General features: G+C 42.6%; 7 protein-coding genes across 20 annotated transcripts in view; 3 read left to right on the top strand and 4 right to left on the bottom strand.

The window, feature by feature from the left end:
• Positions 1–3,190: 3,190 nt before the first annotated feature.
• Positions 3,191–7,583, bottom strand: LOC106577974 (chondrolectin). Its single transcript, XM_045700563.1, has 3 exons — positions 7,037–7,583; positions 3,850–3,947; positions 3,191–3,460 (listed from the first exon to the last, which is right to left on the bottom strand). The coding sequence occupies exons 1-3, from the start codon at positions 7,257–7,259 to the stop codon at positions 3,311–3,313; spliced, it is 471 nt and encodes a 156-aa protein (XP_045556519.1). The 5' UTR covers positions 7,260–7,583; the 3' UTR covers positions 3,191–3,310.
• Positions 7,584–16,372: 8,789 nt separating this feature from the next.
• On the bottom strand, positions 16,373–28,335 carry LOC106577929 (C-type mannose receptor 2). Of its 2 annotated transcripts, none has more exons than XM_045701510.1 (6): positions 27,828–28,335; positions 27,552–27,587; positions 27,082–27,477; positions 17,674–18,003; positions 17,397–17,494; positions 16,373–17,280 (listed from the first exon to the last, which is right to left on the bottom strand). In XM_045701510.1, exons 1-6 carry the CDS (start codon positions 27,931–27,933, stop codon positions 17,128–17,130), a joined length of 1,119 nt encoding a protein of 372 aa, XP_045557466.1. In that variant the 5' UTR covers positions 27,934–28,335; the 3' UTR covers positions 16,373–17,127. The 2 variants fall into 2 exon arrangements, with proteins under 2 accessions (XP_045557466.1, XP_045557465.1); XM_045701509.1 differs by having other exon boundaries at positions 16,373–17,286; positions 27,828–28,334.
• Positions 28,336–44,133: 15,798 nt separating this feature from the next.
• On the top strand, positions 44,134–59,695 carry LOC106577930 (cerebellin-1). 6 transcript variants are annotated; one of them, XM_045701507.1, is made up of 11 exons: positions 44,134–44,246; positions 45,542–45,780; positions 45,868–46,239; positions 50,010–50,105; positions 51,076–51,309; positions 51,458–51,605; positions 52,816–52,842; positions 53,035–53,219; positions 53,385–54,486; positions 57,426–58,207; positions 58,609–58,731. In XM_045701507.1, the coding sequence occupies exons 2-9, from the start codon at positions 45,544–45,546 to the stop codon at positions 53,850–53,852; spliced, it is 1,767 nt and encodes a 588-aa protein (XP_045557463.1). In that variant the 5' UTR covers positions 44,134–44,246; positions 45,542–45,543; the 3' UTR covers positions 53,853–54,486; positions 57,426–58,207; positions 58,609–58,731. The 6 variants fall into 6 exon arrangements, with proteins under 6 accessions (XP_045557463.1, XP_045557462.1, XP_045557459.1 ...); XM_045701506.1 differs by lacking the exon at positions 57,426–58,207 and adding an exon at positions 58,944–59,094 and having other exon boundaries at positions 44,135–44,246; positions 45,853–46,239; positions 58,609–58,728; XM_045701503.1 differs by having other exon boundaries at positions 44,135–44,246; positions 45,853–46,239.
• A 2,132-nt stretch (positions 59,696–61,827) lies between these two features.
• ripk3 (receptor-interacting serine-threonine kinase 3) lies at positions 61,828–87,233 on the bottom strand. 3 transcript variants are annotated; one of them, XM_014156393.2, is made up of 15 exons: positions 86,961–87,220; positions 85,662–85,899; positions 84,762–84,952; positions 84,219–84,354; positions 83,913–84,101; positions 69,681–69,829; positions 67,338–67,387; positions 67,073–67,228; positions 66,844–66,926; positions 66,606–66,669; positions 66,457–66,518; positions 65,590–65,629; positions 65,255–65,424; positions 64,786–64,828; positions 61,828–62,404 (listed from the first exon to the last, which is right to left on the bottom strand). In XM_014156393.2, exons 3-15 carry the CDS (start codon positions 84,917–84,919, stop codon positions 62,232–62,234), a joined length of 1,473 nt encoding a protein of 490 aa, XP_014011868.1. In that variant the 5' UTR covers positions 84,920–84,952; positions 85,662–85,899; positions 86,961–87,220; the 3' UTR covers positions 61,828–62,231. The 3 variants fall into 3 exon arrangements, with proteins under 3 accessions (XP_014011868.1, XP_014011869.1, NP_001133945.1); XM_014156394.2 differs by lacking the exon at positions 85,662–85,899 and having other exon boundaries at positions 86,961–87,233; NM_001140473.1 differs by lacking the exon at positions 86,961–87,220 and having other exon boundaries at positions 85,662–85,779.
• Positions 86,865–109,277, top strand: khnyn (KH and NYN domain containing). Of its 2 annotated transcripts, none has more exons than XM_014156402.2 (9): positions 86,865–87,114; positions 94,451–94,742; positions 95,007–95,141; positions 98,535–100,672; positions 102,724–102,854; positions 103,095–103,191; positions 103,644–103,751; positions 104,037–104,138; positions 106,734–109,277. In XM_014156402.2, the coding sequence occupies exons 2-9, from the start codon at positions 94,476–94,478 to the stop codon at positions 107,083–107,085; spliced, it is 3,330 nt and encodes a 1,109-aa protein (XP_014011877.1). In that variant the 5' UTR covers positions 86,865–87,114; positions 94,451–94,475; the 3' UTR covers positions 107,086–109,277. The 2 variants fall into 2 exon arrangements, with proteins under 2 accessions (XP_014011877.1, XP_014011879.1); XM_014156404.2 differs by lacking the exon at positions 86,865–87,114 and adding an exon at positions 93,056–93,171.
• A 12,745-nt stretch (positions 109,278–122,022) lies between these two features.
• On the bottom strand, positions 122,023–133,776 carry LOC106577986 (C-type mannose receptor 2). Of its 2 annotated transcripts, XM_014156488.2 has the most exons (6): positions 133,693–133,776; positions 133,488–133,547; positions 124,669–125,049; positions 124,130–124,468; positions 122,881–122,984; positions 122,024–122,581 (listed from the first exon to the last, which is right to left on the bottom strand). In XM_014156488.2, the coding sequence occupies exons 2-6, from the start codon at positions 133,519–133,521 to the stop codon at positions 122,474–122,476; spliced, it is 966 nt and encodes a 321-aa protein (XP_014011963.2). In that variant the 5' UTR covers positions 133,522–133,547; positions 133,693–133,776; the 3' UTR covers positions 122,024–122,473. The 2 variants fall into 2 exon arrangements, with proteins under 2 accessions (XP_045557467.1, XP_014011963.2); XM_045701511.1 differs by having other exon boundaries at positions 122,023–122,581; positions 133,488–133,734.
• Positions 133,777–141,312: 7,536 nt separating this feature from the next.
• The window catches only part of LOC106577987 (C-type mannose receptor 2), a 4,708-nt gene continuing 1,841 nt past the window's right edge, over positions 141,313–144,179 (top strand). Inside the window, exons 1-4 of one of the 4 annotated variants that reach the window (XM_014156491.2) lie at positions 141,313–141,562; positions 141,708–141,767; positions 142,272–142,643; positions 143,207–143,548. In XM_014156491.2, the coding sequence (XP_014011966.1) occupies positions 141,734–141,767; positions 142,272–142,643; positions 143,207–143,548 (748 nt within the window). In that variant the 5' untranslated portion in view covers positions 141,313–141,562; positions 141,708–141,733. Of the gene's footprint in view, positions 141,563–141,707; positions 142,178–142,271; positions 142,644–143,206 lie in introns of all 4 variants that reach the window. The other 3 variants (XM_045701502.1, XM_045701501.1, XM_014156490.2) reach the window with 3 other exon arrangements.

The raw sequence follows: 144,179 nt of genomic DNA, 5'->3' as shown, positions 1-144,179 counted from the left end.
TCTCTCAGGTTTTGACCTGCCATTTGAGTTCTGTTATACTCACAGACACCATTCAAACAGTTTTAGAAACTTTGGAGTGTTTTCTGTCCAAAGCCAATAATTATATGCATATTCTAGTTACTGGGCAGGAGTAGTAACCAGATTAAATCGGGTACGTTTTTTATCCCGCCGTGAAAATACTGCCCCCTAGCCATAACAGGTTAAGAATTATAGATACAGAACTCCTTTATGCAATCGCGGTGTCAGATTTTAAAATAGCTTCTCGGTGAAAGCACATTTTTCAATATTCTGAGAACATAGCTCAGCCATCACGGTGAGCTATTTTGACACCCGCCAAGTTCGGGGCAAACTAAACTCAGAATTAGTATTAGAAATATTATATTACCTTTGCTGATCTTCGTCAGAATGCACTCCCAGGACTGCTACTTCCACAAGAAATGTTGTTTTTGTTCCAAATAATCCATAGTTATGTCCAAATACCTCCGTTTTGTTCCTGCGTTCAGGTCACTATCCAAAGGGTAACGTGCGAGCGCATTTCGAGACAAAAAAAGTCAAAATGTTCCATTACCGTACTTAGAAGCATGTCAAACGCTGTTTAAAATCAATTTTTATGGTATTTTTCTCGTAAAATAGCGATAATATTCCAACCGGACAATAGTGTATTCATTCAAAGAGGAAAAGAAAAAACAGCGTGCTCGCAGGAACGCGCATATCCAATCTCTTTGTCACCAGGCAGACCACTGAGAAACTGCGTTACTATACTCTGCCCAGAGACAGGAGACGGCTCAATCCGCTTTCTGAAGGCTTTAGACAGCCAATGGAAGCCTTGGAAAGTGCCACGTAACCCCACAGATACTGTAGTTTCGATAGAGAATCAAAAGAATAGCTACAATTCTCAGACAGTCCACTTCCTGCTTGGAATTTTCTCAGGTTTTTGCCTGCCATATGAGTTCTGTTATACTCACAGACACCATTCAAACAGTTTTAGAAACTTCAGAGTGTTTCCTATCCAAATCTACTAATAATATGCATATTCTCATTTCTGGGCAAGAGTAGTAACCAGTTTTAATCGGGTATGTTTTTTATCCGGCCGTGAAAATACTGCCCCCTATCCTTAACAGGCTAGCTACCTTTTAGATCGAAGCCCATTATAGAATGATAGAATATAGATGATAGAAGCCCATCTCCTACTGTAAATAACCTGCACACTGTGTGTGTGTGTGTGTTTCTGTGTGTGTGTGTGTGTGTGTGTGTGTGTGTGTGTGTGTGTGTGTGTGTGTGTGTGTGTGTGTGTGTGTGTGTGTGTGTGTGTGAGTGTGTGTAGCCAGACAGGTAGAAAAAAGACAGACATCAGAGTATTTTTCAGTACACCAAAATGCAAATTAAGAACCCTGCTAGCCTAATATTTCAAAGACTAGTTGATCAAATGTTCATAAGAAAGAAGTGAAATGCTAATGGAAATGTTTCACAATGATGTCATTAGGCAGAGCAGGCAGCAGAGCTGGGGATAGACTGGCAGAGACAGGGAGTCTCAGTTAAGTTTGTCTTTGTTTGGCAACATTATGAAAGGTTCTCTCTCGCTTAAACTGGTGACTGAGCTAAGATTTGTTTAAGGCAATGGTATTGCTGATTAATTATGTAGTTTTGGGTACCGGTAGTTAGGAGTGTGGCAAACACCTTATTTATTTTCTAGGAGACAGACTGTGAGTCAGTGAGGGTGTTGAAAGGGAAAGAGCCAGGGAGAGAGACTTCAGAGGACACTGTCACAGCCACGGCAGGACCAGGTGTTTTCAAGCAGGAGGACGCAAGGCATTGCTTGATGAACATTTTTAGTTCGGCGCGCCAGAGGCCACACGCCAGAGGCCACACGGATGACAGGGGGGATTTATACCAGCTTTTGAAACTTAGGGCAGAAGAGGATGATCCCATTTTACTGAAGTGGTTAACAGAGTGTACCACAATGTACACAGGCCCCAAAGCACAGAATGAAATTCTGAATATCATGGCCAATACAGTCATTCGAGGCATCGCAGATGAGATTAGGTCTCTTCCTATTGTACAATTTTCAGTAATTGTTGATGGTAATCAAGATGTCTCTGGTGCTGAACAGGAGAGTGTCTGACTGCATTATGTTGACCATGACCTTGTCCCTCACGAGGAGTTTATTAGGCTATATAGGGTGTCGGAGACAACAGGCGAGGGCATTGCGAAAGTGGCAAATTATGTGTTATTGAGGCTCAGTTTTTCCATGTCTGGCTTACGTGGCAGAGTTACGATGGTGCCTCAAACATGGCAGGAAGTTTATTCAATTACTACTTTACTAACATGTTTCTTAAAAAAATTCAAACAGGATTTATATAGTTGATACCTATTTAACCTACATAATTAACATACTGAGGGGAGAGGGGGGGAGGGGGTAGCCCAGACTAGGACTGAAATCTGGGTCTAGCAAATGTCAACCCAACACCTTAGCCGTTATGCCCAGAAGTCCGAACCTCTTGACGAGGTCTCTAGGTGTTGTTTAAGGTTGCTACAATATAGTATATGAACATTTATCATACCAGTATGTCAAATTAGGTTCTGATCCATCATCAACTGAAACAAAACCGTTTTTAATGAGTATGACAGCATACACTGTAATGTAGCTAGCACCCCCTACTAATAAATGCTAAAAATGTGTTTCTTTTTGGGGGGAATATATAAAATGGTCACACATACAACTTCAAAATCTAATCACTGCAAACAAGTACATAAATAAAATGGTCACACATATTACTTATACATATACATAGATGTATACACATGTTATGTATATGTATATACCACAGCATTGCTGAAAACACATTTTTGATTGGCTTGAAAGGCATTCTGCAGTGTGTATTATGAAAGGGATAATCAACGAGGGGCTATGCGTTCTATGGAAAACTACCTGGAAAGTGTGTTCCACGACACACTAGCAGAGTGGAACTGACCTTCCACACATTTTCCAGAGAACACATTGAGCCCTGAGTTGATTATCCCTTCTTTTAGCATGGTAATCATTTAGCACATTTGCCGCTAGAAATGTGTTCATTTGCTGGTAGAAATGTGTTCAATATCCACTGAAGTAGCTAGCTTTGTGTCATGCACAAAGTAGATGTCCTAACGGACTTGCCAAAACCATAGTTTGTTAACAAGAAATTTGTGGAGTGGTTGAAAAATACGTTTTAATGACTCCAACCTAAGTGTATGTAAACGTCTTACTACAACTGTATATATATGAATATATATATATGAATATATATATATATGAATGAGACCTTTCCCCAATTTAGAATTCTAACTTTGTCATGACGTCTTTCCTCTCCTTCTTCTGGGAATCCTTATTTTCTTCCTTGTGAAATATCTTTTCATTGAGCTGCTCCTTCCATATTAGTTTGATGTCATCAGGCATCCCCTTACCTCTCAGCTCCTTCTTTATCTGTGGAACAGAAAGAGTCTTTAGTATAATATGCTAGGATATGCCATGCTAGGCTATAGAAATATAGTAAATAAATAATATACTTAATAAGTATTATGGGGGTGAATATATTTGTCCTGTTACACACAAGTGTGTAATGGAAATGTTTTTCTATTATCCCAACTCCCCCTGAGACACCTGCAGGGAGTGGGTTCACAGCCAGGTTCACCATTGTACAGCGCCCCTGTAGAAATGACGGTTAAGTGCCTTGCTCAACAGATTTTTCACCAAGTCGGCTACAGTATTCAAACCAGCTACCTTTCAGTTACTGGCCCACTGCTCTAACCTCGAGGCTGCATGCCACCCCTCTGTGTGCCTTACGGAGATAATTGGTATGACGTGAGATTCACCTGTTGCAAGATGGCCTCTTGCACGACAATATCAGTCAGCACCATGTTCTGGTCCTTTGGGGTCAGCTTCACTCTCACAACCTGCTGTGTCTTCTTTACTGGGGGGAGGAGCATAGAAATACACAGATACGTGGATAAAATGTTTGTCATGTTGATCGCAGTGCATGTTGCAAAGTAAAATGAAGGGAACGTTATATTAACATTGTGTAGACCAGTAGCGGTGCGTAGGTAAAATCACCGGGAAAAAAGCCATATTGTGTTAATTGTGTTGTGTTAATTACGTTGTTTGCTCTCAGTGGAGGCTCCTCAGAGGAGGAAGGGGAGGACAGTGAATTTCATAAAAATGTGTTTGTAAAACATAAAAAAATTACCCTTTTTAGATAAGACTATACTAAATATAATCACGTCAGCAAATAATTGATTAAAACACACTATTTTGCAATGAAGGTCTACAGTAGCCTCAACAGCAATCTGTAGGGTAGCACCATGGTGTAGCCAGAGGACAGCTAGCTTTTGTCCTCCTCTGGGTACATTGACTTCAATACAAAACCTAGGAGGCTCATTGTTCTCACCCCCTTCATAGACTTACACAGTAATGATGTCAACTTCCGGAGGACATCCTCCAAACTTTCAGAGCTCTATTAGCATGAACTGACATGTTGTCCACCCAATCAAAGGATCAGAGAATGAAACTATTACTGAAAGCATAGCTAAAGCTAGCTAGCACTGCAGTGCATAAAATGTGGTGAGTAGTTGACAGTTTTGAACAAATTAATTTCTTCCAAATTGAAGAAGAAGCAAGAGAGAAATAGCAAGAGAGAGTAAGGGCTGAACTGCTTACTAACTGTACACTGTAACATTACTGCATGATTGTAGCAGGTTCACTAACACGTTAGTTCTATTAGCTATGTTGACTATAACATTACTTTAGTTAATATGGTGACAACAATGTAGGCTGTGTGTAACCGTTATGATATGGTTTGGATTGGAAAGGTTTTTCACCTGGTCACATACAACTGCTGTGTTGTACTTTGAAGTCCACAAGCGAAGGGAAGAGGTGAGAGGAGGAGAGTGCATAGATGCAAGAAGAAATACAGTGTGGCTGCTATGAAAGTGACAGATGTGTTTATTTGAAATCAGGGGTGTATTCATTCTTGTTGAAAAACGTTTCTTAAAAGGAAGCAAACGGAACAAAACGGTGATAAACATACCTGAATTTGTCCAATAGAAACTCTCTTTTGCGACGGTTGAACTAATGGTTACACCCTATATCAGATAGATGCAAGCAAGAGTGTGCAAGGCGGTATTGAATCTGTGACTGTCTGTCCATGTGTCACTGGACAGACCTATGTGCACCTACATTGTAAACTTTCATTCATAGACTAGGTTGTAGCAACCTCATGATGGTTATAGGGAAAATGTGAGTATCATGTAGTAGCCTAAACCTATTGCTGTTACATTGAACTGGGTGAATGGAATATGAATGACAGTAATCAAATATGCTGTCATAGAAAGGCCGAGACAAAAAAGAAGACACTTTGGCAGAATACATTCAACCACACATTTGTTTCATCACAAAACTAGAGAGCAACATCTGTCTGGTAAAGTCGAGATAACATATTGCATGTAAAAAAAAGATGCTTGACCATGCTGTAGGTCATGTAAGTTAATGTTTCCAACATTTTCGGGCTACTAAACAACTATTGATTTAGAACACACAGAGTTACCGCAAGTGGCAAAGAATGCAGGTGCTGCCTTCATTATGCCAGCATCATTTCAATTTCAACATCACCTATGCTTAGTCTAATACAGTGACAAAATATGCTAAAAATTATTTAGTCCAATCAACGTAAGCTAAATATGATGTGGCTGTCAATTTTACTGATTTCTGTGTGTGTGTGTGTATTCGTGTATGCATGCAAGTAGAAAAAACATGTTAATTCACCCTACTTGTAGAGAAACACCAATGCCATCCTCCTCTTTCATGTTGCCTAAACGGTCTATGACTGTCATACAGTACACGCTTTAAGTTTTTGTTGTCCTATGCTATCTGGCTAAAATGCTTGCTGGCTAGCCCAACTTTCTTTCATGGGTAATTATGCGCTAGGCCAGCTTGTTAACATTAGCCTACTACATCTAGCTACATGTTGAACTTCCATCCTCAGTCCAGGGGCACAATTACAAGCATTTCACTACACCCATAATAACATCTGCTAATCACGTGTATGTGACCAATAAAATTTGATTTGAATTAATGTATGAATTTATGGTTGGATCAGAAATGACGTTATACTCATTGGCCAGAACGGAGAATTAAGTAAAACCACAAGTCCAAATCCCTATCTCCATCCATGGCTAATTTAGGAAAGGGATGATTTTAGCTAGCTAGCTAGCCACCAGAGGGAAACGACACAACAATTAACATTTTTCAGTCAATGACTGTTGGCGTCTGATGTGATTGGTGTGAAGCCAATTCCAAACTGGCTTCCCTTGAAACATTTTTGGGGTGCACCAGGACCATTCACATCTGAGCTCACTCAGTTTAGATCAACGCTGATTGGCTATTATTTTTGTTATCAAGGGAGACCAAAAGCTCACTGGCTTCCCTTGCATTCAATGCTACGGGCTGCAACAATGTCATACTCTTTTTGACCAGAGAGCATCAGATAGATGGCCTCACATGTTAAGACAGAGGGGCGCTATTTCGTTCACTTGGATGCTTTCCCGAGTGAGATACAGTACAATCAGACTCTTGCAAATTGAAGGAAATTGATGAAACAGAGAGACGAAAGACACATTATTTTGTATGTCTTTTCGTTTTTTTCTTGGTCAATTTTTTGGGGAAGGCTGGCTTCCCTTGGCATTCATGAATACACTCCACTGGTGTAGACCTAAACACTCAAGACCACAAATGGGAGAAAATAGGGTTGTTCTTTGTTTTGTTTTTTACAAGCAATCCAGTTGTTACTCAGTGTTTCCCAATCTTGGTCGTGGGAACCCAAAAGGGTGCCCATTTTTGTTTTTGCCCGAGCCCTAACACACTTGATTCAACTAATTAAACTCATAATTAAGCCTTTGATTATTTGAAACAGGTGAGTTTTCAAAGAAAATTGTACACCCCTTTGGGTCCCCAGGGCCAGGACTGGGAAACACTGCTTTTTTAGTAGAGGAGTTTAAAGTAACTCACCACTGGAGCAAACAAAGGGATGTCTGTCGTTACAATTCCAATCAAACCATCTGTCCGTCCACGATTGTCCTTCTTTGTACACTGCAGCACCACAGGACTGAACCCCTCCATTGTTATTGGGTTGTGTAGGCTTCCAGTGCCTGAAGGAGGAGTCACTCCCATCCGACCACTTCCAGGAGTCTCTGAACAGGCCGATCCACACTTTACTACCCTTAGACACCATCTTCTGTATCTCCTGGTTCTCAGTCTGGTTCCTCACACTGGCCAGGTCTGTGTGGTACTCTCTGCAGTAACTCTGAGCTTCACTGGAGGTTTTTATTGGTTCATTAACGAAAATAAATGTTGACCTGTTTGTTGTCTCACCTGCAAATAGGGGTAGGATTTTGAAATCATGATGGATGGGTATTTTGGTAACACTTCATTTTAAGGTATTGTAATTAATTGTAACATTTCATAGTTGCGGTGCACCCACAACATGTAACTGGTGGTAATTGCAGTCCGTATTACAGAGGTGTAACAACAAATGTTTGTTACCATGCTTCTTACAAATGTAATATCTGTTATTATGATTTTGTTATAACGGTTTTCTTTTTTTTTATTGCTAAGTCATTTCACGGTGCGTGAAGCTAAAAAGAGTGGGGCTTGACAATAGGTGAATTACTTTGATAAGCATCAATCAAACACTAGTGGTTAAGAGCGTTGTGCCTGTAACCGTAAGGTCGCTGGTTTTAATCCCAAGGCCAACTAGGTGAAGAATCTCTCGTTGAGCAAAGCACTTAACCCTAGTTGCTCTGGATAAGAGTGTCTACTGAAATTTAACCCGTTAATAAACAGTTACGGCTAAAATTGTGAGATAATCCTTCAGTGCTTGCCAAATTGTAAGCCTATTAAGAATGGTTTATAAATGGTTAATTAGACAACCTCTTATTTCATCATGTAATGTTGCAAGGGTTTCACGGTTGAAATACGTTCTTACCTTTGGATGGGATGTATTGGTGCACTTATTTATTTTTCCAAGGAATTAAGGCACCACGTCAAGATCTGCCCATCTGCGCAACGTGCTCGAAACAAGGACAACCCAGAACATGCCCACAATTTGTGTGAAAATGCTCGTGTTCAAGAGGATCAAAATCATAATTTTTTATGGGAAAATTGTGACTGAGTGACTGATCAACAAATAATAATGAGTAGTTATTTATGATGAAAAGTTATTTGTAGATCGGTCAGTCAGCAGTCACCTGCACTGTCAGCTGCAATGTTGAACAAGCCCATTGACTCATAGCGACAGTGCGCAAAGAACCGGGGTCGAGAAGAAGGTTGTGTGCAAAATCCAGAGATAAGAGATTTCTGGAAAAGAAACAATGTGTTGTAGAGGAGACTAAAACATCCATACAGGAAAGAGAAGGTAGGTTTTCCATGAAATTAATTTTGCTTTTTGGATACATAAATTGTGCTGGACGATTTAGTATAGCGCTAGGAAGTTAGTGTTGGCTAGCTAGCTAACGATTGTTTGCTAGTTGGCAAATGCTGGCTAACCAACCAATGTTACCTATGCTAAATCGTCCAGCAGAATTCCAAAAACTAGCTAGCTAGCAAACAAATGTTAGCTGCCGTTTTTGTAGGCTTACCAACTAGGTTAGCTAGTTAGCTCTCTAACTTAGTTAACATCTACAGAATAAACTTTCCATGCCTTGACAGCTAACGTTAGATAGCTAGCTACCTAAAGCTGACAAATAGCTAGCTAACTGAACTCAATGGTCTTATCTTCCCTGAACCTTGTCCTCAGGGTATCCGTACCCAATGCTATTACGTGAGACACACCCAGAGCGTTAATGTTAGCTAGCTAGTTGTGTCAACACACATACGAGTAGTTCCTTTTCATTGTAAACACTAGCTAGCTTATTAACGTTAGCATGTACCATTTATTAGTATAATGCTAGCTGGAAAACACAACAACTAGGCAGCTAGTCCTAGCTATAGGCCTAAACCCTAAATGATAGAAATCATTATAATAATGACAGTAGAGATATTGGAGGAAGGATTCTATACCGTCTATGATGATAGCTAGTTAGCTTAGCTTGTAGGCTAATTGTAGAGTGTCTTTGCAAAATTCTCTTCCACAGATTCCCACAGACTCCAGGATGGGAACATGCTTACAAGAAACAGATGTAACGTGCAATGTTAAAAATGGGAGAAAGGGCTCCCGAGTGGCGCGGTGGTCTAAGGCACTGCATCACAGTGCTAACTGTGCCACTAGAGAACCTGGCTCGAGTCCAGGCTCTGTCGCAGCCGGCCGTGACCGGGAGATCCATGGGGCGGTGCACAATCCATGGGGTGGCCCAGTGTCGTCCGGGTTAGGGGAAGGTTTGGCCTGTCCCATCGCACACTAGCGACTCCTGTGGCGGGCCGTGCACAATGCACACTGACACGGTCACCAGGTGTATGGTGCTTCCTCCGACACATTGGTGTGGCTGGCTTTCAGGTTAAGCGGACGTTGTGTCAAGAAGCTTGGCTGGGTTGTGTTTCGGAGGATGCACGGCTCTCGACCTTCACCTCTCCCGAGTCCGTACGGGACTTGCAGCGATGGGACAGGACTGTAACTACCAATTGGAGAGAAAAAAGGGTAAAAAATGTTGATATTTTTTAGATTATTTCATTTTCAAATAACCGGAAGTGAGAGGTGATAATCTTAAAAGGGAAAAAAAAGCCATTCTTGAACTAAAGGCTATTCTTGTTGCCATAAAGTTAACTAAAAGTAGGAGCTCATCTTTTGTTTGTTTTCACTTAGTAATGAGTAGTAAGTAAGTATATGGTCATTTCTCATAGGTAACTATATATGTAGGTAGTGTGCTATGAAGATACGCAATAATTACATACCCCTCAAGATACACTTCATTTTAACTAGCTAAATCCTGTGTAACACCTACTTGTACATTGCACTTAGGCAAGTAAACATTTCACTGTTAGTCTACACTTGTCGTTTACAAAGCATGTGACAAATAACATTTGATTTGATATGTACTCTGTGGTGTACTACTGTGTTTTTCCTCCCACTTGCATGGTGCTTACAGACATTTTACATTTTACATTTTAGTCATTTAGCAGACGCTCTTATCCAGAGCGACTTACAGTAGTGAATGCATACAATTTCATACATTTTTTTCTGTGCTGGCCCCCCGTGGGAAGCGAACCCACAACCCTGGCGTTGCAAACACCATGCTCTACCAACTGAGCTACAGGGAAGGCCAGAAGCTGTTAGGATGGGTAATGTACTTTATAAGTACACATTCATTGCAAGTAAGTATCCATCTTGAGGGGGGCACTTCATTTTAACGATCTAAATCCTGTGTAACATCTAGTATTTACGTTGTACTTATGCAGATATTATATGTACTCTGTGGTGTACTTGTGGGTTTATCCTCCTACTTGGATGGCAAGGAGGTTCAGGTTGTCATAATGGGTAACATACACATTAATTATAAAGTACATTTTGTAATTATAATGTCGGATGACACCCGCATTGGTAGACCCCAGTCAGTGACGTTGTCTTATATCTGATCTGTTTTTGGAAACTCAACCAGTTAACCCAGATGATACGCTTTTGGAGGGGAAACTGCTAGCTAGCAACAGTGAATGGAAATTTTGAAGCGTGCACATTCACGGTTAGGTAATTAGAGCCTATTGAGCCTCCAACCTTTCTAATCTTGGACACCCGGCACATCTGTCCACGAGAGATTATAACCTTGTGACGGTTGTTACTGAGAAAAAACAAAACACTGAATTGGAGAATTCACTGGAAAACAAGCATGGTAACAAGCATGTTAAAACACATGTGTTGTTACACCTCTGTATTTACAGACTGCAATTACCACCAGTAACATGTTGTTTTTACAGTGTAAATCTGAATTATTACAATGACTTGTTAGTGTTATTACACATGTCATTACACTGTAATAAGGACCCCTTAAAATGAAGTGTTGCCAATATTTTCTTAGTCTACACTTTACATTAAAAAAAAACTTGACTTGACTACACTGAGGCTATACTTGTAGTTGTGCTCATCAGTGTATATGGTATGCATGTTTGAATATGCAGCATTATATTATAGTTGAAATACAGCAATGAAAAACACCTTTCTCACCGATGGAGGTGTAGCAGATGAAGGGAGGTTTCTCGTTGCAATCCTCATCCTGCCACTCCCCACCCTCTGTCATGACCACGCAGTGTTCATTACTGTTCACATTATCAGGTTGTCCGATCTGCCAGTTTCTAAACTCAGCCCCTCCCTCACTGTAGTAGTCACTGTCTTCCAGAGACCACCTCCAGCTGTTAACATCATCATACAGCCCTATCCAAACAGTATTATTGTAATCACCAAAATGTTCTAAGTTCAGCAATTTGTTCATATCCTCCATGTTGTCTATGGTGGCCAGGTCAGTGTACTTATCTCTGCAGTAGGCTTGCGCTTCAGCCCAGTTCTTGTCCATGTTCACAAAGTGGTACTGATGAGGGAGGCATGGAGAGGGTAAAAACAGCCCTGTGAACAAAACTATCATTTAGTGCATAATTATCTATTGTTTACACGGTCACAAACCTCCATCCAGAGCTAACAACAGAGAACTATAACTTGCACAAACAGACATATAATTTACGCACACGCACGCACACACGCACGCACGCAAACACACACTCACACACACACACACACACACACACACACACACTATTACTGTACTGACCTGTTAGTAAGAGAAGGGTTCTCCACCCCATCGTCTGACTGACAGTGTTTCCACTAATGGAATATAAAAGGGATTATTAAATAAAATATAATGAAAATAAGTCATTTTATAGTATAGATATATTTATTATAGATATTGCATATATTTCTTACATTAGTGGTTGCTAACAGGGACTTACAACTTATATGCCATATACAGTTTTTTCATTCAATATCTTTGGTGCAAGTACGTGCATAATTGTCACAACTCTTAGCACAGAAATCTAAACAAATCATCAAAATCCTTCATTTCAAAACTCTAAACGCATTTTCTATTGTCGACTGAACCTAATCACTCTCACATTCAATACATATTCATATCTATCAGCTTTCACACTGGAATATGTGTGTTATCAATTGAGTTATGTGCTAAGAGTTTTGAAAATGTACCACTTACATATAGAATTTGCTCCAAAATGATTTTGGAAAAAATATTTAAATGTTGAAATTAAAGGAATAGCTTTCTATCTACACTAGCATTCAAAAGTTTGGGGTCACATAGAGTTGTCCTTGTTTTTGAAAGAAATGCAAATTTTTGGTCCATTAAAATAATATCAAATTGATCAGAAATACAGTGTAGACATTGTTAATGTTGTAAATGACTATTGTAGCTGGAAACGGCTGATTTTTAATGGAATGTCTACATAGTTGTACAGATACCCATTATCAGCAACCATAACTCCTGTGTTCCAATGGTACGTTGTGTTAGCTAATCCAAGTTTATCATTTTAAAAGGCTAATTGATCCTTAGAAACCCCTTTTGCAATTATGTTAGCACAGCTAAAAACTGTTGTTCTGATTAAAGAAGCAATAAAACTGTCCTTCTTTAGACTTGAGTATCTGGAGCATCAGCATTTGTGGGCTCGATTACAGGCTCAAAATGGCCAGAAACAATAACTTTCATCTGAAACTCGTCAGTCTATTCTTGTTCTGAGCAATGAAGGCTATTCCATGCGATAAATTGCCAAGACACTGAAGATCTCATACAACGCTGTGTACTACTCCCTTCCCAGAACAGCGCAAACTGGCTCTAACCAGAATAAAAAGAGGAGTCGGAGGTCCCGGTGCACAACTGAGCAAGAGGACAAGTACATTAGACTGTCTAGTTTGAGAAACAAACGCCTCACAAGTCCTCAACTGGCAGCTTCATTAAATAGTACCCGCAAAACGCCAGTTTCAACATCAACAGTGAAGAAGCGACTCCGGGATGCTGGCCTCCTAGGCAGAGTTCGTCTGTCCTGTGTCTGTGTTCTTTTGCCCATCTTAATCTTTTCTTTTTATTGGCCAGTCTGATATGGCTTTTTCTTTGCAACTCTGCCTAGAAGGCCAGCATCCCGGAGACGCCTCTTCACACGATCATACCTAGTTATAACCAGTTATAACCATAGGTGAGTTCATAAGGTGCTTCATTTCTGCAGGTGATTTGTCCATCTGGTCAAAATCACCGATACCCTCTGAGGATACAGTATGTATAGCTTCATATTATATCTCCAAAGAAACCTTGATTCAAATAAATACTTTTTAAGATTTGCCCAAGAATAACTACACTATTTAAAGGAAATGTAATAATTTTTCAACTTCATATTCATCATCTCCAGCACCACACCAACATCAGCATATGTGAAAAGTGGCGTTTCTATGTTTAAAGTAAAAAAGGTAGAGGAACATACGTGTTTCCAATGACATCATCTGTGTTTATCGTGCATAGGCAAGATGCAGTAGATGGTATAGAATACAGTATATACATATGAGATGAGTAATGTATGATATGTAAACATTATTAAAGTGGCGTTATTTAAAGTGACTAGTGATACCTTTATTAAGTCCATTTATTTAAGTGGCCAGAGATTTGAGTCTGTATGTTGGCAGCAGCCTCTCTATGTTAGTGATGGCTGTTTAACAGTCTGATGGCCTTGAGATAGAAGCTGTTTTTCAGACTCTCTGTCCCAGCTTTGATGCACCTGTACTGACCTCGCCAAATTTATTCAGCTTCCTGAGGTTGAAGAGGCGCTGCTGCGCCTTCTTCACCACGCTGTCTGTGTGGGTAGACCATTTCAGTTTGTCCATGATGTGTACGCCGAGGAACTTGAAACTTGCCACCTTCTCCACTACTGTCCTGTCGATGTAAATGGGGGGGTGCTCCCTTTGCTGTTTCCTGAAGTCCACGATCATCTCTTTTGTTTTGTTGACGTTGAGTGAGAGGTTATTTTCCTGACACCACACTCGGAGGGCCCTCACCTCCTCCCTGTAGGCTGTCTCGTCGTTGTTGGTAATCAGGCCTACCACTGTAGTGTCGTCTGCAAACTTGATGATTGAGTTGGAAGCATGCATGGCCACGCAGTCATGGGTGAACAGGGAGTACAGGAGAGGGCTGAGAATGCACCCTTGTGGGGCCCCAGTGTTGAGGATCAGTGGGGTGGAGATGTTGTTTCCTACCTTCACCACCTGGGGACGGCCCGTCAGAAAGTCCAGGAAGCAGTTGCACAGGCCGGGGTCGAGACCCAGGGTCTCGAGCTTAATGACGAGGTTGGAGGGTACTATGGTGTTAAATGCTGAGCTGTAGTCAATGAACAGCATTCTTACATATGTATTCTTCTTGTCCAGATGGGATAGGGCAGTCTGCAGTGTGATGGCGATTGCATTGTCAGTGGACCTATTGGGGCGGTAAGCAAATTGGAGTGGGTCTTGGGTATCAGGTAGGGTGGAGGTGATATGATCCTTGACTAGTCTCTCAAAGCACTTCATGATGACAGAGGGGAGTGCTACGGGGCGATAGTCATTTAGTTCAGTTACCTTAGCTTTCTTGGGAACAGGAACAATGTTGGCCACCTTGAAGCATGTGAGGACAACAGACTGGGATAGGGATTGATTGAATATGTCCGTAAACAATGCCAGGCCCATTGTGAGATTATAAATGATGTCACAATCAAAATGTTCAGGGCAATGTAAGTTACAACAGGGGTAACATGATGTCTGATGTCTGATGTGCCATCTAGCAAACTCTATGGTCAAGTATAACAACAGGCAAGTTTGAGGGTGCCTCCTCTGTATTCAGGTCCTTCATGAACTCAGCCAGGAAAGATATTGCAATTTATGAATATTATAGCAGTTAATAACTTTATTATGCATTCATGTAGTGTCATTATTGCGTGTTATTTTTTTGCTATTTCTCTGTCTCCCTGCAGAAAAACATACATCCTGCGTTACCCACAGGCTGGCCAATCCTAACCAAAGCCAATCAAGACAAGGAACACAGACAACTGCACTGTCAACAGTCAATCATATCCTCTAAGTCAATCATATCCTCTAAGTCGGTAGTATGAGGGTTTTAATTTTAACTCCTTGGGGCAAGGAGAGGGACGAAAGCAACACTGCTATACTATTACATTTCTAAGACCCGTGCTTAATTTGGGTCATGGTACTGAGTTCCACACCTCAAATTTTCAACTCCTTAAGTACCGGCACCATTATAGAATATCGCCTTAAAAATATTGTTTCGACACCTAAATATTGACAGTACCGGCACCTACTTCAGCCCACTTCAAGCACTAAAGACTCATAATTCCTCTTGGGGTTAAAAAGCAATTACATGTTTGGGGTACAAATTGGGAAAACTATCACTCCAATTTATTGAATTCAATTAGAGGTCAAATCTTTCAAATATTTTCTTTGGTCCATATTTAGTTATAGAAATCACTCAGTAAAAAAACAAGCATATTTAAGATTAAGGCTTAAGTTCAATAACAATTTCAAGCAACAAACAAATCTTTTTTTCCCCCAGTTTGATTGATTACTCAGTTTAGATAATTCAGTTTAGATTCATAAAATGTACATCAAATTCAAAGATATTGACCTGTTGAGATGGTCTGCTCTCTCTCTGGTTCTCTGGTCTGTCGACTGAGCTCTCCCGTTTGCTGTGTCTGTCTGGTGTTGTCTCGGTCAGTGGTTGCCTCTCCTCTCTGCAAATAGTCTTTAGAGGGCTGAGATGCAAAGTAACCCTCCAAATGACCTTTTACAGTTTCTTTAAATTTCCACAGGTGAAACACAATGGCCGTCGCTGCCGTGACTCCAAGTCATCCATCAGCCTCGCTCACCATGGCAGGGTGCACTCCCTCAATTTGCCTAGCAAATACCAGTGGCCACTGATTAATACAGCTACCAAGGTGACCACCTGGGGTTGAACTCTAGTCATCTGTATTTGCTATAAGATTGTGTTATCCCTCTGAGCTCAACCCTATCGTATAGGCATTAGGCTGCTAACGTGGGGTGTTGAATGATGACTGAAAAACCTGTGTTTCCCCTACAATCTTAGAAAATATGGTTCCAAAATGGTTCTTCGGCCATCCCCATAGAATAATCCTTTTTGGTTCAAGGTAGAACCCTTTTTGGTTCCAGATAGAACCCTTTTGGGTTCCAGGTAGAACCCTCTGTAGAAGGGGAACCCAAAAGGGATCTGCCTGGAAGGGTTCTATCTGCAACCAAAAAAGGAGACTGAGCACAGAGCAGGTTAGAGGCCCAATCCTTCACAGTCAGACCATCAGGGATTTGTCTGCCCAGAGTTAATGTTCAACTGACATTTATTTTATAACTACTTTAGAAACATGATTATAAACATTTTCAAACATGATTTATATCGTTGCTAGATATTTCACCTACATAATTTACATACTGAAGCAAATTCCAGGGGGGTAGCCCCGACCAGGACTCAAACCAGGCTCTAGCTAAGTTCAAACAAACACCTTAGCTGTTACGCCAAGAGATCTGAATCTCTTGACGAGTTTGCTACAGTAGGTGTTGGTTAAGGTCGCTACAATTCAGTATATGTATTGTAGCGATAAGGTATATGTATTTAAACATATACTCATATCATCATCAATTGAAACAAAACGGTTCATTCTTAATGAGTACTACAGCATATAATGTTACACAGGCAACTAATACATGTTCTAAACTTTATTTTTTAGCAGTGTATTACTTAAAGCTAGAATCAACATTTGGTGAAACCACGCCATAGTTCACCCCAGCGCCTTGCTATTGTTTTTGTGCTGTTGTGATGAAACAGAGTTCTTTCGCGCCTTCAATGATGTCTGAGGGGGAAAAACAGTGTTCGTTGTTTGAAGTAACTTCTTTCTTGTTGTAATATCACAAAAGGATGAGGCAGTTTCACCAAATACGGGTTATATATTTAAGGATAGTATCTATTATTCCTTATATAAATATGCAAATTCAATATAGTTGGAGACCTACAAAACTCAAAATCAGGTAAATTAATATATAGAACTTCCCAGAAAATAAGAAATATAATTCTCCAAGTTTAGAGTTCTCTCTTTGTCATAACTGGTATTCTCTCCTTCATTTTCTTCTTTTGGAGATCCATCTTTTTTTCCTTGCGGAATATGTTTCCATCGGGCTGCTCCTTCCATCTCAGTTTGACGTCATCAGACATCCCGTTTTCCCTCAGATCCTTCTTTATCTCAGGAACACAAAGAAACGGAATACAGTATAACTATGCTATGCTATGCTCCGCTCATAATATAACTGTAATGGGGAAAGAGCTTATTTCACGAAGAGTGGGAGACTCACCTGCTGCAAGATGGCCTCATGCATGTCAGGATCAGTCAGGTCCATGTTCTGTTCCTTTGTGGTCAGCCTCACTCTTACCATCTGCTGTGTCTTCTTCACTGGGGGGAGGAGCATAGAAATACACAGACGTGTCATGTTTATTGTTACAGTGAGAGGTAACCTTGACAGCAAACGTTACATTTATCACAATGCATTTTACAAATGTTGCCCATACTATAGTAGGCCATGATGTAAAGATACTTAAGAGATCACTTAAGTAAAATAAATGAAGACTCACCTCCATAACAAACAAAGGGAATCCTATACATACAAGGATGTTCTGTCCATACTCCTTCCCATACTGCAGTACAGTTCTGATTCCCTAAGCGATTAATGGGCTGGTTGGGACCCCAGTATCTGAACGAGGAGTCACTCTGGTCTGACCACTTCCAGGAGTCTCTGAACAGGCCGATCCACATCAGACCACTGCCAAGCACTAGGTTCTGTAACACATTGTTCTCTCTCTGGTTCTTCACACTAGGCAGATCTGTGTGGTGCTTCCTGCAGTAGAGCTGAGCCTCTCTCCAGGTCATCAACTCGTTATTATTAACCTTAATATTGTTTTTATCTGAAATATTTGAGATTGGCAGATTTTTTGTTAGGATACAGTTAATTTGAAAATAGTGCAGATTTAATTGAGTTCCTTTCATTATATATATATATATTTTTTTATATATATATATAAAAAGTAGTTGGATACTTCATTCAAACCGATGTTTTAGACTATGTAAGTGAAAATATACTTGAAGAGTTTTGTTCCAAAACACTATATACAACCATTTTAAAAACATTTCAGAAATGTTTCACAATCATCCGAAATTATTGCTTATGGGACCTTCATTTGTGTGTAAAATATTACTGTTGTCATATTTTTAATTCATAGATTTTAGGTGTGTGTTAAAAGGGATTTTGTTGCAAAAATCTATATATCCATTGTTTAGCTGGAATGGAATATTCGTATCCTGTACATTTGACTGTGATATGTGGTTGTCTCACCTAGCGACCTTAAGATGAATGGACTAATTGTAAATCGCTCTGGATAAGTGCGTCTGCTAAAGGACCATAATGTCAAATGTCAGATCGCAGATCTGTAACAGATCTCATATTGCTGTATTCATAGGATTCGGGCAGTTTTTTTGTGTTTATCACGGCTCTATTCGTTAGCGTCCCTATTCAACAGCCAGTGGAATCGCGTGGCGCGAAATACAAATACCTCAAATGCAATAATTTCAATATTTCAAACATATGACTATTTTACACCATTTGAAAGATAAGACTCTCGTTAATTCAACCACATTGTCCGATTTCAAAAAGACTTTACAGCGAAAGCAAAACAGTAGATTATGTTAGGAGAGTACATAGCCACAAATAACCACACAGCCATTTTTCAAGCAAGCATATATGTCACAAATACCCAAAACACAGCTAAATGCAGCACTAACCTTTGATGATCTTCATCAGATGACACTCCTAGGAAATTATGTTATACAATACATGCATGTTTTGTTCAATCAAGTTCATATTTATATCAAAAAACTGCTTTTTACATTAGCATGTGATGTTCAGAACTAGCGTTCCCACCCAAAACTTCCGGTGAATTTACTAAATTACTCATGATAAACGTTGACAAAATACATAACGTATTGGGGCCACAGTGTCTTCTGATCCCTCCTGTCTCAGCCTCCAGTATTTATTCTGCAGTAGTTTATGTGTCGGGGGGCTAGGGTCAGTCTGTTACATCTGGAGTATTTCTCTTGTCTTATCCGGTGTCCTGTGTGAATTTAAATATGCTCTCTCTAATTCTCTCTTTCTCTCTTTCTGTTTTTCTCTCGGAGGACCTGAGCCCTAGGACCATGCCTCAGGACTACCTGGTATGATGACTCCTTGCTGTCCCCAGTCCACCTGGCCGTGCTGCTGCTCCAGTTTCAACTGTTCTGCCTGCGGCTATGGAACCCTGACCTGTTCACCGGATGTGCTTGTTGCACCCTCGACAACTACTATGATTATTATTATTTGACCATGCTGGTCATTTATGAACATTGACCATGTTCTGTTATAATATCCACCCTGCACAGCCAGAAGAGAACTGGCCACCCCTCAAATCCTGGTTCCTCTCTAGGTTTCTTCCAAGGTTTTTGGCCTTTCTAGGGAGTTTTTCCTAGGGAGTTTTTCCTAGCCACCGTGCTTCTTTCACATGCATTGCTTGCTGTTTGGGGTTTTAGGCTGGGTTTCTGTACAGCACTTTGAGATATCAGCTGATGTACGAAGGGCTATATAAATAAATTTGATTTGATTTGATAACAATTATTTTAAGAATTATAGATACAGAACTCTTTTATCCAATCGCTATGTCAGATTTTAAAATAGCTTTTTGGCGAAAGCACATTTTGCAGTATTCTGAGTATATAGCTCAGCCATCACGGCTAGCTAATTTGACACCCGCCAAGTTTGGGGCAACCTAAACTCAGAATTACTATTAGAAACATTGGATTACCTTTGCTGTTCTTCGTCAGAATGCACTCCCAGGACTGCTACTTCCACAACAAATGTTGTTTTTGTTCCAAATAATCCATAGTTATGTGTAAATATCCCCGTTTTGTTTGTGCGTTCAGGTCACTATGCAAAGGGTAACGCGCGAGCGCATTTCGAGACAAAAAAATAAAAAATGTTCCTTTACCGTACTTAGAAGCATGTCAAATGCTGTTTAAAATACATTTTTATGGTATTTTTCTCGTAAAATAGTGATAATATTCCAACCGGATAATGCTGTATTCATTCAAAAAGGAAGAGAAAAAATGGCGAGGTCTCGTGAACGTGCACAGTCTCCACTCAGAGACTGTGCTCCTGTTATCTGCCCGGAGACAGGAGACGTGTCAATCCACTTTCTGAACGCTTTAGAGAGCCAGTGGAAGCCTTAGAAAGTGCTACATAACCCCACAGGCATATTCCCCACAGGCATATTCTCGTTTCTGGGAAAGAGTAGTAACCAGTTTAAATCGGGTACGTTTTTTTATCCTGCCGTGAAAATACTGCCCCCTAGCCCAGACAGGTTATCCAGGGCCTGGAACACAGCTAGAGCATTGATAGGACCAAATTGCATGACCAGATATTCATAGTGACCCCTGGCCATGTTGAAGGCAGACTTCCACTCGTCCCCTTCCTGTATCCGCACCAGGTGGTAGGTGTTCTGCATGTCCAGCTTGGAGAAAACAATGGGATCCTGGAGTGGCTCGAAGGCTGAGGCGGTGAGTGGTAGCATGTAGCGGTTCTTCACCGGGATGTCGTTGAGGCCCCGGTAGTTGATGCACGGACGCAAGGTTTTGTCCCTCTTCTCAACAAAGAAGAACCCTGCACTGGTGGGGAGGCAGAAGGACAGATACACCCTGCAGCTAGGGAGTCCTCGATGTAGGTCTCCATAGCCTTGGTTTCCAGACCCGACAAAGAGTATACTCGTCCCCAGGGCAGTGTGGTACCTGGGAGAAGGTTGACCCCACAGTTGTAGGGTTCGGGCCTTACTGAAAACCTCTTGGAGGTCCGGGGAAACTTCCGAGCCCCAGGGAAGATGTCCCGGAGCAGGCTGCACTGATTTCAGGCAATGGGCGTGGCAGAACAGGCTCCAGCCCACGATGGCACCAGCAGTCCAGTCAATAAGGGGATTGTGTCGCTGGAGCCAAGATAATCCCAATAACATGGGAACCTGAGGAGACTTTAGCATGAATTGGATAGCCTCGCTGTGGTTCCCTGAAACTCGTAGGTTGATGGGGGTGGTATTGTGGATGACCCGGCCTATATAGCGCCCGTCCAGCACTCTAATGTCCATGGGAATGGAGAGGGGCTGAGTTGGGGTGCCCAGCTCGGACGCCATGGTAGTGTCCATAAAACTCTCATCGGCCCCAGAGTCGATGAGTACCCGGAGAGATTTCGACTGGTTCCCCCACAGCAGGATTGCATGGAAAGGGGTGTGATTAAGTGGAGAGAAAAAGTTATCGGTATGGCCCACCAGAGTACTCGCCCCTACCGGTGAGCCTGGTCTTTTAGTGGACAGGAGAACACAAAATGACCAGTAGTCCCGCAATACAGGCAACTCTTCGTTTGAAGCCTGTGTTGACGTTTGGCTGGAGACAGCCTAGCTCTGCCTAGTTGCATCGGCTCGGGAAGAGGTGAATCGGCAGACTGCGGAGACTCTCGGGGGAACTCGGGTAGCCTCGGGTTCTTTCGGCAACAGAGACGGGGACTTCCAGGATGCCTTGGAGGTGAGGTGGAATCCTTGGGCGGGTGAGTGGAATCAGACCTCCTCTCTTTCCTACATTCCCATAGCCACCCATCGATCCGGAAGGTCAAGGTGATGAGCGAGTCGAGATCCGTCAGTAGTTCCCGGGCAGCTAGCTCGTCCTTAACTTCCTCCAATTCTCCGTGCAGGAATGTGTTGAACAGCGATTCCGGGTTCAAGGCACTCAGCTGCCAACGTGCGGAAATCCACCGCATAATCTGCCACACTGCGGGAGTCTTGCCGAAGCTGGATTAACTTCCAGGCAGCCTCTCTCCCGGACAATGGAGCATCGAAAACCTTCTTAACCTCCTCCACGAACTCCTCCAGACTGAAGCATACTGCCAACTGTTGTTCCCACACTGCCGCAGCCCGGACATCAGCGTGATGAGGTGCGCTATGTTTGAGCGGTCCGAGGGGAAGGAGGAGGGCTGCAGCTCAATGATGAGAGAACACTGAGCGAGAAACGCCCGACAGGTTCCCGACTCTCCAGCGACGCGTTCCGGGGGAGGTAAGTGGGGTTCTCGGGAAACCGGGGTGACCGGGGTGGCCACGCTACTAACAGCCGGGTTACTGAGGGGCTGGAAGATTACCATCGTGGTAGGCAGCCTGACAGACAACCCACAGAATTGCTCCAGCAATGTGTTCAACGCTCGGTCATAGCGTTTGGCCAAGGTCTGGAACCCTTCCATAAGACCACGAAGCAACTCCTCGTGCCTTCCAATGGTGGCTCCTTGGGAGGAGACAGTGTTGTGGAGCTGGCCCGAGTCTGCTGGGTCCATCATGACCAGTTTGTACTATCACGGCTCAGGAGAAGACCCAGATGCAGACAGTTTCGAAGTAACAAAAGTTTATTACAAAAACAGGGGGCAGTCAAATGACAGGTCAAGGGCAGACAGAGGTTAGTTATCCAGAACAGAGTCCAAAAGGTACAGAATGGCATGCAGGCATAGGGTCAGGGCAGGCAGAGGTCAGTAATCCAAGGCGGTGTCACAAGGTACAAAATGGCAGGCAGGCTCAGGGTCAGATTAGGCAGAATGCTCAAAACCGGGAAAACTAGAAAACAGGAACTAGAGAAAAACAGGAACTGGAGAAAAACAGGAGTACGGCGAAAGTGCTGTGAAGCTTGACGAGACAAGACAAACTGGCAACAGACAAACGGAGAACATAGGTATAAATACCCTGGGGATAATGGGGAAGATGGGTGATTACCTGGAAGGGGGTGGAGACAAGCACAAAGAGAGGTGAAACAGATCAGGGTGTGACAGTGTTGTTGTCTTGAATTCAAACAATATCCAATGAAGCAATAGACAGACTGTACAATATTAGGAGGAAATATATATTTACATTATAGGCTACAGTTAGCTACAAAATACAAAATAAACGTTCAAGTGGCACACTGACTCACCCAATGATGAAGATGAAGCCATAGGCTTCTTACGGGTGATGGCCGATAGGCTATTGCCATGACGAGCACATCTCAAGATAAGATACCTTGGAAAACAGTGTTGCTATTCGCCAAAAACTGGACAGATTAGACTTTTCTCTACAGCAGTACACATTTGCTTTCCAAATTGTAAATGTTTTCCTCCGACGTATTTAAAAATTTGCAAAAGGCAAACTGACAGCTGCAACCAACCATAGAAATATAATCCATACATGGCAGTTGCCATTCAAGTCAGGACTGGCAGCCATTGCTAGTGTACCCATGAGTTTAACGGTCAAATAGAGGTTCCAAAACCCTTCAATGGATTATATGGCTATTGCCACAACACAACAAGCTGTATACTATATATGGCACTCATGCTGCCCAAATCACAGCTTTCCCATACCGGTAACTGCCAAAATAAAGGAAACACTTTTTTGGCAGTTACATGTATGTGCTTGAGATAAAACAACAATTGTGGATTACATTTTCTTTTCTCATGGGGCCCCTATGGGCTCGGGCCCAGGGGCTTGGGCCCTGGGGCTTTAGCCCTTGTAAGTCCCTACATTAATGTCATAAGCGTCGTATTGAGTGGACCAAAACGCAGTGGGTATAGTGATCATCTTCTTTACTTTTGTTAAAAACCTCTTACATCTAGATGTTCCGCTAGCGGAACACCGCTCCAATATCCAATGATAGGGCGTGGCGCGAATTACAAAGTCCTCAAAAATCCCAAAACTTCAATTTTTCAAACATATGACTATTTTACACCATTTTAAAGACAATACTCTCCTTTATCTAACCACATTGTCCAATTTTAAAGGCTTTACAACGAAAGCAAAACATTAGATTATGTCAGGAGAGTACCCAGCCAGAAATAATCACACACCCATTTTTCAAGCTAGCATATAATGTCACAAAAACCAAAACCACAGCTAAATGCAGCACTAACCTTTGATGATCTTCATCAGATGACACTCCTAGGACATTATGTTATACAATACATGCATGTTTTGTTCAATCAAGTTCATATTTATATCAAAAAACAACTTTTTACATTAGCATGTGATGTTCAGAACTAGCATACCCACCGAAACTTCCGGTGAATTTACTAAATTACACACGATAAACGTTCACAAAAAACATAACAATTATTTTAAGAATTATAGATACAGAACTCCTTTATGCAATCGCTATGTCCGATTTTAAAATAGCTTTTCGGTGAAAGCACATTTTGCAATATTCTGAGTAGATAGCCCGGCCATCATGGCTAGCTATTTTGACACCCACCAAGTTTGGCACTCACCAAACTCAGATTTACTATAAGAAAACTTGGATTACCTTTGCTGTTCTTCGTCCGAATGCACTCCCAGGACTTCTACTTCAACAACAAATGTTGGTTTGGTTCCAAATAATCCATAGTTATATCCAAATAGCTCCGTTTGTTCTTGCGTTCAAGACACTATCCGAAGGGTGATGCGCCGGCGCGTATCGTGACAAAAAATGTCCAAATATTCTATTACCGTACTTCGAAGCATGTCAAACGCTGTTTAAAATCAATTTTTATGCGATTTTTCTCGTAAAATAGCGATAATATTCCGACCGGGTGACACACAAAACACCCCCCTGCCACGCCCTGACCAACTATAATGACAAATAACCCCTTTAAAAAAAAATACCCCCCCCCGCAAAGGTGCAGACCCTGAATGCACCTTAAACAAAAACCCCACTAAACAACCCCAAACTTAAAGGGATGGAAGGGAGGGTTGCCACCGTCAACGACGGCTCCCGTGCTACACCCCCCCCCCCCAATCCTCCAACAACGGAGGTGGCTCTGGCTCCGGGCTTAGTCCCCATTCTGAAAACTCTGGGCTGCGCGGCGTCGCTGGAGACTCCGGGCTGAGGGGCGTCGCTGGAGACTCCGGGCTGAGGGGCGTCGCTGGAGACTCCGGGCTGAGGGGCGTCGCTGGAGACTCAGGGCTGAGGGGCGTCGCTGGAGACTCAGGGCTGAGGGGCGTCGCTGGAGACTCAGGGCTGAGGGGCGTCGCTGGAGACTCAGGGCTGAGGGGCGTCTCTGTCGGCTCCGGACTGTAGGCCATCTCTGGACTGTAGGCCGTCTCTGTCGGCTCCGGACTGTAGGACATCGCCGGAAGCACCGGACGGGGAACTGTCGCCGGAAGCTCTGGACTGGGACTGCGCACTGGAGGCCTGATGCGTGGGACTGGCTTAGGAGGCGCCAGACTAGTAACCCGCACCACAGGGCTAGTGCGAGGAGCAGGAACAGGATGTACTGGGCTGGGCAGGCGCACTGGAGGCCTGATGCGTGGGGCTGGCTTTGGAGGCGCCAGAACAGTAACACGCACCACAGGGCTAGTGCGAGGAGCAGGAACAGGACGTACCGGACTGGGCAGACGCACTGGAGGCCTGATGAATGGGGCTGGCTTTGGAGGCGCCAGACTAGTAACACGCACCTCAAGGCTAGTGCGGAGAGCAGGAACAGGACGTACTGGACTGGGCTGACGCACTGGAGGAAGAGTACGAGGAGCAGGAGCAGGATACACTGGGCCATGAACCCTCACCGGCGGTCTGATGCTTGCAACTTGCATCACCGGTCCTGGCTCGATGCTGGCTCTAGCATGACACCTGTGAGGAGCTTTCACCAAGCGCACCGGGCTGTAGCTGCGCACTGGCGATACCGTGCGTATCTCCGCATCACATGGTGCTTGCTTGATCTGTCGCTCCCCATAGTAAGCACAGGTGCTCCTTCGTGCCCTTTCCGCCAGTACCTCTCTCCGGAATCTCACGTCAAGCTCCTCGCTTGATTCTTTGACTGGCTCCTTTTTGCTCCACGGCTTTCTCCTGTACGCCCGAGAAGTTAGGTCAGGGCTCCCCCTGACTTAGCCCAACTCCCCGTATGCCCCCCCCCCCCCCATTTTTTTGGGGGGGGGGCTGCCTCCTCACCTCCTGAAATGGAGGATATAATGCTTCATACCTCCGTCGTTCCCTCTTTGCTTCCTCCAGCTCCTCCTTCGGGCGCTGGTACTCCCCAGCCTGGCTCCATGGACCCTTACCATCGAGGATCTCCTCCCATGTCCATGACTCCAAATAGCTCTCCTGCTGCTCCTTCCTCCGCTGCTTGGTCCTTCTTTGGTGGTTCTGTCATAAGCGTCATATTAAGTGGACCAAAACGCAGCGGGTATAGTGATCATCTTCTTTATTAGAGAAAAACACTTAAACAAAACAAACAACAAAAACAGTCCAGTAAGGTGCACAGACTATACTGGAAACAACCACCCACAAAACACAAGAGAAAACAAACCCAACTAAATATGGCCTCCAATTAGAGACAACGACAACCAGCTGCCTCTAATTGGAGGTCATTGCAAAAAACCCAACATAGAAATAGATAACATAGAACATAAACCAAAAACACTGAAACACACAAAACAAGCACCCCACTGCCACGCCCTGATCATATATAATGACAAATAACCCCTTTTACTGGTCAGGACATGACAATTAACCTGGCCCTGCACAAATGTATCATTTGTTTATAAACAATGTAGTAATTTGTGTAAAACTTAGCACTAATACTTATTTATCTCAAGGTGAGGCAGATATGTAGTGATTTGAAACCATCAAGTGATAGATTTCAAACAAATACATGTCTGTAAAAGGTGTATATAACTGCCTTAATGATGCTGGACCCCAGGAAGAGTAGCTGCTGTCTTGGCAGCTAATGAGGATCCTTAATAAAACAAATACCAATTTAAAATATAAAAGAATTTACCAACATTTCTGAAAATGAATATATAGTGTTTTGGAATGAACCTCTTCACTTGAAATACGAATTTTTTAAATACAGACACAAACTCAGTATTATTTATCTAACCCAGGTCTGGTGTGTCTTAAGAAACTTGGAAGTAGAAAAGCATGAAAACAGTAACTCTCACCGTCATAGCAGTAGACAGACAATTTAAAGTTGAATGGCATGTCATGCCATTGACCATTCTCATTCATTACAGCGCATTCTTCTTCAACTCTCCCCATACCATTATCAGGCTCTCCTTCACTCCACTTCCTGAACCCAGTTCCTTCTTCCCCATAGTAATCTCTGTTTGCCAGAGACCACTGCCACACCATGATATCTCCCTTCTCCAACCCTATCCAGACTGATCCATTATAACCAATGTCCACAGTGTTGATCAGCCTCTTCATATCCTCCATGTTTTCTATGGTGGCCAGGTCTGTGTACTTCTCTCTGCAGTATCTCTGTGCTTCAGTCCAGGTTTTAGGGCTGCTAACATAGTGGTATTCGCGAGTGAGGCAGGAGGAGAGGGTGCACAGCCCTGTGGAGAAATGCAGTTCTGTGTATGATTCAGTAATACCACAGAGATACACTGCCACACACACACACACTGACCTGAGAGTACCAGGATGAGAGCCCTCCCTTCCATATCTGCAATACACAGTAATTTAAACATTAAATAAATAGTATTGAAAGAATCATTTCTCCATTTTGTGATATATTAAACTTCCCCTTTTTCAAAATAACTAATAACTATGAACAACAATGTTTTTTTTATTCCCTACATTCAGGTGATAAAAGGACAAATTGAGGTCTTCAAGGGACTTCTTCCTGGATAGATAAATAAAGGTCAAATAAAACAAATACAACATTTTTTTTTTTACTTGTTACCTGTTGTAAGAAGTTTTTGACCCAGAGAGTGCTGTGTCGTCCTCCTCTCTCTCCTTCTTTCTTTCCCTTTCACTCTCTCTTTACAATGGGGTTGTTTCTCTGACATGGAAAAATGCAAACATTAGATGTCACATGGTTTCCTTCTCCCTTATTCACCCACCTGTATGTGAGCATTAGGCTCCGGAGTGAAGTTTACCCTAGGTACAGATCTAGGATCAGTTTCCCCTCCCTCAATCCTAACCTTAACAATTTGTGAGGGAAATGCAAAACTAACCCAAGATCAGTGTCAAGGGGCAACTACAACCTTCACCGTCTCTGTGTGTAAGTTGTGTGTGTGTGTGTGCCTGGCATGTGCTTGCGTGCGTGCATGTGCGTGCGCGTGTGTATGCATATAAAGGGGCCACCTGGACAAGGGAAACTTGCACTGCTGAAACAAATCACCTTGTTCAAGCAAATAAGTTAGTTTTCCCTGATTGAGTTAACATGCAATTTCTAAGACATATTTTCCAGTCAATAGTATACAAGTTCAACCTGACCTTCAGCATACAGTAGCTCTTCTTCAGTGGGCCTTTAGAGTTATAGTGTCTACAACAACCAACTTGACAGAGCTTGAAGAATAAATAAAAAAAGTAATGTGCAAATATTGTACAGTCCAGGTGTGCAAATGTCTTAGAGATTTATACAGAAAGATTCACAGCTGTAATCGCTGTCACACTCTGACCTAGGAGAGCTGTATTTTCTCTGTTTAGTTAGGTCAGGGTGTGATAGGTGGGTGGGCATTCTATGTTTTGCATTCTATGTTTTGTGTTCTATGTTTTGGCCAGGTATGGTTTCCAATCAGAGGTAGCTGTCATTCGTTGTCTCTGATTGGAAGCCATACTTAGGCAGCCTGTTTTTCCCTGTGTTTTCGTGGGATCTTGTTTTTGTGCAGCTGTGTGTGTGCAGCTCCAGAACGTCACGGTTGTTTCAGTATTCACCTGTTTCCTGTTTTGTTCGGGTTCACTAAATAAATTATGTGGAACTACCGGCACGCTGCGCCTTGGCTGATCTATGACAGGGAATACGAAGATAGCACTCGTGACAATCGCTGCCAAAGTTGATTCTAGCATGCATTGAATCAGGGGGTTGAATACTTACCTAATCAAGATTATTTTTACAAATGTTACAATTTTTCTTGTATTTTGACATAGTATTTTGTGTAGATCGTTGACAAAAAATTACAATTAAATCAATTTTATCCCACTTGGTAACACAACAAAATGTGGAAAAAGTCAAAGGGTGTGAATACTATCTGAAGGCTTTGTATACAAATATTGTAATTGTGACCTGAGAATGTAGCATTTGTTGAGCATTCCTGGCATGGTTCACTGACTGATAAGACGTAATAATACTATCACCTGTAATTTGAGGCCTTTGAATATGACATTAAACAAGTGTTTGTTGTTGTAATCCCAAATGGCCCCTTTAAACAAGTATGTGGTAATATCCATGTTCCTTTTAGAAAAGAATCAAGTCCCAAATGCCATCCTTTTCCCACAGTATATAGTGCACTGGTTTTGACCAGAGCCCTGTTTGATTCTAAAATGGCTCCATGTTCCCTACAGCAGAGCCCTGGTCAAATAGAGTGCACCATAAAGGGAATAGGGTTCCATTTGGGATGAAAGAAATATCCTCTCAGGTCTCTGAATGCAGCTGAGCTCTCAGCACCAGTAGGTCTATGCAAAACACATGGAAACTCTAGCTCTGGGTGGATGGAAACCAGTATGTTACACACAGATGGAAGGAAAGGCATGACCTTAAAGTAAATAAGCACATCAACAAGTGGTGAGGTTTTAATGGGTGCAGGGTTTGTTGGTAGGGCAATTATCTTCACAAAGTTTAATGAATTCCTGCTACAGAATAGTAGGCTGATACACATCCAATACATTATGTGGCGGTATCCACATACATCATTTGTTTGCGGACCGCCATAATAGCGAAGAAGAAGAAGCACATAAACGCAATATTGCCAAACATTTATTCACATTGAGTATTTTAATATCCTAATATATAAGTAATATGAAAAGTATTGCTGCAAACCTTTATCCGGGACAGTTTTTGTTTGAGGCCTGATAAAAGTTTGCAGCAATACTTTTCATATTGCTTATGTATTATAATATTAAAACAATACATTTGATCATTTATAGACAACTAGTCAAGATTTAGGGCATCGTCAATCAAAATATTTAATTAATTGTTTCTTTTATCACATGGTGTATTTGACATGTTCTCACACTCAACAGAAAGTTCTGGTAGCCTTCTTCAGAAATCTATCCGTCATGATTGACAGGGGAAATGACCAATGGGGCTGACGTTTAACCATCACTAACAATAGCTGCATTCGTTTTGCATCGCCTGGTGCCCCGTGTGGGTGGAGTTAGCACACTATTCCATTGGTCCTTAAGTGAAGTCTCCACCCACCCAGGCCACCGGTGATGCAAAATGAGCGCGCCCACTGGGACTGATTCATGGATAGAAGCAAATCAGAAACCTGCTCTTCATGATTGACAGGGAAGATGACCAATGGGGCTAAATTGAGACCATTCCATTGGTCCTGAAGTGAAATCTCCACCTACCCAGGCCACAGGGTAGTGTAAAACAAGCACGCCCACTGGGCCTGAGGTATGGTTTTAGGCAAATCAGAAACCTACACTTCATGATTGACACAGGAGATGACCAATAGGGCTGAGATTTTACCATCATCATTAACACTGGGACTGAGGAAGCACCCATTAAAATAACAGATATGAGCCTTGGCCACCGCATCATAAAAGGACACCAACTCTTCCTTATAATCCACAAACACACCCACCTTGAATCCAAATTATACATCAGACACTCCTAATGACCAGTCATTTTCTTCGAGGGCTTCTCCGTCCGAGAGAGAGAAGGAGGGATTCGATGGCACGGTACTCGTCCCCTCCTTTCAGCCTCACGGTCCGGTAGCCGTTTTCTGGGGTTGAGGTTATCATACCCTTCCTTTTGACGGCTCTCTGACCACACCTAGAACCCAGTAGGTCTTGTCCCCCACCTGAGAAGGATAGGAAGAGGGTTAAGGTTAGGGTAACTCAAGCATAGATTTTTTTGCCGCACAGAAACTAGAGGCCATAAAGAATGACACTGATTGGCCTATTTTTTTTAATTCTACCGGGGAACAGTGGGTTAACTGCCTTGTTCAGGGGCAGAATGACAGATTTTTACCTTGTCAGCTCAGGGATTCAATCCAGCAACCTTTCAGTTACTGGCCCAATGCTCTAACCACTAGGCTACCTGCCTATAGGGGAGCTATTATATTTTACTTATGATTTTCCACTAGACTTAAACCAGGGTTTCCCAAACTCTGTCCTCGGGCTCCACAAGGGATGCATGTTTTGGTTTTTGCCCTAACACTACACAGCTGATTCAAATTTTCAAAGCTTGACAATTAGTTGAATATTTGAATCAGCTTTACCATTCTTGGGTAGCAGAATTATTTTAGTTGCCTCCAGGTCTGATGGAGCAAAAGAAATATCCAGGCTGAGATTGAAGATATGAGAAATAGGAGTGGCAACATATTCCTCTACTATCCTCAGCAGCTTTCCATCTAAGTTGTCAGTATTACCGTAAATTCCGGACTATAAGCCGCAACTTTTTTCCCAGGCTTTGAACCTCGCGGCTTAAACAATGACGCGGGTAATATATGGATTTTTCCCGCTTTAATGTTTTTTTTTTTTCAAAAAAACACATTCTGTGACGTGCTCAGTTTTTTGGCTGCATGAAGCTTTCATTAGACCAATGAAATTGCCGAACGGGTTAAGGTCAAACAACTTTTTTGTTTACTGTTTAGAAACAGCAGAGTTAGGAATTGACTCAGTGCAAAAAGACAACTAAAGCTTACTGCAAATTTTTTATTTTTTGTTACAAGCCGTGTTTCGTTAAAGCCTATTTATTTTTGTTACAAGCCGTGTTTCGTTAAAGCCTATTTATTTTTGTTACAAGCCGTGTTTCGTTAAAGCCTATTTATTTTTGTTACAAGCCGTGTTTCGTTAAAGCCTGTGTAAAGTTCATTTGTTTCAATGTACCGGTAGGCACCTGCAGCTTATAGACATGTGCGGCTTATTTATGTTCAAAATAATATATATTTTTTTAATTCAGTGGGTGCGGCTTATATTCAGGTGCGCTTAATAGTCCGGAAATTACGGTAGGTGGTTTGTCATTATTGATGACAGGCAAAAACAAATTCATCCGTTCCACGAGGAGACTTTATTTCTGTCTCGATGTAAAACTGACTGTCTGGTCTCTCTTACAGAACATCTCCAGCAGCCTCTCGTGCTTCTTACACATCTTGTCCTCCAAGTTCTCCACTGGGTCGATCAGCTTGTGGACCCTTCAGCATAGCAACTCTCTGATGAGGCTCCAGGTAAATCTCACGGTAAGAGGTCAAACACACCAGGCAGGATTTCAGGGCCTTGAGCTTCATCTGGTACAGACATCGCAGGCTACTTCACCAGGCTTGGCGGCAGTTATGGTTGAGACGCCATCTCGAGTCCTCTTCAACTGATCAGCGATTTCTTTGAATTCCACGTTGAGGCTAATTTGTGGTTCTCTCACAGGTTGGCCACTTACACGTGTAACTTTTCTTCCAGAGCTCTCTGAAACAGCCCATGCAGAAGGTGTGGCCACAAGGGGCCGTGACCGTGTCAATACACACATCCAGACAGACAGAACACTGGAACTTCTTCTCTGATAACAGACTGGTAGGGGAAGCCATCTCTGGAACTTCTTCTCTGATGACAGACTGGTAGGGGAAGCCATCTCTGGAACTTCTTCTCTGATGACAGACTGGTAGGGGAAGCCATCTCTGGAACTTCTTCTCTGATGACAGACTGGTAGGGGAAGCCATCTCTGGAACTTCTTCTCTGATGACAGACTGGTAGGGGAAGCCATCTCTGGAACTTCTTCTCTGATAACAGACTGGTGGGGGAAGCCATCTCTGGAACTTCTTCTCTGATGACAGACTGGTAGGGGAAGCCATCTCTGGAACTTCTTCTCTGATGACAGACTGGTAGGGGAATCCATCTCTGGGGAGAAAAAAGGAACCCATAATGTGAGTCACAAATTGCACACTGTTATAAATTGCACACCATTCCCAATATAGTGCACTACTTTTGACAATAACCCTATTGGCCCTGGCAAAAAGTAGTGCACTATATATGGAATAGGGTGCCATATGGGATGCAACCATAGTTTGGCATTAAACAATCCATAATGATCACTGAGAGAAGTCAGTTTTGAGTGGACGCCAATGACATATTAGCAAGACAAGAAGTGTAATATGAGAACAATTGGGCTATGACAACAATACAAAAAAGTGTTCTTTATCATTTAATAATCCAGGTAATAATTATTGTTAATTATCTTTCGTATCTGATTGTTCTCCAAACACAGTTACACCGACAAATGAGTCAAGCTTCATTCTTACAGTTAACCCCTTGAATAGACCCTTGTTTTCCGAGGTAAAAAGACACACCTGTGTAGCACTACTAGAACAAAAACGTAGAGATTATTTCTCAGTTACTACACCACAACACCCCTGGCATTGCTTTGCAATTTACGGATTATAATATCCTAAAAACTATTTGTCTAACTTGTGCCACCATTGGAATAAAAGAAAGAGACAGTGTAAGCCTATTCAATGTCACGTCTTCATCCACACAAAATGACAGTTCAAGCATATAACTACTGTCCCTCCGGTTCAATCATACTGTGCCTTGCACTGATTCAATCATACTGTGCCTTGCACTGATTCAATCATACTGTGCCTTGCACTGATTCAATCATACTGTGCCTTGCACTGATTCAATCATACTGTGCCTTGCACTGATTCAATCATACTGTGCCTTGCACTGATTCAATCATACTGTGCCTTGCACTGATTCAATCATACTGTGCCTTGCACTGATTCAATCATACTGTGCCTTGCACTGATTCAGTCATACTGAGCCTTGCTCTGATTCAATCATACTGAGCCTTGCTCTGATTCAGTCATACTGTGCCTTGCACTGATTCAATCATACTGTGCCTTGCACTGATTCAATCATACTGTGCCTTGCACTGATTCAGTCATACTGAGCCTTGCTCTGATTCAGTCATACTGTGCCTTGCACTGATTCAGTCATACTGAGCCTTGCTCTGATTCAGTCATACTGAGCCTTGCTCTGATTCAGTCATACTGAGCCTTGCTCTGATTCAGTCATACTGAGCCTTGCACTGATTCAATCATACCAAGCCTTGCACTGATTCAATCATACCGAGCCTTGCACTGATTCAATCATACTGTGCCTTGCACTGATTCAATCATACTGTGCCTTGCACTGATTCAATCATACTGTGCCTTGCACTAATTCAATCATACTGTGCCTTGCACTGATTCAATCATACTGTGCCTTGCACTAATTCAATCATACTGTGCCTTGCACTGATTCAATCATACTGTGCCTTGCACTGATTCAATCATACTGTGCCTTGCACTGATTCAATCATACTGTGCCTTGCACTGATTCAATCACACTGAGCCTTGCTCTGATTCAATCATACTGTGCCTTGCACTGATTCAATCACACTGAGCCTTGCTCTGATTCAATCATACTGTGCCTTGCACTGAAGCTGTCAACAACAAGTTGAGTCAGTTCGTTTACATGTTCACGGTATCAATGCAGTTATTCTCAAGTCAGTCAACCACTCTGTCTCGTGTGCTGTCTGTCTGTCTGTCTGTCTGTCTGTCTGTCTGTCTGTCTGTCTGTCTGTCTGTCTGTCTGTCTGTCTGTCTGTCTGTCTGTCTGTCTGTCTGTCTGTCTGTCTGTCTGTCTGTCTGTCTGTCTGTCTGTCTGTCTGTCTGTCTGTCTGTCTGTCTGTCTGTCTGTCTGTCTGTCTGTCTGTCTGAAACCTGACTCACAGTGACAGCATTCACCACAAAACCAGTCATGGTTATTTGTTTTGTATAACCCTTTCCTGCCTGAATGTTTTTTTCAGGGGCGTGCCCATACAGTCCAAGGGGCAATGTTTCCTGGCCATGACGACACACCCAAACGGACCTGACAAGAGGAATGCGTCACATTAAAGATGAACACACACACACACACACAGCCAAGCAGGGAGGGCAGAGTATAATAATACTGATTAACTGAAGTTCATTGCAGGAACACAAGCACAAAGCCCTAGGCCCTTACACATCAGAAATCAAATGATGCATCCAGTACTGTTCTAGGTGTGTACACTAACAAGGCAATGGGTGTGACTATGAGGTAATGTGGAATCCGTGTGACCGTGTCATGACTTGATGCCAGCACCTGAGCTGCCTGCATCAGTTTAGTTCCTCCCACTTCAGCTCTGACTGACCAATGGGAGCTCAGACCAGCCAGACAATTGGTTCCAATATAAATATAAATACTAGCGTCCCATTTAGAATGACTGAAGCTGTGTATTAGGGAATGTATAATCCAATGACTCTAGGGGGCAGAATCTTTCCTCCACTTCCTTAATCCCCCCTCTCCTTTTCTCCTCTTCTTCTTCAGTCTCTCTTTCATTCTCCTTTATTTTCAGGCCCTCTGGCGCATAATGGTTCTGTTTTCATCGTTTGGGCCTGATTCACTTTGACCTCTCATCGGCCTGTCCTCAGTCTCAGGGAGGGACAGTGGAAAGTATAGGATGAAGCTACCCATAGACTTTGATCCTTGGTCAGTTTAGCATTTTCCCCACTAATGGTTAAGGTTAGGATTGCGGGAGGGGACACTGATACTAGATTTGTACCTAGGGGAAACTTCACCCTGGAGCACAGTGTTTTTTCAATCAACACCCGATGTTGGCTGCCTAATGCCGAAACTATAGGCTTTAGCTTAGAGGGCTAACACAGTCTTCTGGCGAACATAGGTGACCCAGCTCACTTTGGTTGCCGTGTTCATCACTGGCCACTGGTATTTGATAGGCTAATACGGGGAGTGCCTATTACCATGGTAAGCAAGCCTATCAGCATGGTGAGTGAGGCTAGGGAAATGACTGGTCATTAGGAATCTCTGATGGATGACTTGGAGTCACGGCAGCGGTGGCCATTTTGTTTCACCTGTGTAAGTGGAAAGATACTGTAACGCGTCGTTTGGAGGGTGACTTTGCATCTCAGTCCTCTAAAGGACCTCTGCATAGAGGAGTTGCAACCCTTGACCGAGACAACACCAGACACACACACCAAGCGGGAGACATCACTCCACAGACCAGACCAAATCAACCGTTCATATCTTTGAATTTGAATTTAATTTTGTTTTCCTTGAACTTTAATGTTGTTGTCTTTACTGATTTCTATGTGTAAATATAGACCAATGAAAATATTTCTAATGTTTTTATAGATTCATAATAGATTTTAACTCTATTTGCAGTGAATGACTTGAACCAAAATTTTACCCCACTCTTATTAATTGTTATGAGTCTTACTCAGTGCTTGAAGTGAACTCAAATCGGTGCCGGAGACAGGAGACAGGTGGTTGAATGAAGCCTCCGACACTAACCATGCAATGGAGTCAATCTCTCTGCTACTTAATAGGTTAATATCTTCTGAGTAACTTCAGTATGCAGACATTCAACTGTTTGCATATGAATATTGCTGATTTATGTATTATTATTATTATTAGGATTATTATGATGCTGGTGCTGATGCTGCTGCTGCTGATGAAACTAGGTGAAACCCTTTTGTATTTGTTGGTGTTGATTATTTTTGAACCGGTTCTTCTGTCAAGGATAATTAACATGCAAATTCCTGTGAGATGGTAATGCCTAGGAGGGTGCAACTTGGCATGATAGAAAAGGCCCATAGTCCACACGCTCTCATGCAATACCATGCCAATTAGCGACATGGTGGCACTACAATAAGCGATTGAAGATTCAAACTTTGAAAGGTCCCACCCCCTAGAGTCCTGAAATTTGGTGTATAGGTACGCTCCTCACAATAAACACATTTGCCTCAAAAAACCATAATGTCCGCCGTGATACATTTTACATTTTGTTAAAAACACTTAAAATGCCACTCGTTTGGCACCGAATAACCTATCTACACGTTTTGAGTTCTGATATTTGGCAAGTGTGGTCAGGAGTGCAGAAGCAGCTAATCCTAGGAAGGATGTGTCCAATTTGTCCTAATGGTGGTGCTGTGTGGCAATAGCTTGAACCCCAGCATGACTGCTTGACGTTCACTAGTTTGCAAACCTGAAGTAACATTCTATCACAGATGCGAATGAGAATCTAAAACAACAATGTCCATTTACTTTTAATCCATCTGTCTACATATTTTAAGACATGACATATGAGGGTGCAATGAGATACCCGATGGGTTGGATGATACTTTTCTCGTCAATCATCTTGAAAAAAAATAGACTTAAAACTAGAAATCAACAAATCCTCCATCGTTAACCCAATGGAAAGGTAAAATGCTTTATTATCTAAATGCTGATAGATGTGTGGGCGACAAAATGGTGCAGTTTGAGGTCATGTGGCGGAGAGTGATGCGGGCGCTGGAGATGGGGGTGTGAGCAGGTGGGTCTGGGCAGGTGTGATGTTATGGATGTTTGCGAGAATCTGTATGCTGTTGTTTGTGGATGTTTTGTATTGTTAAAAGAATATATATATATATATATATATATATATATATATATATATATATATATATATATATATATATATATATAAATAAAATAATCTATAATAATAAACTAACCCTTACACCTATGTAACTACTTAGTATTAATTGTAGTAACAACATGGTAATGACATAGGAATTACCATTTAAAGGGGCAATCTGAATTACACTGTAATATCATTAGCAAAGGCTCTGTCAGTATTCAATTAAGCATGTGTCGTGCACATATTTATTTTGTGATTTAAAATTACATTTCTATACGGGCATTTTGGGCAACATTTGAAAAACTTCTTCTCATGAACCATAAGTCCAAATAACACCAACATTCAATATGTACACTGCCTTCAGAAAATATTCACACCCCATTACTTTTTACACATTTTGTTGTGTTACAGACTGAATTTTAAATGGGTTAAATGTAGATTATTTGGTCAGTGACCTACACACACTACCCCATAATGTCAAAGTGGAATAATGTTTTTGGCATTTTTTTCAAATTATTATTTATTTTAAAGTCTTCAACCATAGGTTATTGCAAGCATAAATAAGTTCAGGAGTAAAAATGTGTTTAACAAGTCATATAATAAACTGTATTGACGCAATAATAGTATAATATTAATAATTCAAATTATTTTTGAATGACTACCTCATCTCTGTATCCCACACATACGATTATCTGTAAGGTCCCTAAGGTCTAGCAGTGCATTTCAAACACAGATTCAACCACTAAGACCAGGGAGGTTGCACAGCAAAGAAGGGCATCTATTGGTGATGGGTACATATTAAAAAAAGCAGATATTGAATATCCCTTTCAGCCATAACAATTTAGGGTCCTGAACAATGTTCCCTCTAAACTGTGTTCCTGCACATGCGTGCAGTAGCCCGAGACTGCTGTGCAGCTCCCCTGCCCATGAAGAGAAGCATGAGATTGCACTTCACTCAACTTTCGACAGTTTTCCCTGTTAGTTAACACTATCAACGTTTCCTTTTACTGTGGCAATTGTGATCGAATGAACGCAATATTAGCCACTTTCAATGCAACATACCGAGACAAAACAAACTATGCAAGAGATTTTGTTGAAGGCAGAATACATGGGAGTAGGATAATATTGCACACAATTCAGCCCTTCAGCCCACAGACAGTACTCTGCACAGACCGGTGTGGCATAACCAATCAGAACTGCAGTAGGCCTATATGCAAATAGACAATTGTGCCATTTACTTTGAACTGGACTGTGTTTAAAGCTGTGGTCGTGAGTAGATGCGCTTGTTTTGAGATCAAAGCAAGAGCTGCATGTAGCCACATGTGCACATTTTGTTCATATCCTTTGCTAGTTAGTGAGTTATTAGCACAATTATAGATAATTTGTAGTCAGCAGTAGATTAGTGATTGCTTCCTACAAGAGCACAAAACGTGTACATTTCTAGACATCTTTGAAAAGCAAGTTAGATAAAGAGGTTTTTTTTTGTCTTAAAGGGGCAGTTTTGTATTTTGAGACAGGCTTTAACAACCTAAGTAGCCAATAGGCAGAGGGTAGCATCATTTCTCTGATTCTGTCATGTTCGTCGTAGGAAGGAGACCAAAGCGCAGCGTGGGTATCGTTCCACATCTTTTATTTTAATGTGAAACTTTGCAAGACAAACAATAAACTATAAACAAAACCGTGATGACAGAGGTGCAACATGCACTAACTAAACAACTACTTAAATATGATCCCCAATTAGAGACAACGATGGGAATCTAATTGGGAATCATACGAAAACCCCAACATAGAAAAAAGAAACTAGAACACAACATAGAAAAATTAAACTAGACAAAACCCCGGCCGGTGGAGCTTTCCTTGGCTCATCATGCTCTAGCTATTCCTTGTGACACCCATCGTCAGTCTAATGGTGTTTTCTCTGACACATTAGTTTGGCTGACATCCAGACTAAGCGAGCAGTGTGTTAAGAAGTAGGCGGCCAGGCAGGTCATGTTTCGGAGGATGCATGACTTGACCTTCGCCTCTCCCAAGCCCATTGAGGAGTTGCAAAGATAAGCCAAGGGACCTAATTCAGGGATAAAATGGGGTAAAGAAAATACACTTGTCACGCCCTGATGTTTCACCTGTCTTTGTGCTTGTCTCCACCCCCTCCAGGTGTCGCCCATCTTCCCCATATCCCCTATGTACTTATACCTGTGTCCTCTGTTTGTCTGTTGCCAGTTCGTCTTGTTTGCCAAGCTGACCAGAACTGTGAGGGTTTAGATTGATTTTAATATATTGGTATACGTATGCAGAAACTAAAATAAAAACAAAATGTGATGTCATACAATATAAAACACAGGGCCACATTTAGTTGCCCAACATTTTCGAACGTTGCCCTATTCTACATGTGAGAGAGGTGTTTGTTCTACATAGACTATTTCTATCTGAATGTTCCAAAATGTTGCGTCTTGCTGAATGCACCCTGGGTAAAAAAAAGAATCTGGTGTTTCTATGTCAAAAGATTTTGTTATATTTCAGTCTTCTGTGATGTATATAAAGTGTAATATTGGGATGAAAACTCTACATCTGACATGGTACAGGTGTCTTCTTTTTTTTGAAGCCCATAACCAGGAAATCAGATTTTACATGTCCATTTACTTCCTTTGTAAATCCACTTTACAATGGCCTTCCGACTTATAGGGTCATCAAAGACATTACCATGATGAACCATGTTAAGTTTGGCATTGATATCTTAGAAAATAAGAAAAATATTAACAATTAACCTTTTTGACTATGTAGCGCTAATGGTTAAAATAATCATAACCTATCAAAGTGTAGCTTAATGACACTAGAAAGCTCTATGATCCTCCTCTTCTAACAGTGGCCATCAAAACTGCTTTCAATATTTTTTTCTTTTTGCGACTGCATTAAGAATGTACAATGACTGGGCATGCATATTTCTCTCCCTGTGCGGCACTCGCATCATGTGAGAGGAATATTATTTTCTCGCATAGAATACTACAAGCTAAACGATTGAATAGGTAAACTTTTCTACTATGAGGTTGTCTGATTTGCTTACTCGTGTTGTTGGCTCTGGAAAATTAAATGTGGACAACCATTTTGCATTAGATAATTCAAATAACCAAAGGTACCAGGTCTTGTCTCTGCCTGGCTCTTGTTTGGATCATAGATGCTCTATGATATGCCTTCTCTGGAAAAGAATGCAACTCCATGGAAGGTCAGTTCCCCTCCGCTAGCACGTCGTGGAACACACTTTCCATGCCGTTCATTATTTTCAATCGAAAATATAACAATAATAATAATCATAATTTTCCATAGTCCCTCGTTGATTATCTCTTACTTATTATATTAAAACATATCATAGCATATTCTGACATTGCATATTTAAGCAATAAGGCCCGAGGGAGTGTGGTATATGGCCAATATAACACGGCTAAGGGCTGTTCTTAGGCTGGAAACAGCCCTTACCCGTGGTATATTGGCCATATATCACAAACCCCCTAGGTGCCTTAATGCTATTATAAACTGGTTACCAATGCAATTACAGCAGTAAAAATAAATGTTTTGTCATACCCCTGGTATAGGTTCTGACATTACACAGCTGTCAGCCAATCAGCATTCAGGGCTCGAACCACTCGGTTTATAATATGCTGTATTTCACCTCTTTCTGTTCCTGAGATAAAGAAGGAGCTGAGGGAGAAAGGGATGTCTAATGACATCAAACTGAGATGGAAGGAGCAGCCTGATGGGGGACCGAGTGGCGCAGCGGTCTAAGACACTGGATCGCAGTGCTAGAGGCGTCACTACAGAACCGGGTTCAAACGGCCGGCGCACAATTGGCCCAGTGTTGTCCAGGTTAGGGGAGGGTTTGGCCGGGGTAGGACGTCATTGTAAATAAGAATTTGTTCTTAACTTACTTGCCCAGTTAAATAAAGGTAAAAAATTGAAAGATCTTCCACAAGGGATAAAAGAGAGATCCCCAAAAGAAGAAAAAGCAGGAGAGAATACCAGTTATGACAAAGAGAGAAGAAGGAGCTGAGGGAGAAGGGGATGTCTGGTGACGTCAAACTGAGATGGAAGGAGCAGCCTGATGGGGGACCAAGTGGCACAGCGGTCTATGGCACTGCATCTCAGTGCTAGAGGCATCACTACAGACCCTGGTTTGATCCCAGGCTGTATCACAACCCGACCGTGATTGGGCAGCATACAATTGGTCCAGCGTTGTCCGGGTTAGGGTTTGGCCGTGGTAGACTGTCATTGTAAATAAGAATTTGTTCTTAACTGCCAAGTTAAATAAATAAATAAAATTGAATTCAATGATTTAAAAAAAATACGTTTAGATAATCATTTTGTTAACATCTATGTATTATGTATTACATTTCATGCATGATATATTATATGCCCTTGTACTCATTAAGAATGAACAGGTGGATAGAAAAGAAGGTGGAGAAAAGACAGCTCTAACACTGTAAAATGATGGCTGATCACATACAGTCCATTTGGAATGTATTCAGACCCCTTGACTTTTTCCACATTTTGTTACATTACAGCCATAATCTAAAATGGATTGGAAAAAAAATCCTCATCAATTTACACACAATACCCCGTAATGACAAAGCAAAAACAGGTTTTCAGAATTGTTTGCTAATTTATATTTTAGAAAAAAAAACAGAAATACCTTATTTACAAAAGTATTCAGACCCTTTGCTATCAGACACGAAATTGAGCTGAGGTGCTTCCTGTTTCCATTGATCATCCTTGAGATGTTTCTACAACGTGATTGGAGTCCACCTCTGGGAAATTCAATTCATTGGACATGATTTGGAAAGGCACACACCTGTTTATATAAGTGCATGTCAGAGCAGGTTGAAGGAATTGTCTGTAGAACTCCGAGACAGGATTGTGTCGAGGCACAGATCTGGGGAAGGGTTCCAAAAAATACCTGCAGTGTTGAAGGTCCCCAAGAACACAGTGGCCTCCTTCATTCTTAAATGGAAGAAGATTGGAACCACAAAGACTCTTCCTAGAGCTGGCCGCCCAGCCAAACTGAGCAATTGGTGGAGAAGGGCCTTGGTCCGGGAGGTGACCAAGAACCCAGTGGTCACTCTGACATAGCTCCGGAGTTCCTCTGTGGAGATGGGAGGACAACAATTTCTGCAGCACTCCACCAATCAGGCCTTTATGGTAGAGTGGGCAGATGGAAACCACTCCTCAGTAAAAGGCACATTACATCCCACTTTGAGTTTGCCAAATGCCAAATGCAATCCACTCTGAACATGGGAAACAAGTTTCCCTGGTCTGACATAAGCAAGATTGAATTCTTTGGCCAGAATGCCAAGAATCATGTCTGGAGCAAACCTGGCACCATTACTACGGTGAAGCATGGTGGTGGCAGCATCATGCTGTGGGGATGTTGTTCAGCGGCAGGTACTGGGAGACTTGTCAGGATTGAGGGAAAGATGAACGGAGCAAAGTACATAGAGTTCCTTGAAAGCCTTCTCCAGAGTGCTCAGGAACTCAGACTGGGGCGAAGATTCAACTTCAAACAGGACAACGACCCTATGCACACAGCCAAGACAACGCAGAAGTGGCTTCAGGACAAGTCTCTGAATGTCCTTGAGTGTCCCAGCCAGAGCCCGGACATGAACCCGATCTAGCATCTCTGGAGAGACCTGAAAATAACATTGCAGCGACACTCCCCAAAGAACCTGACAGAGCTTGAGAGGATCTGCAAAGAAGAATGGGAGAAACTCCCCAAAAGCAGGTGTGTGAAGCTTGTAGCGTCATACCGAAGAAGACTCGAGGCTGTAATCGCTGCCAAAGGTGCTTCAACAAAGTACTGAGTAAAGGTTCTGAATACGTATGCATGTCCAAATGCACTGTGCGTTACTTATAAACTTTTGGCTTTTTTATACTAACTTTAGATTTAATCTGACATATTGTGTGAACTGTGTCATTTTAGTGTGTTAATGTGTGTAGTTAAATTATTGATTTGCTAAGATTTATTTGACAATTTAACAACACAATACAACCACACATGTGGACAAAATGCGTTTAAAATCATTGAGGATAACACAAAAAAGTTTTACTTTTTTAAAATTATTGTTATTTTCATTGTGGTCCAAAAAGTATCAATTGTATTTCCATTTTGTCCCTCTTGGTTTTTAAATAATTATAATGATGTAATTATATTCATTAAGAACATGTAATTACAAATTTAAAAAATTGCTGGAATTGGTGTTGATCGTTGTAATTTTGAAGCAAATTCTAATAAAGGATGACTACTTCACTTGTGATTGTTTTTGTTTCTATATCAACACATACTTTAACATTAACTCTCACCCAGAACAGTCACGACAAAGGTGGGTGGGGTTTAGAAGGTCACAGTTTTTAATTCTAATAAAGGATGACTATTTCAATTGTGATTGTTTTTTTTTTTCTTCTATAGTAATATATACATTAAGGACAGCTCCTACCAGAGCAGTGAGGGTGTAGGTTTAGGTTTATTTGAACATCTTCGTACATATGCAGGAAACATACAAAACACAGTTAAAAAAATGTGCAGATGTGGGTGGGGCTATTCTCTGATTGGATAGGTGTGGTTGAATATCACCATGTCTCCACCTATAACAGGAAGAGCTCACCTGTATCTCAACACACTGAACACACCTGTGTTGAATAGGACCGGACTAAACACTTTTTTTCTGCTTACCTGGTTCTGATTACTCACAGGTGAGTCACATCAATGAAGACTATTGCATAATATAGCATATTATTATTCTATATATTATAGGATAATGACCATTATGTAAATAACTTTAATTATGTAGCCTACATTTTACCAAGTCTTGAAGCTGATACATTTTAAGCAATTTTACTCAATGCACAATTGTATCACCTCCTTGAAAATGATACAATAAATCATACATTCTTTGTGCAATCCAATCCTCTACAACAGATATGGTATAGAAATATGTATATACGCATTCTTGAAAGAGATTGACTTGTTATGAAGCATGCTACACTAGCTGAAATTATACAAAACTCATACATTAGACTGTTTGTATTTCCTGCACTGTCATTCCTGCACCTGCTCAGCAGCATTTCATTGTTGGTAACATGTAAAAAAAAAATAATTAAAGAACAAGAATAGAAGAACTGTTGAGCAATTTCACAGGGCGTGATCCAAACACTGTTGAGTCACTGTAGGAGAAAACTAGGGAAAAGTACATTGCTGTCATGTGACAATGAGGAACTGGTTTGTTTTGTTTTTCTGAGGTTAGAGTTTGTGTGCTACAAAACCCGTTTATGGTTTGACACTAACCTTGTCGAGAACCAGGCCTCCCTAAACAGGCGTGACAACGACGTGATTTTGGAAGCAACATGAGACTATGATGACACAAATGTCAGCTCCAGTAAATGTTCCTGTCAGGTTCATTTGGTTGTTGTTTAGTAGTCCCAGAAGAACACATCTTATGCAAATAAAGAAACTGGTCCAGGTTCATTTAACATAATTGAACATATGCAAAAAGATACATAAAAGGTGATGTAAAAGAGAAAATGTTTGTTTACTTGGTTCCTGATTCTTGTAACTTCTTCCAAAGGCATGGCTTCCCTTTGTATAAAAGCATCTGCTTTGTTTCATATTACTCTCCCTTGACTTCTTTCTCTCCGTCCTTGGGGTAATCAAACACACTAAATTACATTCCAAGCCTTTAGGATTCCTGTACTTAAAGGGACACTGCACTACTTTAAACATTCACTCTCCAGCACCATAACAGTTTCTACCAGTGGTGGCACTTTAAATGGGGGAGGATAGGCTCATAGTAATGGCTGCAAAGGAATCAATGGAATGGTCTCAAACACATCACCTAGTTTCCATGTATTTGATACCCTTCCATTAACTCCATTCCATTAATTATTATGAGCCCTCACCAGCCTCCTCTGGTGTCTACATTTGTGAAAATATGTATGATGAAAAGTGGTGAAATGCTCTGTTAAAAAGAGTCGATTCTGTCTTGTTGAAGGCATGGCTTCCCTCATGTCAGAGGAGCAGTTCCAGTGCTGTATCTGCCTGGACATCTTCACCAACCCCGTGTCCATCCCGTGCGGTCACAACTTCTGCCTGACCTGCATCAAAGGCTACTGGGACACCCGCGAGCGCTTCGAGTGCCCCCTCTGCAAGGAAAGCTTCCTCCGTCGGCCAGAGCTACGCATCAATCGCGCTTTTAAGGACATCACTGAGCACTTCCAGAGGTCCCTAAAGGTGATGTATGGCATATATTAGGTGTATATATTATACTATTATATTATTATTTATATGATATATATTTTAAAGGTCAAAGCCCAGCAGGCAGATGAAGGCGATTATCAAGATATAGGAGTATTAGCGTCACAGTGTTCACCAGGGCTCGGTCCTGAGCCCGATGCAGTTTCCTGCGATGTCTGTACCGGGACGAAGCAGAGAGCTGTTAAGTCCTGTCTGGTATGTCAGGGGTCGTACTGCGAGAACCACCTGGGGCCTCACCAGAGAGAGCCGGCCCTCCAGAGGCACAGGCTGACGGACCCAGCAACCTTCGCCACGCGAGGCCTGTGCCGGAAGCATGAGAGGCCCCTGGAGCTGTACTGCAGGAACGACCAGACACCGGTGTGTGTGAGATGCAATGAGACTGACCACAAGGGCCACAACACTATCCCTATGGAGAGAGAGAACAAGAAGATGAGGGTAAGTTGAACATGTCCTACATAGGGAAGCATAACACAAAGTACCAGTCATAAGTTTGGACACCTACTCATTCAAGGGTTTTTCTTTATTTTTACTATTTTCTACATTGAAGAATAATAGTGAAGACATCAAAACTATGAAATAACACATGGAATCATGGTAACCAAAAAAGTGTTCAACAAATCAAAATATATTTTATATTTGAGAGTCTTCAAAGTGGCCACCCTTTACCTTGATGACAGCTTTGCACACTTGGCATTCTCTCAACCAGCTTCACCTGGACTGCTTTTCCAACAGTCTTGAAGGAGTTCCCACATATGCTGAGCACTTGTTGGCAGGTTTTCCTTCACTCTGCGGTCCAACTCATCCCAAACCATCTCAATTGGGTTGAGGTCGGGTGCTTGTGGAGGCCAGGTCATCTGATGCAGCTCCATCACTCTCCTTCTTGGTCAAATAGCCCTTACACAGCCTGGAGGTGTGTTAGGTTCATTGTCCTGTTGAAAAACAAATGATAGTCCCACTAAACGCAAACCAGAAGGGATGGCCTATCGCTGCAGAATGATGTGGTAGCCATACTGGTTAAGTGTGCCTTGAATTCTAAATAAATCACTGACAGTGTCACTGGCAAAGCACCCCCACTCCATCACACCTACTCCTCTGTGCTTCACAGTGGAAACCACACACGCAGAGATCATCCATTCACCTACTCTGCGTCTCACGATCACACGGTGGTTGGAACCAAAAATCTCAAATTTGGACTCATCAGACCAAAGGACAGATTTGCACCGGTCTAATGTCCATTGCTCGTGTTTCTTGGCCCAAGCAAGTCTATTCTTCTTATTGGTGTACTTTAGTACTGGTTTCTTTTGTTAGGTTCTAATTCTCAGAGTAAAACCTCAACAGACATTTATGAAAGCTTAACCAAGTTTATTCTGCCCAGAGGGTCAATACAGCTGCATTCAAACAACACGTTTCCACCACCACAAGTATATATACTCCAATTTAGGCACTCATCCTTCTCTCCAATCCTTACATCTGTTATGGTCCGACAGGAAGACAAAGTGATAGGATAATAAACCATTGTTTCTCCCTTAAGGGAATCTGACCTGACCTCAACCCTCTTTAGGCCTAATCCAAAGATCTCCACCCGTATCCCCTATAGCAATCCTGTGACTTCCTCCTGTCCACCCAACACATTCCAAAGCCATCTGGCTTCTACAGATAACCATTAACTTCTGATGTAAAAACCAGTCTCTTTCACTTCCTTAGATACTATACTTCTGTGTATAACAATGTTCCAAGTTTAACCCAGAATCTTACACTTTGCAGCAATTCGACCATAAAGGCCTAATTCACAGTGTCCTCTGAACAGTTGATGCTGAGATGTGTGAACTCTGAAGCATTTATTTAGGTCGCAATTTATGAGGCTGGTAACTCCACTGAACTTTTTGAATCAAATCAAATTGTATTAGTCACATGTGCCGAATACAACAAGTGAAATGCTTACTTACAAGCCCCTAACAAACAATGCAGTTTAAAAAAACATGGTTAAGAATAAGAAATAAAAGGAAAAGTAATTAAAGAGCAGCAGTAAAATAACAATAGTCTATATACAGGGGGTACCGGTACAGAGAAAATGTATGGAGGCACCGGTTAGTCGAGTTAATTGAGGTAATATGTACATGTAGGTAGAGTTATTAAAGTGACTATGCATAGAAAATAACAGAGTATCAGCGGCGTAAAAGAGGGGGGCAATGTAAATAGTCTTGGTAGCCATTTGATTAGATGTTCAGGAGTCTTGGACCTAGACTTGGCGCTCCAGTACCGCTTGCCATGCAGTAGCAAAGAGAACAGTCTATGACTAGGGTGGCTGGAGTCTTTGACAATTTTCAGGGCCTTCCTCCGACACCGCCTGGTATAGAGGTTCTGGATGGCAGGAATCTTTGCCCCAGTGATGTACTGGGCCATGCACACTCCCCTCTGTTGTGCCTTGCGGTCAGAGGCTGAGCAGTTGCCATACCAGGCAGTGATGCAACCTGTCAGGATGCTCGTGACGGTGCAGCTGTAGAACCTTTTGAGGATCTGAGGACCCATGCCAAATCTTTTCAGTCTCCTGAAGGGGAATATGTTTTGTCGTGCCCTCTTCATGACTGTCTTGGTGTGCTTGGACCATGTTAGTTTGTTGGCCTGCTTCACTACAGCCCCATCGATGAGAATGGGGATGTGCTCGGTCCTCCTTTTCCTGTAGTCCACAATCATCTCCTTTGTCTTGATCACGTTGAGGGAGAGGTTGTTGTCCTGGCACCACACGGCCAGGTCTCTGACCTCCTCCCAATAGGCTGTCTCATCATTGTCAGTGATCAGGCCTACCACTGTGTCATCTGCAAACTTAATGATGGTGTTGGAGTCATGCCTGGCCGTGCAGTCATGAGTGAACAGGGAGTACAAGAGGGGACTGAGCACGCACCCCTGAGGGGCCCCTGTGTTGAGGATCAGCGTGGCGGATTTGTTGTTACCTACCCTTACCACCTGGGGGCGGCCAGTCAGGAAGTCCATGATCCAGTTGCAGAGAGAGATGTTTAGTCCCAGGGACCTTAGCTTGTTGATTATCCTCTGCAGCAGAGCTAACTCTGGGTCTTCCATTCCTGTGGGGGTCCTCATGAGAGCCAGTTTCATCATAGCGCTTGATGGTTTTTGCAACTGTACTTGAAGAAACTTTAAAAGTTCTTGAAATGTTCCAGATTGCCTGACCTTCATGTCTTAAAGTCATGATGGACTGTCATTTCTATTTTGCTTGTTTGAGCTTTTCTTGCCATAATATGAACTTGGTCTTTTACCAAATAGGGCTATCTTCTGTATACCACCCCTACCTTGTCACGACACAAATGATTGGCTCAAACTCATTAAGAAGGAAAGAAATTCCACAAATGTACTTTTAATAAGGCACACATGTTAATTGAAACGCATTCGAGGTGACTACCTCATGATGCTGGTTGAGAGAATGCCAAGAGTGTGCATAGCTGTCATCAAGGCAAAGGGTGGCTACTTTGAAGAATCTCAAATATAAAATAGATTTTGATTTGTTTAACACTTTTTTGGTTACTACATATATGTTATTTCATAGTTCTGATGTCTTCGCTATTATTCTACAATGTAGGACATAGTATAAATAAAGAAAAACCCTTGAATGAGTAGGTGTGTCCAAACTTATGACTGGTACTGTATAATAAGCTTTACATATTGTTTACTCAAAAATGCCCGAGGGGGTATGGTATATGGCCAATATACCACGACTAAGGCCTGTTCTTTGGCACGACGCAACTCGGAGTGCCTGGATACAGCCCTTAGTCTTCCCTGTGGCTCAGTTGGTAGAGCATGGTGTTTGCAACGCCTGCATGGTGTGAGCAATGCCAGGGTTGTAGGTTCGATTCCCACGGGGGGCCAGTACAAAAAAAAAACTGCATGAAATGAAATGTATGCATTCAGTACTGTAAGTCGCTCTGTATAAGAGTGTCTGCTAAATGACTAAAATGTAAAAAATACCATAACCCCCTGAGGTGCCTTATTGCTATTATAAATGGCTTAACAATGTAATTAGAGCAGGAAAAATAATTATTTTGTCATACCCTTGGTCAGCCAATCAGCATTCAGGGTTTGAACCACTTAGTTCATAATAAAACATAATGCCTGCAGTCTTTAAATATAGTGTTACCAAATTGTTTCTTGTATCAAAGTTTAGCAGACCAGTCCTACAGTTTTTTTCTTTACAGACTCAGATGAAGAAGACTGAAGGAGATTTGTTGAAGATGGTTCAGGACAGACTGAGGAAGATGGATGAGATCAAACACTCAGTGGAGCTCAGCAGAGTGAGTTCTTAGGATAAGCATCCTGACTGTTGTGGGGTACCCCAAGGCTCAACTCTGGATCTTCTGAATTTGTAATATTTCAAACTGTTTTTTAAAGGAGCTACATGTAGAATATTTGCATTGTAATTTAAGAAAATGTCAATAATACATCTGCAGTAATAGTTGAATGATAGTGTTTCACAATATTTTTTCAACCGAAAATGATTTTGGGCCAACACAAAATTCTAAAATATACACTCTCTATTTGACAACAAAAGCCAGACTGGCTTCTGTTCTCAAGATGGGAAAACTTCACCCTCCCTCTCTTACATCGGCGTCACTAAAAGGCATAGTCATCTCCGCCACAAGTACAACGAACAACGGAAGACTGGGGCAAGCGGCCAATGTAGAAATCACTCTGTCATTTCCTGGTTGCTAGAATTTGGCACTCTTCACTCAATTTCAGTTTAGGTGAGAACACAAGGACTGAATAGTGTAGGCAATCATTATACTATCTAAATCACTGTGAAATATATTTTCAATAACCCAAAATATTGTTTTTATGCTTGTTTGAAATTAAAGTAGTCTTCACCATGCTATCTGGGATCCTTGGGACGTCGGATAGCACTAACCTCTCCACTTTGTTGCGGGGAAATGGAATGCAGGGGAGGGGGAAGATTTGTTTATATCCAGCTGAAGAGCTGTTGCAATTCACCTAGCTTCCACATGGGTGAAACATTCTACATGTAGCACCTTTAATAACCTCGTAAGGATCGGACACTTTTTCAGTAGAGTGAGTTCTTATGATAAGCATCCTGACTGTTATTGTTTTCATCTATGTGGGGTACTCCAGGGGTCAACTCGGGGTCCTCTGCAGTTTTATTTAATCAATATGTTTTTTTTTATGAATATACAGTGCATTAGCAAGACAATTCATTCACAAGCATTGCCTTTAATTTTCAATTATTCTTTCTTTTGTTTGGTCTTGTAGATAAGTGCTGAAAAAGAAATTGAGGGCAGTGTACTAGTCTTTAGCGAACTGGTGTGCTCCATCGAGAGAAGCCAGGCTGAGCTCATCGAGGTGATTGAGGAGAAGCAGAAAGCAGCAGAGAGGCGCGCTGAAGGGCTCATCAATGAGCTGGAGCGGGAAATCATTGAACTACAGAGAAGAAGCACTGAGCTGGAGCAGCTCTCACACACAGAGGACCATCTCCACTTCCTACAGGTCAGTGTCATTTATCTTAATACTGACACATTGATATAACATGTGATGTTGTACAATGACCCTGCCTTTCTTAATTTCCACTCTGAGGGGATAAATACATTTGAATCTAATTTAATTCATTTAAATGTAATGTTATACTCTTTTGTAGAGTTTTCCCTCTCTCTCCACTCCTCCACCCACCAAGGACTGGTCTGAGATCAGTGTATACTCCGATCTATGTGTGGACACTGTGAGGGCTGCTATGTCTCAGCTTGTGGACACCTGCAGAGACTTCGAAAAGAGATTATGTGAAGCGGGTTAGTATTTTTACTGCTGTCCTTATGTGCTATATCTTCTCTAGGAAAGGGGGGCATTATTGAGTAGCTTGGATGAAAAACATGCCCAAAGTAAAATGCCTGCTACTCAGGCACAAAAGCTAGAATATGCATAGAATTAGTAGATATGGATAGAAAACACTCTGAAGTTTCTAAAACAGTTTGAATGATGTCTGTGAGTATTACAGAACTCATATGGCAGGCAAAAACCTATTTCTACAAACTGTAATGGAACTATTTTGACTTTTCGTCTGGACTAAACTCGCACGCTTAGTGAATTTGGAGTGCTGGACTAAACGCGCAAACAAAATGGAGCTATTTGGACATAAAGATGAACTTTATCGAACAAAACAAACATTTATTGTGGAACTAGGATTCCTGGGAGTGCATTCTAATGAAGATCATCAAAGGTAGGTGAATATTTATAATGTTATTTCTGACTTCTGTTGACTCCAAAATGGCGGGTATCTGTATGGCTTGTTTTGATGTCTGAGCGCTGTACTCAGATTATTGCAAAGTTTGCTTTCGCCGTAAAGCTTTTTTGAAATCTGACACAGCGGTTGCAGGAGAAGTTTATCTAAAATTCTGTGCATAACACTTGTATCTTTTATCAAAGATTATGATGAGTATTTCTGTAAATTGATGTGCTCATTCACAGGAAGTTTTGGAGGCAAAACATTTCTGAACATTACATGCCAATATAAAATGTTTTTTGGGGATATAAATATGAACGTTATCGAGCAAAATATACATGTATTATGTAACATGAAGTCCTATGAGTGCCATCTGATGAAGATCATCAAAGGTTAGTGATTAATTCTAGCTGTATTTCTAGTTTTTGTGATGCCTCTCCTTGCTTGGAATAAACCACACAGCCATTTCTTGTCTAGGTGCTGTCCTAACATAATCTAATGCTATGCTTTCGCCGTAAAGCCTTTTTGAAATCGGACAATGTGGTTGGATTAATGAGAAGATTATCTTTAAAATGGTGTATAATACTTGTATGTGTGAGAAATTTGAATTATGAGATTTTTGTTGTTTTGAATTTGGCGCTCTGCTATTTCACTGGCTGTTGGCGAGGTGGGACGCTACCGTCCCATATGTCCTAGAGAGGATATTACTCATGTTGTAACTAGGGCAACAAGGTTTTTATTGTATTTTTATTGTTAACACTTATTCATTCTTATTCCAGAGCTGAGGAGAACCCAGAAATATGCAGGTGAGTCTATGCTTGTGTGTGTAAATGAACGAATGAATGAATGAATCATTTAATCAGTCAATAAATTAACCAATCAATTAATCAATTGATACATTATTGTGTAAATGAGATTATGACTCAAGTACATACCTTGAGTCATAATCTTACATATAACTCACATAACTTACGTACAATAACTTTGACTTTCCACAGTGGACGTCACTCTGGATCCAGTCACAGCCGCCTCGTGGCTCGTCCTGTCCTCCGATGGGAAGCAGGTGAGTCTGGGATACCAGCAGAACCACTCCCTTCCTGCTGACCCTCGGAGGTTTGACTCCTGCGTCTGTGTGCTGGGAAAGCAAGGCTTTGCCACCGGGAGGCGCTACTGGGTAGTCCAGGTAGGTAATGATTTAAAAAGCAAACTAATCTAAACTAACCAACGTGAGCTTTGTCGCAACCAAAAATCCTATGAACATTATATGAGAATAGGCATGACTCTCCCTCTCAACATTACAGTGCAGGGAGAGGAAACATTTCAAATTGAACTGCTGTCTGCCCTTCAGGTGGGCGACAAGACAGACTGGGATGTGGGCGTGGCTAAAGAGTCTGTCAACAGGAAGGGGAGTGTCACGGTGAGGCCGGACCAAGGCTACTGGGCTGTGTGCCGGAGGAAAGGCAGCCATCTTAGCGCGTGCGCCGGGCCATCTGTCCCCCTTCACCTGAGAAAGAAGCCGCGGAAGGTTGGGGTGTTTGTGGATTTCGAGGAGGGATTGGTCTCCTTTTACAACATGGAGGCGAAGGCTCATATTTATAGTTACAGGGGATGCGGCTTCACTGAGACACTGTATCCGTATTTTAACCCCTGTCTCCATGACGACGGGAAGAACACCGCCCCATTGGTTATCTGTTCTGTGGAAGGGGAGGCGGGGCCTATACAGGAAATTGTGAGGTCTAAGGTCCCGCCCGCGGCCCTGGCGCTGGCTGGGAGGAGCCGTCAATCATCTGTTGGCTCTGTTTCGCTACACTTCTGAGACTGTTATCTGACAGTTGACTTTGAGAGATACTTCTGAAAAATACTACCTGCGTTGATGGACAGAACCAATCATGCATATCTAAGATCAATCAGAACTTGGCAATGACATAAGCATAAAAGTTAAATGATGATTTTGTATCCAGATTTGGTAGAATTGATTCTTATATTTCATAGCTTAATGTGCAACAGGTGTAACTAAAAATCACCTTGAGATTGTTTTCTTACTAGCTTTCTACATTTTGAGGAGAAAGAAAGAAAGGATATGAGAGGATAGAGAGAAAAGGGAAGAGAGGGAGGAGTTTGGAACAGGTAGGAAAAAAAGCAAACAGACATTGTATGTGATGCTCGTGATACGATTACACGTCGGTTTGAACACCGGGGTTCCCTGAGAGAGAAAGAGGGCAGGGTTAGAAAGGAGGGAGAGAGATATGAAAGAGGGCAGGGTTAGAGAGAGGGAAACGAGAGTGAGGAAAGGAGGGAGAGAGGTGTGAGAGAGCGAGAGGTTGGGGGGTAGAGAGCATGTGAGAGTGAGAGAATGCGAGACAGGGAGGGAAAAGTGAGAGAAAAGGAACAGAAAAAGGAGTAACTTCCTCATTGCTACATGAAAACATAGAAATACAGTTATTGCAAAGGTAAGATTTAAAATTTAGATTTCAACTGTTGTAAAGTTTTAATTCCCAATGTTTTATCCTTAATTTGATCAAAATTGGTAATGTGGGGGGAATGTTTTTGAAGACATTATTGTTATTATCATAATAGCATATTTCTGTCACTTTACTGCTCTGTTTGATTAACATCTTTCTGTAATAATCTCACTTTGTGAATAAAGAGACTTTTCCCCAAGGTGCAAGTAGCCTTCTCTAAGAATGAACATTTGTACCTTTTTTAAACATATGCTTTTTGACAATGTACTTCTACGGTGGAGTCAGTCATTCAAATATTAACTTTACAATCCATTAAGTTCCAAGGACATTACTAATATAGACCATTGGATGCAGTTTGGTGCAATTTCATATATACATTAATATATGGAATTGCCTACATGCTTGAATACATGCACAATTGTGTGTGTGTGTGTGTGTATGCGCATGTGTGTCTGTGACGGGAGTGTGTATCCCACAGATGGTTGCTCAGTAGTGATGATGCATTCCTCTCCTCCCCCCTCCTCTCCTCTTCTTCCCTCTCCTCCTCAATGCCTCCCCTCTTCCTGTGTCCAGATGGCTTCGATAGCCTCAGCCACCTCGCTCCCTCCCCCTCTCTCTCTTCAAGCCAATCCATTAGCTCATTTCTTCTTCAACCTCCTCCTTCTCTCCTCCGCATCTCTCACTTCTATCTCCATCTATACAACTTGTACAGTAGACGCTACTCCTTAGAAGCTGCTTTAATATCATTACTTAACCCTGACATCAAACTATAAACTAGATCAATGCATTTCATTTTGGCCTGCTTCCAGGGTTAGTTTAGAATACTATGATTCTAAGAATATAGACTACCTTCCTCTGTAAATCAGTGTCCATTGTCAATCTCTCTTCTGAACGGTTATTTAAGTGATAATGCCAGAGAAGCCGGTGTTTGGAGGATATGTTGGCACGGGTGTTGTTAGGCCCGAGACGAAGTCGAGGGTCGGCAAACTGTGCCAATATACTGTATCCTCCAAACACCGGCTTCACTTTTTCCACATTTTGATACGTTACAGCCTTATTCTAAAATGGATTCAATACATTTTTTCCCTCATCAATCTACACACAATACCCCATAATGACGAAGCAAAAACATTTTTTTTTGGAAATGTATAATTAAAAAAAAACTGAAATACCTTATTTATAAAAGTATTCAGACCCTTTGCTATAAGACTCAAAATTGAGCTCAGGTGCATCCTGTTTCCAAAGATCATCCTTGAGATGATTGGAGTCCACCTGTGGGAAGTTCAATTCATTGGACATGATTTGGAAAGACACACACCTGTCTATATAAGCTCCCACAGTTGACAGTGCATGTCAGAGCAAAAACCAAGCCATGAGGTCGAAGGAATTGATCTGTAGAGCTCCCGAGACAGGATTGTGTTCTGGCACAGATCTGGGTACAAAGACCTGTCTGTAGCATTGAAAGTCCCCAAGAACACAGTTGCCTCTATTATTCTTAAATGGAAGAAGATTGGAACCACCAAGACTCTTCCTAGAGCTGGCCACCGAGTCAAACTGAGCAATCGGGGGAGAAGGGCCTTGGTCAGGGAGGTGACCAAGAACCCAATGGTCACTCTGACATAGCTCCAGAGTTCCTCTGTGGAAATGGGAGAACCTTCCAGAAGGACAGCCATCTCTGCAGCACTCCACCAATCAGGCCTTTATGGTAGAGTGGCCAGACGGAAGCCACTCCTCAGTAAAAGTTTGCCCCATGGCAGCTAAAGGATGCTTAGACCATGAGAAACAAGATTCTCTGGTCTGATGAAACCAAGATTGAACTCTTTGCCCTGAATGCCAAGTGTCTCGTCTGGAAGAAACCAGGCACCGCTCATCACCTGGCCAATATCATCTCTATGGTGAAGCATGGTGGTGGTAGCATCATGCTTTGGGGATGTTTTTCAGCGGCAGGAACTGGGAGACTAGTCAGGATCGAGGGAAAGACGAATGGAGCAAAGTACAGAGAGATCCTTGATGAATCCCTGCTCTAGAGTTCTCAGGACCTCAGACTGGGGCGAAGATTCAACTTCCACAGCCAAGACAACGCAGGAGTGGCTTCGGGACAAGTCTCTGAATGTCTTTGAGTGGCCCAGCCAGAGCCCGGATTTGAACCCGATCTAACATCTCTGGAGAGACCTGAAAATAGCTGTGCAGAGGATCTGCAGAGTTTGAGAGGATCTGCAGAGAAGAATGGAAGAAACTCCCCAAATACAGGTGTGCCAAGCTTGTAGCGTCATACACAAGAAGGCTTGAGGCTGTAATCGCTGCCAAAGGTGTTTCAACAAAGTACTGAGTAAAGGGTCTGAATACTTATGTAAATGTGATATTTCCGTTTATTCTTTTTTTTGCAAAAAAAAACAAAAAAATGTGGTCAAGGGGTCTGAATACTTTCCAAATGCACTGTATCCATAAAAATGATGCCAGCTTATTCATGACTTTGACTGGCTGAGAAAAGCTGCCTGCCTGTCTGTCTCGTCCCAACTCCCGACACGTTCATTACTATGGGACAGCTGGAGATTGAAGTTTGATATTGAAACAATTTTACATATGTCGGAGAGACAGAAAGCAAGGTTAATACAAATCTGCACTGTTGAAAACTAAATGTTAGTCTAACAGAAATGGGAGATAATGTCTAGATGCTTTTCATAGTGGAGATCAAGTTTATAACTTCTCTGACTGGGCTGATGGATTGTGCAGTGAGATGGAACAGAGCAAATAGGCATTTTAACATCATAGATTTAGCCGGTGGTAGTTTGTGGAATAAACACCGGCTGGAATGTGGTTTTACCAATCAGCATCCAGGATTAAACCCAGCTGTTGTATAATCTAGGATACTGTTGTTCATAATGTATTAGATGACCACAGCAAGTGCATATATTTATCTACTACAGGGTCAAGGTTGGGGAGGACCACCTGACCACACGACTCCACAGCTCCCAACTGACAGAGAGACAGAGAGAGATGCATACCTGTTCATTTGGAAAACTCAGACGTGTGTTACTAATCTGGTAACACAGGTTGGGGACCTGGACAAACTTGGCTGCAAGAGGGGTTGGATCAAAGCCACAGCCCAAAGGTGGGTTCCAAGGGATCGGGCATCTACCATCCACTATTCAGATTCAGTAGGTTTGGATCAATTGACCCTGGAAGGATTTAAACTGTGATTTAGCGGATTACTGTGTGGTTGAGACAAGAAGACTGCGAAGACAGACATTGGTTCACTGGAATTTGTCATATCTTCACAAAGGATAGTTTTTTTACTGAAACTGTGTGTGGAAACTGACATTTTCAATTGTGAAAACAGATAAACTAACATCCCCAGAACACCCAAGAGTTCACAACCATTTCAGACAATATGCCCTGCCTTCCGCTTCCTTGTTCATCTTTGCCCCGTCCCATAATGTCCGTAAGCCCCACCTTGTTCCTTGGACTAATTCTGTTCCTCCAATTTGGTCCCCCGGGGGCCAGGGCTCAGAATGACACTGAGCCAATCGTGTTGGAGGGGAAGTGCCTGGTGGTTTGTGACTCCACCCCCTCATCGGAACCGTCGGGTAACGCTCTGGGGATGTCGGTGCGGTCGGGGACTGGTCGAGTGGCGTTTTCCGCTGTCAGGAACACCAACCACGAACCCTCGGAGATGAGCAACCGTACTATGACCATATATTTTGACCAGGTTAGTGAGTGTGACAATAAAACATTAACATCCAGGATACTGAATACCTATATTAGCCAAAAGTGAGTGACGAATTTCACCACCAACTGTACATCAATGAGAGCTTAAGGTAAACTGCTACACCAACTGATTCTCCATCTCTCTCTTTCTCTCTGCCTCCGCCCGCTCTCTCTTTCTCTCTGACTTTCTCTCGCTTACTTCTTCTCCCCCACCCCTCTCCGTCTCTCTCTGTCTCTCTTTCTCTCTTTTACTTCTTCTCCCCCACCCCTCTCCGTCTCTCTGTCTCGCTCTCTCTTTTACTTCTTTCTCCCCCCACCCCTCTCCGTCTCTCTCTCTCTCTCTCTCTCTTTTACTTCTTCTCCCCCCACCCCTCTCCGTCTCTCTCTTTCCCTCTCTCTCAGATCCTTGTGAATGTGGGCAGCCATTTTGATCCAGCACGGAGCATCTTCGTGGCGCCTAGAACAGGAGTCTATAGTTTCTGTTTCAACGTGGTCAAGGTCTATAACCGACAGACCATTCAGGTGAGACAAACACGAGGACACAAATACAAAGTTGATGCCCTATACAAAACAATGTCAGGGTGTGCATAGGAAGGTAAGGTAATTCGAAAGACCATGATTAATCTTGTTCCTTGTCTCCTGCCCCCTCTATCTCTCTCTCTATTCTATATCGCTCTCTCTCCCTCTACCCCTCCACCTCCCTTTCCCCTCCCCCTCCCTCTATCCCTTTCTTTCAGGTGAGTCTGGTTTTAAATGGACATCCGATCATCTCAGCCTTTGCTGGGGACCAAGACGTGACCAGGGAAGCAGCCACCAACGCTGGCCTGGTCACCATGGAGAGAGGAGACAAGGCTTATCTCAAACTGGAGAGAGGGAACCTGATGGGGGGGTGGAAATACTCCACCTTCTCTGGGTTTCTGGTGTTTCCTTTGTAAGGAGGGAGGCAGGGAGGGAGGGAGGGTTAAGGGGGGGAGGGGAGGGAGAGAAGAGGGGGAGGAATGTGGGGAGATAGGAATGAGAGAATAAAAGATGGGTAAGCAAGTGAGTGATGTGATTGACAGAGAGGACGTGAGCGAGAGAGAGATAGAGAAAGGATTGGACGTGAAAGAGAGAGGACAAGACAGACTGAGGAGGAGTTTGTATAACAAAGGAGGAGGAGTTTGTATTACAAAGGAGGAGGAGTTTGTATTACAAAGGAAGAGGAGTTTGTATTACAAAGGAGGAGGAGTTTGTATTACAGAGGAGGAGTTTGTATGACAAAGGAGGAGGAGTTTGTATTACAAAATCCTGAATGGTACCATTTTGCATTACACTTTTTTCTATACACTGCTCCAGCTTATGAATACTGTAGATTGTACAGTAGGTGTCATGCTTGTGTAGTTATGTATTGTGTATTGTATTCAACTTCCTTTGATGCATGAAATGCTAATAATGACATAATAATAATAATAATAATTGATCTAAAGGTAATAAAAGACAGTGGAATCTTTGTAGGTAAAGTTCAATCGAGTACAGGCTTAACTGAATGAACAACAGGGATAGAATGTAATCTGGCATTTTATTGTACAGTTTTGGGGTATGGCCTCGTCGCCGAGGAATGCTACTTGGAGCCAGATGATGACGACAGGTGGGCAGCTAGCATCGAACCACCCCACCCCCCTACTCTGATATACTTTATGAATGCAGGCCCAGATCACAAATGTAATCATAAGGGTAACCCTGTAACTGTATAATAGAAGTTGACCTTACCACAGATCTAGGATCAGATTCTATGATTCTATGCTCCCTATGCTAACCTCAACCGTTAGGGAGATTACATAAAATCTAACCCTGAATCAGTAATTAAGGGATACTTCCACCTTCTCCAAAGCTGTGCATCTGTTAGTGCTGTAAATAGTGCGGACACCTTCAACGCTTCGAGTGGAGGAGTCTGGGTAAGGACTCCTGCAGTTCGCCCTGGTGGATCCGGTGGCAGATGGTATTTTTGGCGAGGTGTGTGTGTGTGTTGCCAGGAACCTATGAGTTTCATACCGTACACTGTCACAACCAATTTCTCTCGCTGCTTGAATACCGAGTGGAGGCATGTAAGAATATATAGGACGGGGTGTTGGTTCATTCTTTAAAGATGTGTGTGTTTATTGAAGTGTTAATATAAGATTATAAGGTTAATATGTACTGATATACAGTTGAAGTCGGAAGTTTACATAGCCAAATACATTTAAACTCAGTTTTTCACAATTCCTAACATTTAATCCTAGTAAAAATGCCCTGTTTTAGGTCAGTTAGGATCACCATTTTATTTTTTAGAATGTGAAATGTCAGAATAATAGTAGAGAGAATTATTTATTTCAGCTTTTATTTCTTTCATCACATTCCCAGGGGGTCAGCAGTTTACATACACTCAATTAGTATTTGGTAGCATTGCCTTTAAACGTTTTGGGTAGCCTTACACAAGCTTCCCACAATAAGTTGTGTGAATTTTGGCCCATTCCTCCTGACAGAGCTGCTGTAACTGAGTCAGGTTTGTAGACCTCCTTGCTCGCACACGCTTTTCAATTCTGCCCACAAATTTTCTATAGCATAGAGGTCAGGGCTTTGTGATGGCCACTCCAATACCTTGACTTTGTTGTCCTTAAGCCATTTTGCTACAACTTTGGAAGTATTCTTGGAGTCATTGTCCATTTGGAAAACCCATTTGCGACCAAGCTTTAACTTCCTGACTGATGTCTTGAGATGTTGCTTCAATATATCACCATCATTTTCCTTCCTCATGACACCATCCATTTTGTGAAGTGCACCAGTCCCTCCTGCAGCAAAGCACCCCCACAACATGATGCTCCCACCCCTGTGCTTCACAGTTGGGATGGTGATCTTTGGCTTGCAAGCCTCCCCCTTTTTCCTCCAAATATAACAATGGTCATTATGGCCAAACAGTTCTATGTTTGTTTCATCAGACCAGAGGATATTTCTCCAAAAAGTATGATCTTTGTCCCCATGTGCAGTTGCAAACCGTAGTCTGGCTTTTTATGGCAGTTTTGGAGCAGTGGCTTCTTCCTTGCTGAGCGGCCTTTCAGGTTATGTCGATATAGGACTCGTTTTACTGTGGATATAGATACTTTTTTTAGGCCTAGAAATACATCTACAGGTACACCTCCAATTCACTCAAATGATGTCAATTAGCCTATCAGAAGCTTCTAAAGCCATGACATAATTTTGGGGATTTTCCAAGCTGTTTAAAGGCACAGTCAACTTAGTGTATGTAAACTTCTGACACACTGGAATTGTGATATAGTAAATTATAAGTGAAATAATCTGTCTGTAAACAATTGTTGGAAAAATTACTTGTGTCATGCACAAAGTAGATGTCTTAACCAATGTGCCAAAACTATAGTTTGTTAACAAGAAATTTGAAAAACAAGTTTTAATGACTACAACCGAAGTGTATGTAAACTTCTGACTTCAACTGTATGAACCATACATACGTCATATCAATGTCATTGGAACGCCAATCTATTCATAAATTCTATTGTCTCTTTGGATAAGGGTTACAAAAACACAACAAACATTATAAAAGGGAAAAATAGACTTGTTCTAGTGGTAGGACAGATGAAAACACTGATGGTCATTCCGTAAAGCTGAGCTTTTTACTGACTTCCCTGAAGCTCAACAAATTGAGAACTTTTTTTAATGCAAAGATATTAAAGATAGTTTCTTTAGGACGTCAGTGCAGACCAGTCCCTCATGGGCAAATGTAACAGAATAAAAAGGACAAAGATGGATCAATCCATGCTCTCTAGCTGCACAGGATTTCATCATTCAAAATGTTACAAAGAAGTAATAAAAAAAGAGAATTATCATTTATGGTTTCTTTTTTTTTTAAGGAGAGTGAATCTCAATATATTGTGTTTTTATTACAGACAGACTAGAAACAGAGGGGCTGACAGGTTAAGATGAGAGACAAAGAGTGAACCTCGGTCTCTGGCAGAGATTTGTACACGGGCATAGGGCTGGGAGTGTTGGCGACTTCACCATGGCTCTGGAGCTTTAGGGTTTCTTGGCTTCACTGGTGCGTAGTTAACTCTAGATGGGGCTGTGGGGTTTCTGTGGCGTTTACTGAGTTGTGGCGACCCGATGAACATGTAGTTATTGTCACCAAACTGCAGTCCTTCCACATTGCTCATGTTGATGGAGAATCCCCCTGGATGAGAAAGAGGTTATGGGTGTATCTTAATAGTCTGTCCTTGATTCCTCACGTCATCCACAATAAGCATTGGAAAAGAAGGTCCCATGTCTCTCCCCTCAGACCTTCTCCTCCAATGCGTGCTTAGGAGGCAAGTAATAAAGGAAATACTTTTGATATTCACCCAGCTATATCTCAATTGTCACTCATTTCTTTCTTTTCGAAAAGTCTTCAAAAAAAGGGAATGCTTCCTTCTGACACTTAGAAGCATGGAAAGACTTGGGAAAAAGCCAGATATTTTAAACACCTCTTAAAGGGATGGTTCACCCAAATTACAAAATGGCGTATTGGTTTCTTTACCTTGCAAGCAGTCTATGGACAAGGTATGACAGCAATCCATGCTTTGGTTTAGTTTCCCTGGCACTGTTTCCACATGCTAATGCTTTAGCATTTGTGTCACAAATCCCATTCAAGTCATGGTACCGATATTAGCATTTTTCTCGCATCATTTCCAAATCACCCGAAAGATTCTAAATTGATAGTGAAGCTCAAAAAAGTAACTTATAGATGATTTGAACATAATGCGCGGAAAATACTAATATCGGTCTCATGACTTGAATGGTATTTGTGCCACAAATGCTAAAATGTTACCACGTGTAAACAGTGCCAGAGAAACTAAACCAAAGCATGGATTCCTGTCATACGTTGTCCATGCAGTGCCTTCAGAAAGAATTCAGACCCCTTGACTTTTTTCGCATTTCGTTGCGTTACAGCCTTATTCAAAAATGTATTAAATAGTTTTTTTCCCTCAATCTACACACAATACCCCATAATGACAAAGCAAAAAGGTTTTTAGAAATGTTAGCATTTTTATTACAAATAAAAAACGGAAATATCACATTTACATAAGTATTCAGACCCTTTACTCAGTACTTTGTTGAAGCACCTTTGGCAGTGATTACAGCATCAAGTCTTCTTGGGTATGATGCTACAAGCTTGGCACACCTGTATTTGGGGAGTTTCTCCCATTCTTATCTGGAGATCCTCCCAAGCTCTGTCAGGTTGTATGGGGAGCGTTGCTGCACATCAATTTTAAGGTCTCTCCAGAAATGTTTGAACGGGATCAAGTCTGGGCTCTGGCAGGGGCCACTCAAGGACATTCAGAGACTTGTCTCGAAACCACTCCTGAGTTGTTTTGGCTGTGTGCTTAGGATCGTTGTCCTGTTGGAAGGTGAACCTTCACCCCAGTCTGAGGTCCTAAGCACTCTGGAGCAGGTTTTCATCAAGGATCTCTCTGTACTTTTCTTCGTTCATCTTTCCCTCAATTCTGACTAACTGAAAAACATCCCCACAGCATGATGCTACCACCACCATGCTTCACCGTAGGGATGGGGCCAGGTTTCCTCCAGGTATGACACGTGGCATTCAGACCAGAGTTCAATCTTGGTTTCATCAAACCAGAGAATCTCGTATCCCATAGTCTGAGAGTCTTTAGGTACCCTTTGGCAAACTCAAAGCGGGCTGCCATGTGCCTTTTACTGAGGAGTGGCTTCCGTCTGGCCACTCTACCATAAAGGCTTTATTGCTGGAGTGCTTCAGAGATGGTTGTCCTTCTGGAAGTTTCTCCCATCTTCACAGAGGAACTCTAGAGCTCTGTCAGAATGGCCGTCGGGTTCTTGGTCACCTTCCTGACCAAGGCCCTTCTCCACCGATTGCTCAGTTTGGCCGGATGGCCAGCTCTTGGAAGAGCCTTGGTGGTTCCAAATTTCTTCCATTTAAGAATGATGGAGGCCACTGTGTTCTTGGGGACCTTCAATGCTGCAGAAATGTTTTGGTACCCTTCCCCAGATCTGTGCCTCAAGACAATCCTGTCTTGGAGCTCTACAGACAATTCCTTCGACCTGGTGGCTTGGATTTTGCTCTGACATGCACTGTTAACTGTGGGACCTTATATAGACCGGTGTGTGCGCCTTTCCAAATAATGACCAATCAATTTAAATTACCACAGCTGGACTCCAATCAAGTTTTAGAAACATCAAGGATGATCAATGGAAACAGGATGCACCGGAGTTCAATTTCGAGTCTCATAGCAAAGGTCTGAATACTTATGTAAATAAGCTATTCCTGTTTATTATTTTTAATACATTTGCTGAAATTTCTAAAAAACAGTTTTCGCTTTGTTATTATGGGGTACTGTTTGTAGATTGCTGAGGATTGTTTAATAATACATTTTAGAATAAGGCTGTAACGTAACAAAATGTGGAAAAAGTCAAGGTGTCTGAATACTTTCTGAAGGCACTGAAGTCACTGCTTCCAGGGTAAGGAGACCGATATGTAACTGGGTGGACTTTACCTTTAACCAATAGACACATAGAATGTAAATAGACTGAAAGTAATACCTGTGGGATAATTGGATGGGGTAACTGGAGCGGAACACAGGCGCTGAAAGGAGAAATTAGAGAGTAAATATTATCATTTTTATTTATTTTATCAGGGAGTCATACTGAGACCAAGGTCTCTTTACAGATGAGCCTTAAATTACATAAAGTATAGAAAATACACACATCAAAATGTAAATACAAAATGTAAGCAGAAAGAAAAGAAGAACATTTCGAAGATTGTTCCACAAATGAGGTGCACGAAAAATAAAAGCTGATTTGCCTAGCTCAGTAGAGTTAGGTATCTCTGAGAATGGCTGTGGTAACTCCTATGTCTAAAGTTTAGTACTTGGTCACATTGTAGCCTATGACCTGAGCTTTAGTCATGACATTGGTTTCAATGATTCAGCAGAGTGTTCACTTCACTATTCTATTATTATATAACGGTTATTTTGGGAACACGTTTCCATACAGAAACATGACTCTGTACCTGAAAATTGACTGCTGAACTTTGATTAGATGCAGAGCGGGAAGCTGTTGTTTTGCAGTCATGATTGGATACAGGGGGGAACATCTTTGGTTTGTGATTGGTTGAAGAAGTGACCGGATCTGCATCTGGCCATCTCATTGGCAGGGGTGTGTGCTGAACGGATGGATACTCTATGAGGGGCAAAAAAATCACAAGAATCTTGTGAAAGGATAATACATTTTGGATTCAAACATTAAGGGCCAGAAATGTTTCCCTCATTGGTTACCAGATAACCTCCCATGACAAGCCCTTGTTGGTTACCAGGCGACCACCCACGACAACTTCCTTGCGTATACCTTTATATTTCTGTTTTGAGGTCAAACTACCAGCCGTTTCCTGTAGCAAACACAAGAACAGGAAGTCAAGTTTTTTACCTTTGGTCGATTATACAGATGTGTTCTGACTTCGAAACTTGAAAATATGAAATATCCTTATTCATGTCACTGAGGGGAATGTAGAACGTTTACATTCTGTCCGAATATGCTATTGTTAGACATCAGGGATCCTACGGAAAGGAAAAGGGCCACAGTCTGGTACAAGTCGCTGAGGTCAGGTCAGATAAGGTGAGGAAGAACAGATATCACTAAAGTTCTGTCTAGCAACAGAGATGTATTGGCTGTTCAGTGATGTTAGGAAGAAAGGTTTAAATACCAGCGCTTGTGTGAATATGTCTTGGTCTTATGCAGCTGTGTGACACAGTGGGTGAATAAACTTGGTTTGAGCTTTACTAAGCGCCCATGTGTTTTACTCTATTTAGAACCTAACAATACCCATAACACCACCATGTCACAACTGTTATGTTACATGTTACATAAGAATGTAGACTCATGTTACTCTGTGTAGGCCACTCTGTTTTCTCATACACAAGATGTTTTTCCTTGAATATAGGAAGAAGAAAATAGGTCCTGTGTAATGTTTGTATAATATTTATTTATTTGTATTTATATTTATCAGAAACCAATTTTCCATTTTCCTATTTGAGCATCTGGTGCAAAATATATCAAATTATTAACTTTAGACCCATACCTGGTTCCGGGGGGAAGTTTTCCCCTAGGTACTGATTTAGGATCAGCGTCCCCTCCCCCAATCCTAACCATAACCATTACTGAGGAAAATTCAAAACTGACCAGTGTTAAAGGCCAAATTCACCATACATCACATACCTGTGTTGGGGGAGGTTCACTCTTTACACGATCAGAGATTTTCACTTTGTGTTTTGGAATTCCTGTGAAAGGTGAATGAATAAATGAATGATAACTGCAGTGGTAATTTAAGATTTTTGGCAAATGTATCGAGTTATAAAGGGTTGTACCTGATGGCTGTGAGATATGCAGGGCAGCAACAGCGGATGTAATACTCTGATCACTCTCTGAGTCCTAGAGAGAGAGAGAGAGACAGACAGACAGACAGACAGACAGACAGACAGACAGACAGACAGACAGACAGACAGAGGTGGGAGTTAGATTGCGAGGTAGACATAGTTGTTTAATAAAGTTGACTAGTACTGTTACGGTACTGAAAGCTTCGAATGACAGGGTCATCTTCAGTACCAGTTTTTTCTGCACTTGATGGACGGCATCATTTATCCCTTGTTTGTGTTTCTCGTACATCTTCTCTGTCACAGCAAGGCAGTCTGAACACCAAAAAAATAGAGCCATGGGTCACAAGAAAATATGGGTTAAAGATGTACTTCGGGATCATAAGCACAAAAAAAAATCATAACATATTGCACAAATTTTATTTGTAACATATCCACTCCCCTCCAGGCTCTTGTCTTACGCAGGAATGTGGGTCTCAGGGTGGGCTTTGTATCCCAGCATCTCTCCATGAGCTCCACCAGTTCCCCCAGCCCTTCGACCTGGTCCCTGTCCAACGCATCCAGAGAGGGTCTATCCCCCTGTGGGATCCGGAACCGCACCAAACTGGACCGGGCGTCTAGGGGGAGGGGAGGAGGAGGAGAGGGAGGGTTGTGAATTCGAGGGAAGTGGGTATATCTTTGATGGGTAAATGTATTTATGTTTGTGTGTTAGGACTAGTCACTCACTAGGATATGGCTCTTTGCCTGTGATGATGGACCACAGGAGTATGCCATAGCTGTTAGAAAGAGAACAATAATCATCATGATAGCCATGTAACGTATCTTTCTCCTACTACAGTGCCATCACAAAGTTTTTTCCGCATTTTGTTGAGTTACAAAGTGGGATTAAAATGATTTAATTGTCATTTCTTGTCAACGATCTACACAAAATACTCTGTAATGTCAACTTGGAAGAAACATTCTTAACCTTTGTAAAAAAATGGAATCACAACAATAATATTAATTTTCAAAACAAAAATATCTTGATTGGATAAGTATTCAAGACCCTGAGTCAATACATTTTAGAATCACCTTTGGCAGCGATTATAACTGTGAGTCTTTCTGGGTAAGTCTCTAAGAGCTTTCCACACATTTGGATTGTGTAACATTTGCCCATTATTAATTTCCAAATTCTTCAAGCTGTGTCAAATTGGTTGTTGATCATTGCGAGACAGCTATTTTCAGGTCTTGCCATAGATTTTCAAGCAGATTGAAGTCAAAACTGTAACTCGGCCACTCAGGAACATTCACTGTCTTCTTGGTAAGCAACTCCAGTGTATATTTGGCCCTGTGTTTTAGGTTATTGTCCTGCTGAAAGATTAATTCATCTCCCAGTGTCTGGTGGAAGCAGGCTGAAACAGGTTTTCCTATCGGATTTTGCCTGTGCTTAGCTCAATTTCAGGTTTTTTTATCCTGAAACTCACCAGTCCTTAACGATTACAAGCATATCCATAACATGATGCAGTCACCACTATGCTTGAAAATATGGAGAGTGGTATTCAGTAATGTGTTGTATTGTATTTGCCCCTGATGAGTTCTGACTCTAAACTTGAAATATTGTTAATTATCAGGTATCCTATTGGAATATTGAGTGCCATAGTCTGGTTTCTACACCAGAAGTTAATGGTTATCTGTAGGAGGAATGTATATAGTGGAGGCAATTAAGCTTAGAATGTGCTGAGTAAAGGAAAGGCAATCATATGTTTACAGGCACTGATAAGCATGGAGAGATGTGGTTTAGTGAGGAAGGGGGCCGAGATCAGGTCAGATTAAGGGAGAAGGAACAGTTTATTGCCCGCATTACTTAACTTCCTGACATGCAATAAAGATGTAATGTTTAGGCAGAAGGAGGAGACTCCACCCAAATTGGGATATACATAATGCCACTGGTGGAAATATGTCTTTCTCTTATGCAGCTGTATAAGACTGTATATGACCCAGTGCGTGAATAAACTTGGTTTGAGCTTTATTAAGAATCCGTGAGTTTTAATCTGTTTATTTAGAACCTAACACCGCAAACATAACACTTTGTATTCAGGACAAAAAGTGAATTGCTTTGCCACATTTATTGCAGTATTACTTTAGTGCCTTGTTGCAAACAGGATGCATGTTTTGGAATATTGTATAGGCTTCCTTCTTTTCACTCAGTCAATTAGATTAGTATTGTGGAGTAACAACAATGTTCTTGATCCCTCCTCAGTTCTCTTATTACAGCCATTGAAGAGCGGCAGGTAGCATAGCGGTTGCTTGTTCGAATCCCAAGCTGGCAAGGTGGAAAATACTGTCGTTCTGCTCTTGAGCAATGCAGTTAACTCCCACAACAACTGCTCCCTGGGCACCTATAACATGGACGTCGATTAAGGCAGCCCCCCGCACCTCTCTGATTCAGAGGGGTTGGGTTAAATGCGAAAGACACATTTTGGTTGAATGCAACTGACTAGGGATCCCCCTTTCCCATTAAACTCTGTACCTGTTTTATAAATCACCATTGACCTCATGGTGAAATCCCTGAGCGGTTTCCTTCCTCCCCGAGTTAGGAAGGATGCCTGTATCTTTGTAGTGACTGGGTGTGTTCATACACCATCCAAAGTTTAATTAACAGATGAGGTAGTCATCCAAAAATTATTTTAAAACACTCACTCACAGTGTATGACTTATATGACTTTGTAAGCTAATTTTTACTCCTGAACTTATTTAGGCTTGCCATAACAAAGGGGTTGAATACTTCTTGACTCAAGACATTTCAGCTTTTCATTTTTTATGAATTTGTAAACCTTTTGAAAAACATAATTCCACTTTGTGTGTAGGCCAGTGACACAAAATCTCAATGTAGTCCATTTTAAGGCTGTAACACAACATAATGTGGAAAAAAATCTACGAGTGTGAAAACTTTCTGAAGGCACTATATGTATCCATTCAGTTCACAAGCATTTCGCTGCACGTTCTATACCTGCTGTAAACTGTTTTATTATCCTGAATGATGCCTTGAGAAACAGTGAAATGTCAATTGTATCAATGGTGTATACTTACCTGTAGATATCCGAGGCGTGGGTGGGCTTGTATGTCATGTCAAAAGCCTCTGGTGGCATGTAACTTAATGTTCCGCCGTCCTCTCCCGTGTCGTTCCTGTTCGCTTTGGAAATGCTGTGGTAAACCCTGGCTAGGCCGAAATCTGTCAGCTGGAGAGAGAGGAGAGAGGAGAAAGAGAGAATAATATCACAATCATTGGTGAAATTGCCAAGGGAGGGGCATGGGGGGGACATATCTCTGCACCAGCCGACCCTGAATATGATTGGCCACTCTTGGTGCCCCCCCCCGCCCCATTCTCATTGGGTCAGAGCGCTGTCAATCTGGCTCAAATTGAAGAGGTTCTGGTTTTCCCGTTGGCTGGAAACATTTTTGGGCAGCTCCATCGACGACCACATCGTCGTTTGCATTTCTGGCATTAGGAGAAAAACTTTCAGAATGACCGAGTGAATGCTGACAGAATAGAATCAGGAGACAGACTCGGGAGTTGGGATCAACATTCAACAACACAAGTGTAATAATTATTCTTTGGTGGGTGCTTATACTTGTCCTATTTCACAGATGTACAAGTATGTATTATACATGTGAAATAGTTTTCATTATACATGAAAACTATGAAATAAAACATATGGAATCACGTAGAAAAAAATGTTAAAAAAGTGTTCAATCAAAATATATTTTATATTTCAGATTCTTCAAAGTAGCCACCCTTTGCCTTGACGCCAGCTTTGCACACTCTTGGCATTCTCACAACCAGCTTCATGAGGTCATCATCTGGAATGCATTGCAATTAACAGGTGTGCCTTGTTAAAAGTTAATTTGTGGAATTTCCTTTGAGCCAATCAGCTGTGTTGTGACAAGGTAGTGTTAGTATATAGAAGATAGCACTATTTATTTAACTAGGCAAGTCAGTTAAGAACAAATCTTATTTACAATGACGGTCTACCCCGGCCAAACCCTAACCCGGGCGACTCTGGGCCAATTGTGCGCCGCCCTATGGGACTCCCAATCAAGGCCGGTTGTGATACAGCCTGGAATCGAACCAAGGTCTGTAGTGACGCCTCTAACACTGAGATGCAGAGATGCAGTGCCTTAGACAGCTGCGCTACTTGGGAGCCCAAATAAGCAAAGAGAAATGACAGTCCATCATTAATTTAAGACATGAAGGTCAGTGAATTCTGAAAATGTTAAAAACTTTGAAAGTTTCTTCAAGTGCAGTCGCAAAAACCATCAAGCACTATGATGAAACTGGCTCTAATGAGGACCGCCACAGGAAAGGAAGACCCAGAGTTACCTCTGCTGCAGAGGATAAGTTACCAGCCTCAGAAATCGGCAATTAACTGCACCTCAGATTGCAGCCCAAATGAATGCTACACAGAGTAACAGACACACCTCAACATCAACTGTTCAGAGGAGACTGTGTGAATCAGGCCTTCATGGTTGCTGTAAAGAAACCACTACTAAAGGACACCAATAAGAAGAAGAGACTTGCTTGGGCCAAGAAACACGAGAAATGGACATTAGACCGGTGGAAATCTGTCCTTTGGTCTGACGAGTCCAAATTTGCGATTTTTGGTTCCAACCGCTGTGTCTTTTTGAGACGCAGAGTAGGTAAACGGAAGATCTCCACATGTTTGGTTCCCACCGTGAAGCATGGAGGAGGAGGTGTGATGGTGTGGGGGTGCTTGCTGGTGACACTGTCAGTGATTTATTTTTAATTCAAGGCACATTTAACCAGCATGGCTGTCACTGCATTCTGCAGCAATACGCCATCCCATCTGGTTTGCACTTAGTGGGACTATCATTTGTTTTTCAACAGGACAATGACCCAAAACACACCTCCAGGCTGTGTATAACCTCCTCTGTGTACACCTCCTCTGCATTACCTGATGAAATTGCTGTATAATATGATCTTGTTACAATCTAATGCACATTCAAATGTCATAAATCAGCACTGCAGAGTTCTCCCTGTCCTCTGTTGTACCTTGATTGTATTACTGTTGATGATATCTGGAAATGTGCATGTACACCCTGGCCCATCTACTGTTTCTAGCCCCAATTCTGACTTGTGCTCTGATTAGTGTTTCAAGAATTTCTGCTCTCGTAAAAGCCTGGGTTTTCTGTACGTTAACACTAGAAGTTTATTTCCTAAAATGTATCAATTGAAAGTGTGGCTTCACAGCTCCAATCCAGATGTGTTGGTCATTACTAAGACGTGGTTAAGGAAGAGTGTTTTGAATACTGATGTTAACCTTTCTGGTTATAACCTTTACGGCAAGACAGATCTTCCAAAGGTGGGGGAGTGGCAATCTTTACCAAGGATCACCTTCAGTGCTCTGTTGTCTCCACCAAGTCTGTCCCCAAACAATTTTATTTGCTGGTTTTAAGCATTCAACTTTCAAATAGCTCTTTGTTGACTGGGTGCTATCGTCCTCCATCAGCACCGGCCTGTACCCTATCTGCCCTAAGCTCTCTGCTGGCTCCTTACACTAAGTCTGAATTTGTCCTGCTAGGTGATCTAAACTGGGACATACTTAAACCACCTGACCAAGTCCTAAAGCATTGGGACTCCCTAACTCTTTCTCAGATTATTACCAATCCCTCAAGGTATGACTCCAAACACCAAGAAAAGGCTACTCTCCTCGATGTTATCCTCACAAATAATCCTTACAGGTATCAGTCTGATGTTTTCTGTAATGACCTTAGTGATCACTGTTTTACAGCCTGTGTTCGTAATGGCTGCTCAGTGAAACGGCTTGTCCTGATTTGTCAGACGCTTGCTAAAAAACTTCCTTCATGACCTGGCCTCTGTAAATTGGAATCAGCTTGATCCCCTCTGTCGAAGACGCTTGGACCTTCTTTTTTGATATTTTCAGTGATATTATTAACAAACACAACCCCATAATGAAAATTTGAATTAAATACAGGTTCAGCCCCTGGTTCGATCGTGATCTTGCTGAGTTACACCAACTCAAGAATTGCATTTGGACTCCTGTGGCGGGCGCATACACGCTGACACGGTCGCCAGGTGTATGGTGTTTCCTCCGACACATTGGTATGGCTGGCTTCTGGGTTAAACTGGCATTGCGTCAAGAAGCACAGCGGTTTGGCTGGGTCGTGTTTCGGAGGAAGCATGGCTCTCGACCTTCGCCTCTCCCGAGTCCGTACGGGAGTTGCAGCGATGAGACAAGACTGTAGCTACCAATTGGATACCACAACATTTTGGAGAAAAAGGGGTAAAAAGTAAAACATTTAAATTAAATAAAAATGAAAAATTATACAAAAATTTAAAATACATAAATAAAAAGTTAAGAATTGCATTTGGCGAAAGGCTCGGCACATGCATACTCAGGCTGACTGGCTCTTGTTCAGGCAAATGGGAAATAAGTGCACTCAGGCTATCTGGAAGGCCAAAGTTAGTTACTTTAGCCTGTTAGGGCTAGGGGGCAGTATTGACACGGCTGGATAAAAAACATACCCGATTTAATCTGGTTACCACTCCTACCCAGTAACTAGAATATGCATATACTTATTACATATGGATAGAAAACACCCTAAAGTTTCTAAAACTGTTTGAATGGTGTCTGTGAGTATAACAGAACTCAAATGGCAGGTCAAAACCTGAGAGATTCCTTTACAGGAAGTGGCCTGTCTGACCATTTCTTGAACTTCTTTTCCATCTCTATCTTTTACTAAGGATCTCTGCTCTAACGTGACACTTCCCACGTCTTCCATAGGCTCTCAGAGCCCGGGAAAAAACAGAATGTCGTCATTCCAGCCCCAGGCTGAAACACATTATCGCCTTTCTCAAGTGGCCGATCAAGGGACTCTGGGCTTATGCGCGTGACCCGACCGCCCCCGCCTTTGTGATTTTTTCCTCTGTTTGCCGAAAAGGAGATTCCCTGTCGGAATATTATCGCTTTTCTACGAGAAAAATGGCGTAAAAATTGATTTTAAACAGTGGTTGACATGCTTCGAAGTAAGGTAATGGAATATTTAGAATTTTATTGTCACGAATTGCGCCATGCGCGCAACACTTCTTTACCATTTCGGATAGTGTCTGGAACGCACGAACAAAACGCCGCTATTCGGATATAACGATGGATTATTTTGGACCAAACCAACATTTGTTATTGAAGTAGCAGTCCTGGGAGTGCATTCTGACGAAGACAACAAAAGGTAATCAAACTTTTATAATAGTAAATATGATTATGGTGAGTGCTAAACTTGCCGGGTGTCTAAATAGCGAGCCCGTGATGCCTGGGCTATGTACTTAGAATATTGCAAAATGTGCTTTCACCAAAAAGCTATTTTAAAATCGGACATATCGAGTGCATAGAGGAGGTCTGTATCTATAATTCTTAAAATAATTGTTATGCTTTTTGTGAACGTTTATCGTGAGTAATTTAGTAAAATGTTAGCGAATTCCCCGGAAGTTTGCGGGGGTATGCTAGTTCTGAACGTCACATGCTAATGTAAAAGATGGTTTTTGATATAAATATGAACTTGATTGAACAAAACATGCATGTATTGTATAACATAATGTCCTAGGGTTGTCATCTGATGAAGATCATCAAAGGTGAGTGCTGCATTTAGCTGTCTTCTGGGTTTTGGTGACATTATATGCTGGCTTGAAAAATGGGTGTCTGATTATTTCTGGCTTGGTACTCTGCTGACATAATCTAATGTTTTGCTTTCGTTGTAAAGCCTTTTTGAAATCGGACAGTGTGGTTAGATTAACGAGAGTATTGTCTTTAAATAGCTGTAAAATAGTCATATGTTTGAGAAATTGAAGTAATAGGATTTTTAAGGTTTTGAAAATCGCGCCACAGGAAAAAAGTGGCTGTTGAGTAGGTGGGACGCAAGCGTCCCACCTAGCCCATAGAGGTTAAGGAGCAGTTTTCTCTCTGTGGGTCTAACCCCAAGAAGTTCTGGAAAAAGGTTAAATACCTGGAGAATAAACCCTCCTCCTCACAGCTGCCCATGTCCCTTAATGTTGATGATGTGGTTGTTACTGACAAGAAGCACACGGCTGAGCTTTTTAATCACGACTTCATTAAGTTAGGATTCCTATTTGACACAGCAATGCCTGATTGCCTGTTCAACATTTCCTCATCAACCACCCCTTCCAATGCAACTAGCCTCAATGCCATGCAACACTCCTTCCGTGGCCTCCAACGGCTTTTAAATGCTAGTAAAACTAAATGCATGCTCTTCAACCGATTGCTGCCCGCACCTGCCCACCCGACTAGCATCACTACTCTGGACAGTTCTGACTTAGAATATGTGGACAACTACAAATACCTAGGTGTCTGGTTAAACTGTAAACTCTCCTTCCAGACTCACATTAAGTATCTCCAATCCAAAATTAAATCTAGAATCGGATTCCTATTTCGCAACAAAGCCTCCTTCACTCATGCTGCCAAACATACCCTCGTAAAACTGACTATCCTACCGATCCTTGACTTCGGCTATGTCATTTACAAAATAGCCTCCAACACTCTACTCAGCAAACTGGCTGTAGTCTATCACAGTACCATCCATTTTGTCACCAAAGCCCCATATACTACCCAGCACTGCAACCTGTATGCCCTTGTTGGCTAGCCCTCGCTACATATTCGTCGCAAAAACCCACTGGCTCCAGGTCATCTATAAGTCTTTGCTAGGTACTTCCTTTGGCCAACATTCCTTCCAGTTCTCTGCTGCCAATGACTGGAACGAAATGCAAAAATCACTGAAGCTGGAGACCTATATCTCCCTCTCCAACTTTAAACATCAGCTGTCAGAGCAGCTTACCGATCACTGTACCTGTACACAGACAATCTGTAAATAGCACACCCAACTAGCTCATCCCCATATTGTTATTTATCTTCTTGCTCTTTTGCACCCCAGTATCTCTACTTGCACATCATCATCTGCACATCTATCACTCGAGTGTTAATGCTAAATTGTAATTATTTTGCCTCTATGGCTTATTTATTGCCTTACCTCCCTACTCTTCTACATTTGCACACACTGTATATAGATTTTTATATTGTGTTATTGACTGTACGTTTGTTTATGTGTAACTCTGTGTTGTTGTTTTTGTCGCACTGCTTTGCTTTATTTTGGCCAGGTCACAGTTGTAAATGAGAACTTGGTGTCAACTGGCCGACCTGGTTAAATAAAGGTGAAATAATTTTTTTTTTTTAAAAGCCCCGATGCTCCTCCCTCTTTTTCCCCTTTACCGCTACAAAGTTTCACCCTGCAGGTGGTCACTGAGTCCGAGGTGCTAAAGAAGCTCCTTAAACTTGACCCCCAAAAAAACATCTGGATCAGATGGTTTAGACTCTTTCTTCTTTAAGGTTGCTGCCCCTATAACCGCCAAGCCTCTCTCTGACCTTTTTAACCTGTCTCTCCTCTCTGGGGAGGTTCCCATTGCTTGGAAGGCAGCCACAGTTTGTCCTTTATTTAAAGGGGGAGATCAAGCTGATCCTAACTGTTATAGGCCTATTTCTATTTTGCCCTGTTTATCAAAAGTGTTGGAAAAACTTGTCAAAAATGAACTGGCTAGCTCTCTTGATGTCTATAGTATTCTCTCGGGTATGCAATCTGGTTTCCGCTTAGATTATGGATGTGTCACTGCAACCTTAAAGGTCCTCAATGATGTCACCATTGCCCTTGATTCTAAGCAATATTGTGCTGCTATTTTTATTGACTTGGCCAAAGCTTTTGATACGGTAGACCATTCCATTCTTGTGGGCTGGTTAAGGAGTATTGGTGTCTCTGAGTGCAGTGTATAAAGTCAGACAATATGCTGTCTCAGCCACTGCCTAGGCTCAATCCTAGGCCCCACGCTCTTCTCAATTTACATCAACAACATAGCTCAGGCAGTAGGACCAATCGGATTCCGTGCTTCAAGATTGCTTCGATCACGTGGACTGGGATATGTTCCGCATTGCTGCGAACAACAACATTGACAAATACGCTGACTCGGTGTGTGAGTTCATTAACAAGTGCATCGGTGATGTCGTACCAACAGCGTCTATTAAAACATTCCCCAACCAGAAACCGTGGATTGATGGCAGCATTCGCGCAAAACTGAACGTGCGAACCACTGCTTTTAATCAGGGCAAAGTGACCGGAAACATGACCGAATACAAACAGTGTAGCTATTCCCTCCGCAAGGCAATCAAACAAGCTAAGCGTCAGTACAGAGACAAAGTGGAGTCGCAATTCAACGGCTCAGACACGAGAGGTATGTGGCAGGGTCTACAGTCAATCGCGGACTACAAAAGAAAAATCAGCCCCGTCGCGGACCACGATGCCTTGCTCCCAGACAGACTAAACAACTTTTTTGCTCGTTTTGAGGATAATACAGTGCCACTAACACGGCCCGCTACCAAAACCTGCAGACTCTCCTTCACTGCAGCCAACGTGAGTAAAACATTTAAACGTGTTAACCCTCGCAAGGCTGCAGGCCCAGACGGCATCCCTGGCTGGTCCTAGCATGCGCAGACCAGCTGGCTGGTGTGTTTACAGACATATTCAATCCATCCTTATCCCAGTCTGTTGTCCCCACATGCTTCAAGAGGGCCACCATTGTTCCTGTTCCCAAGAAAGCTAAGGTAACTGAGCTAAATGAAAACCGCCCTGTAGCACTCACTTCCGTCATCATGAAGTGCTTTGAGAGACTAGTCAAGGACCATATCCCTCCACCCTACCTAGACCCACTCCAATTTGCTTACCGACCCAATAGGTCCACAGACGACGCAATCGCCATCACACTGCACACTGCCCTAACCCATCTGGACAAGAGGAATACCTATGTAAGAATGCTGTTCATCGATTAAAGCTCAGCATTTAACACCATAGTACCCTCCAAACTCGTCATTAAGCTCGAGACCCTGGGTCTCGACCCCGCCCTGTGCAACTGGGTCCTGGACTTCCTGACGGGCCATCCCCAGGTGGTGAGGGTAGGTAACATCATCTCCACCCCGCTGATCCTCAACACTGGGTCCCCACAAGGGTGCGTTCTCAGCCCTCTCCTGTACTCCCTGTTCACCCACGATTGCGTGGCCATGCACGCATCCAACTCAATCATCAAGTTTGCAGACGACACTACAGTGGTAGGCTTGATTACCAACAACGACGAGACGGCCTACAGGGAGGAGGTGAGGGCCCTCGGAGTGTGGTGTCAGGAAAATAACCTCGCACTCAATGTCAACAAAACAAAAAGAGATGATCGTGGACTTCAGGAAACAGCAGAGGGAGCAGCCCCCTATCTACATTGACGGGACAGTAGTGGAGAGGGTGGAGAGTTTTAAGTTCCTCGGCATACACATCACGGACAAACTGAAATGGTCCACCCACACAGACAGCGTGGTGAAGAAGGCGCAGCAGCACCTCTTCAACCTCAGGAGGCTGAAGAAATTCAGCTTGTCACCAAAAATACTCACAAACTTTTACAGATGCACAATCGAGAGCATCCTGTCGGGTTGTATCACCGCCTGGTACGGCAGCTGCTCCGCCCATAACCGGAAGGCTCTCCAGAAAGCATTTGCCAAGAATGTAATCAATACTTGTTTTATGTTCAAGTGTGTAAGGAGGGCAACAGTGAACCTGACACAATGCTGTAAGGCTAGAGACTTCCTTAGTTGGAAATCTAGTGGAATTTATAGTTTTCATCATCAGTAGGGTAAAACTAACCTGTCTCACGAGGAGATGTGCCGGTATAACCTATTGGAAAGCACATGCAATATACTTTTCTCTCTCACTCACACACACACACACACACACGTATGTTGTTGACACACACAGTGGTATTTAATCTGACATGTAAAATATGTATTTTGGATCATGTTGTCAGGCATGGTTTGTCTGACAGATGTTATTTCTATGTGAAATATTCTTTAACAAGTGTTGTTTTTGTGCTCAATGGTGGATCTAATCATAATTATTTAACCTGTTATGGATAGGGGGCAGTATTTTCACGGCCGGATAAAAAACGTACCCGATTTAATCTGTTTATTACTCCTGCCCAGAAACTAGAATATGCATATAATTGCTTGATTTGGATAGAAAACACCCTAAAGTTTCTAAAATTGTTTGAATGGTGTCTGTGAGTATAACAGAACTCATATGGCAGGCCAAAACTTGAGAAGATTCCAAACAGGAAGTGCCCTCTCTGACCATTTCTTGGCCTTCTTTAGCCTCTTTATTGAAAACAGAGGATCTCTGCTGTAACGTGACACTTTGTAAGGCTCCCATAGGCTCTCAGAAGGCGCCAGAACGTTGAATGATGACTCTGCAGTCTCTGGCTGAAAAACAGTAGCGCATTTGGATAGTGGTCGATCTGAGAACAATGAAACGGGCGCACGCATGCACGTGAAGAGGCCATTTTACATTTTCAGTCTTTGAACGAAAACGACGTCTCCCGGTCGGAATATTATCGCTATTTTACGAGAAAAATCGCATAAAAATTGATTTTAAACAGAGTTTGACATGCTTCGAAGTACGGTAATGGAATATTTTGAATTTTTTTGTCACGATACGCGCCGGCGCGTCACCCTTCGTTACCCTTCGGATAGTGTCTTGAACGCACTAACAAAACGCCGCTATTTGGATATAACTATGGATTATTTGGAACCAAACCAACATTTGTTATTGAAGTAGCAGTCCTGGGAGTGCATTCTGATGAAGAACAGCAAAGGTAATCCAATTTTTCTTATAGTAAATCTGAGTTTGGTGAGTACCAAACTTGGTGGGTGTCAAAATAGCTAGCCTGTGATGGCCAGGCTATCTACTCAGAATATTGCAAAATGTGCTTTCACCGAAAAGCTATTTTAAAATCGGACACCGCGATTGCATAAAGGAGTTCTGTATCTATAATTCTTAAAATAATTGTTTTGTTTTTTGTGAACGTTTATCGTGAGTAATTTAGTAAATTCACCGGAAGTGTTCGGTGGGAATGCTAGTTCTGAATGTCACATGCTAATGTAAAAAGCTGTTTTTTGATATAAATATGAACTTGATTGAACTTTCCATGCATGTATTGTATAACATAATGTCCTAGGAGTGTCATCTGATGAAGATCATCAAAGGTTAGTGCTGCATTTAGCTGTGGTTTTGGTTTTTGTGACATTATATGCTAGCTTGAAAAATGTGTGTCTGATTATTTCTGGCTGGGTACTCTCCTGACATAATCTAATGTTTTGCTTTCGTTGTAAAGCATTTTTGAAATCGGACAGTGTGGTTAGATAAAGGAGAGTGTTGTCTTTAAAATGGTGTAAAATAGTCATATGTTTGAAAAATTTAAGTTTTCGGATTTTCCAGGAGTTTGTATTTCGCGCCACGCCCTATCATTGGATATTGGAGTGGTGTTCCGCTAGCGGAACGTCTAGATGTAAGAAGTTTAAAAAAAGTGGAAAACCCCTAAATTATCACGATGAAAATCATGAAATCACAACCAATAACACTTTCACGTGTATATGTAAAATATAAAGACCATTAGAATGATCCTGTAACATGGATCTCTAGCAATATGAAGTAGTAGAGGGTCTGCGCCACTCTTACTTCTCCACCACTGGCACAACAAGTTCATAAACCCTGAATTCACTGTTCCATTGCTTCACAAGTTTAACAATACTACACTACGAATAGCAAAGCCACATACCAGAAATAAACAACTGTTACACACTAATGTAAATAAATATACTACTCTGTAAACTGGTCATCTCTGTTACACATTTCCATTTTTAGGACTACAAGCTTGCTAGCTCCATTGTTCAAATCTCTCTTATACAATATTTAAATCAATAACATTCCTCAACGCATCCCCGGGTGCAAACTACCTGCCCTCCTGGACACCTACACAATCCGATGTCACAGGAAGGCCAAAAAGATCATCAAGGACAGCAAGGACAGAAGGCGAGGTCAGTACAGGTGCATCAAAGCTGGAACCGAGAGACTGAAAAACAGCTTCTATCTCAAGGCCATCAGACTGTTAAACAGCCATCACTAACATTGAGTGGCTGCTGCCAACATACTGACTCATCTCTAGCCACTTTAATAATGGGAAAATTGATGTAATCAATTTATCACTTGCCACTTTATATTATTTATATTAGAAAATGTTTACAGTATATGTATATACTGTACGCTATACCATCTACTGCATCTTGCCATCTTGATGTAATAGATGTATCACTAACCACTTTAAACAATGCCACTTTATATAATGTTTTCATAACCTACATTACTCATCTCATATGTATATACTGTACTCTATGCCATCCTGATGTAATGTATCACTAGCCACCTTAAAAAATGCCACTTTATATGTTTTCATACCCTACGATACTCATCTCATATGTATATACTGTACTCCATACCATCTATTACATCTTGCCTACGCTGTTCGGCCATCGCTCATTTATATATTTTTATGTACATATTCGTATTCATTCCTTTACACTTGTGTGTACAAGGTAGTTGTTGTGGAATTGGTAGATTACTTGTTAGATATTACTGCATGGTCGGAACTAGAAGCACAAGCATTTCGCTACACTTGCATTAACACCTGCTAACCATGTGTATGTGACAAATACATTTAATTTGATTTGATTTGAGGAAGATCTCTCATCCATTTATGCAGATAATACAGTCTTATACTCAGCTGGCCCCTGGATTTTGTGTTAAATGCTCTACAACAAAGCTGTGTCCAACAAGCTTTCTCTGCCCTTAACCTTGTTCTGAACACCTCCAAAACAAAGTTCATGTGGTTTGGTAAGAAGAATGCTCCTCTTCCCACAGGTGTGATTACTACCTCTGAGGGTTTAGAGCTTGAGGTAGTCACCTCATGCAAGTACTTGGGAGTATGGCTAGACGGTGCGCTGTCCTTCTCTCAGCACATATCAAAGCCGCAGGCTAAAGTTAAATCTCGACTTGGTTCCCTCTATCGTAATTGCTCCTCTTTCACCCCAGCTCCCAAACTAACCCTGATTCAGATGACTATCTTACCCATGCTAGATTACGGGGACGTAATTTATAGATCGGCAGGTAAGGGTGCTCTTGAGCGGCTAGATGTTCTTTACCATTCGGCCATCAGATTTGCCTCCAATGCTCCATATAGGACACACCACTGCACTCTATACTACCACTGGTCATCTCTGTATACCCGTCGCAAGACCCCACTGGTTGATGCTTATTTATAAAACCCTCTTAGGCCTCACTCCCCCCTATCTGAGATATCTATTGCAGCCCTCGTCCTCCACATACAACACCTGTTCTGCCAGTCACATTCTGTTAAAGGTCCCCAAAACACACACATCCCTGGGTCGCTCGTCTTTTCAGTTTGCTGCAGCTAGCAACTGGAATGAGCTGCAACAAACATTCAAACTGGACAGTTTAATCTCAATCTCTTCATTCAAAGACTCAATCATGGACACTCTTACTGACAGTTGTGACTGCTTTGCATGACGTATTGTTGTCTCTACCTTCTTGCCCTTTGTGCTGTTGTCTGTGCCCAATAGTGTTTGTACCCTGTTTTGTGCTGCTGCCATGTTGTGTTGCTACCATGTTATTGTCATGTTGCTACCATGCTGAGTTGTCATGTGATGCTGCCATGCTATGTTGTTGTCTTAGGTCTCTCTTTATGTAGTGTTGTGTTGTCTCGCTTATCGTGATGTGTGTTTTGTCCTATATTTTTATTTATTTTTAATCCCAGCCCCCATCCCTGCAGGAGGCCTTTTGCCTTTTGGTAGGCAGTCATTGTAAATAAGAATGTATTCTTAACGTTTGACATGTTTGAACGAACGTAAATAGATTTTTTTTTTTACTTTTCGTCGTGACTCCCCCCCCCCTACATTTTGAGAAGCCTAACAACATGGAACAACTTGGAGTTATTTGGACATAAATTATGAACTTTGTCGAAAGAAACCACATTTGTTGTGGACCTGGGATCCCTGGAAGTGCCTTCTGATGAAGATAATCAAAGGTAAGGTTTTATTTACAATAGTATTATTGATATTAGATGGTGCTAACCTGTATATCCTAGCCTATTGTTCTTAGCATAGCACCCCGTTTATTGCAAAGTGTGATTTCCCAGTAAAGTTATTTTGAAATCTGGCAATGCGGTAGCATTTACGAGATGTTAATCTATAATTCTTTGAATGACAATATTATAATTTACCAATGTTTTCAAATAGTAATTTTGTAAATTGTAACGCTGATTCACCGCAAGCATTTGAGGGAAAAAAAATTCTGAATTTCACCGCTACTGTAAAATGCTGTTTTTGGATATAAATATGAACTTGATGGAACAAAAAATGCATGTATTGTATAACATAATGTCCTAGGAGTGTCATCTGATGAAGATTGTCAAAGGTTAGTGCATAATTTTAGCTGGTTATCTGCTTTTGGTGACGCCTGTCTTTGAATTGACAAAACATTACACACAGCTATTTTCAATGTACTCTCCTAACATAACCTAACTTTATGCTTTCGCCGTAAAGCCTCTTTGAAATCGGACAATGTGGTTGGATTTAGGAGATGTTTATCTTTCAAATGGTGAAAAATAGTTGATTGTTTGAGAAATTGAAATTATTCGATTCTTGCAGTTTTGAATTTCCCGCCATGGTCTCTTGACAATAAATGGGATTTAAAATGGGATTTATTGTCAAGAGACCATGGCGGGAAATTCAAAACTGCAAGAATCTAATAATTTCAATTTCTCAAACAATCAACTATTTTTCACCAGGTCCTCAACAGGTTAAAATTGGATTTGATTTGGAAGGGCTATTTGACCAAGAAGGAGAGTGATGGAGTGCTACATCAGATGACCTGGCCCCCACAATCACCCGACCTCAACCAAATTGAGATGGTTTGGGATGACTTGGACCGCAGAGTAAAGCAAAAGCAGCCAACAAGTGCTCAGCATATGTGGAAACTCCTTCAAGATTGTTGTAAAAGCATTCCAGGTGACTACCTAATGAAGCTGGTTGAGAGAATGCGAAAAGTGTGCAAAGCTGTCATCAAGGCAAAGGGTGGCTACTTTGAAGAACCTTAAATATAAAATATATTTAGATTTGTTTTTTGGTTACTACATGAGTCCATATGTGTTATTTCATAGTTTTGATGTCTTCACTACTATTCTACAATGTAGAAAATAGTCAAAAATAAAGAAAAACCCTTTAATGTATAGGTGGTCCAAACTTTTGACTGGTACTGTATCAAACCAAGGAGCCTGGGACTTGCCTTGGCATGGAGGCTGTCATCCAGCAGCACGTTACTGGGCTTGAGATCCAGGTGCAGTAGGGGCGGATCGAGATGGTGGAGAAAGTTCATGCCCAGAGCCACCTGGTGGGCCAGGCGGAAGGACAGGGGCCAGGGTGGGGGGCCGGAGAGACGTTCCTGGAGGGTCGCCAGGGACCCCCTCTCCATAAACTGTAGAAATATTATAAATAAAATAATAAATACCCACACATTGTATATGCTCCTAATTACCACCCATGCATGTTCTGAGTCACTAAGTCAGACTTATTCACAGTAGGTATTATTTACCTCCATGACCAGCCCCAAGTGGGTGGAGAGGCCGGAGCTTGGGGGCCGTCCCTGGTACACCCCTAGGATCCTGAGGACATATGAGCTCCCCCCCTGGCGCATTAGGTCTGCCTCTCTGAGCAGAGATGAGCTGGAGCTGGTGTGTATGTGTGTGTGTGATGGGTAGGTAGAGGTAGGTGTGTGTGTGTGTGTGTGTGTGTGTGTGTGTGTGTGTGTGTGTGTGTGTGTGTGTGTGTGTGTGTGTGTGTGTGTGTGTGTGTGTGTGTGTGTGTGTGTGTGTGTGTGATGGGTAGGTAGGTAGAGGTGTATGTGTGGAGGGACAAAATAATTGTCAGAGATATAGGCAACATGTTATTGAGGAAAATGTGGGATTTGCCTGGGCCAATACTTGAACCCAGGTCAAATAACAGTCGTTACACCAAGAGATCCGAACCCCTTGATGAGATCAATAGGTGTTGGGTTAACTATGGACGCTACAATATGAATATGCACTCAACTCAAGAAAGTACTTTTATGCAAAGTTGTGAAATAGACAATACTTACCCGTCATCATAATGCAACAACTTGATGGCCACGTCCAACCCCCACTCTACATGTCTGGCCTTGTGGATCTGTCCAAACCCTCCTGAGCCAATCACACACCAGTTCTGCAGTCTGTCATCACCAATCAGCAACGGAGCCGGACAACTGGACAGTTCCATCTTTCACCAGGAGGCCAAGGAGATATACTGCAACTAAACCACAAGTGAAACAATGGATTGTTACAGCATGTGTGATGGTGTACAATAGAATGTACAGAATGTAGGCTACAATACTGCACAAAGTAACTGATTTACTGTAGCTAGTGTGCCAAAGTGAGAAGAACAGAAAACCATAAAGAATACCCTAAAGCCAGAAATAGAAAATAGACAAAGGAGGGAGAGCGAGCGAGAGAGAAAGAAACAAATCCAATTTTGATCAACTCCCATATCTATTGGATGAAATACCTCAGTGTTCGATCACAGCAGCAAGATTTGTGACCTGTTGCCACAACAAATGGGCAACCAGTGAAGAACAAACACTATTGTAAATACAACCCATATTTATGTTTATTTATTTTCCCTTTTGTACTTTAACTATTTGCACATCGTTATAACACTAATATGACATTGGAAATGTCTTTATTCCTTTTAAACTTTTGTGAGTGTAATGTTTACTGTTAATTTTGGATTGTTTATTTCACTTTGTTTATTATCTATTTAACTTGCTTTGGCAATGTAAACATTATGTTTCCCATGCCAATGAAGCCCTTTGAATTGTATTTAATTGAAAGAGAGAGAGAGTAAAGACTCAATCTCTCAACTATAATGGTATTTTCCTTCGTACTCTTAACTTCCTCAATTGTAATCTACCATTCAATAAAAATAAGAAAAAAATCACAGAACCAAACAGAACCATGCTTACCTTTGTAGTTTTCATGCTCTTTATAACAATGGGTGTTATTAAAAACACTATTTTGCAATGAAATAGCAGCGAAAATGATCAAACCGGTTGTGTTAAAAATATGTCAGTTCATTTTCTGCGAGATATCTTTTCTAATGGCGGTGTACTTCTCATAAACTTCTTTCACTTCCCATCAAGAGTTTGCAGAATCAGAGGATGACGCGCTGATTGAGTGACAGAGCAGGGGTGCCTCACCTGGCTGCGAAATAGAGTGAAGGTGAAGATAACCTGATTAGTCACAGTTGTAAAATGTTTTAGTAAGCTAAATAGCCTTTTCTTCGAATCATTGACAATGACATGTTTTTATTATATGGAGCAATTTTAGAAACATTTCCTAATGCGGTGTGTTTTGAAAATAACGTTTCTTTTTTTGAATAATAGTTTGAAATTCCACTACATAGCCTATTTTAGGCAAATTATGATTATGTACCAATTATGTATTGTTATGGCCTTAGGCTACTTCAGCTGACAACCATTATTATTGACTGACTACTAGATTGTAGCAAATAATTAATTACAAGACGAAGTTAATTTTAGTTTACAGCGGTACCACCGATCTATGGAAAGGGAAGTTTTTATGTTGCACGTGACGTAAATGGAATTTCCCTGATCGCTCGGTTTATTTTGGTTTCCGCTAGACAGCACAGCTACAAAGTAAATATTGAAGATATCGTAAAAATTCATGAAATCAAAAATGTGCTTTTTGGTCCTAATTTAACGTTATGGTTAGGCATACGGTTAGCAGTGTGGTTACGGTTAGAGTTAAGGTAAGGTTTTTCGAAGTAAAGATCTAAGGAGATAAATTGTAGAAATAGGCAGGGTTTGTAACTTTGTGGATGTGGTAACTAGTGACGACTGTTAATTCTCGTTTTTTCTTTTATCGTACAGCCTGGTGTATCTGCGCATTTATGTTCTGTCAAAGTTAGGGATTTTACGACAGCATGTTGATGTTATGTACAAGTGTGTTCAGTCACTTCGAATCTGATATTTATGTAGGTCAACAACACATAATTCGAAAGCACCAAAGATATTTAATAAAGTTTTAAAAGGAAACTGTCGGTGATATTACCGATAATAACCCATTTAAATCGTGCGTGTTACTCTGCCTACATGATTACGTATGTCGCAGATACTCCAGCCTTTATGTTGTTGTGTCTGTATAGTGTCTGTTTTAAAGCCCACATAATTTCAGACAGTACTTTCTACAGTAGCCCAACTCTGTCGCTCAATTCACAAACTTTCTTGTATAATATTACCTACCTTTGCTGCCGCTCGTTCACAACGTTTTTTTGTGTTCACCGGTACTTGTGAACTTTGGACTGCATTGTTCTGTGATTGCAGAAGGCAAAACCAAGTTATTCAAATACTAGAAATCGAAACTGAGAGAAGCAACTTCGGGAAAAGGATGAATGAGGTTAGAGAATTATTTTGTTGAGTTTGTTCATAATATTATTTAAATATAGCCTACAATTAACTTTGTAAATTAAATAAACTAGTATAGCTGTTGTTGTGAACGATACTGTGTTTGGAGAGTGTGTTAGTGCCTGTTATAATTCTGCGTTCATAACCAAGTGGTGGTAGGCCTTATTATTTAAGGTGTAAATAACAATTGGATGCATTCACGTGGTTTGAACTCGTTGAGAAACGGCGATTGGCTAATGGCCATCAACAAGCTGGGTCAAAGATAAACTAAAAATACATTTTCATGGATGTAAACAAATTATAATTTTCATAAACTGTTAGATTGCTTTTTATAAATAATGTTTTGTTTTATTTAACTGCCGAAAATGCTGTTATCGAGGTAATTTCCTTAGTATGTGACATCAAAAAAAGTTTCAATTTAAAGATACTCCAATTCAGAGTTACATGTGGGAAACAAAATTGTTTTGCCCGAGTTGTGACGTTTCACCACACACCTTTACAACCAAAAGATGACAACAAATTCGGTTTTGACAACTACAACCTTATCGATATGGATAATTTAGCTAGACCATATTGTCAATGTTAAGCAAGCTAGCTAATTGTATTATTAGCAACGTTAGCTAGATTAACAAGCTACCTAAAATCTTATTGGTTGATGAATTGTTCCGACTTCAAAAGCACTTTAACACAATAATGTTGCACACAATCATGCCCTTTTTCCTCATGAACGTGAAGCCAACAGGAGCTCAGGAATGATAAACGACTTTCCCACTTGTGATTAATGCAGGGGACTTTAATGCAGGCAAACTTAAATCAGTTTTACCAAATTTTTACCAGCATGTCACATGTGCAACCAGAGGGAAAACAATCCTAGACCACCTTTACTCCACACCAGTGTTGCCAACTAACTTTCAGGGTAAGTTGCTAGAGGCAGGTTGATTTGTTGCTAAAAGTTGCTAAATGACGTTGTGATGTCATTGCGTGATAACGTAAAACTGCGTCATTACGTAGAATAACGTTACTCAAATTGACTAGCCATCTATGCAAAACATATGATTTGACATTTGTTCAGGTACAGACTCCCACTATTTTCTGTACTTCTGGCTGTACAATTTTGATTGAAACAAGGTTGATTGATGTTGTAAGTTCTGTTCAAGATCAAACATTCGTGACCAACTATATTCATTGGGTTTGGCTCGTCGAACCCATGCTACTGATTTGCAATTTGCTGAAATTGCTGCTGGCCTGCTGCTGCCTGTGCACGAGCTGAGCGCCTGCTGTTGATGTCACTCACAATGCACTTTTGCAGCCAGGCACATGTGTTGTGACAGAAAAAAATGTTTTTTGTGTCATTTAGAGGGAAAATGCGTGCATTTTAGCGTTTGAGTCACTTTTCAAAAGTTGCTAAAAGTTCCAAATACATTTTTTAAAGTAGCTACATTTGTTGCTAGGTGCTGTTTGAAAAAAAAGTTGCCAGGGTAGTCTGAAAAGGTCCTAAATCTAGCAACAAAATTGCGAAGTTGGCATCACTGCTCCACACACAGAGATGCATACAAAGCTCTCCCCCTCCCTCCATTTGGCAAATATGACCATAATTCTATCCTCCTGATTCCAGGAGCTCAGGAATGACTTTCCCACTTGTAATTACCAGTGGCGATGTTAGCATGTAAATCTTTGTGGGGCAAACAAAAATTGACCAAATTATTAGGGTGAGGCACATGGGCTACTAACAGCTTACTACACAACATGCACTTTGTATTACACTTAGAGTTATAGATGGCTCCGAAGAACATGGTTGACATTTTACATTCTCCCAACCAATTGTGCTATTTTGTTAGTCTTTTTTGTGTAACTTATTTTTTTACTTATTTTGTACATAATGTTGCTGCTACCATCTCTTATGACCTAAAATAACTTCTGGACATCAGAACAGCGATTACTCACTGCAGACTAAAATAAACTTTTTCCTTTAATGAGTCCGACGAAAAGGATATACTGCTTTCACTGGAAAAGGCCCTGATACCCGTCATTTGCTTGAAGAAATGATGCAGGAAAAGGGGCCGGCAGATCAGGCAGCCTTCTGAGAATCCGTAGGCGAGCGGGTAAACTCCCACTACCATCCGTTGTTCTTGCTAATGTGCAAACATTGGAAAATATAATTGACGACCTACGATTAAGAATATCTTACCTACGGGACATTAAAAACTGTAATATCTTATGTTTCACCGAGACGTGGCTGAATGAAGATACAGATAATATAGAGCTGGCGGGATTTTCCATGCACCGGCAGAACAGAGACGCAACGTCTGGTAGAGAAGAAGAAAATGCTCACCCAGAAGCAGCGCTCCTATTGGCCGGGGACTTTAATGCACGCAATCTTAAATAGTTTTACCAAATTTTTACCGGCATGTCATATGTGCAACCAGAGGGAGAAAAAATCTTAGACCACCTTTACTCCACACACAGAGATGCATACAAAGCTCTCCCCGGCCCTCCATTTGGCAAATCTGACCATAATTCTATCCTCCTGATTCCTGCTTACAAGCAAAAACTAAAGCAGGAAGTAAAGCTGTGACTCGCTCAATACGGAAGTGGTCAGATGACGCGGACGCTACACTACAGGACTGTATTGCTAGCACAGACTGGAATATGTTCCGGGATTCATCCAATGGCATTGAGGAGTACACCACCTCAGTCATCGGCTTCATCACTAAGTGCATTGACGACGACATCCCCACTGTGACTGTACGTACATATCCCAACCAGAAGCCGTGGATTACAGGCAACATCCACATCGAGCTAAAGGCTAGAGCTGCCGCTTTCAAGGAACGGGAGACTAATCTGGACACTTATATGAAATAGTGCTATGCCCTCAGACGAACCATCAAACAAGCAAGGTGTCAATACAGGATGATGATTGAATCCTACTACACCGGCTCTGACGCTCGTCGGATGTGGCAGGGCTTGAAAACTATTACGGACTACAAAGGGAAACCCAGACGTGAGCTGCCCAGTGACGCAAGCCTACCAGACGAGCTAAATGCCTTTAATGCTCACTTTGAGGCAAGCAACACTAAAGCATGCACAAGAGCACCAGCTGTTCTGGATGACTGTGTGATAATGCTCTCGGTAGCCGATGTGAACAAAACCTTTAAACAGGTCAACATTCACAAAGACGCTGGGCCAGACGGATTACCAGGGTGCGCACTCAAAGCATGCGCGGAACAATTGTCAAGTGTCTTCACTGACATTGTCAACCTCTCCTTGACCGAGTCTGTAATACCTACATGTTTCATGCAGACCACCATAGTCCCTGTTCCCAAGGAAGCGAAGGTAAGCTGCCTATATGATTACTGCCCCGTAGCACTCACGTCAGTAGCCATGAAGTGCTTTGAAAGGCTGGTCATGGCTCACAACAGCATCCTCCCGGACACCATAGACCAACTCCAATTCGCCCCAACAGATCCACAGATGATTCAATCGCACTCCACACTGCCCTTTCCCACCTGGACAAAAGGAACACCTATGTGTTCAACACCATAGTGCCCACAAAGCTCATCACTAAGCTAAGGACTCTGGGACTAAACACCTCCCTCTGCAAATGGATCCTGGACTTCCTGACGGGCTGCCCCCAGGTAGTAAGAGTAGGCAGCAACACGTCTGCCACACTGATCTTTAACCTGTTGGGGGTAGGGGGCAGTATTGACACGGCCGGATAAAAAACGTACCCGATTTAATCTGGTTACTACTCCTGCCCAGTAACTAGAATATGCATATAATTATTGGCTCTGGATAGAAAACACCCTAAAGTTTCTAAAACTGTTTGAATGGTGTCTGTGAGTATAACAGAACTCATATGGCAGGCAAAAACCTGAGAAGATTCCTTACAGGAAGTGCCCTCTCTGTCAAGATCTTGTTCTTCTTGTCTCTGTTTTTTGAAGACTGAGGATCTTTGCTGTAACGTGACACTTCCTACGGCTCCCATAGGCTCTCAGAGCCCGGGAAAAAGCTGAATGATATCGAGGCAGCCCCAAGCTGAAACACATTATCGCTTTTGGCAAGTGGCCGATCAGAGGACAATGGGCTTAGGCACGAGTCGACCCCATGCTTTATTTTCTTTCGTCTTTTTACCTAAACGCAGATTCCCGGTCGGAATATTATCACTTTTTTTACGAGAAAAATGGCATAAAAATTGATTTTAAACAGCGGTTGACATGCTTCGAAGTACGGTAATGGAATATTTAGAATTTTTTTGTCACGAAATGCGTCGTGCTCGTCACCCTTCTTTACCCTTTCGGATAGTGTCTTGAACGCACAAATAAAACTCCGCTGTTTGGATATAACTATGGATTATTTGGGACCAAACCAACATTTGTTATTGAAGTAGCAGTCCTGGGAGTGAATTCTAACGAAGAACAGCAAAGGTAATAACATTTTTCTTATAGTAAATCTGACTTTGGTGAGTGCTAAACTTGCTGCGTGTCTAAATAGCTATCCCTGTGATGCCGGGCTATCTACTTAGAATATTGCAAAATGTGCTTTCACCGAAAAGCTATTTTAAAATCGGACATATCGAGTGCATAGAGGAGTTCTGTATCTATAAATCTTAAAATAATTGTTATGCTTTTTGTGAACGTTTATCGTGAGTAATTTAGTAAATTCACCGGAAGTTTGCGGGGGGTATGCTAGTTCTGAACGTCACATGCTAATGTAAAAAGCTGGTTTTTGATATAAATATGAACTTGATTGAACAAAACATGCATGTATTGTATAACATAATGTCCTAGGAGTGTCATCTGATGTCCTAGGAGTGTCAGCAGCTCAAATAAATGTGTTCCTAGCCACCCAGTAACTCGGGGTCTTCCTTTCCTGTGGCGGTCCTCATGAGAGCCAGTTTCATCATAGTGCTTGATGGTTTTTGCGACTGCACTTGAAGAAACTTTCAAAGTTCTTGAAGTTTTCGGAATTGACTGTCTTAAAGTAATGATGGACTGTAGTTTCTTTGCTTATTTGAGCTGTTATTGCCATAATATGGACTTGGTCTTTTACCAAATAGGGCTATCTTCTGTATACCACCCCTACCTTGTCACAACACAACTGATTGGCTCAAACGCATTAAGAAGGATAGAAATTCCACAAATTTACCTTTAACAAGGCACACCTGTTAATTGAAATGCATTCCAGGTGACTACCTCTTGAAGCTGGTTGAGAGAATGCCAAGAGTGTGCAAAGCTGTCATCAAGGTAAAGGGTGGCTACTTTGAAGATTCTCAAATATAAAATATATTTTGATTTGTTTAACCCTTTTTTTGGTTACAACATGAGTTATTTTGTAGTTTTGGTGTCTTCACTATAATTCTACAATGTAGAAAATACAAAGAATAAAGAAAATCTGGAATGAGTAGGTGTGTCCAAACTTTTGACTGTTACTGTATATATATATTAGTGATGCACCGATATGACATTTTTGGCCGATACCGATATGTGATATTTTCCTTGCCAAAAAAAACAATACCAATAGCGATAACCGATATAAACAATTATAGCGGCCTTTTAAGCATTCTGGTTAAATAGTTAGACCACTGCGTCCATGTGTGTGTGTTAAGGCACTGCATCTCAGTGCAAGAGGTGTCACTACAGTCCCTCGTTCAAATCCAGGCTGTATCACATCCGGCCGTCATTGGGAGTCCCATAGGGCGGCGCACAATTGTCCCAGCGTTGGCCGGGGTAGGCCATCATTGTAAATAAGAATTTGTTCTTAACTGACTTGCCTTGTTAAATAAAGGTTACACACACACACACACATTACACTGACCAAAATGTTATTTTGTTGGCATTTACGTATGTCCCCATTACCAGTAAAACATAATCAAAACCTATTTCTTTCACTTACTTGCTGTGCTGTTTCGTTGTTCATTTGTTCATTTGTTTCATTCTCATCCAGGATTTCATCATACATGTCAAGCAGTGAAGTTTCAGCTCTGTCTGTCCGTGGCCTCTCTTCCTCGGTGCACACTGTCACTGTGTGCGTTTCCATCTTGTTCAGCTGTGTATGTAACATTTTCACGTAAACCCTGTTTCTTGTCTGCATCGAAGTTGCAGTCCTTGTACATAGCATCGAGCATGGTGGCGACACAGTAGAGAATGCCACCGAATCGCTTGTTCACAGCCTGTGTCAGCAGTTTTGTTGAGCAGGCGTTTCAATGCCATGACAGAGGGTATCACATCTGCTGCAGGCGCAGTTGATGAGCTTTTTTCTCAAGTCAGTTGTTTGAATGGAGTCAGCTAGTGTGTTCATGTTTCAAACATGTTCTCAAATGCCATTGAAATGGCAGCAGTGGTATGACAACCAGCACATTCATGAGCATACAATATGACTTTCCTCAGTACGAAATCCTCGACAACCCACTGTGCTGTCGGACTCAGCATGCTCATGGGGCTGATATTGCTGGTCCAAATGTCAGTCGTGAAGCTAATAGCAGTGACGCTATTACTGTGTAACTCCGGTAGGGCAACATCTGTAAAATAGCGCACTTGGTGCTCGACCAGTCTGCGAAAGCCAACATCACCCACGACAGAGAACGGTTGATTGTCAAGGGCAATGAATTCCATTATCTGCACATCGGCGTTAAATTAGACAGCGGGTCGATGCCGATGCTGGCATTTTTAGCTAATATCAGCCGATTCCGATATGTTCAACAATATGTGTGTGTGTGTGTGTGTGTGTGTGTATGTATGTATATATATATATATATATATATATATATATATATATATATATATATATAATTTATTATTATTTTAGCTAAACAGGTGGGGCCACCTGCCCTGCATAACGGGTCATCACTGGTAATTACCAGTTGGAGGGGCGTTCAAGTGGGGTTTTCCCAGTCGTATGTGGTAAATACCAATGTCCCACTTGGGTTATGAATACTGCTTAATTACATAGATGAGTCTTGCGAGGCCATCCTTCCAAATCTCTCATCTCGTTGACCTATAGATCTATGCTGATATGGTTGTCATTGGCTGACATGGGCAAATCAAAGTTTATTGTTCGGGTTCACAGATTTGTAGATGTATTCACAGCGAAATGCTTGTGTTTCTAATTTCACACATAATCTAGAAAATAATAATAAATATATTAAGTTATTCATATTTTATTTTAAATAAACAGACATGGTTCACTCTCTCGGTGTCTTCTCTCTCAATTTTAAAATTCAATATCAAAATGCTTTATTTGCATGTAAAAAATTCCATGTGTATTGTCTCTCGTTCTCTCTCTCCCTCCCCCCTCTCTTTCTCTCTTTCCCACCCTCCCCACCATCTCAGTGAGTTCTGACATCTACCCAGTACCATGGCCTCTGCCCTAAGCCATCTCTCTCCAATGTCTGTAAGAATGAGAGAAGGATGGAGTGATGATGGAAGAAGAGAGGAGCAGGTGGAGGATGAGTTTGCGTGTTCCGGAGCGCTCCGTGGTGCCCTGCGGTCCTTCCATCCCTCAGTGGAGAGGATATTTGGGGTGTCCTTTACGATCGGTAGAGAGGAAGATGCTGTGTTACCCCATGATGGACAGATCTGGCTCAGACTAAAAGGAGTGAGGAAGGACGCTGTGGCTGCCAAAGTAAGAAATGGCTCTTAACATTGTTTGGAGTTAAAAACAACAATAATATGTTAACATGTTTTGAGGTTGAGGTTAACCTTGTGTGTTTTGCAGTAATGCAAGGTGGTCATTTTCTATATCTGTCACAACTTGGGCCATGCGGTTTTTCTGATCACGTCATCTGACCAGGGAAAACTCCAAAACTTACTGTATGTTGTAACATAATATAGTATTAAATCTCTCTCTCTCCCCACTTCCTCCTCTCTCTCATTCTCTCTCCTCCAGTTGTTTGTGAAGGGAGTTGTGAACCAGGAGGCCCAGCAGGAGGTTCCATATCCAGGTGTCCTTCACTGTGTGTTCTGTGGAGCCCGAGGGCTTTTCATGGAGTGTCTGATCAGAAACACCTCTGCTTACATACTGGTAAGAATAGACAAATAGACAACACACACACATACAGGCTGCACACACACACACACACACACACACACTAAGTTGATCAGATGGATGATGTAAGGGAAGACTAGGCACATTAGAGGAGAGGAAGGAGGTTGTGGGTTTGAATCTTTATTTTATTTTTTATTTAACCTTTATTTAGCTAGCGGAACGCCTCACCAATATCCAATGGTAGAGCGTGGCGCGAAATACAAAAAACCTTAAATGCTGTAACTTCAATTTCTCAAACATATGACTATTTTACACCATTTGAAAGATAAGACTCTCGTTAATCCAACCACATTGTCCGATTTCAAAAAGGCTTTACAGCGAAAGCAAAACATTAGATTATGTTAGGAGAGTACCCAGCCAAAAATAATCACACAGCCATTTTCAAAGCAAGCATATATGTCACAAAAACCCAAAACACAGCTAAATGCAGCACTAACCTTTGATGATCTTCATCAGATGACACTCCTAGGACATTATGTTATACAATACATGCATGTTTTGTTGAATCAAGTTCATATTTATATCAAAAAACAGCTTTTTACATTAGCATGTGATGTTCAGAACTAGCATTCCCACCCAAAACTTCCGGTGAATTTACTAAATTACTCATGATAAACGTTGACAAAATACATAACAATTATTTTAAGCATTATAGATACAGAACTCCTTTATGCAATTGCTATGTCAGATTTTAAAATAGCTTTTCGGCAAAAGCACATTTTGCAATATTCTGAGTACATAGCTCAGCCCTTACGGCTAGCTATTCAGACACCCGCCAACTTCGGGGCTCACTAAACTCAGAATTAGTATTAGAAAAATTGGATTACCTTTGCTGTTCTTCGTCAGAATGCATTCCCAGGACTGCTACTTCCACAACAAATGTTGTTTTTGTTCCAAATAAACCAGAGTTATGTGCAAATACCTCAGTTTTGTTCGTGCGTTCAGGTCACTATCCAAAGGGTAATGCGCGAGCGCATTTCGAGACAAAAAAAATCCAAATGTTCCATTACCGTACTTAGAAGCATGTCAAACGCTGTTTAAAATCTATTTTTATGCTATTTTTCTGGTAAAATAGCGATAATATTCCAACCGGACAATGTTGTATTCATTCAAAGAGGAAAATAAAAAATGGTGTGATCTCATGAATGCGCATCTCCAATCTCTCTGTCACCAGGCAGTCCACTGACAAACTGTGCTCCTGTTATCTGCCCAGAGACAGGAGACGCCTCAATCCGGTTTCTGAAGGCTTTAGAGAGCCAATGGAAGCCTTAGAAAGTGTCACGTAACAGCTCAGATACTGTAGTTTCGATAGAGATGCAACAGAAGGACTACAAATTCGCAGACAGGCCACTTCCTGCTTGGAATCTTCTCATGTTTTTGCCTGCCATATGAGTTTACATTTACATTTACGTCATTTAGCAGACGCTCTTATCCAGAGCGACTTACAAATTGGTGCATTCACCTTATGATATCAGTTCTGTTATACTCACAGACACCATTCAAACAGTTTTAGAAACTGTAGAGTGTTTTCTATCAAAATCTACTAATTATATGCATATTCTAGTTTCTGGGCAAGAGTAGTAACCAGATTAAATCGGGTACGTTTTTTTTCATCCGGCCGTGAAAATTCTGCCCCCTATCCACAACAGGTTTTAACCTCTATGGGCTAGGTGGGACGCAAGCGTCCCACCCGTGGTGCACTCCATCAACAGCAGGTGCATTTCAAGAGCGGCAAATTTGAATCCAAATAAATGTCAAAATTCACATTTTTCAAACATACAACTATTTTACACCCTTTGAAAGATAAACATCTCCTTAATCTAACCACGTTTTACGATTTCAAAAAGGTTTTACGGCGAAAGCATAAATTTAGAGTATGTTAGGACAGTACATTTACAAGAGTTGTGTGTAATGTTTTGTCAATTCAAAGACAGGGTCACCAAAACCATAAAACCAGCTAAAATGATGCACTAACCTTTTACAATCTCCATCAGATGACACTCCTAGGACATTATGTTAGACAATGCATGCATTTTTAGTTCTATCAAGTTCATATTTATATCCAAAAACAGCGTTTTACTATGGCATTGATGTTGAGGAAATCGTTTCCCTCCAATAACCGGCAGTCAAGTCAGTACCACAAATTAAATAATTAAAATTAGAAAACATTGGTAAAATATTATATTGTCATTTAAAGAATTATAGATTTACATCTCTTGAACGCAATCAACTTGCCAGATTTAAAAATAACCTTACTGGGAAATCACACTTTGCAATAATCTGAGCACTGCGCCCAGAAAAATACGCGTTGCGATACAGACTAGACGTCATGTTGGGGAGATCTAAAATCGAAAATACTATGTAAATAATCCATTACCTTTGATTCTCTTCATCAGATGTCACTTCCAGGTATCACAGGTCCATAACGAATGTAGTTTTGTTCAAAAAAGCTCATCATTTATGTCCAAAAATCTCCGTCTTGTTAGCACATGATCTAAGCCAGCCGGACTTCTCGTCATGAACGAGGGGAAAAAATATATTTACGTTCGTTCAAACATGTCAAACGTTGTATAGCATAAATCATTAGGGCCTTTTTTAACCAGAACATGAATAATATTCAAGGTGGACGAATGCATTCTCTTTTATAACGTATTGGAACGAGGGTACCCAACATGAACTCGCGCGCCAGGTGTCTAATGGGCCATCATCGTTCCATGGCTCTTGTTCGGTCAGATCTCCCTCCAGAAGACTCAAAACACTTTGTAAAGGCTGGTGACATCTAGTGGAAGCAATAGGAAGTGCCAAAATATTCCTCAGCCCCTGTGTTTTTCAATGGCATAGGTTTAAAGGTAATACAACACATCAGGTATCCACTTCCTGTCAGAAAATGTCTCAGGGTTTTGCCTGCCAAATGAGTTCTGTTATACTCACAGACACCATTCAAACAGTTTTAGAAACTTTAGAGTGTTTTCTATCCATATATAATAAGTATATGCATATTCTAGTTACTGGGTAGGATTAGTAACCAGATTAAATCGGGTACATTTTTTTTATCCAGCCGTGCAAATACTGCCCCCTAGCCCTATCAGGTTAAGAACAAATTCTTATTTACAATGACGGCCTACCCCGGCCAAACCTTAACCAGGACAATGCTGGGCCAATTGTGCGTCGCCCTATGGGACTCCCAATCACGGCCGGTTGTGAAACAGCCTGGAATCTAACCAGGGTCTGTATTGACGCCTCTAGCACTGAGATGCAGTGCCTTGGACCGCAGCGCAACTCGGGAGCCCCTAAGTCTCTTTAGAGAGATGGCAAGAATAAGGCTAAAGTTAAGATTATCTCCATTTCTTCCCATTTCCTTTCCTCCAGGTGGGTTCCCCAGGCTTCCTGCTCATCTCAGGACTGGCAGAACCAGTGGTCAGGGCCTATTCCCTCATCACAGACCTGGTGAAGAACTACGAGGGCACCCAGGGACGAAGAACCGAGCCTGGCGACAGAGGATCAGGCGAGACCCTGGATTCCCGTCGGGCCTTCAAATCCCTGGTGGAGAGATGGGAGGACAGGCACACTCTGGATCTGCTGGTGCTACCAGGGGTGGTGAAGGAGACTCTACTGGATCTGGTGAGGGAGTCTGGGCTGGGATCCAACCCCCGTCCTGGGGGCTCGAACCTCAGCCTTGTGGGGTCTAGAGACAGAGTGGGTCTAATGGACACTGATAGCCAGAGACGATGGGACAGCCAGTCAGGCTTGGACATACTAACACTTATGGATACCAGAGTAGGGACCAGAGCTGGAGAGGCTAGGGACATAGAGGGAATGCAGGGGATTTCCACATCAAGGAGCAAACCTCCCATAAATTCCACCCACAACCAAGACCCTGGTCTCCGGAATATTGGGCAGCTTTCTCAACAAAAGACGTTAACTACCTTACATGTACAAGAAAGAGAGATGAGCAAAGATTGGTCACAGGGAGGGATAGGGAAAGACGCAGCACCTCAACTTCCCATCTTCCACTCTTTCCTTCAAACCGAGGAGGAGGGGCAAGGAAGTTCCCAACAGGAGGTAGAGGATGAGGAACAGGGGGAGGAAGGACAGGGGGAGATGTTGTTGTCAGTAGGGAGTAGGGAGGAGTTTGGGCTCTTGCTGAAGTTCTTCACGGCTATGGGCTATGCAGAAGATGTGGTAATGAGGGTCCTGGCCCAGACTGGACCCAGAGAAGCATCCCAGATCCTGGACCTGGTCCAGCAAGAACATGACAGGACCGGTCTGGCCATGAACTGCCCAGTGGAGATGGAGCACACAGAAGTGGAGGAGAGGGAAGGTAAAGGAGTGAGAGGAAAGAGAAGCCGTATAGATGGAGGGATGGGAGTGGAGCTGGAGGGAGGTGTGGAAGAAGGGGCGAGGAGTAGAGAGGAGGGGAGAAAAGGCAGGGAGAGTGGAGGGTCTACCATTAACCTGTCTGAGGATTCACTGGAGGAAGGCAGGGAGAGGGGTGAGGGCGGCATGGAGGGAGGCGAAGGGGGGAACGAGGAGGATTTTGTCCTGGGAGTTGTGAAGAGGGCCGCAGCCAGTTGTGGATACACAGAGGAGAAGGTCGCAGAAGTGTACAGTATGTTACCTGAACTGTCCACACGCCAGCTACTCCTGGAGCTACAGAGGGAGGGAGCCAGAGAGACAGAAGCTGCTTCCCAGGACCAGGTACGAGATGAACCAAGAGAGGTGGATGAGGTTGTCTCAGAGCTACAGAGAAAGGACAGAGCAGGAGACAGGGAGGAGGAGAGAGGTAGAGAGATGGAGGCACCAGTACCGCAGTCCACTGTTACTGAGAAGAGAGGAGAAGAAAGAAAGAGTGTGAAAGGAAAGAGTGAAAGGAAGACCGATGAGGTAGGAGGAGTGACCGTGCCGAACCGAATCGTCGATGGTACCAATAAGGTTGAACCAGATCTGGCTCAATGGAATGCCATTACAAACCAGGTTCCGTTCCTGACCCACAGTCACCAGAAGAATCCCACACAGACACACACCCCCCATCGAGCCAGCCCCCCTTTGGTCAGAGGGCCGCCTCAGCCCACCTACCCCAACACACTACCCCCACAACCCACCTACCCCAACACATTACTCCCACAACCCACCTACCCAAACACATTACTCCCACAACCCACCTACCCCAACACATTACTCGCACAACCCACCTACCCTCTCTTATTTCCCCATCAACCCCAGACCACCATACCCCCCACCCTTACCATGAATAACTCCTCAGCAACCAGAGCGAAGGAGAAACGTGGTCTCTTTCCCCTAGCAGCAGAGGGAAGGGATCTCCCAGCTCTAACAGCAGAGGCTGTTGATAGACGAGGTCTCCCGACCATGGCAGCAGGGGCTGTGGTGACAGGGCAACAGCGCTTCATGGAAGGCCTCCAGACTCCATTTGACCTCAAGCTGACCGACCAACCAGGAGACCCGGGACTCAGGATGGTCATTATCGATGGGAGCAACGTTGCCATGAGGTGAGTACAAGGGAATGTGAGAACAAGAGAAGTGAGTACGAGGGAATGTGAGAACAAGAGAGGTGAGTGCGAGGGAATGTGAGAACAAGAGAGGTGAGTGCGAGGGAATGTGAGAACAAGAGAGGTGAGTACGAGGGAATGTGAGAACAAGAGGTGAGCAGATGAAGGGTTAAAAAAATATGTAGAAAATGTAACCACAGACAAGAATAGCAGGCAAAATGTTGCGGTTATTCATTCAATCATTAATTTAGTTATTTATGTTGTCGTGACGTTGTATTAGTTAATGTGACGACTGATGCTCATCGAATGATTAACGGTTTATAATTGCGTGATTAAATGAATTAAGCGATGAATCAAGCAATTATTAACTCATCAACCTGGGGCACCATGGGAACAGTATTTTGATTGAGTTTCTATTTCCCAAATTAACTCAAAGGATATCAGAATATCGATTTTAGAACAGTTGCTAAATTAATCAATTTCCTCTACAGTCTCATTCTGAACGTCGCATAATCCGGGAATCTGCACGGACCCGGGCTTCACCAATGAGTTTACCACACCAATCTTAGTTGATTATTTATTTACTAGCAAGATAAAATTATGATAAAAATACACAAAACACAGTCTAGATATTGATTAGGACTTAGTATAACGGGCCAACACACTATGGCGCGTGTTACCCAAAATGGGGATTTAAAAGAGAGAGAAATCAAGAAAGTACACGAGAGAAATATACATTTGGGTTCATTTGTCAGCCATGCTTATTTAAACCTAGCCTTGCCCCGAACTGCCGCTCTTATGGGTCAGAATATAATGATGTAATTACGTGTTGGAGGTCTCAGGTGGGAAGCTCCGCGTGTGTCGTTTAGGCTTCTCAATGACGCACTTCTCCGGCGCAACTCTCTGGTTGTCCTTACGATGTCAGTGTCCTTCTTGGCTAAGTGGTCTGATCCCTCGCCCTTGATCTGAAAGGGGTCTTCTGAGGACAGACAGCTCTGTAGCTCAGAGCTCACAGCTTCGGACTCGAACGGTGTATATACCACGATTCAATGGAGAGTGTGGTTCGGCTTGAATTCACCCGCTTAGACACAGCTACTCGTCCGTAGCTCGTGTAGAAAAATATTTCTTTGTCTTCAACCTTGTGTTTCGTTTTGGGGTTCGTTGACTTTGTTGGACCTTAGCTGCAGCTTGGGGTCACTTAGTCTCCTATGTTAATTCTTCACTCTCCTGTCTTATACCCTAGGGTCAGAAGTGGGCGTAACCGCCTTTAGGGCAATTCTCTGGGCGGACCAAGTAAAGGGGCAAGGCCTAGATTTGACTAAAATCCTATTTTAGACACTACCTTCACATCTCATCTTTACCAAAACATTCTCTTTGATTTGGATATTTTCCACACAACGTACAATGTATAAACTTCAGGCATATACTGGGAAAACTCTTAAAGGTACAATGTTTTCATAATAACGTCATCTCTTAACCTTTAATAACAATTCAAAAGTTACATACATTTTCATATTCCACCTCTCGTTATGACCACCATTGTGGCTGACGGAAACCATTGTTCCAAAGTCCCTTTATTGCATGTTTTAATGTTCTGAGGCCAGTTCTCCATAGTGAGAGGACAAAGGAATTTCTCAGTGGCCTAAGGTTTATTATGGCGTGAGGGGTCATAAAACCCCCACATCTTCAGACCCCTAGATCTCTCCTCGTCTGTTGGGGTTTTGGGAGATAATCTGTAGGGTGGTGGTCTCCTGTACCCTGACCTGATCAGGACAGTCATGACAATGTTAACGCTTTCATTGAAAGCAGTGTAGAAAGAGCAGCAGCATACATACCTGTGTGGCCCCTGCAGTACTTGAATCCACAACTGATTTAGTGGTAATACTATGCTCTAACTGACAGCTAGATATAGTTTACATGATTGAAAGCACATACTGAACTATACAAAGTATCAAACATTATACCGTATTTAATTAGGTTTTATCCCACTCCTGCTGTATAGTCATGGGCTGATTCACTTAATTACGTTTTATCCCACTCCCCCTCTATAGTCACGGGCTGGGCCATTTCTTTTCGTGCCGAGGCATCGCCCTGGCCGTGCAACACTTCTGGAACCGCGGGCATCGCAGAATCAGTACCTTCCTGCCCCAGTGGAGGCAGAAGAGAGACCACCGGGGCAAAGGTAACACTATATGTCTGTCTGGAAGCCCAGACTTCACATCCACCTAGCTCTTTCATGTCATCAGTTTTATCAATTCAGTTTTCAATTAAGTTACTTCAGGAAGAATGTATATGTATTTTTCTTTAGAATAGACCCCCAACCCTGTTTAGCCCCTAAGTCATTGATTAATGGTGGTAAATGTGTGTGACTGTGTGAACTACGTTCATAAAGGAGAGTTTGGTGTGTCTGTGTTGTTTTCAGAGCAGCACTACCTTAGTGAGCTCCAGAACCTGGGTCTGCTCTCCTACACCCCCTCCAGAGAAGTCCAAGGGAAGAGGATCAACTCATACGACGACAGGTTGTTCTAGTCGCTCTCCTCTGTCATACAATAGATCTGCTTGTAAACTGATCTTATTTATTTATTTATATATATATATATATACCTTGTTTGTAAACCGCTTACAAACTTTATCAGAAAATATCTACCTTTGAACAGCTTATAAACTTTATCTGAATGTCTGCTTATAAACTGCTTATAAACTTTAAGGTCTACTTATAAACAGCAAAAAACAGTGTATAAACAGCTTATAAAAAAGTATTATTTAAAAAAAGAAAATTGTTATTGTCACATTCACCAGACAGCTGCAGTAAGAGACTAATTAACGTTATTTCAGTTTGTTACAATTATAAATTTACAGTAGAAGGCTTGTGAATATTATCTAAACAGATGAAGTGACCTCCCCTTTATACTCTTCCTTCATCCCTCTCTTCCTTCATCCCTCTCTTCGTTCATCCCTCTCTTCTCTGCAGGTTCATGCTGCAGCTGGCCCAGAAGACGGATGGAGTGATCGTGACAAACGACAACCTCAGAGACCTGCTGGATGAGTCTCATGTTTGGAGAGAAATCATCAAGAAAAGGTGAAAGAAAGAAAGAGATGGAGGAGAAGATACAATGGGCATGAAATATGTTTTGTAATTTAGTATGTTAGGAATTGTCTAAAGAAATCAGAAACATTTTCATAAATACATTTTGGATAGATTTTTGCCTAACGTAAGAGTGCAACAATATCTTTGTCACTACCTTAGTGGATTTGACCACTAAGGTAAACCTTGTGTATGAACCAACACCCCTTTGATTTGAAATTGATCTAGTCAAATTGGTCTCATATCCGTCCGTAACCTCAGTTTCTGTTTATAACCCAGACTCCTCCAATACACGTTTGTGGGGGATCACTTTATGGTACCGGATGATCCGCTGGGCCGAGGAGGACCCCACCTAGATGACTTCCTACACTCCCAGCACAGGTAACAAACACACATAGAGCCATACACACACATACACTCATACACACACAAACCCATACACGCACACACACACCATGATTCTTTCTTACTCTCTTAATTTCTCCCATATTAAAGAGTTTCTGCTCCTAAAAAGCAACTTCTCGTTTTGAAATGTGTGTATTTGGCATCTATATCTGTCAGAAACATTCTAGTATTAAAATGTACTACAATGTGTCAATAGAATAATTTTGGTGGTAAAGTCAGTCTTGACCAAAATGTAGATTTGCGAGATGAGAGGAAAAAATGGGATGTCACAGAACGAAGGGTACCGTAACAGAACGAAGGGTACCGTAACAGAACGAAGGGTACCGTAACAGAATGAAGGGTACCGTAACAGAATGAAGGGTACCGTAACAGAACGAAGGGTGCCGTAACAGAACGAAGCGTACCGTAACAGAACGAAGCGTACCGTAACAGAACGAAGGGTACCGTAACAGAACGAAGGGTACCGTAACAGAACGAAGGGTACCGTAACAGAATGAAGGGTACCGTAACAGAATGAAGGGTACCGTAACAGAATGAAGGGTACCGTAACAGTTTTCCATGGGTTGGGTTTATTTTAATCCTGCCCACAGCTGGCTGCTCCAAGTAATCATCAGTTCGGAGCAAAGCTGCATGCGTCTTGATCGTAATGCCCGTGGTCAATTTGGTTTGACATTCCATATCCCTACCACTTTTGAGAAAATGGCCTGTGAATGTTTTTGGTACACCTACTGGAGAGCTCTTCTTTGTCTACACCCATTCAGCATCATGCACATACTCTTAACTTCTCTAGGGCCGGCGGGACGAAATCGTCCCACCTACGTAACAGCCAGTGGAATCCTGTGGCGCGTTATTCAAATACCTTAGAAATGCTATTACTTCAATTTCTCAAACATATGACTATTTTACACCATTTTAAAGACAAGACTCTCGTTAATCTAACCACACTGTCCGATTTCAAAAAGGCTTTACAACGAAAGCAAAACATTAGATTATGTCAGCAGAGTACCCAGCCAGAAATAATCAGACACCCATTTTTCAAGCTAGCATATAATGTCACAAAAACCCAGAAGACAGCTAAATGCAGCACTAACCTTTGATGATCTTCATCAGATGACACACCTAGGACATTATGTTATACAATACATGCATGTTTTGTTCAATCAAGTTCATATTTATATCAAAAAACAGCTTTTTACATTAGCATGTGACGTTCAGAACTAGCATACCCCCCGCAAACTTCCGGTGAATTTACTAAATTACTCACGATAAACGTTCACAAAAAGCATAACAATTATTTTAAGATTTATAGATACAGAACTCCTCTATGCACTCGATATGTCCGATTTTAAAATAGCTTTTCGGTGAAAGCCCATTTTGCAATATTCTCAGTAGATAGCCCGGCATCACAGGGCTAGCTATTTAGACACCCAGCAAGTTTAGCACTCACCAGGACTTCTACTTCAATAACAAATGTTGGTTTGGTCCCAAATAATCCATAGTTATATCCAAATAGCGGCGTTTTGTTCGTGCGTTCAAGACACTATCCGAAAGGGTAAATAAGGGTTACGAGCATGGCGCATTTCGTGACAAAAAAATTCAAAATATTCCATTACCGTACTTTGAAGCATGTCAACCGCTGTTTAAAATCCATTTTTATGCAATTTTTCTCGTAAAAAAGCGATAATATTCCGACCGGGAATCTGCATTTAGGTAAACAGACGAAAGAAAATAAAGCATGGGGTCGACTCGGGCACGCGCCTAAGCCCATAGTACTCTGATCGGCCACTTGCCAAAAGCGATAATGTGTTTCAGCCAGAGGCTGCCTCGATATCGTTCAGCTTTTTCCCGGGCTCTGAGAGCCTATGGGAGCCGTAGGAAGTGTCACGTTAGAGCAAAGATCCTCAGTCTTCAATAAAAAGAGCCCAGATGAACAACAATTTGTCAGACAGGCCACTTCCCATATAGAATCCTCTCAGGTTTTTGCCTGCCATATGAGTTCTGTTATACTCACAGACACCATTCAAACAGTTTTAGAAACTTTAGGGTGTTTTCTATCCAAAGCCAATAATTATATGCATATTCTAGTTACTGGGCAGGAGTAGTAACCAGATTAAATCGGGTACGTTTTTTATCCGGCCGTGTCAATACTGCCCCCTACCCCCAACAGGTTAAGCCTTACAGTGTAGTAAACAACCAAAGATCAAGATTAAAAGTGGTGAAAGTAGTAGCAAAAATACGCTTTATCTAGTCCTTGGCCTATATCCTAATCTGATTTTGGTGCAGGTCATGTTGTTCTTCACATTACCCTCTATGGTAAACATACACTATATCAGATAAAATCTGAGTTTATTTGTCAAATGTGCAGGATACAGAAGGTGTAAACGGTACCGTGAGATGGTTACTTGCATAGTGGAGTCTTTTGTTTAGACATGTAGCTAGCTAAACAATGAACCATCATCCCAACTCGTACTACCATGAACTATGCATGAATCATCTAAAACAATGCCAAATCAGGAAACACAATCACCCTTTAGTAGGTATACATTCCTCTCTGTCTCTCTCTTTTCTCAGGCCTCTTGTCCCAGGCAGTCACTCATTTGCAGGCTTGTCATCCTCCTTCCACTCTCCCCGAGCTCCAAGGGCCCAGACAGAGGTCATTCAGTTCCGTGACTGGACACCAGGGGTCGTTGTGGAGCCAGAGCCCAGCCAGGCCAGGGGGAATGGGCAGGCTAGGGCTGGACCCGGTGGTCTGGGGCTGGGGGTGAAGAGGAGTGCCGAAGAGACCTCCAGGATTAGGGAGAGCCTATCCCAGGTGTTCCCAGGACAGGATAGCATGGTTACTCTGGTGCTGCAGTGTAATCCTACAGTGACTGACATCAATTCACTGTCACACTTTATACTGGAGCAGGGGGGTGTAGACTGAGAGTAGTGTGTGTGTGTGTGTGTGTGTGTGTGTGTGTGTGTGTGTGTGTGTGTGTGTGTGTGTGTGTGTGTGTGTGTGTGTGTGTGTGTGTGTGTGTGTGTGTGTGTGTGTGTGTGTGTGTGTGTGTGTGTGTTCCAAAGAAAAAACATGTATTAATGTATTTTACTTAAATGTTTGATTGATAAGCCTCAGTTCAAAGACCGATGGGGCTAAAAATGATGTTTCTTAATGTATTTTTATCGAATTAAGTTTGAAAACAGGACCAAAAATCAAACCATATTAATCTTATGGACAGGGGCGCAATTTTCACTGGGTTTTTTATAATTGCACTGTTTTATCATTGCAGTGTGATACAAAACGTGGTTCCGGTATGCTTTACGACCATGCAAAAGCCTCAGAGCGGTTGGGTAGGCTGTTTTCTGGGAACAGCTAGCTGGATTTCGGTCCGCACAGACAACACAGAGCATGCAGACAGCATGTATGAAGGCAAAGCTTTTGAAAGGCTGGGATATAGGAGCAGCAAATGAGAGATGAACAGAGGCAGCTTCTGTCTGTGTTGCACTTTTTTCTCAGAGTCGTAAAAACAAACAGAACAGAAACTGGCTACTCCTTAGTTGACTGATCTAGCTGGCAAGGTAACTGCTGTTTGACAGAAATAATAATATTCTCAGTGAGGCTAGTAGTGTAACTGGCATGTTACATTAGCTAATGTTTCATCATCTCTTGACTGAAGTGAATGAACTGCTAGCAGCTAGTTAGCTAGCTACTATCTACCACAGCCAGTTCAGCTCTAGCTAGCCTCTAGCTATCTGTAGGGTAGCAGTATCTAACAGCTGTTGTTTGTTTGAAAATGTTTTGTAGCTTTTGTTATGTCCCATGTCAACAGAAGTACATTAAATGATGTACCATTAGTTAGCAGAGCTAGCCAAAAGTTGGCTAACGTTAGCTAGCTAGCTTTTTTTGTCTAAATCACAGTAGACTTGAATGAAACGATGAAACCAGTGGCCAAATGATTGACGACAGATATTGTGATGTTTTTTCAGCGCATTGTATGTTTTTATTAGTCAGTACAGCAATGTAACGTTATTGATCTGTCAGTTTCCGAAGGTTATTCCCTACTTTTCACACTGACACGGTATAAACAGCTCTACAGGCTGCACTGTCATGGTGCACAGTCAGTACACAATACTATGCTCATCATGTCTTAGCAGGATCAGATGGTGACAGGTGTCCCTGCAGGGTCAGACAGCCATGGAAGACTAGTCTAGAGATCTCAGGTGAATTTTGCAGTATATTACAACAATCAGTGAATAAATACAGTTCCATCTTGAGTTGATGGGTAGGCTAGTCTGGGATCTGGGAATAATGGTAATTTCAATTGTTTAACCGTTGATTCTATTCCTGGTATATATAAAATGTATAAATGTACCCCAATGTAAGTCTTTGTCATGCCTCATCTAAGCGGGATCAGATGGTGACAAGGGTCTCATCAGGGTCAGGTAGCCAGGGAAGACCAGTCTGTGATGGAGCTGAGGTGATTTTTTGCAGATACAGGACTTTATTTTCTCTGTGCAGGAAACACTGGACAAGCAAGACGCTTCAAAGATTGAAAATATTTTAAGACCGTCTGACAAGCCTCTAAAGTTGATTTCCAAACTGTATGAAGTGTTGAGAGGCTTTTCCCAATGACACAAAACATGTAAAACAAAAATGTGAGGAAGCCTTTGAGACGCTATTGATGATGATGACTGGATACAGATATGTTACAATGCTCTGTCATGTTCATTTAATTTCAGACATACATTTCTGCACTTTAAGACCATCCGTAGAACGTACTATATGCCAATGAAACTGAGTATCATGTACTCAGAAATGTAATTATTCTGCTGGAGGTGTAAAACACAAAAGGGGACATATTTGCTTATGTTATGGACTTGTGAAGGCTGGCTGAAATCTGGCAAAGAGTATGTTCTTTTATCTCAGCATGTCTACAGATTCTCCCTTCCCCTTGTTTTTGTTTGCTTGGAAATGTTGATGCTGGAGACTGTGTAACCTGGCATTTATAGTGGTTAAGAAACGCTTTGCCATTCATTGGAAGGTTGGTTATCCTCCCAAAATGGATGGAAGACATGTCAAGTTATGTATCACTAGATTGGATTTATTAAAAGATTAAGTGTATACTGTGCAACTTTCATAAGGTCTGGATTCCTTATATAGAATACTGTACGACAAAAGGAGTCTGTATTGGAAACATGCCCACGTCAGGGGAGATACCTATTTAAGTGATCCCTAGCTGCTGGGCTGCTTAGTCCTGGCCCTCGGGGTCTGCCGTAATGTTGGTTGTCACTCTGGCCTTGGACTAACATAGCTGAAACCTATAATGAATGTTTCCTAAAGCTGAGTGGAGTGTGTTGGTTTGGGGCGTAGCAGGATGGTGGACCCTAGGGGCAGGACGGGGTGACCCAGCTATATTGTGTGCAAGTAAAAAGAGCTCTTCATCACTATTAGACCTTTTTTTTTTAACTAGGCAAGTCAGTTAAGAACAAATTCATATTTACAATGACGGCTTACTCCAGCCAAACCCAGACTACACCCTATGGGACTCCAAATCACAGCCAGATGTGATGTAACCTGGATTTGAACCAGGTACTATAGTGACACCTCTTGCACTGAGATGCAGTGCCTTAGACCGCTACACCACACACACCTATGAGAATAATTATATGAAGGATGTATTGTTAATGTGTAGGTGTGTTTTTATCAAACTTTTTTGTTTTCCAAACCTTTCCTTGGGACATAAAAAACAAAGATGGGAAGGAAGTTGAGTTATTTACTAGACTGGCGAGGGTCGGATGTGTAGGTGGCTCGGGTTTGCTGGGCGGTCTGGCTGACATTTGATGTAAAGGATGTCTTAATGAAGACAATCAAACTCTTGATAGTTTATTTGTAAGAGTTGTTCATTTGTTAGGCTATTGGTTAAAGGTGCAACACAATATTGATAATTTAATTATCATTGTTCTAGTTCAGTCTTATCAATCACTTAAACATATTTAATAACAATCTCTTACCTAGCTTGATGACTGGGCATTTTTGCTTACTTTATGTTGTTCTAAACAGATATGGCTAGAAGGGCCATGGGGGGGGTAAAAGGATGGGTCAAAATCAAAGTAACAGTTAATGCAGCTGGTGGCCACACCAGATACTAAGTACTAGAGTGCATCTCCTCCTCGTGGATGCACCAGATTTGCCAGATGTTACCACACTCTTCCACCAAGGCACCTGCAAGTTCACAGACATTTCTGGTGGGAATGGCCCTAGCCATTTCAATGGGATTGAGATCAGGGCTCTTTGTTGGCCATGGCAGAACACTGACTTTCCTGTCTTGCAGGAAATCACGAACAGAACGAGCAGTATGGCTGGTGGCATTGTCATGCTGGAGGGTCATGTCAGGATGAGCCTGCAGGAAGGGTACCACATGAGGGACAGCATTGTTATTGCCTGCAATGACAACAAGCTCAGTCCAATGATGCTGTGGCACACCACCCCAGACCATGATGAACCCTCCACCTCCAAATTGATCCCGTTCCAGAGTACAGGCCTTGGTGTAACGCTCATTCCTTCGACGATAAACACATCTGACCATCACCCCTGGTGAGACAAAACCGCGACTCATCAGTGAAGAGCACATTTTGCCAGTCCTGTCTGGTCCAGCAACGGTGGGTTTGTGCCCATAGGCGACATTGTTGCCGGTGATGTCTGGTGAGGACCTGCCTTACAACAAGCCTGCAAGCCCTCAGTCCAGCCTCTCTCAGCCTATTGCGGACAGTCTGAGCACTGATGGAGGGATTGTGTGTTCCTGGTGTAACTCGGGGAGTTGTTGCCATTCTGTACCTGTCCCGCAGGTGTGATGTTCGGCTGTACTGATACTGCAAGGACGATCAGCTGTCCGTCCTGTATCCCTGCAGCGCTGTCTTAGGCATCTCACAGTATGGACATTGCAATTTATTGCCATGGCCACATCTGCAGTCCTCATGCCTTCTTGCAGCATGCCTAAGGCACATTCATGCAGATGAGCAGGGACCCTGGGCATCTTTGTTTTGATATTTTACAGAGTCAGTAGAAAGGCCTCTTTAGTGTCCTAAGTTTTCATAACTGTGACCTTAATTGCCTACCGTCAGTAAGCTGTTAGTGTCTTAACAACCATTCCACAGATGCATGTTCATTAATTGTTTATGGTTCATTGAACAAGCATGAGAAACAGTGTTTAAACCCTTTACAATGAAGATCTGTGAAGTTATTTCGATTTTTACGACTTGTCTTTGAAAGACAGGGTCCTAAAAAAGGGACGTCTCTTTTTTTGCTGAGTTTATATATACACACACAAAAGTATGTGGACACCTCTTCAAATGAGTGGATTTGTCTATTTCAGGCACTCCTGTTGCTGACAGGTGTATAAAATCAAGCACACAGCCATGCGATCTCCAGACAAACATTGGAAGTAGAATGCCCTTACTGAAGAGCTCAGTGACTTTCAACGTGGCACCGTCATAGGATGCCACCTTTCCAACATGTCAGTTTGTCAAATTTCTGCCCTGTTAAAGCTGCCCCAGTCAACTGTAAGTGCTGTTATCGTGAAGTGGAAACATCTAGGAGCAACAGCTGCGAAGTGGTAGGCCACACAAGCGGACAAATCTGGGTTTGGCAGATGCCAGGAGAAAGCTACCTTCCCCAATGCATAGTGCCAACTGTAAAGTTTGGTGGAGGAGGAATAATGGTCTGGGGCTGTTTTTCATGGTTCAGGCCAGGCCCCTTAGTTCCAGTGAAGGGAAATCTTAACGCTATAGCATACAATGACATTCTAGACGATTCTGTGCTTCCAACATGGTGGCAACAGTTTGGGGAAGGCCCTTTCGTGTTTCAGAATGACAATACCCCCATGCACAAAGTGAGGTCCATACAGAAATGGTTTGTTGACATCGGTGTGTAAGAACTTGACTGGCCTGCACAGAGCCCTGACCTCAACCCCATCGAACACCTTTGGGCTGAATTGAAATGCTCAACTGCAAACCAACATCAGTGCCCGACCTCACTAATGCTCGTGACGGAATGGAAGCAAGTCGCCACAGCAATGTTCCAACATCTCGTGGAAAGCCTTCCCAGCATAGTGGAGGCTGTTATAGCAGCAAAGGGGGGGAATATATTAATAGCCATGATTTTGGAATGAGAGATTTGTTGAGAAAGTGTCCACATAGTGCCAGTAATGTAGTGTACATACACACATTTGTTAACATGTTTTATAGTAAAACTCTGTTTTATATAATAAAACTAAAATAATAGTACTGTAAGAATGAATTGGTTTAGTTAACCATAATTCAAATTATAATGAAGAAATGGATCAATCATGAATAATATTAGGAATATTACAATCAACCAATCAATGACATAATGAATCGATAAATTACATATAAATCATTAAGTTACGCATTTTCTCCCTATGCCGACTGTGCCCATTAAATCTACTTGAATAAACACGAGTGTCACGCCCTGACCTTGGAGATCCTTTATTCTCTATTTTGGTTAGGTCGGGGTGTGACTAGGGTGGGCATTCTAGTTTCTTTATTTCTAAGTTGGCCTGATATTGTTCCCAATCAGAGGCAGCTGTCTATCGTTGTCTCTGATTGGGGATCATATTTAGGCAGCCTTTTCCCACCTATTGTTTGTGGTATCTTGTTTTTGGTTAGCTGCCTGTAAGCAGCCCAGAACTTTACGTTTTGTTTGTATTCTGTTGTTTTTTTTTCGTTGTTCTGTTAATAAGTTAAGATGTACACCTACCACGCTGCACCTTGGTCCAATCCTTCCATCAACGAGCGTAACACAGAGATGCATCCATTTACCCTTTAACCCACAGAATGTAAATAAAAACACACACTTTTCATGTTATGATAGTTTACATTTAGAAACTGAGAAAAAAAAACTAAAAAAAGAAATAGATTGAATCAATAACAAGAAAGCTGAAACATTTAGACATTAATTGCAATTCTAGTTTGAACAATAAGTGTGAAAACAATGCAGATGCAATTTGATATGTGTCAGTAATAATATTTAACTGTTGTTCGCTACTGAGTATAAAGAAGATGATACAAAGAATATATACAATACCAGTCAAAAGTTTAAACACACCTACTCATTCAAGGATTTTTCTTTATTTTTACTATTTTCTACATTGTAGAATATTAGTAAAGACATGAACTTTGAAATAACACATATGGAATCATGTAGTAACTAAGAAAGTGTTAAACAAATCAAAATACACTGCTCCAAAAAATAAAGGGAACACTTAAACAACACAATGTAACTCCAAGTCAATCACACTTCTGTGAAATCAAACTGTCCACTTAGGAAGCAACACTGATTGACAATAAATTTCACATGCTGTTGTGCAAATGAAATAGACAACAGGTGGAAATTATAGGCAATTAGCAAGACACCCCCAATAAAGGAGTGGTTCTGCAGGTGGGGACCACAGACCACTTCTCAGTTCCTATGCTTCCTGGCTGATGTTTTGGTCACTTTTGAATGCTGGCGGTGCTTTCACTCTAGTGGTAGCATGAGACGGAGTCTACAACCCACACAAGTGGCTCAGGTAGTGCAGCTCATCCAGGATGGCACATCAATGCGAGCTGTGGCAAGAAGGTTTGCTCTGTCTGTCAGCGTAGTGTCCAGAGCATGGAGGCGCTACCAGGAGACAGGCCAGTACATCAGGAGACGTGGAGGAGGCCGTAGGAGGGCAACAACCCAGCAGCAGGACCGCTATCTCCGCCTTTGTGCAAGGAGGAGCAGGAGAAGCACTGCCAAAGCCCTGCAAAATGACCTCCAGCAGGCCACAAATGTGCATGTGCCTGCTCAAACGGTCAGAAACAGACTCCATGAGGGTGGTATGAGGGCCCGACGTCCACAGGTGGGGGTTGTGCTTACAGCCCAACACCGTGCAGGACGTTTGGCATTTGTCAGAGAACACCAAGATTGGCAAATTCGCCACTGGCGCCCTGTGCTCTTCACAGATGAAAGCAGGTTCACACTGAGCACATGTGACAGACGTGACAGAGTCTGGAGACGCCGTGGAGAACGTTCTGCTGCCTGCAACATCCTCCAGCATGACCGATTTGGCGGTGGGTCAGTCATGGTGTGGGGTGGCATTTCTTTGGGGAGCCGCACAGCCCTCCATGTGCTCGCCAGAGGTAGCCTGACTGCCATTAGGTACCGAGATGAGATCCTCAGACCCCTTGTGAGACCATATGCTGGTGCGTTTGGCCCTGGGTTCCTCCTAATGCAAGACAATGCTAGACCTCATGTGGCTGGAGTGTGTCAGCAGTTACTGCAAGAGGAAGGCATTGATGCTATGGACTGGCCCGCCCGTTCCCCAGACTTGAATCTAATTGAGCACATCTGGGACATCATGTCTCGCTCCATCCACCAGCGCCACGTTGCACCACAGACTGTCCAGGAGTTGGCGGATGCTTTAGTCCAGGTCTGGGAGGAGATCCCTCAGGAGACCATCCGCCACCTCATCAGGAGCATGCCCAGGCGTTGTAGGGAGGTCATACAGGCACGTGGAGGCCACACACACTACTGAGCCTCATTTTGACTTGTTTTAAGGACATTACATCAAAGTTGGATCAGCCTGTAGTGTGATTTTCCACTTTAATTTTGAGTGTGACTCCAAATCCAGACCTCCATGGGTTGATAAATTGGGTTTCCATTGATTATTTTTGTGTGATTTTGTTATCAGCACATTCAACTATGTAAAGAAAAAAGTATTTAATAAGATTATTTCATTCATTCAGATCTAGGATGTGTTGTTTAAGTGTTCCCTTTATTTTTTTGAGCAGTATATATTTTATAGTAGACACCCTATGCCTTAATGACAGCTTTGCACACTCTTGGCATTCTCTCAACCAGCTTCATGAATAATCTTTTTCCAACAGTCTTGAAGGAGTTCCCACATATGCTGAGCATTTGTTAGCTGCTTTCCTTCACTCTGCAATCCAACTCATCCCAAACCATCTCAATTGGGTTGAGATCGGCTGATTGTGGAGGCCAGGTCACCTGATATAGCACCATCACTCTCCTTCTTGGTCAAATAGCCCTTACATAGCCTGGAGGTGTGTTTTTGGTCCCACTTTTATTTTATTTATTTCACCTTTATTTAACCAGGTAGGCTAGTTGAGAACAAGTTCTCATTTGCAACTGCGACCTGGCCAAGATAAAGCATAGCAATTCCACACATACAACAATACAGAGTTACACATGGAATAAACAAAACATAGAGTCAACAATACAGAAGAACAAAAGAAAGCAAAAAGTCTATATACAGTGAGTGCAAAAGAGGTAAGATAAGGGAGTTAAGGCAATAAATAGGCCATGGTGGCGAAGTAATTACAATATAGCAATTAAAGACTGGAACGGTAGGAGTGCAGATGATAAATGTGCAAGTAGAGATACTCGGCTGCAAAGGTGCAAGATAAATAAATAAATACAGTATAGGGAAGAGTTAGGTAGATAGATGGGCTGTTTATAGATGGGCTATGTACAGGTGCAGTGATCTGTGAGTTGCTCTGACAGCTGGTGCTTGAAGCTAGTGAGGGAGATATGAGTCACCAGCTTCAGTGATTTTTGCAGTTCGTTCCAGTCATTGGCAGCAGAGAACTGGAAGGAAAGACGACCAAAGGAGGAATTGGCTTTGGGGGTGACCAGTGAGATATACCTGCTGGAGCGCGTGCTACGAGTAGGTGCTGCTATGGTGACCAGTGAGCTGAGATTAGGCGGGGCTTTACCTAGCAGAGACTTGTAGATGACCTGTAGCCAGTGGGTTTGGCGACGAGTATGAAGCGAAGGCCAACCAACGAGAGCGTACAGGCCGCAGTGGTGGGTAGTGTATGGGGTTTTGGTGACAAAACGGATGGCACTGTGATAGACTGCATCCAATTTGTTGAGTAGAGTGTTGGAGGCTATTTTATAGATGACATCACCGAAGTCGAGGATCGGTAGGATGGACAGTTTTACGAGGGTATGTTTGGCAGCATGAGTGAAGGACGCTTTGTTGCGATATATGAAGCTGATTCTAGATTTAATTTAGGATTGGAGATGCTTAATGTGAGTCTGGAAGGAGAGTTTACAGTCTAACCAGACACCTAGGTATTTGTAGTTGTCCATGTATTCTAAGTCAGAGCCGTCCAGAGTAGTGATGCTGGATGGGCGAGCAGGTGCGGGCAGTGATCGATTGAATAGCATGCACTAAGCACAAACCAGATGGGATGGTGTATCGCTGCAGAATAATGTGGTAGCCATGCTGGTTAAGTGTGCCTTGATTTCTAAATAAAATCAGACAGTGTCACCAGTACCATCACACCTCCTTCCTTCATGCTTCACGGTCGGAACCACACATACGGAGATCATCCGTTCACCTACTCTGCGTCTCAACAAAGACAATGTCCATTGCTCGTGTTTCTTGGCCCAAGCAAGTCTCTTCTTCTTATTCCTTTAGTAGTGGTTTCTTTGCAGCAATTCAACCATGAGGGCCTGATTCACGCACCCTCCTATGAACAGTTGATGTTGAGATGTGTCTTACTTGAACTCTGTGAAGCATTTATTTGGGCTGCAATTTCTGAGGCTGTTAACTCTAATGAACTTATCCTCTGCAGCAGAGGTAACTCCATGGATTACAGGCAGCATCCGCACTGAGCTAAAGGCTAGAGCTGCGGCTTTCAAGGAGCGGGACTCTAACCTGGAAGCTGATAAGAAATCCCGCTATGCCCTCCGACGAACCATCAAACAAGCAAAGTGTCAATACAGGACTAAGATCGAGTTGTAAAACATCGGCACTGACGCTCGTCGGATGTGGCAGGGCCTGCAAACCATTTCAGACTACAAAGGGAAGCCCAGCCGAGAGCTGCCCAGTGACACGAGCCTACCGGACGAGCTAAACTACTTCTATGCTCGCCTCGAGGCAAATAACACTAAAACGTGCATGAGAGCACCAGCTGTACCAGAAGACTGTGATCACGCTCTCCGCAGCCGATGTGAGTAAGACCTTTACACAGGTCAACATTCACAAGGCCGCAAGGTCAGATGGATTACCAGGAGGTGTACTGCGTGCATGCGCAGACCAACTAGCAAGTGTCTTTACTGACATTTTCAACCTCTCCCTGTCCGAGTCTGTAATACAGACCACCATAGTGCATGTGCCCAAGAACACTAAGTTAACCTGCCTAAATGACTACTGACCCGTAGCACTCACATCTGTAGCCATAAAGTGCTTTGAAAGGCTGGTCATGGCTCATATCAACACCATCATCATCCCAGAAACCCTAGACCCACTCCAATTTGCATACCGCACTAACCTTTCCACCTGGGGGTGGCCCGTCGAAGTCCAGGATCCAGTTGCAGAGGGAGGTGTTTAATCCCAGAGTCCGTAGTTTATTGAGGAGCTTTGAGGGCCCTATGGAGTTGAACGCTGAGCTGTAGTCAATGAATAGCATTCTCACACAGGTGTTGCTTTTGTCCAGGTGGGAAATGTCAGTGTGTGGATTGGGTAGGCAACAACACATCCGCCATGCTGATCCTCAACACACGTGCCCCCCAGGGGTGCATGCCCATCCCCCTCCTGTACTCCCTGTTCACTCATGACTGCACGGCCAGGCACGACTCCAACACCATCATTAAATTTGCCAATGGCACAACAGTGGTAGGCCTGATCACCGACAACAATGAGACAGCCTATAGGGAGGAGGTCAGAGACCTGGCCATGTGGTGCCAGGACAACAACCTCACCCTCAACGTGATCACGACAAAGGAGATGATTGTGAACTAGAGGAAAAAGAAGACCAAGCACGCCCCCATTCTCATCGACAGGGCTGCAGTGGAGCAGGTCCTTGGTGTCCACATCACCAACAAACTAACATGGTCCAAGCACACCAAGACAGTCGTGAAGCGGGCATGACAAAATCTATTCCCCCTCAGGAGACCGAAAAAATTTGTCATGGGTCCTCAGATCCTCAAAAGGTTCTACAGCTGCACCATCGAGAGCATCCTGACTGGTTGCATCTCTGCCTCGTATGGCAACTGCTCGGCCTCCGACCGCAAGGCACTACAGAGGGTAGTGCGAACAGCCCAGTACATCACTGGGGCCAAGCTTCCTGCCATCCAGGACCTCTATACCAGGCGGTTAAGAGGAAGGCCCTAAATATTGTCAAAGATTCCAGCCACCCTAGTCATAGACTGTTCTCTCTGCTACCACACGGCAAGCGGTACCGGAGCGCCAAGTCTAGGTCCAAGAGGCTTATCAACAGCTTCTACCCTGTTGCACCCCTAAAATCTAAAAACATTTGTCATAAGAAACTAGCTCCCTGGTATACAGAAAATACACGAGCTCTGTAGCAAGCTTCCAGAAAATTGGAATGGAAATGGCGCCACACCAAACTGGAAGTCTTCCGACTAGCTTGGAAAGACAGTACCGTGCAGTATCGAAGAGCCCTCACTGCTGCTCGATCATCCTATTTTTCCAACTTAATTGAGGAAAATAAGAACAATCCGAAATTTATTTTTGATACCGTCGCAAAGTTAACTAATAAGCAGCATTCCCCAGGAGAGGATGGCTCTCACTTCAGCAGTGATGAATTCATTAACTTCTTTGAGGAAAAGATCATGACCATTAGAAAGCAAATTACAGACTCCTCTTTAAATCTGCGTATTCCTCCAAAGCTCTGTTGTCCTGAGTCTGCACAACCCTGCCAGGACCTAGGATCAAGGGAGACACTAAAGTGTTTTAGTACTATATCTCTTGACACAATGATGAAAATAATCATGGCCTCTAAACCTTCAAGCTGCATACTGGAACCTATTCCAACTAAACTACTGAAAGAGTTGCTTTCTGTGCTTGGCCCTCCTATGTTGAACATAATAAACGGCTCTCTATCCACCGGATGTGTACCAAACTCACTAAAAGTGGCAGTAATAAAGCCTCTCTTGAAAAAGCCAAATCTTGACCCAGAAATTATAAAAAACTATCGGCCTATATCGAATCTTTCATTCCTCTCAAAAAAAATTGAAAAAGCTGTTGCGCAGCAACTCACTGCCTTCCTGAAGACAAACAATGTATACGAAACACTTCAGTCTGGTTTTAGACCCCATCATAGCACTGAGACTGCACTTGTGAAGGTGGTAAATGACCTTTTAATGACGTCAGACCGAGGTTCTGCGTCTGTCCTCGTGCTCCTAGATCTTAGTGCTGCTTTTGATACCATCGATCACCACATTCTTTTGGAGAGATTGGAAACCCAAATTGGTCTACATGGACAAGTTCTGGCCTGGTTTAGGTCTTATCTGTCGGAAAGATATCAGTTCGTCTCTGTGAATGGTTTGTCCTCTGACAAATCAACTGTAAATTTCAGTCCTCCTCAACGTTCCGTTTTAGGACCAGTATTGTTTTCACTATATATTTTACCTCTTGGGGATGTCAGTCGAAAACATAATATTAAATTTCACTGCTATGCGGATGACACACAGCTGTACATTTCAATGAAACATGGTGAAGCCCCAAAATTGCCCTCGCTAGAAGCCTGTGTCTCAGACATAAGGAAGTGGATGGCGGAAAACTTTCTACTCTTAAACTCGGACAAAACAGAGATGCTTGTTCTAGGTCCCAAGAAACAAAGAGATCTTCTTTTGAATCTGACAATTAATCTGGATGGTTGTACAGTCGTCTCAAATAAAACTGTGAAGGACCTCGGCGTTACTCTGGACCCTGATCTCTCTTTTGAAGAACATATCAAGACTGTTTCAAGGACAGCTTTTTTCCATCTACGTAACATTGCAAAAATCTGTCCAAAAATGACGCAGAAAAATTTGATTTGATTTGATGACAGCTTTGCACACTATTGGCATTCTCTCAACCAGCTTCAAGAGGTAGTCACCTGGAATGCAGTTCAATTAACAGGTGTGCTTTGTTAAAAGTTAATTTGTGGAATTTCTATCCTTCTTAATGCGTTTGAGCCAATCAGTTGTATTGTGACAAGGTAGGGGTGGTATACAGAAGATGGCCCTATTTGGTAAAAGACCAAGTCCATATTATGGCAAGAACAACTCAAATAAGCAAAGAGAAACGACAGTCCATCATCACTTTAAGAACTTTGAAAGTTTCTTCAAGTTCAGTCGCAAAAACCAAGCGCAATGATACTGGCTCTCATGAGGACCACCACAGGAAAGGAAGACACAAATCAAAAACAATGTATTAGTCACAAGCGTTGAATACAGCAGGTGTAGACCTTACAGTGAAATGCTTACTTACGAGCCCCTAATCGACAGTGCAGTTAAAAAAAATACGGATAAGAATAAGAGATAAAAGTAGCAAGGAATTAAAGAGCACCAGTAAAAAAAAAGTATTTATATATATGTGTGTGTGTGTGTGTGTATATACATACATACATACATACATACATACATACATACATACATACATACATACATACATACAGGGGGGTGCCGGTACACAGTCAATGTGCGGGGGCACCGGTTAGTTGAGGTAGCATGTGCATGTACGATGTAGAGTTAATTAAAGTGACTATGCATAGATGCCTTTAGAGCGTGGTGTGGGGGGGGGGGCAATGCGAATAGTCTGGGTAGCCATTTGACTAGATGCTCAGGAGTCTTATGGCTTGTGGGGTAAATCAAATCAAATGTATTTATATAGCCCTTCTTACATCAGCTGATATCACAAAGTGCTGTACAGAAACCCAGCCTAAAACCCCAAACAGGAAGCAATGCAGGTGTAGAAGCACGGTGGCTAGGAAAAACTCCCTAGAAAGGCCAAAACCTAGGAAGAAACCTAGAGAGGAACCAGGCTATGAGGGGTGGCCAGTCCTCTTCTGGCTGTGCCGGGTGGAGATTATAACAGCACATGGCCTAGATGTTCAAATGTTCATAAATGACCAGCATTGTCAAATAATAATAATCATAGTAGTTGTCGAGGGTGCAACAAGTCAGTAACACAAGAGTAGGTGTCAGTTGGCTTTTTCATAGCCGATCTTTGAGAGTATCTCTACCGCTCCTGCTGTCTCTAGAGAGTTGAAAACAGCAGGTCTGGGACAGGTAGCACGTCCGGTGAATAGGTCAGGGTTCCAGCAGGTCTGGGACAACAGGTCTGGGACAGGTAGCACATCCGGCGAAAAGGTCAGGGTTCCATAGCTGCAGGCAGAACAGTTGGAACTGGAGCAGCAGCACGGCCAGGTGAACTGGGGACAGCAAGGAGTCATCAAGCCAGGTAGTCCTGAGGCATGGTCCTAGGGCTCAGGTCCTCCGAGAGAGAGAAAGAAAGAGAAAGAGAGAATTAGAGAGAGCATATTTAAATTCACACAGGTTACCGGAAAAGACAAGAGAAATACTCCAGATGTGACAGACTGACCCTAGCCCCCCGACACATAAACTACTGCAGCATAAATACTGGAGGCTGAGACAGGAGGGGTCAGGAGACACTGTGGCCCCATCCGATGATACCCCCGGACAGGGCCAAACAGGCAGGATATAACCCCACCCACTTTGCCAAAGCACAGCCCCCACACCACTAGAGGGATGTCTCCAACCACCAACTTACCGTCCTAAGACAAGGCCGAGTATAGCCCACAACGATCTCCGCCATGGCACAACCCAAGGGGGGGCGCCAACCCAGACAGGAAGACCACGTCAGTGACTCAACCCACTCAAGTGACGCACCCCTCCCATGGACGGCATGGAAGAACACCAGTAAGCCAGTGACTCAGCCCCTGTAAAAGGGTTAGAGGCAGAGAATCCCAGTGGAAAGAGGGGAACCGGCAAGGCAGAGACAGCAAGGGCGGTTCGTTGCTCCAGCCTTTCCATTAAAAAGCTGTCATCAAGGCAAAGGGTGGCTACTCTGAAGAATGTGAAATGTAAAATATATTTTGATTTGTTTAACACTTTTTGGTTACTACATGATTCTATATATGTGTTATTTCATAGTTTTGATGTCTTCACTATTATTCTACAATGTAGAAAATAGTAAAAATAAAGAAAACCCTGAAATGAGTGTCAGTGTGTCCAAACTTTTGACTGTATATATTTTTTTAATGTAGTAGTAGGGAAAAACTAAGGGGACTTGACTGACGTGCAAGCCATTTTTTAATTTTCAAATTGGTTAAAATTAGGTGACGTTGGGTTACAGTTAGGGTTAAGGGATCAGTTAACGGATACAGTAAGGGTTTGTTTTCAGGGTTTTGGCTAGTCGGGCTGTAAATGGGATTTTGGTCAGAAAAGTCTCCATAGTCTACAGTAATAGTGTTTACAGTTCCAGCTTCATACTCGGTTGAGTTTCTCCTCCTTACATCTTCTCATTTTCTTCCTTGTGGAAGCTCTTTCCATCGGGCTGCTTCTTCCATCTCAGTTTGACGTCATCAGACATCCCCTTCTCCCTCAGCTCCTTCCTTATCTGGAACATAAACAGCATTTTGTTTACTGACTAGTCTACCAACTATGCAGCCAGTACTGGCTAACACTACTGTATTCCTCATTCATAAAGCCTTTATAACAGCTCCATAATACATAGCATCAGTGATATGTAGTCAAAAACATAAACTACTACATAAGATGTACTTGTAATGGTCGTTATAGATGACAGGTAAATGTGTAGTAAATTGTATATATTATGGCCAGATACTGCAATAACCCTTATCACTTGTACTAAAGTGTCTCTAATCTCTCAAAAGAGGAAGAGAAGGTGAGATTTACCTGCTGCAAGATGGCTTCCTGTATGTCAGGATCAGTCAGGTCCATGTTCTGGTCCTTTGGGGTCAGCTTCACTCTCACCACCTGCTGTGTCTTCTTCACTAAGACTAACAGAGACAGATGTAGGATCTTAATTTGAGCCAGTTTGCTACAGCAGGAAAAATAATCTTGCAGCAACAGGAAATGTGAATTATTATCTGGATTATAATGAATTTACATTTTGTAGGGGTTGATAAAATTTTTGTAGAGTCAAAGGGGAAATGACAGTAGCTATAGATAATGCAGTCGAGCCTATCTGCATAATGAAACAATCTGTAGTAAGCTATTGTTTTGATGGTGGACTGATTGTATTATTGGGTTTTATGCAGCACAAACTTTCTATCCAAGCTGCGAGAGAGCGAGAAGACAGCTAAGGTAGGCTATAGGCCTACAGGACAGTTAAAAAAAAAAAAAAGAGAGATTGGTTCGTGATTAGTATGCTGTTTCATTGAAAATGTATTTTACAATCTGCAATGCTTGAATTTCCCAATACGTAATTGCCAGTCAACCAACATTCTAAATAGCAATATTGCGACACCATAGGGCTATAGCTTTGTGAAACAAACATTAGGCTTAACATGAGAAAATGAAATAAAATAAACATGTATCCATTAAAGCAAAGCTATAGGCTAATACCAAACTGGACTCAGGGGTAAACGTAACATAGTAAATGTAAATCTGGGACACTAATTAGTGTGATATGTAACATTTCGTATGGTATGTATTCATTTGTGGATGTCCATCATCCATTCCATACGAATGTTACAATTTCTTGTGCCTAACTTTAGCTAGGTGGCTAACTCTAACATTCGCTTGGTTGCTAACGTTAGCTAGGCTAAGGGTTGAAGTTAGGGTTAGGTTAAAAGGTTAAAGGGTTAGGGGAAGGGTTAGCTAACATGCTAAGTAGTTGCAGAGTAGCTAAAAAGTAGTATGTCTCTAAATTAAATAAAATGCAAAAGTTGTCTGTGATGAGATTCGAACACTCAAGACATTAGTATTATACGCCCACTCATCCACACCAACTACAAGCACTAGCACCACATCATTTAATAGCTTATTGATATGCAGCCGAGTGGACGTCACAATTTCAGAAGCATGGACAGCGATCACTAGGCTATACTTTGTGAGTGGCTGATGCATTACAGTTTTTTGGGGGGGGTCAGAGAAACAGCGCTATGCCAGTGACACACACACACTATATCATGTAACTCACCACTGTAGCAGCAGAAGGGAAGTTGTGTCTCACATGTGTAGTCTGCCCATTTGCCTGATTTACCAAACACCGAAACACAGTTCCCATAGCGATTATTGGGTGTTCCTGAATGCCAGTATCTGAATGAAGAGTTACTCTGGTCCGACCAGCTCCAGTCTCTGAACAGGCCGATCCACGCCCAGTTTCCCTTCGGTACCATGTTCCCTATCTTCCTGCTCTCAGCCAGGTTCCTCACACTGGCCAAGTCTGTGTAGTGATGTCTGCAGTAGCTCTGCCCTTCATCCCATGTCATACTTTCATTTGACAAGATGAACCTCTCAGAAATGTTGGTTGTCTTTCCTGCAATTATTGAATGCATTCTTGATATCCAGGTAAATATTTCACAAGAAATCTATACTTGTTTTCAATAATGTTTATATGGTGTCACTGCATATGCATGTTAGAGTATTTGTTAAGTTATGATCATGTTATTTCCTATTTTTAAATGTTCTGATTGTACAAACATAGAGCTGTAAACACAAAGAGTAACATGTTCTCACCATTGTAGCAGACCGAGTGGTATTTTATGATGCAACGGTCATCCCACCACGTCCCATACTCTCCTGTCACTACACAGTGCTGATCAGTGTATTTACCATCTGAACTGTCCCAGTTCCTGAACTCAGCCTCTCCCTCACCATAGTAGTCCATATCTTCTAGAGACCACCTCCAGCTGTTAACACCATTATACAATCCTACCCAGGCTGATCCATTATAACCACTGTCTACTGTGTTGATCAGTCTGTTCATATCCTCCATGTTGTCTATGGTGGCCAGGTCAGTGTACTTCTCTCTGCAGTATCTCTGTGCTTCAGTCCAGTTCTTGTTCATGTTCACAAAGTGATACTCATGAGCAAGGCATGAGGAGAGAGTGTAGAGCCCTGTGGAGAAGGCCATTATCTCATTAATATTTTCAGTTTAGTGTCTATGTGAGGAACATTATCTACATGTTGGTTCACCCAGTGAGGACAATTAAACCTGCAGTAACAGTGGTTTAACAGTTAGCCTTGGGAGTGACCCGGGTTGTCCTTTCTCACACTTTTTTAATGTTGCGCAAAGGTCTGTGCACGGCTATGTCCACGATGCGAATTTGATAAATACTCGAAGTCTACGCTTCGCATCTTGGAACTCACTTGACTGTCTTACAATGTTACAAGAAAATTAAGCTTGCAATTGTGCTTTCTGCCACGGTGTGATCGCTATGCTGTCACGGCTGTCACGGAAGGAGCGGACCAAAATGCAGCGTCGGTTTCGTTCCACATTTATTAGTTAGTGAAACTTACATTTACGTCATTTAGCAGACGCCCTTATCCAGAGCGACTTACAAATTGGTGCATTCACCATATGATATCCAGTGGAACAACCACTTTACAATAGTACATCTATATCTTTTTGGGGTGGGAGGGTAGGGGGGAGGGTTAGAAGGATTACTTAATCCTATCCCAGGTATTCCTTAAAGAGGTGGGGTTTCAGGTGTCTCCGGAAGGTGGTGATTGACTCCACTGTCCTGGCGTCGTGAGGGAGCTTGTTCCACCATTGGGGTGCCAGAGCAGCGAACAGTTTTGACTGGGCTGAGCGGGAACTGTGCTTCCGCAGAGGTAGGGAGGCGAGCAGGTCAGAGGTGGATGAACGCAATGCCCTTCTTTGGGTGTAGGGACTGATCAGAGCCTGAAGGTACGGAGGTGCCGTTCCCCTCACAGCTCCGTAGGCAAGCACCATGGTCTTGTAGCAGAAGCGAGCTTCAACTGGAAGCCAGTGGAGTGTGCGGAGGAGCGGGGTGACGTGAGAGAACTTGGGAAGGTTGAACACCAGACGGGCTGCGGCGTTCTGGATGAGTTGTAGGGGTTTAATGGCACAGGCAGGGAGCCCCGCCAACAGCGAGTTGCAGTAATCCAGACGGGAGATGACAAGTGCCTGGATTAGGACCTGCGCCGCTTCCTGTGTGAGGCAGGGACGTACTCTGCGAATGTTGTAGAGCATGTACCTACAGGATCGGGTCACCACCTTGATGTTAGCGGAGAACGACAGGGTGTTGTCCAGGGTCACGCCAAGGCTCTTAGCACTCTGGGAGGAGGACACAATGGAGTGGTCAACTGTGATGCGAGATCATGGAACGGGCAGTCCGTCCCCGGGAGGAAGAGCAACTCTGTCTTGCCGAGGTTCAGCTTGAGGTGGTGATCTGTCATCCACACTGATATGTCTGCCAGACATGCAGAGATGCGATTCGCCACCTGGTTATCAGAAGGGGGAAAGGAGAAGATTAATTGTGTGTTGTCTGCGTAGCAATGATAGGAGAGACCATGTGAGGATATGACAGAGCCAAGTGACTTGGTGTATAGCGAGAATAGGAGAGGGCCTAGAACTGAGCTCTGGGGACACCAGTGGTGAGATCACGTGGTGCGGAGACAGATTCTCGCCACGCCACCTGGTAGGAGTGACCTGTCAGGTAGGATGCAATCCAAGAGTGAGCCGCACCGGAGATGCCCAACTCAGAGAGGGTGGAGAGGAGGATCTGATGGTTCACAGTATCAAAGGCAGCAGATAGGTCTAGAAGGATGAAAGCAGAGGAGAGAGAGTTAACTTTAGCAGTGCGGAGAGCCTCCGTGACACAGAGAAGAGCAGTCTCATTTGAATGACCAGTCTTGAAACCTGACTGATTTGGATCAAGAAGGTCATTCTGAGAGAGATGGCAAGAGAGCTGGCCAAGGACGGCACGCTCAAGAGATTTGGAGAGAAAAGAAGGGATACTGGTCTGTAGTTGTTGACATCGGAGGGATCGAGTGTAGGTTTTTTGAGAAGGGGTGCAACTCTCGCTCTCTTGAAGACGGAAGGGACGTAGCCAGCGGTCAAGGATGAGTTGATGAGCGAGGTGAGGTAAGGGAGAAGGTCTCCAGAAATGGTCTGGAGAAGAGGGGATAGGGTCAAGCGGGCAGGTTTTTGGGCGGCCAGCCGTCACAAGTCGCAGATTTCATCTGGAGAGAGGGGAGAAAGAGGTCAAAGCATAGGGTAGGGCAATGTGAGCAGGACCAGCGGTGTCGTTTGACTTAACAAACGAGGATCGGATGTCGTCAACCTTTTCAAAATGGTTGACAAAGTCATCCGCAGAGAGGGAGGGGGGGAGGGGGGGGAGGATTCAGGAGGGAGGAGAAGGTGGCAAAGAGCTTCCTAGGGTTAGAGGCAGATGCTTGGAATTTAGAGTGGTAGAAAGTGGCTTTAGAAGCAGAAACAGAGGAAGAAAATGTGGAGAGGAGGGAGTGAAAAGATGCCAGGTCCGCAGGAGGATAGTTTTCCTCCATTTCCGCTCGGCTGCCTGGAGCCCTGTTCTGTGAGCTCGCAATGAGTCGTCAAGCCAAGGAGCAGGAGGGGAGGACCGAGCCGGCCGGGAGGATAGGGGACATAGAGAGTCAAAGGATGGGAAAAGGATACAAGGTAGTGGTCGAAGACTTGGAGGGGAGTTGCTGTTCTTCTACTAATCTCACTGCATCTAGTAAAGATGAGGTCAAGAGTATTGCCTGCCTTGTGAGTAGGGGGGGACGGTGAGAGGGTGAGGTCAAAAGAGGAGAGGAGTGGAAAGAAGGAGGCAGAGAGAAATGAGGTAGACGTAGGGAGGTTAAAGTCACCCAGAATTGTGAGGGGTGAGCCATCCTCAGGAAAGGAACTTATCAAGGCGTCAAGCTCATTGATCAACTCTCCAAGGGAACCTGGAGGGCGATAAATAATAAGGATGTTAAGCTTGAATGGGCTAGTGACTGTGACAGCATGGAATTCAAAGGAGGACATAGACAGATGGGTCAGGGGAGAAAGAGAGAATGTCCACTTGGGAGAGATGAGGATTCCAGTGCCACCACCCCGCTGACCAGATGCTCTCGGGGTATGCGAGAACACGTGGTCAGACGAGGAGAGAGCAGTAGGAGGAGCAGTGTTTTCTGTGGTAATCCATGTTTCCGTCAGCGCCAAGAAATCGAGGGACTGGAGGGTAGCATAGGCTGAGATGAACTCTGCCTTGTTGGCTGCAGACCGGCAGTTCCAGAGGCTGCCGGAGACTTGGAACTCCACGTGGGTTGTGTGCGCTGGGACCACCAGGTTAGAGTGGCAGCGGCCATGTGGTGTGAAGCGTTTGTGTGGCCTGTGCAGAGAGGAGAGAACAGGGATAGACAGACACATAGTTGACAGGCTACAGGAGAGGCTACGCTAATGCAAAGGAGATTGGAATGAAAATTAACTAAACAACTGGGGAAGCGAGAGAGCAGGGCCTCCCTCACTAACCATTCACTGAAACACTCAAATATAACTTTTCCAACTTCCACTTTAGAAATTATAATTGATGTAAACTACAGTGGTTCAATGTTTCCAGGAATAGGCTCAAACTTAGTTTATTCAGCTAGATAACTTGGTACAGTATTCTTCCGTGAAACCCACCCAGTGCACTGTGTCCTATGACGCCGTAGCTAACTAGCATGCTAGCATCCAATAACACACGGTTAGCACCAATACACAATGTTAGCACCAATACTTGGTTACAACAAACTACCAATGGATCATTCGTGTCCGTGTCTAGTTCCTTTCATAACGCAGAAGTAATTAAACATTGGCTAGCTAAAACAAAGTCAGTCCTGCTAGCTACACAAGTGGACTACACAACTCAAAAGTTCAGAAAGTTAACCTTACGTTGCAAAAATCTTATTGACTAAAAGTGATACAGTACTGCTAGCTGTAGAGTTGGCTAGCTAGCAGTGGCTGCGTTTACCTTTATCTTTGATACAGAGACAACATTACACTAATCAAATCGTTCCGTGGTAATGTATTTAGTTTCTACAGTACTGCTAGTTGGTAAAGTTGGCTAGCTAGCAGTGGTTGTGGTGTTGACGCCGTTTGGAAAACGGCGCGAACGAATGAATACAGCTGGCTAGCTAACCTTGTTAGTTTCTCAAAGTTAGTTTCTCAAAGCTACACCTTTAGCTACACCTTTATCCTTGATGCAAAGACATCTATGTAGCTAGCTAGCTAACATTACACTAATCAAATCATTCCGTTGTAATGTAGTGAAATGTAATATTACCCGCGGAGCAAAGTCCAGCACGACTACTCACTCCAGCATCCGGTCCGACCACAATGATAAACTTACTGACAAAACAACAAACCGTGACGCAGGCAGAACAAACACACTCAGAAAATATAATCACCCACAAACAGGAAGAGAAAAACCCCTACTTAAATATGATCTCTAATCAGAGGCAATGAGGATCAGCTGCCTCCAATTAGAGATCAACCCCAAACAATCCCAACATAGAAATAGAAAACATAGAACAAAAAAACATCCCCTGTCATGCCCTGCCCTACTCTACTATAGAAAATGACATCTTACCAGGGTCAGGACGTGACACATGCAGTGTGACCTGTGGCGATCCGTCATTCAGGCCAGGGCCCCACCTGTTTTGAGCCCCACATTTTTAGCAAAAATAAATATTTTTATATATTTATTTTTTATTGGGGGCTTGCCTGTTTTGCATATTATTTTGGCATTAATGTGTCACATATCAGTTTGCAAACAATGTAACAAAAAATATAATATATCATTCAGTTAATAAAGCTGCATACACACATGGTCTCTTTTGCTTTCTTGAGTAAGGCAGCTCCAAAATGCAGGTGCTTCATCCTAGCTCAGTGCTTTCAGCCTCAACTCAATGGTGGGGCGAGCCAGCAGAAAATAGAAGCATTGCGCCATGATTGGCTCAGTGTTCTGTCACTCATCGGGACAGTACGTCATCGCCAAGTTTAAGTGCTTAGTAAGGGTAGACATCCCAAATGTCAGCCCTTTGTGTCCTGCCATAGAGTTATATTACAAGTGCCCTTACAAGAAGACTCAAGGTCATTGACCACAGATGAAATTACTTCAAATCACGTTATATGTACAGTAGCTTTGATTGGACTGATCATGTCAACATCTTACACGTCCTGACCAGCAGAGGGAGTAATTGTATTAGTTTTGGTCAGGACGTGGCAGAGGGTTTGTGTTTTTGTATGTATTTCTACGTTCTGTCTAGTTTAGTTTTTCTATGTTTAGCTTTGGGTGTTGGACTCTCAATTGGAGGCAGGTGTTTCTAGTTGCCTCTGATTGAGAGTCCTATAATTAGGTGTGTGTTTGGTTTGGGTTTTGTGGGTAGTTGTATTCCGCACTGCTAGTGTTCATTTAGCCTGTGAAACTGTCCTTCGTCGTTCTTGTTGTTTTCTTGTTTTTTGTGTATGCGTTATCCTAATTAATTAAAAGATGAGCATCCACATTCCGCCTGCGTATTGGTCCTCCCTTCAGCACGATGGCTGTATTTGTGACAGAACTACCCACCATACCAGGACCAAGCAGCGGAGGAATTCTGGCGAGGACTGGGGAACACGGCGGGTAAGGGAGCCCGAGAGGCAGCCCCAATAATTTTTTTGGGGGGGGCACAAGGGCTGTTTGGCGGGGCGAGATTGGAGACCCAGGCCAGCTCCCCGTACCCTTTTTGGACAGAAACAGACTGGACAGGTCCCGTGCTTTGGGGTAGGTGCTGTGGTGAGGCCTGGTATTTTCAGGCCGGTACGCGCAGTACCAGAGCCCCGCATGTGCCAGGGGAGAGTGGGCATCCAGCCTGAAGGGGTGATGCCAACCCTGCGCTCGAGACCGCCAGTGCGCCTCTACGGTCCAGTGTTTCCCGCTACATGCACTAGCCTTGAGGTGTGTGTCTCCAGGCTGGCACGTCCTGTACCAGCCCCACGCATCAGGCATCTAGTGCGTCAGCCCAGCCTCGCCAGTGTGGAGCCACCAGAGCTGCCCGCCAGTCAGGAGTCGCCAGAGCTGCCCGCCAGTCAGGAGTCGCCAGAGCTGCCCGCCAGTCAGGAGTCGCCAGAGCTGCCCGCCGGTCCTCCGGCCCAGCCAGAGTGGCCCGTCTGCCCGGAGCTGCCAGAGTGGCCCGCCGGTCCTCCGGCCCAGCCAGAGTGGCCCGCCGGTCCTCCGGCCCAGCCAGAGTGGCCCGCCGGTCCTCCGGCCCAGCCAAAGTGGCCCGCCTGTCCTCCGGCCCAGCCAGAGTGGTCCGTCTGCCCGGCGCAGCCATCGCCGCCTGCCAGCCGGGCGCAGCCAGGGGCGCCACCTAAGTGGGTGACGCAGAAGGTGGAGCGAGGTCTACGTCCCGCACCCTAGCCGCCTCCTATATAGGTGGGTTGGGGAGGGGGGGTGTAGCACAGTGCCGTCGTTGACGGCAGCCACCCTCCCTTCCCTCCCTTTAGTTTAGGGGGATATTTTTTGTTGTTTGGGGTTTTTGTCTTTTCTTTTAGGTGCAGTCGGGGTCTGCACCTTTAGGGGGGGGGGGTACTGTCACGTCCTGACCAGCAGAGGGAGTAATTGTATTAGTTTTGGTCAGGACGTGGCAGAGGTTTTGTGTTTTTGTATGTATTTCTACATTCTGTTTAGTTTTTCTATGTTTAGGTTTGGGTGTTGGACTCTCAATTAGAGGCAGGTGTTTCTAGTTGCCTCTGATTGAGAGTCCTATAATGAGGTGTGTGTTTGGTTTGGGTTTTGTGGGTAGTTGTATTTCGCACTGCTAGTGTTCATTTAGCCTGTGAAACTGTCCTTCGTCGTTGTTGTTGTTTTCTTGTTTTTTTTGTGTATGCATTATCCTAATTAATTTTCCTAATTAATTAAAAGATGAGCATCCACATTCCGCCTGCGTATTGGTCCTCCCTTCAGCACGACGGCTGTATTTGTGACACTTTCAAAGTCTTAGCTAGCAATCATCATCATGAATCAAGTCGACAATCTACTGGCAAATCCTTTTTAATCCTTGTCATATCTAGAAAATAATCAAGAGAAATTATAGATAAAACGTATCGGTGCTCGTCGGCCATAAAGACTACACAACAAGTTGGAAATTGTAAATTCAACAATAAGTCATTTGGAAGGAATCAGTGGCTAACTGCAAGCATTGCAAAGCAACTACTAACGTTAGCCTGCTATTCAATGGAGTGGCTGTGTGGTTTTTATCCGAGTTCCCACTATAAATCCAGAAAATGACGAAGTTTGATGACAGAATTTGCCCACAAAAGGACCGCTGCGCCACCTTCACAAGGTGAGTCCAAAAATGTCTTGTATGCTGCTGCATAAATTATGTAATATTCCAGGGAGATATGTATACTGTAGCTAAGAAAGCAATACTAAGTGTATGTTGTGTAGTAAGCTGTTAGTAGCCCATGTGCCTCACCCTAATAATTTGGTATTGTAAACACATCGTTCGTGGCCCGGTGTGTGCTTGTTTGTCAACTTTTTTTGTACAGCTTTGAAGTAGTGGCGCTTGGCTTGCACGTGCAAATTCAGCACACACACAACATTCTATAATAGAATTGTGTTATTTCTGACACGCAAAGACCCAAACGACGTTCAATGTGCCTCACCCTAATAATTTGGTCTATTTTCACCTCTTAATTTCACCTACTGTTCTGACTTGGTGGTGCACATGTAGCCTACAACCTGTTTTAAAGAAATGATATCATTGAATATTGTAAGAGCTTTCATTGTCTGTTTATATACCCCCTTTATTTATCCTACAGTTCTGACTTGTTGTACAGAGAGTAAACCGTAAGAACGTCAGATGTTCTGAATTCTGTTGCTGTACATTTCAAAAGTGCTGAACAAATAGTTACATTGATTACGTCCGTCGGCGATCGCTCGTTAATATCTTAATCGAAATAACGGATTGCCTCTTATCCGGTTGTCTTTCCCTTATGCTATAGTTTGTACATCTCAATTGTCAGTAGAAAGCACATTTGTTTAAGCAAGTCAGCCATATCAGCTATGTTTTTTTAAAAGGCAGTAAATGAGGCTGAAGTAACTGTTTCGCTGCCAGGCCAAGCTCTGCTGGCTCCACCAGGTGTAACAGAGGTAAGGGGTTGGGACTGCTGTGGGGACTCTGCTGTTGGGACAGCTTAATGAAGGCTCTAACAGTTTGTGGGCACCGTTTTTCACCGTTATAGTGCAATTCATGTATTGTTTAGTGTTGTGTAGTGGCATTGCTGGCATTCATCCCACTTTTTGTTTTTGCCCCACCAAGATTTGCATGCTAATATTGCCACTGAGTGTGACGCAAGCAAAAAAAGCTGGTAACATTTCGACCAGCATACATGTACATATAAATGTTCTTAGCTAACAAATTATGATATTTTCTAAAACTACTGTAGCATTCCAGCTCAATATGTGAAAATACTTGTAAATGGAAAATTCGGCCAGACAAATGTTGTCAACTTAAAACCTAAAATATGGATTTCAAAACAAAACCTTAATGAAGACACTGACCAGAGAGAAACAGGACCAGCGCCTTCTTGTCCATGACTTTATAAGACAGACCTCTTGTACCTACAGACCAAAGGTGAATACATTTAGACATGATTGTTGTCATCCTCATCACCCTTAAAATATGATACATTTTATGAATTATGTTGGTATCACTTTTGTAAAGAGAACCTGCTAGCTTTCCTCTGTATTGGTGAAATGTCCTTACCTGATGTAGTACTGTGGAGTCTCTCTGTTCATCTGAACCTTTCACACCCTGATCTGTTTCACCTGTCTTTGTGCTTGTCTCCACCCCCCTCCAAGTGTTGTCCATCTTCCCCATTATTTATACCTGTGTTCTCTGTTTGGCTGTTGCCAGTTCGTCTTATCCCGTCAAGCCTACCAGTGGGTTTTTTCCCATACGCCTGTTTCGTGTTGTTTTCTAGTTCTCCTGGTTTTTGACAGTTCTGCCTGCCCACCATTCTGTACCTCTTGAGACTACCCTGGATTACTGACCCCCGCCTGCCCTGAGCCTCCCTGCTGTTCTGTACATTACGGACTCTGCCCTGGATTACCGACCTCTGCTTGCCCTTGATCTGTCGTTTTCCTGCCCCATTTCGTAAATAAACATTTGTTATTTCGAACTGTCTGCATCTGGGTCTCATCCTGAGGTCTAACAGAACCTCTCTGAAGGCAGCACTGTCTATAATCCGGTCAGAATAAAGTTGCTGACAGTACACCTATTCATCACTTTCTTTATTATATTTTATAGTGTGTTAAAGGACACAGAGACAGTCAAATGAGTAGTGAATAAGACAGACCTCTTGTACCTACAGACCAAAGGTAAATAGATTTAGACATGATACTAGAATTGTTGTCATTCTCATCGTCATCATCATTATCACTAGTGGTGAGCACCAATATCGATAATTCGATTTGATATTGATATGGTTGACATCGATGTGAGAAAGGCATTTGGTCATATCGGTGTATACGTGCAGTGGAATCACCATCAGCAGTAGAATCATCAACATCACCATCAGCAGTGGAATCCTCACCATCACCACCAGCAGTAGAATCATGACCATCAGCAGTAGAATCAGAAACATCACCACCAGCAGTAGAATCATCACCATCAGCAGACGAATCACAAACATCAGCAGTGGAATCATCATCACCAGCAGTGGAATCATCACCATCACCACAAAGAGTAGAATCATCACCATCAGCAGTCGAATCACAAACATCAGCAGTGGAATCATCATCACCAGCAGTGGAATCATCACCATCACCACAAAGAGTAGAATCATCACCATCAGCAGTAGAATCACAAACATCAGCAGTGGAATCCTCACCATCAGCAGTAGAATCATCACCATCAGCAGTAGAATCACAAACATCACCACCAGCAGTAGAATCATCACCATCAGCAGAAGAATCATCACCATCAGCAGTGGAATCATCACCATCACCACCAACAGTAGAATCATCACCATCACCACCAGCAGTGGAATCATCAACATCTCCATCAGCAGTAGAGTAATCACCATCACCACCAACAGTAGAATCATCAACATCATCACCAGCAGTGGAATCATTACCATCACCACAAACAGTAGAATCATCACCAGTAGAATCACAAACATCAGCAGTGGAATCCTCACCATCAGCAGTAGAATCATCACCATCAGCAGTAGAATCACAAACATCAGCAGTGGAATCCTCACCATCAGCAGTAGAATCATCACCATCGGCAGTAGAATCATCACCACCAGCAGTAGAATCATCACCATCAGCAGAAGAATCATCACCACCAGCAGTAGAATCATCAACATCACCATCAGCAGTAGAATCATCACCATCGGCAGTAGAATCATCACCATCAGCAGTAGAATCATCACCATCAGCACCAACAGTAGAATCATCAACATCTCCATCAGCAGTAGAGTCATCACCACCAGCAGTAGAATGATCAACATCACCATCAGGAGTAGAGTCATCACCATCACCACCAACAGTAGAATCATCAACATCTCCATCAGCAGTAGAGTCATCACCACCAGCAGTAGAATGATCAACATCACCATCAGGAGTAGAGTCATCACCATCACCACCAACAGTAGAATCATCAACATCTCCATCAGCAGTAGAGTCATCACCATCACCACCAACAGTAGAATCATCAACATCTCCATCAGCAGTAGAGTCATCACCACCAGCAGTAGAATGATCAACATCACCATCAGGAGTAGAGTCATCACCATCACCACCAACAGTAGAATCATCAACATCTCCATCAGCAGTAGAGTCATCACCACCAGCAGTAGAATGATCAACATCACCATCAGGAGTAGAGTCATCACCATCACCACCAACAGTAGAATCATCAACATCTCCATCAGCAGTAGAGTCATCACCACCAGCAGTAGAATGATCAACATCACCATCAGGAGTAGAGTCATCACCATCAGCAGTAGAATGATCAACATCACCACCACCAGCAGTAGAATGATCAACATCACCATCAGCAGTAGAGTCATCACCATCACCACCAACAGTAGAATCATCAACATCTCCATCAGCAGTAGAGTCATCACCACCAGCAGTAGAATGATCAACATCACCATCAGGAGTAGAGTCATCACCATCACCACCAACAGTAGAATCATCAACATCTCCATCAGCAGTAGAGTCATCACCACCAGCAGTAGAATGATCAACATCACCATCAGGAGTAGAGTCATCACCATCACCACCAACAGTAGAATCATCAACATCTCCATCAGCAGTAGAGTCATCACCACCAGCAGTAGAATGATCAACATCACCATCAGCAGTAGAGTCATCACCATCACCACCAACAGTAGAATCATCACCATCACCACCAACAGTAGAATCATCAACATCCCCATCATCAGTAGAATCATCAACATCAACAGTAGAATCATCAACAGTAGAACCATCAACATCACCATCAACAGTAGAATCCTCACCATCATCTGTACAGTCATCACCTTCATCAGTACAATCATCACCATCACCACCAACAGTAGATTCATCACCATCATTTATCATAAGCATTTGCAACATAATAATTGATCATAATTTGCAACTGCATAAAATTAATGAATTATATTAGGAATCTGTCCCAAATGGCATCCTTTCCCTTGTATAGTGCACTACATTTGGCCAGCACCCATAGGGAGTAGGGTGCTATTTGGGACGCAAACACCCCATCTCTTGTCTACACCCCATCTCTGACATTTGCATATGACGGTGTTTCATAGAGGCCCATGAAAATCATTGTTCTGGGTATTATTTTTTAAATAGTAGTGTTGTTCTTTTGTGAGAGATCAAAACATGACTTTAGGTATTTCTCTTATGAGATACTCTGACATTTTAATTCTATGTAGTTATACAAAATTCATATTTTTACTGTCCATGTTTACTGAAAAGTAAGGTTAACCATAGAGATCATATCATTCAATGAACTCTATGGGGTCAAGTCTATTGAAATGAAGGGGTTCAGAAGGGATTAGAGTATTAACACAGAGATCATCCCAGGCATTTCTAATACACTAGCCCATTCTTTGTCCTTGAGGCCCCCATACCAGCCCATTTTCCAACATTATTAGCCATAATAATGATAATTCTGTGCAAAACCCCCCAATTTAAACAGGCCCACTGGGCTAAAGATGGACCGGCCCATCTGGCATTGATCCGAACTATGACCAGTCTGTTTCTGACACAGAGCATAAAAACTCATCAGAAAAGCTGTATTGTGCAAGGTTGGAAAGACAGCCTGATTTAAAGAGAGTTCACCTCTAGAACACAGTTTACCAGTCATAATATAATTGATGCCATAAAGTAGATGCTTTTATCCAAAGCAGCTTATATTATAGTGAGTGCATACATTTTATTTTCAGTATAAGAGAAACCTAGTTCGAATCAAACCAACAACTTTGAAGTTGCTAGTGCCAGGCTCTTACCAACTGTGCCACGTGTCCTAATGCTATAAAAGCAGTCCAGTGGCCCGGGGTGGTCTGGCGGTCCAAGTTGCTGCCTCTGGAGCACATGTACAGTACTAGTATGTGTCGCTGTCAGCATGAGTTCGACTGCTCTTTCAGCACTCTCCTTTCACCTCTATCTCTCTCTATCCAACAAACATACGACATACTTTTAAAAAAGAGGGAAAAAGTCAATCAATAAACAGAATAGAAGATGCATTTGAAAAGCTTATACAGTTGCTATAGCCAATTGAAATCAACAATACACATATTAAAAACTATCAAGGATAAAAATGAATAACGGTAGACAGTAGACTTATTTTCATCGTTGTCCACTCCACACACCCAGTCGCTGAGGTGAGAGCAGAGCATTTTACTATGTTCCTCTCCTTGTTGACCATGGCTGCCATGTTTTACTGAATCAGAAAGGGTAGGGGTGAAGTTATCCCTAGACGCTAATCATGAGTCCGTTTAGCATTTTCCCCACTTCAATGGTTAAGGTTAGGATTGGGGAGGGGAAGCTGATCATAGATCTGTACCTAGGGGAAACGTCACCCCGGACCTACACAGAAAAAGGGTGAGCTTATTTGCACAGCTAAACTACGTAACAGATAAAAGGTGTAGTTTGCCATCGTAATCGAGAACTGTAGAGCCTGTGACACGACAGATAAGAAAAAAATGTCAGATAAAAAAAAAGCAAGAGTAGTTTCTCTAACTATTTACAGACAGTACCATGGAACTGTTAAATTAGCCTCTGATGCAAATGGCTGTAGAAATATTTGACTACGGTCCGCTCATTTGTTGATTGTGGCTGCCATGTTTTACATAGGCCTAAAAGACACTGTGGGGTGAAGTTTCCCCGAGGTACAATAAAGATCTTGGATCAGCTTCCTCTCCCTCAATCCTGACCTTAACCATTACTCACGATCAATGTCTAGGCCAAACTCCAACTTCAACAAATTTATGGGTTAAGTTTAGGCAAGAAGTTCAAAATCAGGATTAGTTTAATTAAATTCAGAGTTTGAGTTGGATTAAACTGGAAACCTTCATCGTAAGCCGCAATTTGCATCCTGTCCATTTTTTTAAATGACCCCTTTCCTCCCCAATTGGTAGTTACAGTCTTGTCCCATCGCTGGAACTCCTGTACGGACTTGGGAGAGCCGAAATTCGAGAGCCATGCGTCCTATCAAACACGACCCTGCCAAGCCGCACTGGTTCTTGACACACTGCTCGCTTAACCCGGAAGCCAGCTGCACCAATGTGTTGGAGGAAACACCGTACAACTGGCAACCGTGTCAGTGTCCATGCGCCTGGCCTGCCACAGGAGTCCCTAGAGTGCAATGGGACATGGACATCCCGGCCGGCCAAACCCTCCCCTATCCCGGACAACGCTGGGCCAATTGTACACCGTCTCATGGATCTCCCAGTCGCTGCCGGCTGTGAAACAGCCCGGGATCGAACCTGGCTCTGTAGTGACGCCTCTTGCACTGCGATGCAATGCCTTAGACCGCTACGCCACTTGGGAGGCAACATCCTGTATTTTTCAGCAAACCAAACACTAACAGTCGTGTACTAATTTGACTGGCTCTGTTATTGACTACGGTCGAGGTCTTTTACTGACATGGCAGTCAAGGTCACTGAAATACATGGATATTAAACTACATACACAATAAAACATTTAAATGTAAATCACAAGTCCAATTCATGACAATATGTACATTTAAAATTGTGTGATTTTCCACATATGAAATAATGGAACTTCTTGTTTCCCTTTCTAACCAAGGATGTTACTTGACTTGGTCAACTCATTTGTTGACCATGGCTGCCATGTTTTACATAAGCCTACTGTAGATAGATATACAGAGAAAGAGGAAGTTCTATAGCAGGGATAGGCAACAGGCGGTCTGCGGGCCAAATTCGTCCTGTAAGCAATTTCATTTTGGCCATTTGTTTACCACGGCTGCCAGACAACTACTACTGCAGGTTTCTATGTTTTGTAGTCAGAAAGATTGAAAAAGATAGTACGGAAACACTTTTGACATCATCTGGAACTAGCAACCTCTTGTATCTTAAGCCCGAAGGGCCACATACAGTCAAAAAATACAAAAGGCTAACATTCACTACTCAAATCTAATTTTATTTGTCACATATACATGGTTAGCAGATGTTAATGCGAGTGTAGCGAAATGCTTGTGCTTCTAGTTCTGACCATGCAGTAATATCTAACAAGTAATCTAACAATTTCACAACAACTACCTTATACACACAAGTGCAAAGGAATGAATAAGAATATGTACATAAAAACATAAAAATATTTGGATGAGCTGTCATATTTGTAGTAAGGATGGGACCAAACTGCAGCGGGAAGGTGAAACATCTTCTTGTTTTATTAAAGAACACTGAACAAAAGAACGCAGAAAAACAGTCCTGTAAGGTACACTGACTATACATGGAACAACTACCCACAAAACCCATGGAAAAACACCCCTACTAAATAGGACCTTCAATTAGAGGCAACGAGGAACAGCTGCCTCCAATTGAAGGTCAATCCAATAAACTAAACATATAAATAGAAGAACTACAAAGAACATAGAAATATACTAACATAGAACATTAACCAAAAACCCCGAAACACATAAAACAAACACCCCCTGCCATGCCCTGACCAAACTACAATAACAAATAACCCCCTTTACTGGTCAGGACGTGACATGAGTGATGGCTGAACGGCATAGACAAGATGCAGTAGATAGTATAGAGTACAGTATATACATATGAGATGAGTAATGTAGGGTATGTAAACATTATATAAAGTGGCATTGTTTCATGTGGCTAGTGATACATTTATTACATCCAATTTTAATTATTAAAGTGGCCAGAGATTTGAGTCAGTATGTCGGCAGCAGCCACTCAATGTTAGTGATGGCTGTTTAACAGTCCGATGGCCTTGAGATAGAAGCTGTTTTTCAGTCTCTCCGTCCCAGCTTTGATGCACCTGTACTGACCTCGCCTTCTGGATGATAGCGGAGTGAACAGGCAGTGGCTCGGGTGGTTGTTGTCCTTGATGATCTTTTTGGCCTTCCTGTGACATCGGGTGATGTAGGTGTCCTAGTTTGCCCCCGGTGATGCGTTGTGCAGACCTCACTACCCTCTGGAGAGCCTTACGGTTGTGGGTGGAGCAGTTGCCGTACAAGGGGGTGATACAACCCGACAGGATACTCTCGATTGTGCATCTGTAAAAGTTTGTGAGTGGTTTTAGTGACAAGCCAAATTTCTTCAGCGTCCTGAGGTTGAAGAGGCGCTGCTGCGCCTTCTGCACCACGCTGTCTGTGTGGGTGGACCATTTCAGTTTGTCCGTGATGTATATGCCGAGGAACTTAAAACTTTCCACTTTCACCATTACTGTCCCGTCGATGTGGATAGGGGGCTGCTCCCTCTGCTGTTTCCTGAGGTCCACGATCATCTCCTTTGTTTTGTTGAGATTGAGTGTGAGGTTATTATCCTGGCACCACACTCCGAGGGCCCTCACCTCCTCCCTGTAGGCCTTCTCGTCATTGTTGGTAATCAAGCCTACCACTGTAGCCACGCAGTCATGGGTGAACAGGGAGTACAGGAGAGGGCTGAGAACGCACCCTTGTGGGGCCCCAGTGTTGAGGATCAGTGGGATGGAGATGTTGTTTCCTACCCTCACCACCTGGTGGTGGCCCATCAGGAAGTCCAGGACCCAGTTGCACAGGGCGGGGTCGAGACCCAGGGTCTCGAGCTTAATGATGAGTTTGGAGGGTAATATGGTGTTAAATGCTGAGCTGTAGTCGATGAACAGTATTCTTACATAGGTATTCCTCTTGTCCAGATGGGTCAGGGCAGTGTGCAGTGTGATTGCGATTGCGTCATCTGTGATCTCATTTCACTATCTCTGTTGTAAAGTCGTGGTACAGAGAATGGCGACTTGTTCTTTAACACACAAAAAAATATAATAAACAAAGTGATGAATAGGTGTACTGTCAGCCCCTTTACTCTGACAGGGATTATAGACAGTGCTGCCTTCAGAGAGAGGTTCAGGTGAACAGAGAGACCACAGTACTACATCAGGTAAGGACATTTCACCAATACAGAGGAAAGCTAGCAGGTTTTCTTTACAAAAGTGATACCAACATAATTCATAAAATGTATCATATTTTAAGGGTGATGAGGATGACAACAATCATGTCTAAAATTATTCACCTTTGGTCTGTAGGTACAAGAGGTCTGTCTTATTAAGTCATGGACAAGAAGGCACTGGTCCTGTTTCTCTCTGGTCAGTGTCTTTATTAAGATTTTGTTTTTAAATCCATATTTTAGATTTTAAGTTGACAACAGTTATCTGGCAGAATTTTTCATTTACAAGTATTTTCACATATTGAGCTGGAATGGATATCTATAGGCTACAGTAGTTTTACAAAATATCATCATTTGTTTGCTAAAAACATTTATATGTACAGGTACCCTGGTCGAAAAGTGAGCTTTTTGTTTGTTAGCGTCACACTGCATGGAGAGCACCGTGGCAGAAAGCAAAATTCCAAGCCTGTTTGTTCTTCTAACATTGCAAGACAGTCAAGTTTTAAACCAAAGTCTCAAGATGTGACGTAGAATGTAATAATTCCATTTATTGAATTTGCATCAGGGATATGGGCCCGATAGAAAAAACAGCCCACTCCTCTCGTAAGGGTAATTATTGAACCAGTGCTACCAACATGTAGATAATGTTCCTCACATAGACACTACAGTGAAAATATGAATGACATAATGGACTTCTCCACAGGGCTCTACACTCTCTCCTCATGCCTTGCTCATGAGTATCACTTTGGGAACATGAATAAGACCTGGACTGAAGCACAGAGATACTGCAGAGAGAAGTACACTGACCTGGCCACCATAGACAACATGGAGGATATGAAGAAGCTGATCAACACTGTTGTAGACATTGGTTATAATGGTACCGTTTGGATAGGGCTGAAGAAGGGAGAGTGGCAGTGGTCTCTGGCAGACAGAGATTACAGTCAGGGATATGTCAACTGGGAAGAGAATGAACCCAATAATTCCGGAGGGAAGGAGGACTGTGTATTCATGAGACGCAGTGGTAAATGGAATGATGCCCCGTGTAACATTCAACAGTTGTTCATCTGCTATGGCAGTAAGTAACCCTATTAAGAACCCTGTCTCTTTCCATGACAGACTGACCAGGTGAATCCAGCTGAAAGCTATGATCCCTTATTGGTGTCAATTATTAAATCCACTTCAATCGTTGTAGCTGAAGGGGAGGAGACAGGTTAAAGGATGTTTAAGCCTTGAGACAGTTGAGGCATGGATTGTGTATGTGTGCCATTGAGAGGGTGAACGGGGAAGACGAAAGATTTAAGTGCCTTTGAACGGGGTATGGTAGTAGGTGCCAGGCGTACCAGTGTGAGTGTGTCAAGAACTGTAACGCTGCTGGGTTTTTAACGCTCAACAGTTTCCCGTGTGTGTCAAGAATGGTCCACTGCCCAAAGGACATCCAGCCAACTTGACACAACTGTGGGATGCGTTGAAGTCAAGATGGGCCAGAATCCCTGTTGAATGCTTTCGAAACCTACATCAATGTAAAATACATGTATATCAAAATATTCAACAAATATCTGTTGATCAGGGAAATACGATACTGTAGTAGTTAAATCAGTATAACACACAATCTGACTTAATGTCATACTTACATTACAGTAAAAAATTCCAAGGAGTCTTTCCATTTCATTAAAGAGACTAAAACGTGGCGTGAGGCACAGAGTTACTGCAGAGAGTACTACACAGACCTGGCCAATGTGAGGAACCAGACTCAGAACCATGAGGTAATGACAGAGGCTGCTGCTAATGAAGTGTGGATCGGCCTGTTCAGAGACTCCTGGAAGTGGTCGGACGGAAGTAACTCCTCATTCACATACTGGATAAAGGAAAAGCCCAACAATTTCGAAGGAAATCAGGACTGTGCCTTGACAAGGTTGAATAACTTGGGAAGATGGGATGATATGCAGTGTTACATAAACAGTCCCTTCTTTTGCTACGGTGGTGAGTTATGCTCCTTTTTTTATCACATTTATCCTCAGTTCACAAACCTTGCTGAGAAGGATCTGTGTCTGTGTCTCTGTCCATGTGTGGTCCTAGGGCTCAGATCCACCGGGAGATGAGAGGGAGATGGAGAGAGATAGGAGAGAAGGAGAGAGAGAGAGAGAGAGAGAAAGGGAGAGGAAATCAGTGGGAGCATACTTAAATTCATCCAGGACACCAGATAAAACAGGAAAATTTCACCAGAAAGGACAGACTGACCCTAGACCCCCCCCCCCCCCCAGCACATAGACTATTGCAGGATAGATACTGGGGACTGAGATAGGGCCAACTAGGCAGGATATAACCCCACCCACTTTACCAAAGCACAGCCCCCCCACCACCAGAGGGATATCAACAGACCACCAACTTACTACCCTGAGACAAGGCCGAGTATAGCCCACAAAGATCTCCCCACCGCACAAGACCGAGGGGGAGAAAAACTAGACAGGACGATCATGTCAGTGACTCAACCCACTGAAGTCGAGTCTAGACTCAAAGGTTTAGACCGAGTCTGCGTCTCTCACATGGATCGGCAGACCATTCCATAAAAATGTTGCTTTATAAGAGAAATGCCTGCCTTCTGCTCTTTGCT

This window comes from Salmo salar, chromosome ssa18, assembly GCF_905237065.1.
Source record: "Salmo salar chromosome ssa18, Ssal_v3.1, whole genome shotgun sequence".
Classification (NCBI taxonomy): domain Eukaryota; kingdom Metazoa; phylum Chordata; class Actinopteri; order Salmoniformes; family Salmonidae; genus Salmo; species Salmo salar.
Note: the sequence above shows the minus strand (reverse complement) of the source record. Positions and strands in the feature narration are given on the sequence as shown.

Coding starts and splice junctions, on each gene's coding strand:
- LOC106577974 (XM_045700563.1), bottom strand. CDS start 7,259: ATGGTGTCTAAGGGTAGTAAAGTGTGGATCGGCCTGTTCAGAGACTCC. Junction 3,948..7,036: donor TCCCTTTGTTTGCTCCAGTG/GTGAGTTACTTT, acceptor TCCTCCCCCCAG/TAAAGAAGACACAGCAGGTT. Junction 3,461..3,849: donor AAGAGGCCATCTTGCAACAG/GTGAATCTCACG, acceptor TCTGTTCCACAG/ATAAAGAAGGAGCTGAGAGG.
- LOC106577929 (XM_045701509.1), bottom strand. CDS start 27,933: ATGTCAGAGAAACAACCCCATTGTAAAGAGAGAGTGAAAGGGAAAGAA. Junction 27,588..27,827: donor TCAAAAACTTCTTACAACAG/GTAACAAGTAAA, acceptor TGTGTATTGCAG/ATATGGAAGGGAGGGCTCTC. Junction 18,004..27,081: donor GTCTGTCTACTGCTATGACG/GTGAGAGTTACT, acceptor CAAATATTTCAG/ATAAAAACAATATTAAGGTT.
- LOC106577930 (XM_045701506.1), top strand. CDS start 45,544: ATGGCTTCCCTCATGTCAGAGGAGCAGTTCCAGTGCTGTATCTGCCTG. Junction 50,106..51,075: donor ACTCAGTGGAGCTCAGCAGA/GTGAGTTCTTAG, acceptor TTGGTCTTGTAG/ATAAGTGCTGAAAAAGAAAT. Junction 51,310..51,457: donor ACCATCTCCACTTCCTACAG/GTCAGTGTCATT, acceptor ACTCTTTTGTAG/AGTTTTCCCTCTCTCTCCAC.
- ripk3 (XM_014156394.2), bottom strand. CDS start 84,919: ATGGAACTGTCCAGTTGTCCGGCTCCGTTGCTGATTGGTGATGACAGA. Junction 66,927..67,072: donor CCTGAGACCCACATTCCTGC/GTAAGACAAGAG, acceptor TTTGGTGTTCAG/ACTGCCTTGCTGTGACAGAG. Junction 65,630..66,456: donor GTGAACCTCCCCCAACACAG/GTATGTGATGTA, acceptor TGTTTGCTACAG/GAAACGGCTGGTAGTTTGAC.
- khnyn (XM_014156402.2), top strand. CDS start 94,476: ATGGCCTCTGCCCTAAGCCATCTCTCTCCAATGTCTGTAAGAATGAGA. Junction 100,673..102,723: donor GGGAGCAACGTTGCCATGAG/GTGAGTACAAGG, acceptor CCCCCTCTATAG/TCACGGGCTGGGCCATTTCT. Junction 104,139..106,733: donor TTCCTACACTCCCAGCACAG/GTAACAAACACA, acceptor CTCTTTTCTCAG/GCCTCTTGTCCCAGGCAGTC.
- LOC106577986 (XM_045701511.1), bottom strand. CDS start 133,617: ATGTATCATATTTTAAGGGTGATGAGGATGACAACAATCATGTCTAAA. Junction 125,050..133,487: donor GCTGGTCCTGTTTCTCTCTG/GTCAGTGTCTTC, acceptor CCTTCTCCACAG/GGCTCTACACTCTCTCCTCA. Junction 124,469..124,668: donor CCACTCGGTCTGCTACAATG/GTGAGAACATGT, acceptor CAATAATTGCAG/GAAAGACAACCAACATTTCT.